Source organism: Lithobates pipiens, unplaced genomic scaffold (assembly GCF_037356315.1).
Source record: "Lithobates pipiens isolate NorthernLeopardFrog02 unplaced genomic scaffold, aLitPip1_a1.2 Scaffold_22, whole genome shotgun sequence".
Classification (NCBI taxonomy): Eukaryota; Metazoa; Chordata; class Amphibia; order Anura; family Ranidae; genus Lithobates; species Lithobates pipiens.
The window spans coordinates 34,471,216-34,593,111 of record NW_027507784.1 but is presented as its reverse complement, the minus strand read 5'-3'; the positions used below and the strand labels follow the sequence as shown (position 1 = coordinate 34,593,111).

The 121,896-nt window shown below is 46.5% G+C and overlaps 1 protein-coding gene across 1 annotated transcript; it reads right to left on the bottom strand.

The window, feature by feature from the left end:
• Positions 1-22,129: 22,129 nt before the first annotated feature.
• Positions 22,130-102,765, bottom strand: LOC143925649 (up-regulator of cell proliferation-like). The gene is made up of 3 exons (XM_077450115.1): positions 102,479-102,765; positions 99,894-99,908; positions 22,130-26,862 (listed from the first exon to the last, which is right to left on the bottom strand). Exons 1-3 carry the CDS (start codon positions 102,747-102,749, stop codon positions 22,130-22,132), a joined length of 5,019 nt encoding a protein of 1,672 aa, XP_077306241.1. The 5' UTR covers positions 102,750-102,765.
• Positions 102,766-121,896: the final 19,131 nt, after the last annotated feature.

Genomic DNA, 121,896 nt, shown 5'->3' with positions numbered 1-121,896 from the left:
GTATAAGTAAATATGCATGCATATGGGGAAAAGTATGACACATTATACCTCTATATTTGTAGATCCCATGCACAGGACTGGCACTTTTATGTCAACTAACTCTTGTATATTGGATGATTTGATATCTCTGTGTTCTGCTCCCACCATATTCCTGCCCATGATTAGCAATATATCTTGTCAGGTAACTATATGTTTCTTATGCAACTAAAACCTGAGTTTGGGCACCCTTTAAGTGTATGTCATTTTACTTAATCATGTCCTATATTATTTAACTGGGCTGCAAAAGGCTGTACAATTTTGGAGTTGGAATCATCTAAAAATGTTAGACCAAAAGTAGCAGAGAGCTGGAGTCTGGAGGGCGACCTATTCATTGCAAATTTTCCACACTAGTTTATCCATTTTGGATATTGGCTGTTGCTGCTAAACCAGGCTCCTTCATTTTAACCTCCTGTAAACTATACACAATTCTGGTCTATATGTGTCTCCTGTGGCCACACAGCGCCCTCCTCCCTTAGCGATGTGGGTAGATGTGGGTGCGGGAGGAAGGCCAAACCGTGCCACTACACCAGCCAGCGTACCTTCGCTACCTCACTCCCAATGATGGAATGAAACCCTGCCAAAAACATAGTGCGAGTTTTGTGCGTGTCCTGCATTTAAAAAGAAAAAACTGTGCTAGACTAAAATTAATGATGATATAAAACCACACAGGCTGCAGCTCAATGCGGAATACACACATAAACAGAGAGAAAGAAAAGGGAAGAGCTGCGCCAATACACAATACGTGTGTAGATAATATTGGTACTTGAATAAACTAATAGTCCATATAGAACACCAGTCTTCCTCTAATGACACCACAGTGACTCCACACACACAAAGAGTGCCTGACCACTGTAACATAAGCCTGCTTACCAGAAGGCAAGCACAAAGGGCGTTGACCACTGGAAACACACAGGGACCGGCCTGTATAGCTGTTGCCCAATGCTTTTGTCTAAGCCCTTGTACACACGGTCGGACATTCTGATGGACAATGTCCGATAGGTACGTGTTGTCGCATAATCCGACAGTGTGTGGGCTCCCTCGGACTGTCTCCGTTGGAGTATCCGATGGACCAAGTTTTCCAGCTGGGCTATAAAATTTTCGGACAACATGATCCGATCGGACTTTGTCCGATTGTGTGTAGCGAATTCCGATCGGACAAAGTGCCACACATGCTCAGATCAAATTCCTAGACCAAAGCTATTGGCTACTAGCCTGAATGTAGTCTCGTCCTAACGAAATAACGTCATCACGTTAAGTACGATCGGATTTTCTGACAACTTTGTCCGACTGTGTGTATGCAACAGTTTCGGACAAAATCCGTCTGATAAAATCCGATGGATTTGGTTGTCGGAATGTCCAACCGTGTGTACAAGGGCTTAGAATGAGGTCTGGCTCTATATAAGGTGGTGTGTCATTACGTTGCCCGATACCCATTGAAAACATCACCTGTGACGAAACGCATCTGGGAGGGCACGTATTGACGTCATCCATTGTTTTAGAGGAGGATAGGTTCCCGTGTTTGTCAGCCGGCATTTGTTTTTATACGTGAATTTATATCTACTAACATGTAAGTGCAATACTATTTTTTAATACATTTTCGAAGACTGTATCACGCTATGTTCAGTTTTTCTTTCTCCTGAGCCCATCCTGAGCATGTCTTTTAACTCCTCCTATACAGTACCTACTGGTCAGAATGGGAACCTCCATAATCCTGGTCTACTCTCAGTTGCTATGGGAGATGGACTGTGTCAGAGAACTCACCATGTGAAGATCCATCCCCGTGTAGCAGCAGTTCACCTTCGTCCCAAGGATCATGCGCGGTGTCCCCGTCGGAGGCATGCGAGTTCCGGTACGAACGGACGCACGCCAATACGAACACGTGGACTCACTCACGCCAACCGAACGTTTGCACGTAATTACGCACGCACGGTCACTCTGCAACGCACCAGCTACATTCCAGCATTTTGTTAACGATATTTAACACAATAAAAATCAAACAGATGGTGTTGAGCTAGATATAAATAAAGAGCCTAATACTGGAAGAAAATAAAAACTAGCTATAAATCGACTAGCCTATCTTAAATAAAAATTAAAATGCCTTGTGCTAAGTTGATAATATTAAATGAGTGAGAAAAAAAAAAAAAAATAGGCTTCAGTGTAACTCCCAGAGGTCTCATAGGAAAGATAGAGGTACACTCGGATGGTGAAGTACGTTCGTAAAGTTTATTATAAAGATATATAAAAAGAGGTACTCACAAACATGCGATAAAATACAGCTTTAAAAACGAACGAGCGTTCCGCTCGTGTATGCGAACGTCACTTCCGGTATCCTCGTTCGATTTAATTTCTTTTATTTAATTTCACTAAAGACTGTATTTTACCAACTTTTTGTAATCATGCACTATGAATTGCACGTTTTAATATAAGATATTTGCACTTTATGGAATATTTTTCCCCTTTTACTTATGTTGACATATAAACACATGATTTCTGGAATTTATGCTTTATAACACACTGGATATTTTCTGTTTTTTGAACTAACTTGGTGGAGCAAGTTCAAATTAGATATTATTTTTTATTTTTATTTTTTTCTCACTCATTTAATATTATCAACTTAGCACAAGGCATTTTAATTTTTATTTAAGATAGGCTAGTCGATTTATAGCTAGTTTTTATTTTCTTCCAGTATTAGGCTCTTTATTTATATCTAGCTCAGGTAGCGCAACACCATCTGTTTGATTTTTATTGTATTATCTGGGGGTTAGGGCTCATACCCCTGTCGGTAGTTTGCTGCAACCTATCCTTTTAAATAGTTTAGGCCCTTGACGACAGCGCGGGGATACCTTAACTTAGATATTTAACACAACCTAGTTTCTTATCACAGGTTCGTCAGTCCTCCCAAGGAACATTAATCCCTTCATATACAAACCTCAAAGAGAAGGATGGTCTCTTCTGGCAGAAAGACAAACTTTTCATCCCTCAAGATCTCCGCACTTCTGTTCTACAGGTTTGCCATGACTATCCTCTGGCTGGTCACTTTGGGGGTCACAAGACTATGAATCTAGTTCAAAGACACTTCTGGTGGTCATATCTGGACTGTAGGGACTATGTCAACTCTTGTCCAACCTGCCTCAGGAATAAAAATAGCAAGAATAAAGCGTGGGGACTGTTGAGACCACTACCCATTCCTGAAAGACCATGGGATAAAATCGCAATGGATTTCATTGTTGAACTTCCTCCATCTGAAGGGTTTTCTTCCATTTTTGTGGTGGTGGATCGTTTTTCTAAAATGTCACACTTCATTCCCATGACAGGAACGCCATCTGCGACTGAAACAGCCAAAATATTCATTTAAGAAATTGTTAGGCTCCATGTAATTCCCAGTGATATTGTCTCTGACCGTGGAGTTCAGTTCACGTCAAAATTCTGGAAATCATTGTGTGAGGCACTAGGTATCAAATTGAATTTTTCTTCAGCCTATCATTCCCAAACCAACGGACAAACGGAACGTTCTAATCAGATGTTGGAGCAGTATTTACATTGTTTCACTTCCTTTTCCCAGGAGGATTGGGCTTCATTATTACCCTTGGCAGAATTTGCATTCAATAATTCTACTCACTCTGCCACAAACCAGTCACCATTCTTTTCTAATTATGGTTTTCATCCTTCTTTTCTGCCAACATTTGTAGTGGATTCTCCTGTACCAGCAGGATAGGCTAAATTTCTTTGTTACCAACAATCAGGTACTTAAGGAAACCATTGCCAAAGCACAAGAAGACAATAAAAGATTCTTCGATAAGAAGAAAAGGGGAGAATTGGATTGAAAGGTTGGTGATCGTGCCTGGCTTTCAACCGCAAACCTAAAACTGGCATGTCCCTCTAGAAAATTGGGACCCAGATATTTGGGACGTTTCCCAATTAAAAAGAAAATCAATCCAGTGGCCTATGAACTTGAACTTCCTGACTCATTCAGGATCCATCCTGTGTTCCATGCTTCTTTACTAAAACCTGATGTACCCAATTCCTTTCCAGGTCGTGAGATAGGCCCTCCAGAAGCTGTGTTGGTAGATGGGGAGGAGGAGTTCGAAATCAAAGCCATTTTGGATTACAGGAAACGCCAAGGACAAAACCAATATTTAATTAAATGGAAAGGCTTTGGTACTGAGGAGAATTCCTGGGAACCCAAAGCAAACCTCCATGCCCAGAGGCTCATACGGGCCTTTCATCGCTCTCAAAGTTTGGTTCGAAGAGGCAACCGGAGGCTGCCCTTAAGGGGGGGGCACTGTCAGAGAACTCACCATGTGAAGATCCGTCCCCGTGTAGCAGCAGTTCACCTTCGTCCCAAGGATCATGCGCGGTGTCCCCGTCGGAGGCATGCGAATTCCAGTACGAACGGACGCACACCAATATGAACATGTGGACGCACTCGCGCCAACCGAACGTTTGCACGTAATTACGCACGCATGGCCACGTCCACCAATCCGGGCACATCTCGCCCTATATAAACAGGATCCTGACTTAATACCAGTGCTGGATCGTCTTCAGCTTGTCCCTGGAATACCTGATCGTTCTTGTACCTGTGACCTTGTTCCTGACTACCGGCTTGCTCGACTATTCTTTCGGATCATCCCTGTTTACTGTTTCCTGGACTATTTCTGACCTCGGCTTGGACTTCCTACTTCGGCTTGCTTCCTGATTTTGTACCTCATTGCCAGCACGTTACCAGACCCCTTGCTCGCCTCTGACTATGCACCTGCCTTCCGTTTGTGTACCTCGTTGCCAGCGAGTTGCCAACCTAGCCTGTTCCTGACGTGCAGTGTCTTCCTCACACCTGCTTGGCTCCCGCTGTATTCCACCAGTGACCGGTCTCCGTCTCTTTATCTGGGAGGACCCAGTATCTTCAGGTCTTCATCTCCAAGCCGCAGGCACCTGCACCCTTTGGCTGCCTCCACACTTCCTGTTCCCACTTCCAGGGGTGTGGAGACCGGAACCGTGCTAGAGGCCACCCCCAGCAGTCTGACTCCGCTGTAAGGTACATGACAGACTGTTAGGGAGGGAGCCCTAATGGAGCCCCCTTACTACCAGGGGAAGCCCACCTTACCCAGGTTCCATGTCTTGACTGATTGCTTGTGACTCTTTTGATGTGAACTTGGTTGCCCTTAGTAATGACCATGTTCTTCCTTACAGCGCAGCTTCACTATCACTGCAGTACTGTGTTCTTCATAACCCTCTAGTGCAGGGGTCTCCAAACTATGGTCCTCCAGTTGTTCAGGAACTACAATTCCCATCATGCCTAGTCATGTCTGTGAATGTCAGAGTTTTATCATGCCTAATGGGATGTGTAGTTCCGCAACAGCTGGAGGGCCGTAGTTTTCGAGATCCCTGCTCTAGTGCTTAAACATGCCCAAGTTTTAGGTGGTAGTGTCTGGAGGGCCCACCCCCCCGAAGTGTGAGAAGGTGTCCGGAACAGAAAATTCCCTCCTTCATGGCTCAGGAATGGCCTCAGGCTCCATCTTTCCCCTTAATTAATACCAGAGGTGGGCCGAATGAAGCTCCACAAAGCTGGAATGCAGATATTAAACCTACCAAACCCAACCTGGGCCCAGTATCTAACTAACGTTAAGCAGTTTTAAACCTGTTTACATACTTATCTGAACGCCCCCTCCTGTAAAGCTCCTTTCCATGCAGGCTGCTGCCAGAGCTATAATTTATCTGTAGGGTAGGAGATCACTCCGTATGACAACTGCAGACAGTTTACTGAAACACGAATGTCCTAGCACTGATTTTACACTAAGGCAGCAGCAGTCCTCAGGATAGAGGTGCTATAGGGATGCTTAATTACATTTTAGAGGCACTATAGTTTATTTTCTTCCCTTATAAACGTTTAAACATATAATAGGGTTTATTTACTGATGGTGTAGAGAATATTTTATAACAGTGACTGTTAGTAAATAAAATTAAGCTTTTTATTGAAAAAAATAGGACCTGATTTTAGCATTCATCCCGTGAGTACAGGTGTCTGTTCTACAGAAGCTGGTCTTACCATCTGCTTCCATTGAACGCGCATCCTGGAAAACCATCGTCCGACTAGCCAATGGCGGCAAATGCTTATCAGTGTGTTCTGACGCATGGGGGGTACTAATATCACTTGTGTTAGTATGGTGATCTCTCCATTTTTTTTTCAGCCTGCTGGGTTGAATGAAAACAGATTTATATTGTGTACCCAGCATTAGTTTCTTAAAGTGGTTGTTAAGCCACTCTGACCTCTTTATTCTTTAAGCTACTTTTTGTGTGTCATTGGTAGGCAATGCACTTGACTCATATTCCCTTTTCTTCCATGTCTCACTTCCACTCTTTTATTTTATCCTTTCTTCCCCAATTCCCTCCTTTCCCCCCTCAATTTCCTCATACAAATTTTGTGTGTTTTCCCCTTTCTTCTTCTTCTTCTTCTTCTTCTCTCTTTTCCCTTTCTGTATTTGATTTTAAAGTGATTATAAAGGTTTTTTTTCGAAAATAACAAGCATTGGGAGAGGTTTACTAAAACTGGTGCAGCTGTGCATGGTAGCCAATCAGCTTCTAACTTCAGCTTGTTCTATTAAGCTTTGGCAATAAAAGCTGGAAGCTGATTGGTTTCTATGTAGAGCTACACCAGATTTTACACTCTCCAGTTTTAATAAATAATCCCATTGTGTACTTACTGTACCTGCTCTGTGCAATGATTTTGCACAGAGCAGCCTCATACCTCCTCTTCTGGGTCCCCCTCTGGTGGTCTGGTCTCCTCCTCTTCTCTGAGTGCCCCAATAGCAAGCCATTTGCTTTGAGGGGGGGGGGGGCAATCTTGTGGGCATGCTTCCGAGCTGGGCTGTGTGTCTTCATTGACAAACACAGCGTGGCTTGGCCCTGGCCCCAGACCCCTACGGGGGTACTGCTACATAATAAAAAAAAGTTTTAAAAAAGCAGTTTCCCTTACTTTCTGTTTTAAAACGTATCAAATAAAAATGTCTGGACAGTACAAACATCTCTTTTTGGAAGAGGTGGTCTCATTGATTTGCCCAATTTTTTGGAAGTGAAAAAACATTCCGGTCTTGAGGTTAGTAAAAAAAAACTTGGCACTTGATAATGGTGCGCTAGATACATAAATGTACGGGTCACACATAGAGGGGGGAGGAGGGGAGGGGGTTAATGTACAGGCCATACATAGAGGGAGGAGGAGAAGGTGAAGGGGTTAATGTACAGGTCACACATAGAGGGGGGAGGAGGTGAAGGGATTAATGTAAAGGTCATACATAGAGGGAGGAGGAGGTGAATGGGGTTAATGTAAAGGTCATACATAGAGGAAGGAGGAGGGGAGGGGGTTAATGTACAGGCCATACATAGAGGGAGGAGGAGGTGAAGGGGTTAATGTAAAAGTCATACATAGAGGGAGGAGGAGGTGAAGGGGTTAATGTACAGGTCATACATAGAGGGCAGAGGAGGTGAAGGGGTTAATGTACAGATATTCAGGACATGGGAGGTGAAGGGGTTAAATTATAATTAAAAAATGATAAACTGTTTTTTGTTTTGAATAGAATGGAGAGGGATTGGAACACCTCTCAGGTTGTTATTGTTGTCGGTGTCCCTATTGGGGAGATTCCTTTCTATTCACCATTTTCACTGAAAGTGAAAGTAAAAGTAAATCAGACATTTTGGCTTGTCTGCAGGACAGGAATAGCAGGCAAATCCTCCAATGGGGACACTCATTCTGATAATCTGATAATCCCGGTGTCAAATAGGGATTAACTAATTTTAGAAGGCTTTGCTCTCACTTCCTGTTTGGTTATGGGACAGGAAGTGAAGGAAAATCTCCTCATTTGGATTTTAACCCAATCTTACTCTATCCAAAATGAAAAAAAAAAAGAAAAAAAAGTTTTGCTAATTGTTCTACTTCAATATACAGGTCAGATCAAAGACAGGATGGATCTGCTGTATACTGCAGAGGGGTGAATGACGGTGAATGTAGATTTCTTTCCGATCAGTGTAGAAGAGCTTCCTGATAACCGGCCAATAAGTCAAACATGACTGCTCACTGCGGCTTTATTATTTTACTTTCTGTGATGGAATGATTGATCACAGCAACCACATGGCACAGAGCCACTCTCATTGGCTCTGTACCTTTTGCCTATGGTCTGCTGTGTGCAATCACAGTGAGATCACAGGTCTGATCACACACAGGAGCTCCCAGAGGGCATTGTGACAGGGGAGGGGACTGGTCATATATGTACAATGACCGGGCTGCAAGAGGTTCAATAATAACACAAGACCACAAGCTGTGTATAGAAAGTGTTTATTTTTGTTCTCATCACATCTGTTAGGTGTTTTTAGCACCAGTGAAATTTACAATTAATTGACAAAAACTTGCTATAACACCAAAATTGAGACTGTAATCTTATGCCTAAACCCAATCCTTAATCATTGCAGTAGCTTTATAAGGCCGCATGGCTGAATTACTGTAAACATCATCATTATTTTTTAACCACTTGCAGACCGGACCAATTTGCTGGTCAAAGACCAGACCCCTTTTTGCGATTTGGCACTGCGTCGCTTTAACTGACAATTGCGCGATCGTGCGACGTGGCTCCCAAACAAAATTGACGTCCTTTTTTTCCCACAAATAGAGCTTTCTTTTGCTGGTATTTAATCACCCCTGCTGTTTTTATTTCTTGCGCTATAACCAAAAATAGAGTGACAATTTTGAAAAAAACGCATTATTTTTTACTTTTTGTTATAATAAATATCCCCCAAAAATATATAAAAAAACATTTTTTCCCTCAGTTTAGGCCGATACGTATTCTTCTACATATTTTTGGTAAAAAAAAATCGCAATAAGCGATTATTGATTGGTTTGTGCAAAAGTTATAGCGCTTGCAAAATAGGGATAGTTTTATAGCATTTTTATTAATAATTTTTTATTATTTTTTTTTTACTAGTAATGGCGGCGATCAGCGATTTTTATTGTGACTGCGACATTGTGGGGGACCCATCGGACATTTTTGACACATTTTTAGGACCATTGTCATTTATACAGTAATCACTGCTATATAAATGCAGTGATTCCTGTGTAATTGACACTGGCAGTGAATGGGTTAACCAGTGGGTGGCAGTGTAGGGGTTAAGTGTTCCTAGGGGAGTGTTACTAACTGTGGGGGAGTTGGGCTTTCATTTAGTGAACACTGATCTCTGCTCCAATCACATGGAGCAGAGATCAGCGTCACTAGTTGCTAGGCAGAATGAAGAAATGTTGTTTACACAGCATTTCCTCCATTCGGCCGCTCCGTGAGACGATCGCGGGGATGCCCGCGGCGAACGAGTCCACGGGTCCCGCGCCCGGACTCACGGGGGCCCCGACCAGCGCGGGAGCGCGCCGCCGGCGGCGCGCTCCCGATGGCAGGGCAGCATTGAATATTGGACGTACCTGTTCGCCAATATGCCTGCCCGTGCCATTCTGTCGACGTACATCGTCGCGCGCTGGTCGGGAAGTGGTTAAAGTTCCACATTTTATCATTAAAAATCCATCGTCATCCTTGAAATCTGTTTTGAAACTTTGCCTAGGCTTAGATGATGTCATCAGGCTGCTGCGAGCAGGAGGAAGAATTTCCTCAGTCCCCCCCCCCCCCCCCCATTGATAGGACTGCAACATGATAAAATTGCAGCAAGTCATAAGGTGAGAGGCTGCAGCAGAAGCTGATCTGTGTCAGGCATTAGTGAACACAGCCGAGAACTGCACAGGCATTTATTTGACTTTGTCATCCCTGAGCCGACATCTTAGCCCTGAGTAGTGAGTGTACAGCTTGTATAACAGTGTAAATTTGCCGTCCCCTCAAAATAACTCAACACACAGCCACTAATATCTAAACCGCTGGCAACAAAAGTGAGTACACCCCTAAGTGAAAATGTCAAAATTGGGCCCAACTAACCGTTTTCCCTCTCCGGTGTCATGTGACTCATTAGTGTTACAAGGTCTCAGGTGTGAATGGGGAGCAGGTGTGTTAAATTTGGTATTATCGCTCTCACTCTCTCATGCTGGTCACTGGAAGTCCAACATGGCACCTCATGGCCAAGAACTCTCTGAGGATGTGAAAAAAAGAATTGTTGCTCTACATAAAAATGGCCTAGGCTATAAGAAGATTGGCAAGACCCTGAAACGGAGCTGCAGCACGGTGGCCAAGACCATATAGCTGTTTAACAGGACAGGTTCCACTCAGAACAGGCCTCGCCATGGTCTACCAAAGAAGTTGAGGTCACGTGCTCAGCGTCATATCCAGAGGTTGTCTTTGGGAAATAGACGTATGAGTGCTGCCAACATTGCTGCAGAGGTTGAAGGGGTGGGGGGTCAGCCTGTCAGTGCTCAGACCATACGCCACACACTGCATCAAATTGGTCTGCATGGTTGTCATCCCAGAAGGAAGCCTCTTCTAAAGATGATGCACAAGAAAGACCACAAACAGTTTGCTGAAAACAAGCAGACTAAGGACATGGATTATTGGAACCATGTCCTGTAGTCTGAGGAGACCAAGATAAACTTATTGGATTCAGATGGTGACAAGCGTGTGTGGGGGCAACCAGGTGAGGAGTAGTGATGGACGAACTTCCGACGGGACGTTTCGCGAACGCGAAATGCGAACGGACCCAAACGTTCGCGAAACAGAACGTTCGCCGCGGGCCCCATTGACTTCAATGGGAGGCGAACTTTGCAAACCTTCATGTCGAATTTGCGGCCACGTGGTAATTATTAGGGGGTAAAACGTAGTCCCACCATCTGGACAATGACATAATACATGTATGAGGTGAATTTGGGATCGATAACTACAAGCATTTTTATTTTATTTGGGAAATTGTTCTAACAATTCAGGACTATGGAGCTAATGAAGGCAATGGAGGAGAGGGAAGGTCAGGGACCAGGGTAGGCAAAGAAGAGGGTGCAGGAGATGATCACCAGCAGCGTGACATACCGGAATGACACATGCACCGTGATAGAGGCATCTGACAGCAGCACCGTAATACAGAGCACTGACAGCAGCACCGTGACATACAGCGCTGACAGCAGCACCGTGACATACAGCGCTGACAGCAGCACCGTGACATACAGCGCTGACAGCAGCACCGTGACATACAGCGCTGACAGCAGCACCGTGACATACAGCGCTGACAGCAGCACCGTGACATACAGCGCTGACAGCAGCACCGTGACATACAGCGCTGACAGCAGCACCGTGACATACAGCGCTGACAGCAGCACCGTGACATACAGCGCTGACAGCAGCACCGTGACATACAGCGCTGACAGCAGCACCGTGACATACAGCACTGACAGCAGCACCGTAAGCAGCCCCAGGAGGAAGTCAGCACAGCACAGGGATGGTGTGATCCCCTCATAATAAGAACCCCCAGGAGGAAGTCAGCACAGCACAGGGATAGTGTGATCCCTTCATAATAAGAACCCCCAGGAGGAAGTCAGCACAGCACAGGGATATCATAAGCAGCCCCAGTAGAAATATGACACCGCTCAACCTCTTCAAAGAGGAGGGTAGGGGCATATAGTACGGTGTGCTTTTTTGGGTCAAGGAAGTGAGCCAAATGAATTAAGAAGGTCTGTGTGCTTGATTAAAAAAATAGTTTATAGACATATACGTGGTCTACTGGTCACATGTGTTGAATTCCTCCGAGATCCATGCCTCATTCATTTTTAGAAATGTGAGGTAGTTAACACTGTGGTGAGCTAGGCGAGTACGCTTATCGGTCACAATCCCCCCTGCTGCGCTGAACGTCCTTTCGGACAGGACACTGGATGAGGGGCAAGCCAACAGTTCGATTGCAAATTGGGCAAGCTCTGGCCAGAGGTCAAGCCTGCCCACCCAGTAGTCTAGGGGTTCATCACTCCTCAGAGCGTCCACATCGGCCGTTAACCCAATGTAGTCGGACACCTGACGGTCTAGGCGTTCCCTGATGCTGGATCCGGATGACACCTGTCGATGGGTCGGCTGAAAGAATGACCTCATATCCGAAGTCACCAACACATCTTCAAACCGGCCTCTTCTTGCAGGCGCTGTTGGATTGGTACCCGCAAATCCTTCTCTGGGAGTGGGAATTGCTCCTCTGCCAGCGCACGCAAAAGCAGAATGCAGCATTTCTCGAAGCAAGGCCTGGAAGTGCTGCATTCTGACAGCCCTCTGCGACGGCGGTAACATTTCCGCCATTTTGTGTTTGTACCGGGGGTCTAAGTACGTTGCCACCCAGTACTGGTCCTTGACCCTCATGCTTTTTATACGGGGGTCCCTATTAAAACACTGGAGCATGAAGGCCCCCATTTGCACTAAAGTGGAAGCGGTGTGGTGGCCTGGCTCCTGCTCATCATCCAGGATAATGTCGTCCTCTTCATTCTCCTCTCCCCATCCACGCACAACAGGGATCCCAGAAAGGTTTAAAGCATGCTCTTCTTGCTCCTGCTCATCCGCCCCGGCACCATCCTCCTCTGACTCCTCATCAGACTCCTGTTGTTGACTTGTCTCAGATAGAGTAGCCCCCCCTGGGAATTCATCCAGCATTGCGACTTCCTCATCTTCCCGCTCCTGCTCCTCCACAGCCTGATCAATGACACGACGCAATGCACGCTCCAGAAAGAAGGCATAAGGTACCATGTCACTGATGGCGCCATGGCTGCGACTGACCAGTTTGGTGATCTCCTCAAATGGCCGCAGAAGTCTGCATGTGTCGCGCATGAGCAGCCACTGGCGCGGTGAAAAAAAACCCAGCTCCCCAGAACCGTTTCTTTCGCAGAGTTCATACAGGTAGACGTTAACTGCACGTTTCTGCTGGAGCAGCCTATCAAGCATATAGAAGGTTGAGTTCCATCGCGTCGGGCAATCGCAAATAAGACGTCTGACCGGCAGATGGTGTCGCCGCTGAATGTCAGCAAGGCGAGCCATGGCCGTGTAAGATCTTCTGAAATGGGCCGAGATTTTCCTTGCCTGCCGCAAGATGTCCTGGACCCCAGGGTATTTGACAAGGAATCGCTGCACGACCAAGTTTAAGACGTGTGCCATGCACGGCACGTGCGTGATTTTGCCCTGTTTCAATGCGCTAAGCAGATTGGCACCGTTGTCACACACCACTTTACCAACTGTCAAATTGAGCGGTGTTAGCCACTCATCTGCCTGTGAACGCAAAGCTGAAAGGAGTGCCGGGCCAGTGTGGCTCTTTGCTTCCAGGCACAACAGACGCAGCACGGCATGGCAACGTCTCACCTGGCATGTGGAATAGGTTCTGGGGAGCTTGGGCGGTGCAGTGGAAGAGACGCTAGCAGCGGAAAAGGAGGAGGCAGCTGAGGAGGAGAGGGAGGAGGATGGAGTAGGAGGAGGAGAAGAAGAGTCAGGCCTGCATGCAATCCGTGGCGGTAAAACCAAATCTACACGGGTGCCACGGGTTACATGCTTGACGGCCGTCAGAAGGTTCACCCAGTGGGCAGTAAAACTGATATACCTTCCCTGCCCGTGTTTGCTAGACCACGTGTCTGTGGTCAGATGTATCTTGGCACCGACACTGTGTGCCAGAGATACATTCACTTGCCGCTGAACATGGCCATATAGCTCTGGGATGCCCTTCTCTGAGAAATACTTCCTTCCTGGGACCTTCCATTGTGGTGTTCCAATGGCCACAAATTTGCGAAAGGCCTCCGAGTCCACCAGTTTATATGGCAGTAGTTGGCGGGCTATGAGTTCTGACAAGCCAGCCGCCAACCGTTGGGCAAGAGGGTTATCCGGCATCATCATTTTTTTACGCTCAAACATTAGGCCCACGGAAGCCTGCCTTTTTGCAGAAAAATGTGAGCTTGGCGTGATGGAAGGTGGAGTGGAGGACAATTGTGAGGAGAGAGGAGAAGGAGAAGTAGAAGACGAGGCTGGACGGTGAGAGCCTGCAGTGTGGCTTTGTGTGTTCCGTTGCTCCCACTGGGCTCGGTGATGGCTGCTCATGTGCCTTCTTAAGGCGGTCGTCCCTAGGTGAGTATTGGGCTTACCGCGACTAACGCGTTGACTGCAAAGATTGCAGATGGCAACGCTATTGTCAGCAGCGGACACGTTAAAAAAAGCCCACACTGCGGAGCCATGTGCCGGTGTCCTGGGAGCGCCAGATGTGACCGTACATGGTCGATGACTCGCTCCTGATACATTTGCAGTCTGCTTTGTCCCTGCTGTGCAATGTAAGTCATTGCTGCTTCTCCTCCCTATCTGCTGGTCCATATCTCCCTCTGAACTCCCCTCCTCTTCCTCTCTTGTGGGCACCCACGTGACATCACTAGACACGTCATCATCAACGTCACCTTCCCCACCGCTATAAGTAGAGATCTCGGAGTAGGCAGCAACACCGGGGACCAACCTCCTCCTTGGGCTGATCTGGGTACTGGCGTCAGACTGCTGAGTAGCGCTTGTTGCTACCTCCTCTTCCTGATCCAATACCAAGAGTGGCTGCGCATCAGAAATGTCCTCTTGATATGGATCGGAAAATAATTCCAGTGACTCAAGCGGAAGGTATGTGGTGGTGGTGGTGGTGGTCGTGTTGTTGGTGGTAGTGTCTTTGGGGGTGCACATAGCAGAGAGTGAAGAAGAGGGTGCAGATCGAGAGGATGAGGAGGGTGCAGAAGAGTAAGGCTGAGCGAGCCACTCAACCAAGTCTGGTGCATCCTTTAAAGTAATTGAACGCACCTTCTGCAACTTCCCACTTTGGCTCAAGCCTGTTGCTCCTGCCCTACCCCTACCACCCCTGCGGAAGGGCCTGCCTCTTCCTCTGCATGTCATTTTTTAAATGACCCTGTGACAAAACTCTTAGTCCCTATACCGCTGAAGGACTGCTGCAGTATAGGTGAGCGGTCAGCAGTGGTGCACGTCAACCCTATCTATTGTGGACCTATAGCGGTCCTTACAGAACAGCAGACTGTACCGCACTCAAGCCTATGTACCGTAGCACCCTATACCAAGTTACCAGTCCTTATAAGAACTTTTGTGGAACAAGCAGGTTGTGTGTTAGTGATTAGCAGACTGTACGTCAGTCCCTATACCGCTGAAGGACTGCTGCAGTATAGGGCAGCGGTCAGCAGTGGTGCACGTCAACCCTATCTATTGTGGACCGATAGCGGTCCTTACAGAACAGCAGACTGTACCGCACTCAAGCCTATGTACCGTAGCACCCTATACCAAGTTACCAGTCCTTATAAGAACTTTTGTGGAACAAGCAGGTTGTGTGTTAGTGATTAGCAGACTGTACGTCAGTCCCTATACCGCTGAAGGACTGCTGCAGTATAGGTGAGCGGTCAGCAGTGGTGCACGTCAACCCTATCTATTGTGGACCTATAGCGGTCCTTACAGAACAGCAGACTGTACCGCACTCAAGCCTATGTACCGTAGCACCCTATACCAAGTTACCAGTCCTTATAAGAACTTTTGTGGACCAAGCAGGTTGTGTATTAGTGTTTAGCAGACTGTACGTCAGTCCCTATACCGCTGAAGGACTGCTGCAGTATAGGGCAGCGGTCAGCAGTGGTGCACGTCAACCCTATCTATTGTGGACCGATAGCGGTCCTTACAGAACAGCAGACTGTACCGCACTCAAGCCTATGTACCGTAGCACCCTATACCAAGTTACCAGTCCTTATAAGAACTTTTGTGGACCAAGCAGGTTGTGTATTAGTGTTTAGCAGACTGTACGTCAGTCCCTATACCGCTGAAGGACTGCTGCAGTATAGGGCAGCGGTCAGCAGTGGTGCACGTCAACCCTATCTATTGTGGACCGATAGCGGTCCTTACAGAACAGCAGACTGTACCGCACTCAAGCCTATGTACCGTAGCACCCTATACCAAGTTACCAGTCCTTATAAGAACTTTTGTGGACCAAGCAGGTTGTGTATTAGTGTTTAGCAGACTGTACGTCAGTCCCTATACCGCTGAAGGACTGCTGCAGTATAGGGCAGCGGTCAGCAGTGGTGCACGTCAACCCTATCTATTGTGGACCGATAGCGGTCCTTACAGAACAGCAGACTGTACCGCACTCAAGCCTATGTACCGTAGCACCCTATACCAAGTTACCAGTCCTTATAAGAACTTTTGTGGAACAAGCAGGTTGTGTGTTAGTGATTAGCAGACTGTACGTCAGTCCCTATACCGCTGAAGGACTGCTGCAGTATAGGGCAGCGGTCAGCAGTGGTGCACGTCAACCCTATCTATTGTGGACCGATAGCGGTCCTTACAGAACAGCAGACTGTACCGCACTCAAGCCTATGTACCGTAGCACCCTATACCAAGTTACCAGTCCTTATAAGAACTTTTGTGGAACAAGCAGGTTGTGTGTTAGTGATTAGCAGACTGTACGTCAGTCCCTATACCGCTGAAGGACTGCTGCAGTATAGGTGAGCGGTCAGCAGTGGTGCACGTCAACCCTATCTATTGTGGACCTATAGCGGTCCTTACAGAACAGCAGACTGTACCGCACTCAAGCCTATGTACCGTAGCACCCTATACCAAGTTACCAGTCCTTATAAGAACTTTTGTGGACCAAGCAGGTTGTGTATTAGTGTTTAGCAGACTGTACGTCAGTCCCTATACCGCTGAAGGACTGCTGCAGTATAGGGCAGCGGTCAGCAGTGGTGCACGTCAACCCTATCTATTGTGGACCGATAGCGGTCCTTACAGAACAGCAGACTGTACCGCACTCAAGCCTATGTACCGTAGCACCCTATACCAAGTTACCAGTCCTTATAAGAACTTTTGTGGACCAAGCAGGTTGTGTATTAGTGTTTAGCAGACTGTACGTCAGTCCCTATACCGCTGAAGGACTGCTGCAGTATAGGGCAGCGGTCAGCAGTGGTGCACGTCAACCCTATCTATTGTGGACCGATAGCGGTCCTTACAGAACAGCAGACTGTACCGCACTCAAGCCTATGTACCGTAGCACCCTATACCAAGTTACCAGTCCTTATAAGAACTTTTGTGGACCAAGCAGGTTGTGTATTAGTGTTTAGCAGACTGTACGTCAGTCCCTATACCGCTGAAGGACTGCTGCAGTATAGGGCAGCGGTCAGCAGTGGTGCACGTCAACCCTATCTATTGTGGACCGATAGCGGTCCTTACAGAACAGCAGACTGTACCGCACTCAAGCCTATGTACCGTAGCACCCTATACCAAGTTACCAGTCCTTATAAGAACTTTTGTGGAACAAGCAGGTTGTGTGTTAGTGATTAGCAGACTGTACGTCAGTCCCTATACCGCTGAAGGACTGCTGCAGTATAGGGCAGCGGTCAGCAGTGGTGCACGTCAACCCTATCTATTGTGGACCGATAGCGGTCCTTACAGAACAGCAGACTGTACCGCACTCAAGCCTATGTACCGTAGCACCCTATACCAAGTTACCAGTCCTTATAAGAACTTTTGTGGAACAAGTGAGTTGTGAATGTTTAGCAGACTGCAGCAGAAGGGCAGCAGTCAAGTATAATATCCTTTCTATATTTGGAAGAAAGAATATTATACATGTACAAGCCTATTACTGTACCACTGATACCAGTCCTGAAAAGAACCTTTGTGGAACTAATAATAACAGCAAGTCTTTAAAATTACCCTCACTGCCTGACAACACTGCTTCCTTCCTGTCCCTATACAAATTGGCAAAAAAAGAGAACGATTAGTGGTTACTGGAACAGCTCTTTTGTGGACCTTGATAGTAACAGCTAATGATGATGATGATGATGATGATGATGAAAGACTAATCTGGCTGTCCCTGTAGCATACACCGTCCTTTCCCTTTCTCTAAACTAACAAAAGACACTCAGGCTGCTGCAAGAATCAGCAGCACAGCAAACCTATCAACACCTAACACCTATACCAGTCCTGAAAAGAACTTTTGTGTACCAAATAGCTAGTGGTTTATCTCTCCCTACTCCACACAGGAACCTGTCCCTATCGTAACAGAAGAAAGAATGTAAAATGGCCACCGGATCGGGTGTATTTATAGGTTAGGGGGAATGTACAAGTGTCCATGTGCTGTCATGTCTCAATTGGCTGTCCTGTATCACATGATAAACGTGTCACCAAAGGTTAAAGTTCTTGTATACATTAAACACGTAAGTCCGCCGCGGCGAACGACGGAAAAAGGCGTTCGAACGTGCGGACCGCGAATGTCGGAAATTCGCCGCGAAACGACCGCCGGGCGAACCGTTCGGCCATCACTAGTGAGGAGTACAAAGACTCTATTGTGAGGGAGGGGTATAGTAGTTCTCTTTTCATTTTATATTATTTTATTTTCTCACTGTTTTCACAAGCGCTTAGATTTAGGAAGGACCGGAATTTGTCACCATTTATGTACTGTGACATACTGAAGCAGAGCATGATCCCCTCCCTTCAGAGACTGGCCCGCAGGGCAGTATTCCATCATGATAACGACCCCAAACCCACCTCCAAGACGACCACTGCCTTGCTAAAGAAGCTGAGGGTAAAGGTGATGGACTGACCAAGCATGTCTCCAGACCTAAACCCTATTGAGCATCTGTGGGGCATCCTCAAACGGAAGGTGGAGGAGCGCAAGGTCTCCAACATCCACCAGCTCCGTGATGTCATCATGGAGGAGGGGAAGAGGACTCCAGTGGTGACCTGTAAAGCTCTGGTGACCTCCATGCCCAAGAGGGTTAAGGCAGTGCTGAAAAATAATGGTGGCCACACAAAATATTGACACTTTGGACCCAATGTGGACATTTTTACTTAGGGGTGTACTCACTTTTGTTGCCAGCGGTTTAGACATTGAGTTATTTTGAGGGGACAGCAAATTTACACTGTTATACAAGCTGTACACTCACTACTTTACATTGTAGACAAGTGTCATTTCTTCAGTGTTGTCACATGAAAAGATAGAAGAAAATATTTCCAAAAATGTGAGGGGTGTACTCACTTTTGTGAGATACTGTGCATGGAATATACACACTTAAAATCATTTTTATTAAAAAAATAGCAATTTGCCTCGGAAAGTTCATGTACATTTATTCTGTATGAATGGGGCAAATGAAACAAATATTATTAGGCTATTTCATGTGCTGGATTAATATTTTCATTGATTTAAAATGGAAAACACTGTATTTGGCCACTAGATGGCACTAATTATGAGAGAAAATATTTAGCACCTTCTAGTGGCCAAATCTAGTATTTTGAATAAAATAAAATGTCCAGCACAGGAAATGCAGGAAATGGCCCAATGGCAAGGGCTGCTGATAAGGCAGTACAGCTATCCCCCCTGTACTGGACCCCGGGCCCCATCAGTTCAAAAGGGGGGCCCGGGCACCTGCTGAGCAAGAGGGCTGGCTGTACTGCCTTACTGCAGACACCGATCCTTTTCTGCTTCCCCCTGCAGGTAGGGTTGCCACATCATCCCTTTATTCCAGGATGCACATTAATTACACAGCTTCTGTGTCTGATTAAGGTGCTAATTAAACTCACTTAGTGCTTCATCTGCATTAAATCAGCCTCAGAACCCGTGTAATTAATGTGTCCTGGATGATGTGGTAACCCTACCTGCAGTGCTGTGAGTGTCTCCTCCTCTCCCTCCCTCCGGCTGTACTGCAGGGGGATTGGTTCTAGCACATGCACTGCTTTCATCTGTTAAGCTCCCCCTGTGTGTCCCTTTTCCCCCATGCTTCCAGCTTCTCTCCTCTCCCACTGGCAGCTGCTGCAGGCACACAGATGGATGTTTCAGGATGAAGAGCGAGGGAAAGGGGTTGGTAAATATGTCATTTTCTGGCCCCCTTACTTTCCTGAATGAACACATTGAGCGATTGGTACCAATCACTCCTGTGTTCATTCAGCCACAGAAGCATAGTAAACGGTATTTGCTATGCTTCCGCTTGTAAAAGCGCAGGAAGCCTTCCTATTCATCTGTGCAGCTGAGGTTGCAGAGAAAAAGAATGATAAATCGATGTCCCCAGTCACCTTCGGCCCAGGGGGAGGCCCAGTTAGGAAGGCTGTATGGGGCCCCCCGTGATTTCTAACAGCAGCCCTGCCAATGACATCTGTTCCTTTGCCCCATTCACATAGAATGAATGTACATGTACTCTCAATGGGCAAATTGCTGCGCACATTGATTATAAGCACATCCCCTAGTGATAGCAAAATTATTTCTGTAGTTTGCAATGGAAGGACTGTATATACCAGAACACAATTCAGCAAAACCGGAGCAGACAAAATCTGGAGCGGCTGTGCATGGCATCCAATCAGCTTCTATCTTCAGCTTGTTCAATTAAGCTCTGAAAATAAAAGATAGAAGCTGATTGGTTGCCATGCACAGCCGCTCCAGACTCTGCTCCAGTTTTGATGAATTCCCCTCCATATGTGAGCATCCAATGTTGTTGGGGAGAGCGATCCTCTCCTATACATCCCCATACATTACTCATATTTTAACAAACTCTCTTGTAAATACCTTCCCTACCTCTGTTCTGTAGATACTGAGATGGTTATTTTTAGCACAAATAATGAAATTCATTAACATGAGTGCAAAATACAAGTTCTGTCTTATTATTATATTATAACCGCAGTACAAGAAAACATTCCTAGAGAGATATAAAGCGCTGCGTAAACTGTTGGCGCTATATAAATCCTGTATAATAATAATAATATCAAATAACGAAAGCATCCTTAACCACTTGCCGACTACCGCATGCTGATTTACGACGGCAGAATGGCACGGGCAGGCAAATGGGTTTACCTGTATGTCCCTTTGAAATTGCTGCCTAGCGGGCACGTGCCCACCACCCGCCGTGGGAGTGTGCCTGCGGGTCCCGCAAACTCGATGTTCACCAGCGGCCTGCGATTGCGGTGAGGAGCTGCAGATCGGGGAGATGCCTATTTAAACAAAGCATTTCCCTGTTCTGCCTAGTGACATGACAGAGATCTACTGTTCCCTGTCATCGGGAGCAGTGATTGCAGTATTTATACAGCAATGAATGGATATTTGCAGCTATGATCCCTCTATAAATGACAATGGTCCCAAAATAGTATCAAAAGTGTCCGATGTGTCTGCCATAATGTCGCAGTCCCGAAAAAGAAAAATCTCAGATCACCGCCATTAATAGTAAAGTAAAAATTCTTTTGTTTATATCACAAAAAATAAAAACCACAGAGGTGATCAAATACCACCAAAAGAAAGCTTTATTTGTGGGGAAAAAAGAACGTCAATTTTGTTTGGGTAAAGTGCTGCATGACTGCGCAATTGTCAGTTAAAGTGACACAGTGCAAAAAAAAAAAAATGCTCTGGTCAGGAAGGGGGAAAAATCTGAAGTAGTTAACATTATCCAGTGCAGTGCTAGGAATGTCAGTCAATGGACACAACAATCATCTGTATTATGAATTAGAATGTTGTGGAATCTTCTGAGAGAAGTAATGAGCCCATTATATCATCGGAGGAATGAGGATTATCATGAATTCTCTTCACATCCTGATTACTGTGACCGTGATTGTGAGGAAAATATTTAAAATGTTTCTCCAATTAGAGAAAATCAATGGAAAGATTATTTTATTTTAAAAAGAATAAAATGATTTGCAGATAACATCTTGTATGAGCAATTACATGTTGTTGATTTGTCTTGTCTGTTTAGCTATTAACCACTTTCTTTAAAGTGGTTGTAAACCCTTACAAACCACTTTGACCTACAGGTAAGTCTAGATTAAGGCTTACCTGTAGGTCCAAGAAATATCTCCTAAACATACACGGTTTAGCAGATATTTGCCAAAAGACAAGCACCGATGTCTACGGTGCATGCACCGTAGACAGCGGCGCGTAGGCGCACTGAGCGCACCACTGTTAACGGCGTTATGCCGCGAGTGGTGATGTCATTGCGGCTCTGACGAATTACAGCGCTGGAGCAGCGAGACCCACCAAGAAGATGGAGGCTCCCTACACAAGGGGACAACGGTGACAAATCGCTGGATCCTGTGTCAGGTAAGTGACATATAATGGACTACTATGTGATGCACAGTTGCCCATTATGCTTTACCTTTGCAGGGAATCAAAGAGGAAGTAAACCCATTAGGGTTTACTTCCTCTCTAAACTTTCTAGAGCTTTTTGTTTTGTGACAGATTTCCAGCCATCTGGTATTATTGCTGGTTTTGCATGGTATTCTTCAGCAAACTTTTCATTAAACATCACAAAAATATATTTCCAGTAATCTGAGGACTTGATGCTGGGATCTGATTGGATGTCCCAATCTGGATAAATGGCACGATAATTTCTGTATGGGTGTGATTTGTTATCTGTGGCTGAACATGTAAATGTGCCATTAGATACAACAGATGTACTACATATATCAGTGGTTAAGATTTTAGTATCACTCCATCTGTATGTTCCCAATCCATCAGGTCGGTGAATAGCAGCAAAGTGCTCCTTGTGGTCATCACCTCCGGCCTCACAGGGAACTTTACAGAATGGACATTGCTCCCCACAGCCAACAACCTTCCTGAACAATTCATCTTGAGGCTTCACCGTCACCCTGGAGAGTACAGACTTTATATCCATAGATTGCAGCTCTGATAAGACTTCTGTTTCTGTATCTCGGAGGAAGAGCTGAATGTCAGATGAAAATTGTCCAACATCAGCCGTGTTCTGGAAAGTGACGGCTTGCATCTCATTCTGTGGGATCACTAATTCTTCCTTTAGGATCTCACATACACTTTTCAGAAACTCTGAGACTGATGAACTTTTAAGAGAGTTGTCTCTATTAAGAGCTCCTCTTATCTTTGTGTCCAGTGAAGAGAGAAGGTTTTCTTGCAATGGTTTTAGGATTTGGGGCTTTGCAAATGTTTTAGTGTAATTTAGTATCCAGGCTTTTGTATATTTCTCATAGTCACCTATATAGTCCACATATTTCTGGAAGGACATTTCTTTCAGCAGTTCCTTCATTAACGACTCTTGAAAGAATGTTCTACTACTGAATTTCTTGTTGTCTGGACTACTTTCTATTTTATCCACTATTTTCTGCCCAAGATGGCGGAATACATGATCCATCATTGCTGGTTTTAGGCATCGCTCACAGAATTCTTTGGCTTTAGTCTGACAAATATCTTTCTCTTGAAATATGCTGATAAATGTTTCTAAATATCCAGGCTTTACTTTCTCCAAACACAGTTTTGGATCGTTCTCTCTAATGAATTTCTCATGCATCTTCTGAAACTCTCTGGAAGCTTTTCCAAGAATGTGAATCTTGATATCCACTTCAAACCATGAGGACAAATGAAGATTTATGGACTGTTTAGAAATCTCTGTTGTGATCATATGAAGTAATTCCTGGCAATAGTTGTCACAATAGTCCTCTCCAGTTTCCACCTTCTCTCCGATATATTTGTTACATTTATCTATAATAGAATGAGCAAAATCATTTATTTTGTCAAAATGTTCATTTTTGGACCTAAATTTATCTTTCAGTTTTGTAAACCAACCCTTCTCTATATATTTCTCATCCATCTTGAAATCAGTCTGTCTGATATCTGCCAAGTCCTTCACACCCAGTAAGTGTTGATTTACAGCTGATCCTTTATTGCTCATGTCATCCCTTAGCTGCTGAAACAAAGATGTACTGACATTGTGTGTTTTTAATTCCTCTATCTGTAGACCTGTCAGTGTTTTCTTCCACATCTCCTCAAATTCTCTCTTTAACTCTTCATCAGTCAGCATTTCTTTCTTCTCTCGGCACCTCTTGAGGAGGTCTGTGATTTTGTCCTCAATCAATTGCTGGGTATTATTTTGCATATTCTGAATCTTGAATTTCCCTTTCTGAATTGAGACAGCCTCATCCAACTTCACCAGGGAATTACTTTTTAGTTGATCCTTCAGGGATGTTGTGCTCAGAATAAAATCTTGTTTGTATCGTTCTATTAGATGAACATTTTCATTTTTATTGTTAAAGTAGTTTTCCAGCAATTCCAATATTTTACTTTCTTTACTAATCAACAAATTGTTGAGCTCATTCTTAAATTCCAAACACAGTTCATCATTTAGACTCTCTGCAGTCTGGTTCCTAATGTTTGTCTCTGTACGGATCAGCCAATCATGGACAGCTTTTCGGAACTCCCATTCCCACTGTGAGTATTCTATAGACAGTTTATTATAAGCTTCTGCCACCAGACTGTTCCTGAAACTGAAAATGAATTTCTCATGTTTTACAGCTTTCCATAAACTTTCTATCCATTTTATAAATTCAGGAATAGTTAAAGGCTTGTTCAGGGATCCTTTGCTTGTCATTAATTCTAATAAATACTTTTTCAATTCAGACACATGTTCACTGTACCCAGAATTTACTGGAGCCATTGGTGGGACCCCAAGCCAGAGCCCAGGAATGTACCAGTTGTCTTTCTCCAGATTGTAATCCATCACATCACTGAAAGTTTTGATTTCACTTTTCTTTTCCATCTCTGCAGCTATTTTTGTCATTTCATTCAGTTGTTCCAGAAGTTTCTTCCTGTCTCTCATGTTCTTGTCATGAGCGGACACATCGCTCACATTCTGATGTACAAACTGACAGTTGGGTCTCTTTCCAATTTCTTTCATTCTAAGAAAAGCATGGATTACAATCTGTAAAATATCCTTCATTTCTGTTGTATTTTCCATTGACATATTGATGATGGTGATATCACTCAACCCAACCACTAGTGTGGCCAGTTCATTGTCATGTTCATAACTGCCCTCCAAGGAAGCCAACTCTGGAGCTTTCAGCCCCTCAGTGTCAATCACCAGGATGAAGTCACAGCCCAGCTCCTCCTGGAAGTTCTCTTTCACATTAAGAAGAGTCATGAAGGCTCCTCGTGTGCATCGTCCACTGGCCACCGGAAACTGCAGACCAAACATGGTGTTGAGAAGAGTGGATTTTCCTGTACTCTGCACTCCCAGTACAGTGATTACTCTCATTCTGCATTTCCCCCCTGTTCTGATGTCCAGCTCATTTAGAACATTAGTTATCCACAGTAGTGGAATGTTGGAGGCATCTCCATCTATCAGCTCCAATGGGAAACCATCCAACAAGAGATCAGCAGCAATTCCCGGCAGTCTAATGAATTGTCTTTTTATGTTATCTATTTTTTTTTCTTGAACCATGGAACATTCAGCTTCATAAAACTGTCCCATCTCACGTAGGAAATGTTCAATTCCTAAAGAACTGTCAGAGATTTTCTGGTCTATCTGTTTGAGTTCTTGTTTGTTACTGAAGGCATTGTTACATTTTTCTTTGTATTCAGCTTGTAGATTAGAAAGATGATTTCTAGCAATTGAATCAAGTTCTAATTTCATCCATTTCAAAAAATATTGTTTCTCAGCCTCAGACAAATGAGTGATTGCATCAATAAAGAGCATTAAACCATTGGGCAGATCATGTTTATGTTGTTTCTCATGCAGTGAAATACGTTTCTTTATCAGCTCATCTTGATATTGTTGTGTGTCTTTACCACCTTGCTTTGTCATTCTGCAAAGTTCCTTTTCCACATCAGATAACTGTCTCCAGAGATCTCCCTGTAACTTCATAGTGCTCTTTTTGTAGTCAGACACATTTCTTATTTCTTTTGTAATTTTCCTGGCATGTTTCCTGGCCTTCTGACATTCAGGAACTCTCTCATCCTCTTGGATGTTCAATCCATGAGTTTCTTTCCCAAGGTCTATCATTATTTTTTCTTTTGGCTTACTGTCTATTAATTGAATAATATTACTTTGTAGTTTTTTTACAAATGCCGCCTCATTTGCTTGGCCTGCATGTATTATCATATTTGATTTTTTTAACTTTAGCACTGGCATTAAGTCTTGAAGGGTCTTCCGTGTCTCTGGACTCATAGATTTGCCAGGACCAGTAGTAACAATGAAGTAATACTGGGTGTCAGTGGTTGGGCAGGATGATAACAGTCTGAATTCCCTCTCAGAAATATCCTCAATGAATATAAACACAGCTGATGAAATTTTTGTCAGAAAGAAGAACTGGTCCCTGTTGGTCTCCAGGTCTCCTCGTAGGTTGGTCACTGCGATGGGCTTTGGGAAAACATCCGACTTACCACAGGGAAAATACCAGGATACTTCTACCAGTCCATCAGATATTTCTCTCCTAATGTTTCCTCCATCCATATTGTCATGTATAAAGAAGTTATTATGTAGCTGAGCTGCATTAAGAACTTGATTCAGGATTTTTGATTTTGATAATTTGTTTTTTCCCAATCTGGCATAAGACAAGATTGGCATGGAAGTATTCACCACATTTCCTTCTCTGAACCCTTTACTGTCCGCTAATGACTGAGGTCTCCACTTCTTCATTATGTCTCTCATTGCCCAAAGCATGAGGGTGCAGTGTGACCCGTCACCAGCAGGGAGCAGCAGAGGGACAGCAAACTGACACATGGACAATTTGGTTACAATCTCTTGTTGGAGAAAACTGTCTGAGCAATGCAGGAGGAAACACAGGACATCCAGGGGGTGAATGGAGGCAGATGAATTATTACCTGGAACCAAAGAAGCATCAAATAGTTTGTATTCATCGTCCTCATCATTACCAATATCATATACATCATCACCAGTAGACTGATCTTTCTCAACAAGAATGTCTCTTGCAGTCCTGTTTAGGGCCATGAGTTTCCTTAAATAATTCCAGGGAAGATCCTCTACAGTTTTAGATGGTTTGTCATTCACATTCTCTAAGCCAATACTCAGGATGTCCCTCAGAGTTAATTTTGTAGTCAGGTATGGCTTCATGTTCATTTTTTCTGAAAACTGATGAAGGGTAATTTTTCTTGTTTGAACATCTGTAAGAGAATACATTTTTATTTTATTATATGTTTTTATATTACCAATCAATATATTTGCAAAATTGTAATCAACTGGAAGTGATTGTAGCCATATTAGTGCACTTGTGACAGAAACAACTGAGTACGGTCCATGATCATTTTTTATTTGCACTAACATACACTTTTTCAGGGTTTGTCCAAGAAGTACTAATTGGCAAGGTTTTAGCAAAAAAACGCAAACAAATGTACAAAGCAATTGTAATTAAACTAGGATCGTCAGTGAGTTAAGAACGAGTAATAAACTATAGACCGGGGGTGGTGTGTGACAATCACAGTGGGGATCATAAAACTGTTGGATAATGAGTGGGAAAACCCAAATTTAGATTTAGTCTGTTATCTTTTGTGTCAAGAACTGTCATTCTTAGTTCAAAAGTTTTCCTTTTCTGAATACTTTTGAAATTCCCTTTAAGAACTAAGACATTGAGGTCTTCCATAGTGTGGACCAGTTGTGAGAAATGATGTCCCACAGGTGTGCAGAACTCATCTTTTTTATGTTCCTTGATGGCATGTCTGTGCAAATTCATCCTTGTTTACAACTTTTGTCCTGTTTCCCCAATGTAAGATTTTTTGCTACATCTTTTGCATTGGATGAGGTACACAACATTACTGGGGGTGCAGTTATATTGATCCTGTGATATTGAATATCACAGGATCTATTGAATATTGGTCCCTTTTGTGTGTGTGATACTTTTAGATAGATTGATTTGGGTGGGCAGTTTGCAGCATTTTTTTTTTTATTGCAGGGTTTGCATCTATTAATTGTGACTACATAATCAGAAAGAAGTTTCCTATTTTTTAGTTTTTGGGGGTTGTTGGCATTGTTATTTTAGAGTTTCATATTTTGTTATGATGAGTTGTAAATCTTTGATTATCTTTCTTATCCCTTCTAGTGCTGCATTGTACAGTGCCTTGAAAAAGTATTCATACCCATTGATATTTTCCACATTTTGTTATGTTACAACCAAAAACGTAAATGGATTTTATTGCGATTTTATGTGATGGACCAACACAAAGCAGCACATTTTTATGAAGTGGAAGGAAAATGATAAATGGTTTTCAAAAATGTTTACAAATAAATATGTGAAACTTGTGGCATGCATTTGTACTCAGCCTCTGATTCAATACTTTGTAGAACCCCCTTTCTCGGCAATTACAGCTGCAAGTCTTTTTGGGGATGTCTCCACCAGCTGTGCACATCTAGAGAGTGACATTTTTGCCCATTCTTCTTTGCAAAATATCTCAAGCTCTGTCAGGTTAGATGGAGAGCGTCTGTGAACAGCAATTTTCATGTCTTGTCACCAATTCTCAATTGGATGATTTAGGTCTGGACTTTGGGTCATTCTAACACATGAATATGCTTTGAGCTAAACCTTTCCATTGTAGCTCTGGCCTTAGGTTTTGGATCGTTGTCCTGCTGGACGGTGAACCTCCGCCCCAGTCTCAAGTCTTTTGCAGACTCTAACAGGTTTTGTTCTAAGATTTCCCTGTATTTGTCTCCATCCATCCTCCCATCAACTTTGTCCAGCTTCCCTGTTCCTGCTGAAGTAAAGCATCCCCACAACATGATGCTGTCAACACCATGTTTCATGGTGGGGATGGTGTGTTCAGGGTGATGTGCAGTGTTAGTTTTCCACCACACATTGTGTTTTGCTTTTAGGCTAAAAAGTAAAATTTTGGTCTCATCTAGCTAGAACCCCTTCTTCCACATGTTTGCTGTGAACCCCACATGGCTTCTCGCAAACTTCCTATGGCTTTTTTTCAACAATGTCTTTCTTCTTTCCACTCTTCCATAAAGGCCAGATTTGTACAGTGCACGACTAATAGTTGTCCTGTAGACAGATTCTTCCACCTGAGCTGTGGATCTCTGTAGCTCCTCTAGAGTTACCATGGGCCTCTTGGCTGCTTCTCTGATTAATGCTCTCCTTGCCCGGCCGGTCAGTTTATGTAGACTGCCATATCTTGGTAGGTTTGCAGTTGTCCCATACTCTTTCCATTTTCAGATGATGGATTGAGCATTGCTCTGTGAGCTGTTCAAAGCTTGGTATATTTTCTTTATAACCTAACCCTGCTTTAAACTTCTCCACAACTTTATCCCTGACCTACAGAAAAGAAATGAGTGTGGGTAAATAGGGCAGCTGCTGAAGCTGACCATACATTTATTGCTGACCTCAATAGTTGTGATGAACTATCTCTGTACTGATAAACAATGATATGATTGAGGTATAACAAAGTTATTTATTACATAAAAGATTAACATACAAAAATACATTTAACAATTGAAGAAATTTCAGTAAACAAATACTCAGGATTCCCTAAGGCTCGGTTCACACAGGGGTGACTAGGGGCGACACGACTTTGGGAAGGCAACTTGGAGATGACTTGTGAATGATTGACAGCGCGACTTGGCACTACTTAACAGCGCGACTTGGGGCGACTTACAAGTCGCCCCAGGCCAGGCGACTTTTGCCGTGGCCAATCAGAGAATGAGCTCTGAAGGGGGAACTCCACGCCAAATTTCTGAAAAAAATTTGGCGTGGGTTCCCCCTCCGAGAGCATACCAGGCCCTTAGGTCTGGTATGGATTTTAATTCTATAGCTGGCTTTTAATTCTATAGTCCAGTACAGCTTCCACTTCATATCCCTTGTTGCCTTCAATAAGTAGCAGAGAAGGAATCTCTGGAACCAGATATGGACAGGGATTTGGCACCATTGGTTTTATTAAAGAAACATGGAATTTCAGGTCTTTGGGTACAACCAACTCAAATGCCACTGAATACATTTTTCTCTTGACCAGAAAAGGCCACAGATATCTCAGGCCGAGTTTCTTTGAGGGACAGCTTAATTTCAGGTTCACTGTGGACAACTAAGCTTTATCTCCAGGTTCCAGATTCCATTGCCATTCATTTTTGTCAAAATGTTTTTTACTGTTTGCCTGAGCCTTATGCCGTATACACGCGATCGGACTATCCGACGGACTTAGTCCGGAGGACCAGAGTCCACCAGACAATTCGACTGTGTGTGGGCTCCGCCGAACTTTTGGCAGAGGTCCGCCGGACTTTCCAAATGAATGGACTAGCCCACACACAGACTAAAGTCTATTCATTTGAACGTGACTTAAGGTACGACGGGACTAGAGAAGGAAGTCAATGTCGCAGCTTCATTCACATAGGATGGGGGGCTGGGATCAGGAGGCCCCCTTATTAAAGGGGGCTCCTGGATTCCGATAAGCCCCCACCCGCAGACCCCGACAACCAATGGCCTCATCAACATGGGACAAGGTGCTTTGGGTTTGGGCCTTCCCCAAAGCACCCCCCATGTTGAGGGCACGCGGTCTGGTACGGTTCAGGAGGGGGGCGCTCGCTCATCCCCACCCCCTTTCCTGACCGGCCAGGCTGCCTATGGTCTGGTATGGACTTTGGGGGACCCCCACGCCATTTTTTTGGCGTAGGGGTTACCCTTAAAACCCATACCAGGCGATGGGGCTCGTAAGGTGTCAATCTTGTCAATGGAGATGGTGAGATTGACTTCCTTCGCTAGTCCTGTCATGCCTGAAGTCACGTTCAAAATGAATGGGCTTTAGTCCATGTGTGGGCTAGTCCGTTCATTTGGAAAGTCCGGCGGACCTCCGCCAAAAGTCCGGCAGATTATCTAACAGACCTAGTCCGCCGGAAAAGTCCGCTCGTGTGTGGTCATGTGAGGGCAAGTCCGCTCATTTGGAAAGTCCAGTGGACCTCCTCTGGAAAGTCCAGCATATTGTCCGCCAGACTATGTCCGCCGGATAGTCCGATTAGGGCATTAGAGATGGTGTCTTGTAACAACTGATTGCAATTAGGGGTGAGCCCGATTTCTGAGTCGAACGTATGTTTTACTCGAACATCGGGTGTTTGACGAACAGCGAACACTATGCAGTGTTCACGGCAAATTCAAAAGCTGCCAGAACCCCGTTAAAGTCTATGGGACACCAACATAAAAAATCAAAAGTGCTAATTTTAAAGGCTTATATGCAAGTTATTGCCATAAAAAGTGTTTGGGGACCTGGGTCCTGCCCCAGTGGACATTGTTGCGTACCTTACAGCGGAGTCCGAAATGACGAGGGTGGCCTCTTGCATGGTCCCGTTCCTAGCACCCCTGGAGGTAAAGACAGGAACTGCTAGGACAGCGAAAGGGTGCAGGTGCCTGAAGACAAGCAGGTCAAAGGTCAAGCAGGAGTCGGCAACAGGCTGGCAGAGAGGTACACAGACGGCAGGCAGGCTCGTGGTCGGGGACAGGCAGAGGTCGGCAACAGGACTGGCAGCAGAGTACAGAATCAGGAGACAAAGCCGAAGTCAGAGGTTCAAGCTGGGGTCTGTGCAGGTAAACAAGACAGACAAGGTTGCAAAGGTATTCCAAGAGGGTGGTCAGGAAGAGCCAGGTGTTCAAGATCCAGGGAAGTCAGACAAAGTAGTAGCAGGTATACAGGAACGAGCTGAGACAATCCAGCTGCTAGTTTAAATAGGGTGCCTTGCACCGTGATTCGTGTCCGTTCCACAAAAATGTGCAGATGCACACATCCGCCGCACATATCTATTACATATAATGCACTGATGCGCACATATGTTCCGAAAAGGTGCGCAAATGCGTATATTGGATCCGGGATTCACCTGCTTGGTGTGGAGGTTCCCTGACAGACATGTATCAATGCAAACTTTAAAAAAAAAAAAATTTGAATGCTTAAAGTAAAACAATAAAAAATGAAATATTTCTTTAAATATTGTGCCTGGGGGGTGTCTATAATATGCCTGTAAAGTGGCACATTGTTCCCGTGTATAGAACAGTACCACAGCAAAATGGGTACCAGGACATGGGGCCTGGTATGGTTCTGGAGGGGGGGCACTCTCTCGTCCCCTCTCTTTTCCTGCGGCCTGCCAGGTTGCGTACTCGGATAAGGGTCTGGTATGGATTTTGGAGAGGGCTCCTACACCATTTTTTTTTCAATTTTAGCACAGGGTTCCCCTTACAATCCATACCAGATCCGAATAGGCCTGGTATGGATTTTATGGGGAACCCCCCCCCACAATTTTCTTTTGGTTTCGGGTTCCCCTTAATATTTATACCAGATCCAAAGGGCCTGATAATGGACTGGGGGGGATCCCATACTCTTTTTTTCAATGAGTTTTATCTATATTGCCTAGACCCGATAATTCATTACAGCCACAATCAGTTTTAAATGACAATTTTTCCTTTAGAAATGTCATTTTGCTGTGATACTGTTCTAAACACTGGAAAAATGTGCCACTTTACAGGCATACTATAGACACCTCCCAGGCACAATATTTAACCACTTTCCGGCCGCCGCACGATGATGTATGTCGACAGAATGGCACGGGCAGACATATGGGTGTACATGTACATCCCTGCCTTCCCGCGGGTGGGGGGCCCGATCGGGCCCACCCCCCGGTGCCAGCGGCGGTCGGAAACCATTCAGGAGCGATCCCGGATGAGGGGGCGGCCATTCATTCATGGCCACCCCCTCGCGATCGCTCCTGACGAATGGAATTGCAGCATGACATCACTTCCTCTCCTGTAATGTAAACACAGGCAGAGGAAGTGATGTAATCTCTCCTCGTGTCGGTCTTTTTCGTTCCGGCACCGAGGAGAGAGGATCGGTGAGTTGCACCAACACACTACACTTACAGTAGAACACGCCAGGCACACTTTCACCCCCCCTTCACTCCCCAATCACCCCCCCAATCACCCCTGCACCCCCAGTCACAGTGACACCAATTGCATTTTTTTTTTTTATTATTGCATTGGTGTCATTTGTGACTGTAATAACTGTTAGGGCAGTTAAGGTTAGCCCCCTTTAGCTCTAGGATACCCCCCTAACCCCCCCAATAAAGGTTTAACCCCGTGATCACCCCCCATCGCCAGTGTCACTAATAAGCGATCGTTTTTCTGATTGCTGTATTAGTGTCACAGGTGACGCTAGTTAGGCAGGTAAGTATTTAGGTTCGCCGCAGCTTTTTATAGCGTCAGGGACCCCCATATACTGCCGCATAAAGCCCCCTGATTGCCCCCTAGTTAACCCTTTCACCAGTGATCACCATATAACTGTTACAGGTGACGCTGGTTGGTTAGTTATTTTTTATAGTTTCAGGGCACCCGCCATTTATTACCTAATAAAGGTTTAACCCCCTGATCACCCGGCGGGTGATATAAGTTTGAAGGTCAGATAAGGTCTACGTCGCCCCAGGCAGCGTCAGGTTAGTGCCAGTACCGCTAACACCCACGCGCAAAGCATACACCTCCCTTAGTAATATAGTATCTGATCAGATCTATATTAGCGTTGCCAGCATTTTAGGTTTCCCAAAACGCATTGTTAGCGGGATCAGCCCAGATACCTGCTAGCACCTGCGTTTAGCCCCTCCGCCAAGCCCAGCCCACCCAAGTGCAGTATCGATCGATCACTGTCACTTACAAAACACAACACACATAACTGCAGCGTTCGCAGAGTCAGGCCTGATCCCTGCGATCGCTAACAGGTTTTTTTGTAGCGTTTTGATACAGTCGCTGACAGCCTAGGTGCTTTTTTACCTGTGAGTCTCACTAGTGTACCCCTAAATTTAGAGCCCAAAATGGCAAAGCGAAGGTACACTAGTGAAGAGGCCTACACGTTTCTGAGCATGACAGATAGTGAAGAGGACGTCACTCATCTGTCAGATTCAGGCTCAGAATACGATCCTGTAGAGGACAGCGGCTCCATGACAGATAGCTCTGGCGACGGAGATGAGGTCCCTGTTAAGGGCAGGTGTACCCGATCCCGAATGTTTTCTGTTGTTCAGGTGGAGGAACCACAGGTCTCTCGTATGGAGCAGAGACGTACTAGAGCCGCTCATCCTTCTGGTCAACTGGCAAGCACCAGCGGCCTAGTACACCCTGGAACTACATCCAGCACTGCAGTAACACGTGGTGACGTGGCGAGTCCCATAAGTGCAGTTCAAGCTGGCGAGGTGGCAAGCACAAGTAGTGTCCCGCTGCCACCAAACGAAGACAAAGACAGGCCCGTCGTACCCATAGTGCCCTTCCTGCAGAATTCGCCAATCCTGATTGGGTGCCCACCACTTCTGCAGAACCCGTACTTCCCCCATTCACTGGCCAACCTGGCATTAACGTGGAAACAGTTGATTTTACGACACTTGATTTTTACTCACTGTTTTTCACTGAAGATCTCTATAGATCTATTGTGGACCAAACCAATTTGTACGCTGGTCAACACATCGCCACTGTTCCCCAGTCCGCCCTTGCCAGACAATGGAAACCAATTACGGTTTCCAAATTTAAGATCTTTCTGGGCCTCTCCCTCAACATGGGCATAACCAAAAAGAGTGAGTTGCGGTCATATTGGTCCACTGACCCAATTCACCATATGCGCGTGTTCTCTGCTTCCATGTCCAGGGCACGATACGAGCAGATTTTGCGGTTCATGCACTTCAGCGACAATGAACTCTGTCGTCCTCGTGGAGACCCTGAATACGATCGGCTCTACAAAATTTGGCCCCTCATAAACCACTTCAACCAACGTTTTGCAGACTTGTTTACTCCCCATCAAGTTGTCTGCAATGATGAGTCCCTGATTAAGTTTTCTGGTCGCTTGTCATTCAAACAGTACGTTCCCAACAAGCGTTCCAGATACGGGGTCAAGATGTATAAGCTCTGTGACAGGGCCACAGGCTATACACGTAGTTTCATGGTTTATGAGGGTAAAGATAGTCACGTAGAGCCGGAGAACTGCCCTGACTACATAGGAAGCGCTGGCAAGATAGTGTGGGACATGGTGTCACCCTTATTCGGAAAGGGGTACCACTTGTACGTGGACAATTATTACACAAGCGTGCCACTGTTTAGTCACTTGTTTGATCAGCAGATTGGAGCATGTGGCACCGTGCGACCTAATCGCCGGGGCTTTCCCCAGCGGCTTGTAGAGTCCCGTCTTAGGCTGGGGGAGAGAGCCTGCTTGTGGAGTAATAATTTGCTCGCTATGAAGTGGAGGGATAATAAGAATGCTTTCGTTCTTACCTCCCTTCATGCAGACACGACGGTCCAAATTCCTACGGCGACTGGTATTGTGGAGAAACCCCTCTGTGTCCACAAATATAACCAAAATATGGGAGGGGTGGACCTCAATGACCAGTTGTTGGCGCCGTATCTAGTTGCCCGTAAGGCCAGACGCTGGTACAAAAAAGTGTCTGTTTATTTATTCCAATTGGCTATGCTGAATGCTTATGTACTACACAAAGCTTCAGGACGGACTGGATCCTTCCTTAAATTCCAGGAGGATATCGTCAGAGCCCTTCTGTATCCAGGCGGTGCTCCACCTCACCTTCCCCAACCAGATGCAGTAAGCCGGCTGCATGAGAGCCATTATTCTTATGTCATCCCGAGTACCCCTACCCAACGAGCCCCCCAAAGAAAATGTTGTGTCTGCAGAAAGTGCAGATATAGGCGTGACACCCGTCTTATTGTCCCCACTGTCCTGACAATCCTGGTCTTTGCATTGGTGAATGTTTTGAACGCTACCATGAACTAGTTGAGTTTTAGAGTAGGGTACAGCATTGCACAGGCTAGGCACACGTTCACAGGGTCTCCCAAGATGCCATTGCATTTTGAGAGACCCAAACCACTGGAAACGTTACAACAGAAGTGTTAAAGTTACATAAAAAAGTGTTTAAAAAAAAAAAGTAAAAAAAATAAAATAATATAAAATAAAAAAAACAAAAATAGTTTTCGTTTTTATTGTTCTCTCTCTCTCTATTCTCTCTCTATTGTTCTGCTCCTTTGTACTGTATTCTATTCTGCAATGTTTTATTGTTAACCATTTTTTGTTTTCAGGTACGCCATTCAGCTGTAGTGTGGATTTATTTATCTTGACAGCAACAGCGTTTTGCTCCCACGATACATAAAGCTGCGACTCTAGCGCTGTCGTAGGTGATTTCACCACCACAGTTAAAAAAGAGCATATATGCCGAAGCATGGGGGCATAAGGGGTGGAGGAGCGATCTGCTCCTACCTTTTGCGGGAGGATGCCCCCATGCTTCGGCATATATAAATGGTGCATGTATGCCCACCATTAGAAGTGGGTGGATGAAGGGAGGTATTCTAATGGTGGGCATACCTACCGATCAATATTTTTTTTCGTTCAGCCCACAGGCTGCATGAAAAAAAAAATTACAATATATGCCCAACCAGTTCCAGCAACATACTAGTATGTTGCTGGACTTTGAGTGCTTATACCAGAATGATGCCTGCAGGTTTAGGTATCATCTTGGTATCATTCTTTTCAGCCAGCGGTCGGCTTTTATGTAAAAGCAATCCTAGCAGCTAATTAGCCTCTAGACTACTTTTACAAGCAGTGGGAGGGAATGTCCCCCCCCCAGCACCATCTTCCATGGTTTTCTCAGGCTCTCCTGTCCCAACAGGGAACCTGAGAATGCAGCCGGTGGTTCCGCCAGCTGACCATAGAGCTGATCAGAGACCAGAATGGCTCCAATCATCTCTATGGCCTAAGAAACCGGAAGCTACGATCATTTCATGACTTAGATTTTGCGGGATGTAAACAGCGCCATTGGGAAATTGGGAAAGCATTTTATCACACCGATCTTGGTGTGGTCAGATGCTTTGAGGACAGAGGAGAGATCTAGGGTCTGATAGACCCTAATTTTTTCAAAAAAGAGTACCTGTCACTACCTATTGCAATCATAGGGGATATTTATATTCCCTGAGATAACAATAAAAATCATAAAAAAAAATATATAAATGAAAGGAACAGTTTAAAAATAAAATAAAAAAGCAAAATAAATAATTAAAAAAAAAAAAAAAAAACACCCCTGTCCCCCCTGCTAAGGTGCAACGTCGAATGCAAGCGTCGGTCTGGTGTCATATGTAAACAGCAATTGCACCATGCATGTGAGGTATCACCACGAAGGTCAGATCGAGGGTACTAATTTTAGCAGTAGACCTCCTCTGTAAATCTAAAGTGGTCACCTGTAAAGGCATTTAAAGGCTTTTAAAAATGTATGTAGTTTGTCGCCGCTGCACGTTTCTGCGCAATTTTAAAGCATGTCGTGTTTGGTATCCATGTACTCGGCCTAAGATCATATTTTTTATTTCATCAAACATTTGGGCAATATAGTGATTTTTAGTGCATTAAAATAAAAAAGTGTGTTTTTTTCCCCAAAAAATGCGTTTGAAAAGTCGCTGCGCAAATACCGTGTGAAAAAAAAAAATGAAACACCCACCATTTTAATCTGTAGGGCTTTTGCTTTAAAAAAAACACTTCATGTTTGGGGGTTCAAAGTAATTTTCTTGCAAAAAAAATATTATTTCATGTAAACAAAAAGTGTCAGAAAGGGCTTTTAGTGGTTAGAAGAGTGGGTGATGTGTGACATAAGCTTCTAAATGTTGTGCATAAAATGCCAGAACAGTTCAAAACCTCCCCAAATGACCCCATTTTAGAAAGTAGACACCCCAAGCTATTTGCTGAGAGGCATGTCGAGTCCATGGAATATTTTATATTTTGACAAAAGTTGCGGAAAAAAGACATTATTATTATTTTTAATTTTTTTTTTGCACAAAGTTGTCATTAAAGTGGTTGTAAACCCTTACAAACCACTTTGACCTACAGGTAAGCCTAGATTAAGGCTTACCTGTAGGTCCAAGCAATATCTCCTAAACCTATATGGTTTAGGAGATATTTGCCCGAAAACGGGCACCGCTGTCTACGGCGCATGCGCCGTAGACAGCGGCGCGCAGGCGCACTGAACGCGGCAGTTCCAAAAATGGAGCTGCCGCATTTCTCGACTCCCGTGCGCATGCGCGGGAGTGACGTCATCGCGGCTTCGCCAAATGACAGCGGTGGAGCTGAGAGACTCCACCAGCAAGATGGATGCGGCGGACTACAGGGGACAGCACGACTTCGCTGGCTTCTGTGTCAGGTAAGTGACACATAATGGGCTACTATGCGATGCATAGTAGTCCATTATGCTTTACCTTTGCAGGGAAAAAAAGAGGAAGTAAACTCATCAGGGTTTACTTCCTCTTTAAATGATATATTGCTCAAACATGCCATGGTTATATGTGAAATTAAACCCCAAAATACATTCTGTTGCTTCTCCTGAGTACGGGGATACCACAAGTGTGAGACCTTTTGGGAGCCTAACTGCGTACGGTACCCCAAAATCCAAACACCACCTTCAGGCTTTCTAAGGGTGTAAATTTTTGATTTCATTCCTCACTGCCTATCACAGTTTCGGAGGCCATGGAATGCCCAGATAGCATAAAAACCCCCCAAGTGACCCCATTTTGGAAAGGAGACACCCCAAGCTATTTGCCGAGAGGTATGGTGAGTATTTTGCAGACCTTCATTTTTGTCACAAAGTTTTGAAAATTGAAAAAAAGAAAAAAAATATACATTATTTTGTTTTCTTCATTTTCAAAAACAAATGAGAGCTGCAAAATACTCACCATGCCTCTCGGCAAATAGCTTGGGGTGTCTACTTTCCAAAATGGGGTCATTTGTGGGGGCTTTGTGCCATCTTGGCATTTTATGGCCTTCAAAACTGCGATAGGTAGTGAGGAGTGAAATCAAAAATTTACACCCTTAGAAATCCTGAAGTCGGTGCTTGGTTTTCAGGGCCATGTATGCGACTAGGCTCCCAAAAAGTCCCACACATGTGGTATCCCCCTACTCAGGAGAAGCAGCAAAATTTATTTTGGGGTGTTATTTCACATATGCCCATGGCATGTGTGAGCAATATATCATTTAGTGACAACTTTGTGAAAAAAAATAAAAATAAATAAAATGTAATTTTCCCGCAACTTGTGGCAAAATATAAAATATTCCATGGACTCAACATGCCTCTCAGCAAATAGCTTGGGGTGTCTACTTTCTAAAATGGGGTCATTTGTGGGGGTTTTGTGCCATCTTGGCATTTTATGGCCTTTAAAACTGTAACAGGTAGTGAGGAGTGAAATCAAAAATTTACGCCCTTAGAAAACCTGAAGGCGGTTCTTGGCTTTCGGGGGCCCCGTACGCAGCTAGGCTCCCAAAAAATCCCACACATGTGGTATCCACATACTCAGGAGAAGCAGCAGAATTTATTTTGGGGTGTCATTTCACATATGCCCATGGCATGTGTGAGCAATATATCATTTAGTGACAACTTTGTGAAAAAAATAAAAATAAATAAAAGTTTGTAAATTTCCCGCAACTTGTGGCAAAATATAAAATATTTCATGGACTCAACATGCCTCTCAGCAAATAGCTTGGGGTGTCTACTTTTTAAAATGGGGTCATTTGGGGGGATTTTGTGCCATCTTGGCATTTTATGGCCTTCAAAACTGTAATAGGTAGTGAGGAGTGAAATCAAAAATTTTAGAAAGCCTGAAGGCGGTGCTTGGATTTTGGGGCCCTGTACGCGGCTAGGCTCCCAAAAAGTCCCACACATGTGGTATCCTCGTACTCAGGAGAAGCAGCAGAATTTATTTTGGGGTGTAATTTCACATATGCCCATAGCATGTGTGAGCAATATATCATTTAGTGACAACTTTGTGAAAAATAAATAAAGTTTGTAATTTTCCCGCAACTTGTGGCAAAATATAAAATATTCCATGGACTCAACATGCCTCTCAGCAAATAGCTTGGGGTGTCTACTTTCTAAAATGGGGTCATTTGTGGGTGTTTTGTGCCATCTTGGCATTTTATGGCCTTCAAAACTGTGATAGGTAGTGAGGAGTGAAATTACAAATGTATGCCCTTAGAAATCCTGAAGGTGGTGCTTAGCTTTCGGGGCCCCGTACGCAGCTAGGCTTCCAAAAATTCGACCACATGTGGTATCCCCGTACTCAGGAGAAGCAGCAGAATGTATTTTGTGGTACAATTCCACATATAACCATGGCATGTGTGAGCAATATATCATTTAGTGACAACTTTGTGTAAAAAAAATAATAATATTTTTTTGTCATTATTCAATCGCTTGAGGCAAAAAAATAAAATATTCAATGGGTTCAACATGCCTCTTATCTATTTCCTTAGGGTGTCTACTTTCCAAAATGGGGTCATTTGGGGGGGTTTTGTACTGCCCTGCCATTTTAGCACCTCAAGAAATGAGATAGGCAGTCATAAACTAAAAGCTGCGTAAATTCCAGAAAATGTACCTTAGTTTGTAGATGTGACAACTTTTGCGCAAACCAATAAATATACAGTTATTGACTTTTTTTTACCAAAGACATGTGGCTGAATACATTTTGGCCTAAATGTATGAGTAAAATTGAGTTTATTGGATTTTTCTAATAACAAAAAGAAGAAAATATCATTTTTTTTCAAAATTTACGGTCTTTTTACGTTTATATCGCAAAAAATAAAAATCGCAGAGTCAGTCAAATACCTTTAAAAGAAAGCTCTATTTGTGGGAAAAAAAGGACGCAAATTTTGTTTGGGTACAGCATTGCATGACCGCACAATTACCAGTTAAAGCAGCGCAGTGCCATATTGTAAAAAGACCTCTGGTCATTGACCAGCAAAATGGTCCGGTCTGAAAGTGGTTAAAGGAATATTTAATTTTTATTGTTTCACTTTAAGCATTAAAAAAATCACTGCTCCCGAAAAAAAACGTCAGTTTAAAAAAAAAAAATTTTTGCATTGATACATGTCCCCTCACTTTTTATGACAATAACTTGCATATAAGCCTTTAAAATTAGCACTTTTGACTATTCATGTTCGTGTCTCATAGACTTTAAAGGTGTTCATGTGTTCTGATAAATTATTTGCCTGTTTGCATGTTCTGTTGCAAACTAAACAGAAGGGTGTTCGGCTCGTCTCTTAATAGATTCCACAGATACCTTAGGCAGAAAAGAAGGATGATATCCGTAGTTAGCATAAAAGGGTGACTGCTTGGTAGCCAAATAAATGGAATTATTATAAGCCATCTCTGTCAGTGGAAGGAGCGACAACCTATCATCCTGTGCAAAAGGAAATAAGCACCGCATGTACTCTTCAAGAGTCTGATTTGTCCTTTCCATCTGTCTGTTTGAGGATGATATGTAGTGGATAGACGGAGCTCAATGTTTAAAGCTCTCCAGAATCTAGAGGTGAACTGTACCCCTTTGGTCGGAGACAATGCTGTCAGGAATACCATGTTATTTTTTTAAATTTCTTTAATAAAAACAGAGGCAGTCTTATGCCCCATACACGCGGTCAGAAATTCAGATGGAAAAAGTCTAATCGGTTATGTTGTTATGTATGGGCTCTATCGGACTTTTTCTGATGGAAAAAGTTTGAGAGCTGGATCTAAAATTTTCCGACAACAAAATCCGATCAGACTTTTTCCGATCGCGTGTAGAGAATTCCGACACACAAAGTGCCATGCATGCTCAGAAAAAATTTGGAGACTAAACTATTGGCTACTGGCCTCTACGTAGTCCCGTCGTACTTGTGTTCCGAACGATCGGATTTTCCATCAACTTTGTGCAACTAGGTATATGCAAGACAAGTTTCGGCCAAATTCTAAAAAAGCAGTACAGCGCAGACAATTCAACTACATTTTAAACTAAAATTTAAACTAAAATAAAACGCAAAGAACAGTCCATTCTCTTTAAACTGAAAGCGAAAAAAAAACAAAAAAACTATGAAATCAGCAAAGAAGCCCAGAGATATCCAGTGAGACAGGTGATCTACACATCAGGTATGGTGACTTGAGTCACACCCTCCACCACCGACGATAATGGTCGCTCACCTCAGGAGATGGACCCCTGAGTAAATCAGACAGGTCAAATACAAAGGTCCCTTTCAGGGAATAAATTAGCGGACCCAAATGCTGGTATCATCTGTGGAGCTTGCTGTATCTCAAGCTTATCATCATCATTCTCTTCCAGACGTAATACATGTAATAAAAGCAGCAAAACCTAGTGCTCTCTGACTGTTAAAACAATATTTATTTAAAAGTAAAAATGTACACTCACATAAACCGCACTGTGCCCCAGGGCTAAGGATAAATCAAAATCTTAAACGAAGTGTTCCACGAGGATCAGCGTGTAAGGACACGGGGGATGTCATGATCGCAAACACGTGGTTTTCTGTGCGCGTTACATTCCAAGGGGGCAGGACTTCATCAGTAGTGATGGCCGAACGGTTCGCCCGGCGGTCATTTCGCGGCGAATTTCGGCCGTTCGCGGTCCGCTCGTTCGCTCACCTATTGCCGTCGTTCGCCCCGGCAGACTTACGTGTCTAATGTGTAAAAGAACTTTGACCTATGATGACACATCCATCATGGGGTACAAGACAGCCAATTGAGACATGACAGCACATGGACACTTGGACATTCCCCCTAACCTATAAATACACCCGATCCGGTGGCCATTTTACATTCTTTCTTCTGTCACTATAGGGAAAGGTTGCTGTGTGGAGTAGGGAGAGATAAATCGCTAGCTATTTGGTACACAAAAGTTCTTTTCAGAACTGGTATAGGTGTTAGGTGTATATAGGTTTGCTGTGCTACTGATTCTTGCAGCAGCCTGAGTGTCTTTTGTCAGTTTAGAGAAAGGGACAGGACGGTGTGTGCTACAGGGAGAGTCAGATTAGTCATCATCATTATCATCATCATTAGCTGTTACTATCAGGTTCACAAAAGAGCTATACCAGTAACCACTAATCGTTCCAGTCTCCTCTTTTTTGCCACTTTGTATAGGGACAGGAAGGAAGCAGTGTGTCAGGCAGTGAGGGTCAGTTTAAAGACTTGCTGTTACTATTAGTTCCACAAAGGTTCTTTTCAGGACTGGTATCAGTGGTATGGTAATAGGCTTGTACACGTATAATATTCTTTCTTCCAAATATAGAAAGAATATTATACTTGACTGCTGCCCTTCTGCTGCAGTCTGCTAATCATTCACAACTCACTTGTTCCACAAAGCTCTTTATCAGGACTGGTAACTTGGTCTGTGTACGGTGCTACAGTACATAGGGTTGAGTGAGTGAGTGAGGTACAGTCTGCTGTTCTGTAAGGACCGCTATCGGTCCACAATAGATAGGGTTTAGGTGCACCACTGCTGACCGCTGCCCTATACTGCAGCAGTCCTTCATTGGTATAGGGACTGACGTACACTCTGCTAATCACTAACACACAACCTGCTTGGTCCACAAAAGTTCCTATAAGGACTGGTAACTTGGTCTAGGGTGCTACAGTACATAGGGTTGAGTGCGGTACAGTCTGCTGTTCTGTAAGGACCGCTATCGGTCCACAATAGATAGGGTTGAGGTGCACCACTGCTGACCGCTGCCCTATACTGCAGCAGTCCTTCATTGGTATAGGGACTGACGTACAGTCTGCTAATCACTAACACACAACCTGCATGGTCCACAAAAGTTCTTATAAGGACTGGTAACTTGGTCTAGGGTGCTACAGTACATAGGGTTGAGTGAGGTACAGTCTGCTATTCTATAAGGACTGTTATCGGTCCACAATACATAGGGTTGAGGTGCACCACTGCTGACTGCTGCCCTATAGTGCAGCAGTCCTTCATTGGTATAGGGACTGACGTACAGTCTGCTAATCACTAACACACAACCTGCTTGGTCCACAAAAGTTCTTATAAGGACTGGTAACTTGGTCTAGGGTGCTACAGTACATAGGGTTGAGTGAGGTACAGTCTGCTATTCTATAAGGACTGTTATCGGTCCACAATACATAGGGTTGAAGTGCACCACTGCTGACCGCTGCCCTATACTGCAGCAGTCCTTCATTGGTATAGGGACTGAAGTACAGTCTGATAATCACTAACACACAACCTGCTTGGTCCACAAAAGTTCCTATAAGGACTGGTAACTTGGTCTAGGGTACTACAGTACATAGGGTTGAGTGAGGTACAGTCTGCTATTCTATAAGGACTGTTATCGGTCCACAATACATAGGGTTGAGGTGCACCACTGCTGACCGCTGCCCTATACTGCAGCAGTCCTTCAGCGGTATAGGGACTGACGTACAGTCTGCTAATCAGTCACACACAACCTACTTGGTCCACAAAGGTCCTTATAAGGACTGGTAACTTGGTGAAGGGTGCTACAGTACATAGTGTTGAGTGAGGCACAGTCTTCTGTTCTGTAAGGACCGGTAACGGTCCACAATAGATAGGGTTGAGGTGCACCACTGCTGACCGCTGCCCAATACTGCAGCAGTCCTTCATCGGTATAGGGACTAAGAGTTTTGTCACAGGGTCATTTAAAAAATGACAGGCAGAGGAAGAGGCAGGCCCTTCCGCAGGGGTGGTAGGGGTAGGGCAGGAGCAACAGCCTTGAGCCAAAGTGGGAAATTGCAGAAGGTGCGTTCAATTACTTTAAAGGACGCACCAGACTTGTTTGAGTGGCTCACTCAGCCTTACTCTTCTGCACCCTCCTCATCCTCTCGATCTGCAGCCTCTTCTTCACTCTCTGCTATGTGCACCCCCAAAGACACTACCACCAACAACACCACCACCACCACCACCACCACATACCTTCCGCTTGAGTCACAGGAATCATTTTCTGATCCATATCAAGAGGACATTTCTGATGCGCAGCCACTCTTGGTATTGGATCAGGAAGAGGAGGTAGCAAGAACCGCTACTCAGCAGTCTGACGACAGTACCCAAATCAGCCCAAGGAGGAGGTTGGTCCCCGGTGTTGCTGCCTACTCCGAGATCTCTACTTATAGCGGTGGGGAAGGTGACGTTGATGATGACATGTCTAGTGATGTCACGTGGGTGCCCACAAGAGAGGAAGAGGAGGGGAGTTCAGAGGGAGATATGGACCAGCAGATAGGGAGGAGAAGCAGGACTAACTTACATTGCACAGGAGGGACAAAGCAGACTGCTAATGTAACAGGAGCAAGTCATCGACCATGTACGGTCACATCTGGCGCTCCCAGGACACCGGCACATGGCTCCGCAGTGTGGGCTTTTTTTAACGTGTCCGCTGCTGACAATAGCGTTGCCATCTGCAATCTTTGCAGTCAATGCATTAGTCGCGGTAAGCCCAACACTCACCTAGGGACGACCGCCTTAAGAAGGCACATGAGCAGCCATCACCGAGCCGAGTGGGAGCAACGGAACACACAAAGCCACACTGCAGGCTCTCACCGTCCAGCCTCGTCTTCTACTTCTCCTCTCTCCTCACAATTGTCCTCCACTCCACCTTCCATCACGCCAAGCTCACGTTTTTCTGGGCCTAATGTTCGAGCGTAAAAAAATGATGACGCCGGATAACCCTCTTGCCCAACGGTTGACTTGTCAGAACTGATAGCCCGCCAACTACTGCCATATAAACTGGTGGACTCGGAAGCCTTTCCCAAATTTGTGGCCATTGGAACACCACAATGGAAGGTCCCAGGAAGGAGGTATTTCTCAGAGAAGGGCATCCCAGAGCTATATGGCTATGTTCAGCGGCAAGTGAATGTATCTCTGGCACACAGTGTCGGTGCCAAGATACATCTGACCACAGACACGTGGTCTAGCAAACACGGGCAGGGAAGGTATATCACTTTTACTGCCCACTGGGTGAACCTTCTGACGGCCGTCAAGCATGTAACCCGTGGCACCCGTGTAGATTTGGTTTTACCGCCACGGATTGCATGCAGGCCTGACTCTTCTTCTCCTCCTCCTCCTACTCCATCCTCCTCCCTCTCCTCCTCAGCTGCCTCCTCCTTTTCCGCTGCTAGCGTCTCTTCCGCTGCACCGCCCAAGCTACCCAGAACCTATTCCACATGCCAGGTGAGATGTTGCCATGCCGTGCTGTGTCTGTTGTGCCTGGAAGCCAAGAGCCACACTGGCCCGGCACTCCTTTCAGCTTTGCGTTCACAGGCAGATCAGTGGCTAACACCGCTCAATTTGACAGTTGGTAAAGTGGTGTGTGACAACGGTGCCAATCTGCTTAGCGCATTGAAACAGGGCAAAATCACGCACGTGCCATGCATGGCACACGTCTTAAACTTGGTCGTGCAGCGATTCCTTGTCAAATACCCTGGGGTCCAGGACATCTTGCAGCAGGCAAGGAAAATCTCGGCCCATTTCAGAAGATCTTACACGGCCATGGCTCGCCTTGCTGACATTCAGCGGCGACACCATCTGCCGGTCAGACATCTTATTTGCGATTGCCCGACGCGATGGAACTCAACCTTCTATATGCTTGATAGGCTGCTCCAGCAGAAACGTGCAGTTAACGTCTACCTGTATGAACTCTGCGAAAGAAACGGTTCTGGGGAGCTGGGTTTTTTTTCACCGCGCCAGTGGCTGCTCATGCGCGACGCATGCAGACTTCTGCGGCCATTTGAGGAGATCACCAAACTGGTCAGTCGCAGCCATGGCACCATCAGTGACATGGTACCTTATGCCTTCTTTATGGAGCGTGCATTGCGTCGTGTCATTGATCAGGCTGTGGAGGAGCAGGAGCGGGAAGATGAGGAAGTCGCAATGCTGGATGAATTCCAAGGGGGGGCTACTCTATCTGAGACAAGTCAACAACAGGAGTCTGAAGAGGAGTCAGAGGAGGATGGTGCCGGGGCGGATGAGGAGGAGCAAGAAGAGCGTGCTTTAAACCTTTCTGGGATCCCTGTTGTGTGTGGATGGGGAGAGGAGAATGAAGAGGACGACATTATCCTGGATGATGAGCAGGAGCCAGGCCACCACACCGCTTCCACTTTAGTGCAAATGGGGGCCTTCATGCTCCAATGTTTTAATAGGGACCCCCATATAAAAAGCATAAGGGTCAAGGACCAGTACTGGGTGGCAACGTACTTAGACCCCCGGTACAAACACAAAATGGCGGAAATGTTACCGCCGTCGCAGAGGGCTGTCAGAATGCAGCACTTCCAGGCCTTGCTTCGAGAAATGCTGCATTCTGCTTTTGCGTGCGCTGGCAGAGGAGCAATTCCCACTCCCAGAGAAGGAGTTGCGGGTACCAATCCAACAGCGCCTGCAAGAAGAGGCCGGTTTGAAGATGTGTTGGTGACTTCGGATATGAGGTCATTCTTTCAGCTGACCCATCGACAGGTGTCATTCGGATCCAGCATCAGGGAACGCCTAGACCGTCAGGTGTCCGACTACATTGGGTTAACGGCCGATGTGGAAGCTCTGAGGAGTGATGAACCCCTGGACTACTGGGTGGGCAGGCTTGACCTCTGGCCAGAGCTTGCCCAATTTGCAATCGAACTGTTGGCTTGCCCCTCATCCAGTGTCCTGTCCGAAAGGACGTTCAGCGCAGCAGGGGGGATCGTGACCGATAAGCGTACTCGCCTAGCTCACGACAGTGTTAACTACCTCACATTTCTAAAAATGAATGAGGCATGGATCTCGGAGGAATTCAACACATGTGACCAGTAGACCATGTATATGTCTATAAACAATTTTTTTAATCAAGCACACAGACCTTCTTTCTTAATTTGGCTCACTTCCTTGTCCCAAAAAAGCACACCGTACTATATGCCCCTACCCTCCTCTTTGAAGAGGTTGAGCGGTGTCATATTTATACTTGGGCTGCTTATGAGGGGATCACACCATCCCTGTGCTGTGCTGACTTCCTCCTGGGGGTTCTTATTATGAGGGGATCACACCATCCCTGTGCTGTGCTGACTTCCTCCTGGGGGTTCTTATTATGAGGGGATCACACCATCCCTGTGCTGTGCTGATTTTCACCTGGGGGTTCTTATTATGAGGGGATCACACCATCCCTGTGCTGTGCTGACTTCCTCCTGGGGCTGCTTACGGTGCTGCTGTCAGTGCTGTATATCACGGTGCTGGTGTGAGTGCTTAATGTCACGCTTCTGATGTCAGTGCTCTCTGTCACGGTGCTGCTGTCAGTGCTGTATATCACGGTGCTGATGTCAGTGTTGTATGTCACGCTTCTGATGTCAGTGCTGTATGTCACGGTGCTGCTGTTAGTGCTGTATATCACGGTGCTGATGTCAGTGCTGTATGTCACGCTTCTGATGTCAGTGCTCTCTGTCACGGTGCTGCTGTCAGTGCTGTATATCACGGTGCTGATGTCAGTGCTGTATGTCACGCTTCTGATGTCAGTGCTGTATGTCACGGTGCTGCTGTCAGTGCTGTATATCACGGTGCTGATGTCAGTGCTGTATGTCACGCTTCTGATCTCAGTGCTCTCTATCACGGTGTTGCTGTCAATGCTGTATGTCACGGTGCTGGTGTTAATGCTTTATGTCACGCTGCTGATGTCAGTGCCCTCTATCACGGTGCTGTTGTCAGATGCCTCTATCATGGTGCATGTGTCATTGCTGTATGTCACTCTGCTGGTGATCACCTCCTGCACCCTCTTCTCTGCCTACCCTGGTCCCTGACCTTCCCTCTCCTCCATTGCCTTCATGCGCTCCACAGTCCTGAATTGTCAGAACAATTTTCCATATAAAAAAAGAATGCTTGTAGTTATCGATCCCAAATTCACCTCATACATGTGTTATGTCATTGGCCATGTGGTGGGACTATGTTTGCCCAGCTAATAATTATCCTGTGGCTGCAAATTCGACCTAAAGGTTTGAAACGTTCGCCTCCCATTGAAGTCAATGGGGCCCGCCGCGAACGTTCGGTTTCGTGAACGGTCGGCCCCGTTCGCGGTTCGTGTTTGCGAAACGTCCCGTCGGAAGTTCGTCCATCACTACTCATCAGTGGCCAAAATTCAATGGATTTTGTGGTCGAAATGTCTGATCGTGTGTATGGGGCATTGGTGGTAGAAGGGGTTCCCTTCAAAGGTACAAAATGTGCCATCTTGGTCAGATGATCAATCATGACAAAAGTAATAGTCAAATCCTAAAATGAGTGAAGTTACACAATAAAATCCATAGAGATTATACTCCATGGTTTCTCAGGCACTGGTAGAAACTTCAGTAGTCCCCAAGTTGAGAGGGTGGCTGGTTTACAACAGCCACCTTTATTTGCACCCTGTGTGCTGTGCCCTAGACCTCTCTCCCACATTTTTCCTACTGTGAGAAATAAATTCCTTTTTGTTCAAACATAAAAGTGACTGGTGCTCATCTTTCTACCTTGTACACCACCCACCATGCCTAGTAACTTGAACCCTGAGGTGAAATGTCAGCCCTCCCTGTCTCTGGGGGTTGCCACCATGCTTTTGGAGGGCGGGGGGGGGGCTACACTTATTTTCACCGAAGATGCCAGCACCTGCCGGTGAGGTAGAAGGCTGGATAAACCCTTTTCTCCAGACTTTCATCTATATATTTATGCAATGCTTCCAATTCAGGCTCGGAGAAAGGGTAAATTTGACCAAATGGAATCTCATCCCCTGGTAGGAGTTCGAAGGGTATCCGCACTTTTCTTGTTAAACACATACAAGTATTCATGATAGGCAGCAGGAACCAACTTCATAGTTGCGGTTCAGAATAGATACCAAAGGGAGGAGCGGTCACAATAGTCTCTTTTAGAAAACAATGCACTTGACAGTAAATGGATGAAACGAGATCTCCTGTAAGCCAATCAATGTGAGGGTTATGTGCTTTCAACCAGGGTATGCCAAGGATAATGGTAAAAATGGGTGAAAATATAAACATCCAAGTGCAGAAATGTGTGATGTCCCGAAGAAGTATGGCAGAGAATAGGTACAGTCTCTCTTGTACCCCTGATGATGTCATCGGGACTGATACGTACACATGCTACTGTGCATGCGCGATCGTTATCTGGCCATTTACAATGGTTTTGTTTGGATTTATGTATCTATCTGCCTGCAATTTACTAATCAGATCTAGCTGATTCATTGATGGTTTTCAGCACTACTTGCTTTCTGGTTTGCCAATTAAAGTGGTTGTATACTCTTTTTTTTACTTTTACCTACAGGAAAGCCTATAATAAGGCTTACCTGTAGGTAAAAAAAATATCTCCTAAACCTGTACGGTATGCTGACTGCAGCGGCGCATGTGCACAAGGGGATTCTCGGCTGAAAATCCGGCAGTGGCCGACCAGCCGGGATGAAATCTCCCGCGCGCATACCTGGAAGAAACGCCGAGGGAGCATGTCAGCTCCTTCGGCGTGGATTGGGTCAGATGTCAGGGCCTCGTTCTAAGGTAAGTATTTCATAATGAGCTAGTATGCGGTGCATACTAGCTCATTATGCCTTTTGCTTTGCAGGTAGTAAAAAAAAAAAAAACATTAGCGGGTTTACTACCGCTTTAAGGACAACTGAGAGAGCACCTGGGCTTTTCTTAAGTGGATCAGAGATCCATTCAAGCGTTGCAGGCTTTCTGGTAAGCCTCCATTTTTTACTTTGATAATAGGTGTCACGCGGCTGGGTGTTTGATCATCATTTCAACATGGTTTTGCAATGGACTTTACACATGAACTTTAGTCCAATATGATTTTTTGCAGAGATCTGCACCCTTTCTCTATATATAGCACTGATGATATTTGTGCTTGAAACTCATCTCTAGCTGAATTTTAGGTTTTGCACAATTGATGGCACTTATTGCACTTTAATGAGTACATGTTTTATTAAAATGTTTGCATATTTATTTTTTATGCAATATTTTGCTATTGATTTCCTATATTGTTCATACACTATTGATTGCACTTTACTAATCTTTGCACCTGTTATATGCATTGTGTTATATATTGCAAGTACCATATTTATCGGAGTATAACACGCACCCCCCCCCCCCCGAAAATAGGGGGGAAATTGCGGGTGCGTGTTATACGCTGACAGCGTACCTAGGAGGAGAAGGAGGGGGACGTATGCCACCGGGAATCACCAAGCCATCATCTCCTCTCCACTTGGCTCTCCATTCGGCTCTCACTTGGCTCTAACACATTCCTGCCTCTGCCTCCGGCATTGGACCAGTGTTCTGTCTATTGCAGGAGCTGGTCCAATGCTGATGCAGGAGGTGGGACTATGTATGTGACTGCCGTCTGAGAGCCGAGGAAACAGATGATGGCTCGGTGATGTCCTATGAGAGATGGTGAGCTGCATTGAGGGGGCAGATGGGCGCAGAACAGGCTGCAGATATGCACAGAACAGGCTGCAGATGGGCACACAAAAAAGTTTTGTTGCCTGAAACCTCCCTCTTAAATTGGGGTGCGTGTTATGCACTGGCGTGTGATAAATACAGTATATTTTTAGCGCTGCACTCTTTATTTACATATTGTTTGTGCCTGGTATCTGGGTTATAGTGCACAGCTGCTGTTTGTTTTTAGTTTTTTAAGCACAATTTTTACACTTATTTACAGTCTGTTGAGTAACCAGGCCTGATCTATTACCAGAGTCATCAGCCAGGTGAACATAAAATCCCTGTTTCTTGGCGCAAAGAGGAAGCTGGCGTTGGGCGACAAATGCAGAGTCCACAGAACAGAGTTCATAATTGCAGGTGCAGAGACAGTCTTTTCTGAGACTTGCAGCATAAGCAAGAGAGAGACATGTAATTGATCCCTTCCAGGGAGGTGCATCATATGGGACTGACGAGGATAGGATTTGTAGGATTTTACAGGACAAGTCTATATGAAGTGACCAGTAGTAGAGGCAAAGATGGGAAAATTGTCATCAGAGATGTTCAGCAGGAGAAAAAGGTGGCCTCCAAAAACTCCTATGGGGTGATTCGTGGTGTTTCCATTTTGTGGAGGGCACATTTGGCATCCTAGGGGCGGATGAAGAAGCTGGAAAGTCAGTCCTTGAAAATACTGGAGGGGTTCTATTTGATCTTTCAGATTGTCTTTAACGTAAATGTCAATCAGTCTGGATGACTGGCACCCCCACGCTGGCGAGCTCACATTTCAAAGTATCAGATAATCCTAGACTAAACTGATGATGTAGGGCAGAATTATTCCATTCAGTGTCTGCACTCCATACATGGAAGTCAGTCACATGCCTAGCATAGATTTCGCAGTCTGGTGATAAAAAGTATCAGAATATAACTGAGATATGCCTGAGAAGAAAGAGTTGGTAGTTGCGAATACAGGCTCATGTTGCCCGGGGAGATGATGAGCCCAGGAGAGCAGCGAGTGAGTTAAAAAGAAGTGTGATAATGAAACCCACCTTGATGTCCTTTGATGAAAAGTTTTGGGGAAACGGAGAAATACAGTTCGCAGGAGTTCTTAAAAGTCAGAAATTGTTGGTGATCTCAGGAAAAACATTCGTGTATAGGAGAAAAGTGAAAAATTTGTTGCGCTAAAAAGCAAAATCAATCTATATAAAACAAAAATAGCTGCTAACACAAATATTGCTGGAAACAATATAAAAAGATATATGGACAATGATATAGCGCTCTATTCAAAACAAACATAATATATAAAAAAGTTCATCAACAAAAATATAGTGAATGGCTTCAAAATACGATATCCTCAGATATGGTGATCACATCCAAAGGCAGAAGAAGGAATAGTCATAATCCATTTCATACGCAGAGGAGGAGGGGAACCGTCACCAACACCCAAAAACACTGACTCTTACCATAAATGTGCAGATAAAAACGCATGTAGTAAATCACCAAGGGGAGGCAGTTTTCTATGCTGATTTCCCTTCGTCTACAGATGCGCAATCATCTCAATGGGAGTCGTCCAAATGGGAAAAGAGGATTCCTATTTCTGTTTAGTAGGCACTTCACTTCCCAGGAACTGCTTAAATCTCCAGACCAACAATCCTCCCAAAAACCATAGAAAACATAAAACAAAGTGGCCTCATTGCGCAGGTTTACTGATAAACCAATAATCTTTTTATTCTCTAAAACCGTAGTTGAACTCACATTTAAGATGAGATATACAGGCATCAAATAACAATCGGCTACAGATGGAAAGAACGAATGAAGACCACTCCTGTGCTCCTTCTGATGTCACCAGGTCCCAAAATACGCCCGACGTTTCGCCACCAACGTGCGTCCTCAGGGGCATTCGTGTATAGGAACCCTGGGTCCTGGAGGGGGAGTTGTTTCACAGAACAGGCTGGACTTAGTCTGAATAGATAAGTTTGCAAGTGTAATGGGGAGCAGAGGAAGGAGTAGCATCCATCTTGCCTGGTAGTCGACTTTCCATGCGGTTGAGGAATTCTTGTAAACTCTGCGCAATGTAGGATAATGCAGAGATTGATCGACAAATGTCCTCTAATGGAGATGCCTCCCTTTCAGACTCGATCCTTGGCTGACTGGTACTGTCACGTACCTGGTAGGAGGCTAAAATGACATGGCTGACCTCTCTTGTATCTCCAGCCCAAGCCCCACAGAGAGTGGAACAGATGGTGCCAAGGACAGGAGGAATGCGAGTGCCTGTATGTGTTGATTGCAGAGCTGGTGGCTGGAGTTGTAGACTCAGTGGGTCAGACAGAACATCAGGTCTGGAACCGCAATTCCGGATAGATCAGCTGAGGTTAAAGGGGCACTCCACAGGATTGCAGGTTTGAGACAGGAGCACACTGTGTCCACTGGAGCTGGAATGAGGGGCAGCCAGTGCAAGCACTCAGAAGTAACATGAAGCCAAACAGGAGCGTAGTCAGAGGGATAGCCTGAGTCAGCAACGAGTGGGCAGAGAGGTACCAAGGCATCAGACAGGAGTGAGGTTAGGAGCAAGCTGAAGTCAGGAACCGATGATCAGAAACATAAACAGGATTAAAGGTCAGGTCAATAGCAAGCCAAGTCAGCAATGGATATCATACAGGATTCAAGCAGGGCAAAAGGAAACAGTTGAAGACCAGGAGTCAGAGCATCCTTTAAATAGGCTGTCTGGTGCCAATGGAGGCTGTGGATGTGCTCCAGGGAGAACGTGCATTTTTGGGCGCATTCCTGAAAATATATTTTTGCCTGTGCATGATTCTATGGGCAATAGTATACAAATGGGCACGTGCATGCGCCCGACGTATCACAGCTTCCTGACACCTTGTCAGAGACGCAACTAGAACCCTCAGGGCCACGGTGCATGAAACCCTGAAGGGCTGCCCTGACCCCTGACCAGGGCCCTTCCCTTCAGGCTCAGGGTCATTTCTACTAATCCTTGGACCCTTTACTCCCATCACGGGACCCTTTCATATGTTCTGCAGCAAGCCCCCTTAATGCCATCTTGGGGCCACCACGCGGTGGCGGAACACCAGGGCCCAGTCACAAGCGTGACCTTTGCAACCCTAGTAGTTCTGCCACTGGGAACAGTAGTTTTTTTTTACCATTATATTTTAATTCTAAACAGACCTCTGATTTTTCACCTTTTGAGGACACAGCCCTCAATCTCCATCTCTGCAGCCTCAGCGGTACTGAATAAATGGACAAGAATAGCACTGTACAGTGCTTCCCATTCAGTCACAAACTGAACCATGGTAAACACGTTTTACTATGTTTCAGTTATGAATGAACAGAGTCAGTGATCTGTACCAATCACTTACTCTGTCCATTCAGAAAAGGAAGGCCGGTAAATTACATATTTACAGTCCCCTTCCCCACTATTCATACTGACACATGCCCCATAGCAGCCGGCAGTAGAGGAAAGGGGGGAGCCCAGCAGCACTGTGGGAGGGGGGCCAGGGGAGTACACAGGGGCCTGAGGGCAGCAGGACCTGGATAGGAGGGGTAGCAGAGGCAGTTCATAGTGGGAGAAAGAGGCGGAGAAGCAGCGTTTAGAGGCTACAGGAGGAAAGTGAAGGGGATCAGTTCCTCTATATGAGAAGGAAGTGTCACCAGAACACGAGGATCTCCAAAATTGGATCCGAAATTTTAATCGCATAGTATGAAAAAAATAAATAGAGGTGACGTTTCGGAGCCACGCAGGACCCCTTCATCAGGTCCCATGCCTGATGAAAGGGTCCTGCATGGCTCCGATATGTTGCTTATATTTATTTTTTTTATACTATGTGATTACAATTTTGGACCCAAATTTGGAGATCCTGGTGTGTTGGTGACACATCCTTCTCATGATTGCAGTCGGTTCCAGCCATTGGTCATTTCAGCACCTGATTTAAGATACAGCCGTTTGTACAAGTATGTGTGTGTTGGCAGTATTGCATTGGCGGTTCCTCTATATGTCGCCTCTGCCTCCCCTCCTATCCAAGTGTACAGGGGAGCTGCATGGGCCCCCTGAAGCATTGGGCTGGGTAATAATTGTGACCCTTGCTGATATGCCCTTGTAGCTTGTGCTATTGATGTAATGTCAATATTTTCCCATGGAGTTTTGTAATTTCTATGTTTGCCCCTGTATATAGCATTAAGATTCAACCCAATATTCTTTAATACATTTTTAGGATTTCAGCACTGACGCACTGGGTAAGCCCCAGCTCTCATAGCTCTTTACAGAAAGTATTTCATTTCATGCTTATGATGTCACTATTTACACTAGGAACTGCATGTGAATCACACAGGAACGTTGTGTAGTTCCTGTGTGATTCACTTGCAGTTCTGTGTAGTGCGACTTCAGCACCATTCATTTCGAATGGGCTGAAACTGCACTGTACCAAAAGTAGTGCATGTACTACTTTTTGAAACGCACTACAACTACATTGCATGGTACTTTCGTACCATGCGATCCAGTGTGGGCCAGTGTGGGTATAAGGATTATCAGGTCTCCATTTTGTTATACTGTATTCCATCTTTAAACTTTGTATGACCAAGCTAGAATTCTAACTACTAAGACATAGATACTCTCTATCTGGGAAATATGCTGTTTTCTTTGAATGCCCTTGGCCGCGAGAGTTTGTGCAAAGAAAGCCAGACTTATGGTCATCTCACATTCCCTTAACTGCGTCTGTGACCTAGAACGTCTGGATCACAGGCTACTAGCACAATGTTGATGAATATTGTAGTCTTACTCTTATCTCGTGAAGGTTAATGATGTGCTTTGTCATGAAGACGATTTCTGCTTATTCTGCTTGTTCTGTCAATAAACCTGTTACTAGGAAAAGTTTGGTGTATAGCTACGAGGGGATCCCTGATTGGCTACTCCACAGGGTGCCACCCCAACTGTTTCAGCATATAACCTGTTGTATTCAAAACATTAAATGTAATCATTATTCACGTACATCTCGTGTATGTGCCTTGATTATCTCACCGGTGAATGGGACTCCCAAGTTTATCCAGACCACGGCCTAGGCAAGATAGGAAGAGGGAAATCGAGCACCTAACAGAGCAAGCACCCACCTTTACAGCTGGTACCAGAAGTGGGGTCATTGATCGGCAGGTGAGTGACTACTGATTTATTTACCTTATTGGTGAGGATCTTTTGGTGTCACTCATACTGCCGCGGTGACCGCCACGTGCGGGACCTGTATTGCTGCTGTGCCTCCGCGGTGGGCTAGGCTGGCCCATCGGGAGAAGTAGAGGGCTCGTACCTGAAAAGAGAGTCCGGCTAGGTTGGCCTGACTTAAAACTATTAAGTAAAATAGATTAAAGAGGAACATTACAGGGAAGGGAAGCAATAGATTGCGCCCTCCCCAAATAAGGTCGGATGTTCGAGGGACGCCCGAAGGGTAATTTGCTAAAATCAAACACAGTGCACATTTTATCTAGTCATGTAAAACAATTGTATGTGATTTAGTTGTTCATATTTTTCATTTTATCTAGTCATGTAAAACGATTGTATGTGATTTAGTTGTTCATATTTTTCTTTCCAGGTTACGTAAGTATTTCAAACTTGCCTTTTCAATTGTTTTTTTTTTTTTGTATTTTGCTGTTCTTTCAATGTCTTTACCTTGTGATCCAGATTGCTGTGAAATTGTTAACCCTTGCCCTCGCTGTACTGTTGGTTTATTGTTTCTTAAACAAATTGATATCCTGATATTGATAGCCACTCACCCAGGGGGATATTCCACTAGACTAGGAGAACGCCCCGTGTACCCCAGGACGAAACATCTCCCGTTGTCACGTTAGTCAGAATAAACCTGCATAGCCCAGTCAGTGAATCTCACCTCCTTGCTGAATCTTCCCTGGAAGAAGTTCAACAACAGGTGATTCGTGCCACTGGCTGCTATCACCTCTGCCCCCTTACCAAGCATCTCATAACACCCCCCTATAATGGGGAATACTGTAGGCAAAGACGGGACCCCTCATGAACAACCTACTCCCTATCAGTATGTGCAGACTATAGTGCCCGATCCCTATGTAGAACCATTTTGGAGTCAGGTTAGGGAAAGGTGCCAGCAATTAGGGATCCATGATATAGGTCTCGCGGGCCCCTGCAACACAGAAGATTGGAATGTAGTAAAAAAGATTTGTCAGTTACATAAGCACTCATACCCCCCCGGGAAGTGGAATGTAGATTACATGAAAAAATCTTGCAAGATATGGGAAGCCCCTCTAAAAATTTATAAAAAAAAGCATGCCAAAAATCATGCCCTCACAAAAGGAAAACCAATACTCTCGGCACCTATAACTACACCCCTGAACGCCCCAGAAATAATCCCTTTTATAGTGGGTCCCTTTTTACCACTACTGTAATGGCCGGAGGGGAGCCAAAAGTAGTACAGCTGCTAAAATTAATTAACCCCAAATGGGCTACCCAACCCCCGGAAGATTTCATGTCAGACACCCGCTCCAGGGAAACTTCCGGGGTTTTTGAACAAAAAGGGGGGTTATTTTATAACACATTTGAACCCCCAACCCCTTTAATGGCACTCCAACCATATGCCCCCACTCGAAGACCAGAATATGCCCCCCAACCACCAGACCAAGGCTGTTTCAACTGTGGTCAAATGGGACATTGGAAGTCCAATTGTCCCTACCGTAGGGGCCAAACGGGACCTTGGGGGAAGGGAAAGGGACGAATGCGTTACCCTAACACCTTTCCTTCAACTCCACAACATCAACGTCCCCCAACTTACCAAGGACCAGTGTCAGGCCCCAGATATCACCAGCCCTATGAAGGACCCCGAGGACCCCCCTCCACCTAACAATGCCGCCCTTCGTGTTCCACCACCCCCACCAGCCCCTATTCCCATGCAATGGAGTGCCACCCAACCCTCAAACAGGACATAGGGCTGCCTGGAGTATGTCCCTTCCCTCAGCCTGGTATGTTACAATGTGTCCTGGAGGAGCCTACCCCAGGTGATCCTGGGTGTAGATGGAAAATGCATTTGTTTTCTCATTGACACTGGTGCCACCTCTAGCTCCATCAATGATGTGACCTTTGACACGCCACAATGTTCTGAGGGAAGCTCCATAGGTATTAATGGGACTCCTGTTGCCCACCTTATCACCCCAACCTTATCAGTAACCACCCCGGAGGGGATGCTACTTTGCCAACAACGGTTTGCCATCCTGCCCCAATGCCCAGTCTCCCTGATGGGAAGGGACTTAATGTCCAAACTGGGAGTGGTGATCAAATTTGATCCACAGGGAGCATTAACTGCCAGCTCCGCACTCTGCGACTTACAAGGCCCAAAGAGACAATCCAAAAAAGGGTATTTTGTACTCTTACCTGCCTCCTTGGAAACCCATGCTATTTAGGCAGAGAATAACGCGAGTGTGGGTTTCATCCCATGTACCCCTTACACCCCCCAAATGCGCCCAGACTCAGTACCTGTCTTTCAAAAACAGTATGCACTACATTCTGACAAAATTCAGGGCATTACACCCCTCATCAATAGGTATGTAGCCATGGGCATCCTGACTCCCGTCATTAGCTCATGGAACACCCCCATATACCCAGTGAGAAAGGCAAGCAGGGAATGGCGCTTGGTACAGGACCTCAGGGCAGTCAACAAGATGGTGGTTCCCCTCCCCCCTCTGGTCTCAGACATCGCCTTTATTTTTTCTTACATACCGGCAAACTCTGTGGCCTACACGGTAATTGACTTAGCTAATGCTTTCTTTAGCATCCCTGTGGATCCACTGGCCCAGCCCATGTTTGCTTTCTCTTGGGGGGGGCGGGGGCAACTGACTTGGACCCGCCTACCGCAGGGTTATATGGACAGCCCGGCAGCCTTCTCTATGGTATTGAATGAGACAGTCAAATCCTGGCAATCGAGCGCCGGGTCGGTACTCATCCAATATGTGGATGACCTCCTTCTCTGCAGCCCTACCCCAGAAGCTTGTGAAGCTGACTCAAAAAACTTGCTGGATCACCTAGCTAAGGCAGGTCACCTGGCCTCACGGAAAAAGATACAGTGGGTAACCCCTACTGTAGAGTACCTGGGGTGCATCCTCAATAAGGGAGAGAGAAGTGTTTCCCCCCACCGTGCCGCAGCCCTTAACGCTCTGCAGCCACCCAGGGACAAGGCCGCCCTCTTGTCTTTCCTGGGAGCAATCGTCTATTGCCGGCAATGGATCCCTGACTGCTCATTTCATGACTCCATTCTGAGGAGGGCCACGCTCTCCACTGCGCCAAAAGTGGTGGAATGGACGGAGGAAATGTTACACTCATTTAACACCCTCCTCTCCTCCCTTGCCTCCGCCCCGGCCTTAGGACTAGTGGACTACAGGAAAACTTTTCATCTATATTGTGTAGTTAATGGATCTGCCTTTGCAGCAGTTCTTGCCCAAGAGCACGGTAATTCTTACCGACCAGTGGCTTTCCTTTCAAAGAAACTCCCACTCCAGGTCCAGGGCATGCCTGCTTGCCTCCAGAACATGGCCGCATGTGCCATGGCCATCCAAGAAGCCAACAAGTTAGTTCTGGGACACCCCCTAACTATATACACCACCCACTCAGTCACTCACCTTATACAAAACCTCAATACACAACATATGACCACCCAAAGAGCCAGCGGGTATGAAATCATTCTTCTAAACACCTCCAATCTGACCATCAAACACACCTCTGACACCTCCCCCATCCTCAGGCTATTACATTCTCTGCTCAAACTCATGAATTATGGTGAACCATCCAAAATGCATGACTGCACAAAAGTGTTGGACCAAGTCACCTCTCCACGAAAGGACTTAACAGACGTACCTCTGGCCGGTGCAGAGGAAGTTTTTGTGGACGGCAGTTGCTCGCGCCCTTCGGATTCCACTTTCCTGACAGGATACGCGGTTGTACAACTCCCAAATCTGGTTCTGGAGGCTAAGCCACTTCCGCCTTCCTCGGCACAGGTCGCGGAACTGGTGGCCCTCACCAGAGCATGCATCCTGTTCACAAATAGGGATGTCAATATTTATACTGATAGTCGATACGCCTTCGGCGTGGTTCACGATTTCGGGGTGATCTGGGCTAACAGGGGGTTTAGAACGGCTGACAACAAAATTATAGCCAATAAGGAGCATATCCTGGCCCTTCTCCAGGCTATACTACTGCCCAAACATTTGGCGATTATTAAAGTCAAGGCTCACACCACCGCTGGTAGCTACATTGCCCGAGGCAACACCCTTGCAGATAGATGCGCTAGAGCGGCGGCAAATTCCTCCACACATCCACCCGCCCCTACCACGATATTTTTCCAACAAGATTTTTCAGCGCCAGATTTCCCCTCAGTGGCAGCCCAAATCCAATCCATGGCCACAGACGCTGATGTACTTTTCTGGGTCGAACAAGGTTTGTCCAAAGACCAAGGAGGTCTTTGGACAAATGGAGGGGTCATTGGGATCCCCGAAGCCAGCTCGGCCCTCATCCTTTCCTACGTGCATGGTCCCGGACACATAGGGTCCCAACCTTTGCAACAGCTGTATGAAAAAACCTTCTGCACAGTTAATCTAAAGAACCATGCAAAGACCCTAACAAAGTCATGCCTTACATGCGCTCAAAACAACACGCAGGGTAAGCGGCATGGTATACACGGCCAGTTGCCCCCACCCCTAGGCCCACTACAGGACCTACAAATAGACTTCACCAACATGCCCAAACAAAAGGGAAGCATCAAATGCCTGTGCGTTATCGTTGACAAATGGTCAGGATGGGTGGAGGCGGTCCCCTGCACTGGGGAAACAGCTAAAATAGCGGCAAGGGCTCTCCTTAATCATTGGGTATGTAGGTTTGGCATACCAGCCACCATTTGGTCAGACCAGGGCCCGGCTTTTACTTCAGATATGACACGAGAACTGGCGAGGTGCCTGGGAATACAGTGGAAACTTCACATTCCCTATCATCCCCAAAGTGCAGGAGTGGTAGAAAGAATGAACAGGAATATAAAGGACAAACTAAAAAAGGCCACAGGAGGAACGTTAAAAAACTGGATAGATTTCCTTCCAGGAATATTGTTCCAAATCAGAACCACCCCCCACTCTAGGACACGTTTGTCACCATTCGAAATCCTAATGGGTGTCCCAGCACAAACCCAACTAAAAGCATTAGATGCACAGACTGACATTAACCTATATTCTTTACAGGAAGAGTACGTGAAACATCTGGTAAGTACAATAGAAGAACACAATGAACAAGTTGCTGTCACCTTTTCTCCTCTTCCAACAGAGCCTACTCACCCCTTCATCCCGGGGGATAAAGTGTTGATCAAGCAGCTTGCCCAACGGAAGCACGTGGGGCCCATCTACTCCGGTCCATGGAAGGTGGAGAAGGTTTCCAGGACTGCTGTCCTCACAGACTACACCCCTCAGTGGATCCATGCCAGCAGACTAAAAAAATGCCCCGAACCTCTACCGACTCCAGAACACCCCCAGAGGACACTTGCCCAAGACCAACAGGAGGACGCCACCACCAAAGGGACCCCAGAGACGAACCTACAGACCCTCCAGGAACAGTTCGGCAGAATCTCCCTGGACTTTCCTCCTCCTCCCACCAGCTCGAAGTCTTTGCAAAAAGAAAGAGACAGGGGCTTAGAAGATCAGTATGTACTACACACCATTTTGCTCTGGTAGTATAGTATTGACTTTTGTGGTTTTTTCTATAGTCATGATGACATGTATCATGACAGGGTCATGTGGGTTTACAAGAAGCTCAAAAGGTACTGAGAACCGATCACTAGACAGAAGAGCATTAGTTCCAAGGCCCAGTAATCATAATAATAATAACAACAAAGGTTTAGGAGTAATGGTAGCACGGAACAAACTACCCCCCCAGGACAGTAAAACGTTTTCTTTAGCCCCAACAATACCACATCATTTTTTATGGCAATACGCGTTTGGTCAAGTAATGGGAAAAGGGGCACCCTGTTGGGTGTGCTCCCACATGGGAACGGGTAGGAATCAAATTCCAGTAGTGGGAATCCCCCTCCCAGTAGAGGACCTGTTTAACGAGACGACACAAGACCATATGGCCAATATAACGACCAGACCCTCCCCCCTTATTTTCTCTGGTTTCACACAACCCCCATCCTTCTGTTTCCTAAATGGAGCTTGGAAAGAAAACGGGGAAATCCCTAATGGCCAATTCTGTAGAAACACACTAGTAAATCTTACCCTTAGAGACTTAGGGAAGTTTCTGCGGGATGGGACGTTTGACATCCAGGGGTTGAATACTTCCACCATTGGAGATAGTGACGAAAGGATAGGGAACATGTCTTTATATAACATAATGGACTGTGTACTATCATCAGAAACATTTGACGATACTGACCTAAAAGACTGGTTAGAGTCCTACCACATGAATGACACTTTACTAGAGTACAGTAGCACCGCGAGTTTAGGAGATTGGTTATGCCTAGTTGGACTCAGGTCAGGCATATCCCAACCCCCTGATATAATACCAGCACCTCATCTGCCTCATGGATGGATGGTGTGTTGCGGTCTAATATGTCACACTACCATACCTTACCCTCTAGATTCCTCTACAGGTGGTTGGTGCACCATTGCCAGGATGGTACCATATATGGGTATAGCCTCTGACAATCAGTACATCAAAATGACCCCTGCCCATGGGCATTTAGAGTTCGGGAGGGCTAAGAGACAAGTAACATCATGGTGGGAAAAATTAGCCGCCTCCATTGGAAGCCCGGGAATATGGAATGCCCTAGATAAAATAGATCTTTTTGCTGAAATAATCTCTGGGGTAGTGAATTCTACTTCCAGAGATGTTTCTCTGCTAAACGAAGAAACTCGTAAGATCCAAACTGTGCAGGAACTGATAAAAATGAGGCAGGAACAACTTTTGGCCGCTATCATTGGGATTTGTAACCTCATGGCCAATTCGGAGATGTGTTGCACCTTCATACACAACTTCACCGTTCCTGTGGAAAGTCTGTCGGTACCCGATTATTACGATATTATCAAAAGTCATTCAGCCCAGAGACAGACCCTCCTACAGGAAGCAGAAAACTTGGGAGGTGATTGGAACCTTTTCTCGGGTATGGGAGGATGGTTTGGAGGTATTTGGGGGGGCATACTGGGATTTTTCAAGAAAATATTTCTCGTATTAGTAATGATAGTGTTGTTGATAGTAATGTTCTATGTGATCGCCAAGGGTTGCTGCATAGCAGCCTCCAAGGTTTCCCATCTAAAAATGGCAACCAAGCCCAATGACGAAGAGAAAGCACTTATGGCTTTTTCCAAGAATGTCTGGTATAGAGGATGATCGATAACTTTGTGCCAAAGTTATGATCACAGGAGGGATTATAAGGATTATCAGGTCTCCATTTTGTTATACTATATTCCATCTTTAAACTTTGTATGACCAAGCTAGAATTCTAACTACTAAGACATAGATACTCTCTATCTGGGAAATATGCTGTTTTCTTAGAATGCCCTTGGCCGCGAGAGTTTGTGCAAAGAAAGCCAGACTTACGGTCATCTCACATTCCCCTAACTGCGTCTGTGACCTAGAACGTCTGGATCACAGGCTACTAGCACAATGTTGATGAATATTGTAGTCTTACTCTTATCTCGTGAAGGTTAATGATGTGCTTTGCCATGAAGACGATTTCTGCTTATTCTGCTTGTTCTGTCAATAAACCTGTTACTAGGAAAAGTTTGGTGTATAGCTACGAGGGGATCCCTGATTGGCTACTCCACAGGGTGCCACCCCAACTGTTTCAGCATATAACCTGTTGTATTCAAAACATTAAATGTAATCATTATTCACGTACATCTCGTGTATGTGCCTTGATTATCTCACCGGTGAATGGGACTCCCAAGTTTATCCAGACCACGGCCTAGGCAAGATAGGAAGAGGGAAATCGAGCACCTAACAGAGCAAGCACCCACCTTTACAGTGGGCATTTGCGACCTGTGTTTGGGGTGTTAAAGTGATTGTAAAGGTTCGCTTTTTTTTTAAAATAACAAACATGCTATACTTACCTGCTCTATGCAAGGGTTTTGCACAGAGCAGCCCCGATCCTCCTCTTTTGGGGTGCCCCGTCAGCGCTCCTGGCTCCTCCTCTTCCACACAGACAGCAGGACTCGACCCCGCCCCCAGCTCTCGTGTCACTGGATTTTATTGACAGCAGTGTAAGCCAATGGCTCCTGCTGCTATCAATCTATCCACTGAGGACGGAGACAGCGGCTAAAATCTGAGACTTTACAACTCCTTTAACTTTGAACTGACCTCCATAGCAGATCTCAAGGACATTGCAATGGGAACAGCATTCTATTGTGAACGGGCCCTAGGGAAGGATATACATAACCCCTTAAAACCCAACTCCAGTCAAATCTTTTTATGTTGTTATAGAATTATTAGGGAAGAGTTCGAACCTCTGCTGCATAGATGTCGCCAGGGGGTGGTTATCGAGGCTGGAGCCCCAAATCTGGAGCCCATAGCCTCGAGTCTCTTGCGTCCCTGCCTAACCAGCGGGACACGGTTGCGGCAGGTGAGCAGCATTAGAGGTGGAGGAGAGAGACGAGCGGGCAGACGAGCAGAGATGATATCATCTCTCTCCACCCACACGTCACCACTCTTCTGCCCTTACAACCGGGCCACTTCAATGTGGGAGCGATGTGTGGGGGAGCAGAGAGATGACATCATCTCTCACTGCCCGCCACACATCAGTGCTCTGCCGCCCTCACAGCGCAGGCCTCTTAAATGTCGGAGCTGCGGCGAAAAGCAGAGAGATTACATAATCGTCATCTCTCCTGCTCTCACTAAATGGACCAGTGCTGCCAGCCTGCCACCAATGCAGCGACAATGCACATTTAGTGGCACTGGCTAGCATGGCAAGTGACAACCCACATCTAGGGGCAGCTGACGTGGCAAGTTACAATCTGCAAATAGTTGCAAGTGACAATCTGCAAATGGGGGCAGGTGACGTGGCAATCTGCAAATGGTGGCAGGTGATGTGGCAAGTGACAATCCACATCTAGTGGCAGGTGACGGTGGCAAGTTAAAAGCTGCTTCTGGTGACGTGATGGTGACAAGTGACATGATGCATCTGGTGGCAGAAGATGTGGCAAGTGACACACCCAGGGCTCCCACTGATTCTGCATTATGGTGAGTTGAACCACTTCATCATATATCACAATGTAACAATAAAAATAATGCACTTTGATCACCCTGACACCATATCAACCATGGTGCCATGGTGATTGAAACGCCAACACCAGCCTTTGCCTGCAAAAAAATAGCTGACCACCAGTGTGCCCCCCCCCCCCCCAAAAAGTTGGTGACTGCTGCTATGGGCTCTAGCCACAGATCTTTTGCAGACCTTGCAACGCCCCTGCTCTGCTGGCATTACTGACTTTTGTGTGACTATTAAGTCTGGGCTCAAACCTATGCAAATTGGATGAGGGTTTCCCTGCATCCAATTCGCAATAGCAAGAGATTGTGACCATCTCTTTATGGAGCCTGTACACACATCTCTGCTATGGCTCCAGTGCAAATTGTACAGGAATCCTATGCGTCTTTTGGTCCATTTCAGTTCTGAATTCAACCCAAAATTCAGGCTGAAATTAGACCTGAAACGGTGAATGGAGATGCACCTGAACCCTGCTGTGAGCCACTGCATTCTCAAGTGTGAACTCAGCCTAAAGCAAATTTCCCTATCTGCTAAGGCTACTTTCAGACTGGGGCAGGGGTGTGCTAGCAGTAAAGCGCCACTTTACTGCTGTTTTAGCAGTGCTTTTGGGCCCCAAGCGTGGTGCTTTTAACCCCTGGTAGCGGCCGAAGAAAAGATTAAATGCGGCCTTGTTGCGGCGCTGCCGAATCGCATTAGAAGTGCTGTCCGTACATTTCAATGGGCAGGGCGGTGTAGGAGCGCTGTATACAGTGCTCCCACACTGTCCCAAAGATGCTGCTTGCAGGACTTTTTTTTCCCATCCTGCAAGTGCACCGTCCCAGTGTGAAAGGACTTGGGCTTTCACACTGGGGTGGCTTGAGAGGTGCTTTTCAGGCGCTATTTTTAGTGCTAAAACACCTGAAATGTGCCTCAGTGTGAAAGGGGTCTAAAAGTGATAGGAAATTTCTCCAACAAACAGACAAAGACAAAAGCTTATTATTAAAGGGTAAATCCACTTTTGTGGCAAAAAAAATAGCAAATAAAGAAAAAAAATAATCTAGCACATATAATTGTGACACTATTCATATTGTAATTGAATGTTATTAAAATGACCTTTCCTTTTCAATTTGCAGCTCTGCAATTTTCTGAGAATACAATGCAATATGGCTACCTGGAGGTGTCCTCTATACAGAGTGTGTACTAACCACTCCCCAGAAACATAATTTCCTGCTTGTGTGATTGGCTTACCAATTTCCCCAGAAGTCGGCACAAGATACAAGTCAGATTTCAGGCATCCCCTGCAACAAAAATGTAATTTTTGGAGAGATACTTTCAATAGGAACATGTCTTAGCCCTTGTACACACGGTCGGACATTCCGACGGAAAATGTCCGATCGGACCGTGTTGTCGGATAATCCGACTGTGTGTGGTCTCCATCGGACTGTTTCCATCAGAATATCCGACGGACCAAGTTTTCCAGCTTGGCTATAAAACTTTCCGACAACATGATCCGATGGCATGGGTAGCCCCCCTGTCCATTACCAGCCCCTTTGGGTCTTGTATGGATATTAAGGGGAACCCGGTACCCAAATTAAAAAAGGAAAGGCGTGAGGGGATCCCAGGTCCTATATAATCAGAACAGCAGTATACAGGCGGTGCAAACAAGACAGGGACTGTGTAGGTTTGTTGTTAAGTAGAATCTGTAATTTTGAACTGGTACATTTTTAAAGTGTAACTCCAGTCAGAAAATCTATTTTTAAGCTTTTTGGAAAACATGGGGAAGGGATATCACCCCTGTAACATTTTTTTTTGCTGTCTGTGCACCTCTTCAGAAGATTTCACCTCCCTTTCTGTCCCAATAACAGATGTTTTTTGGGACAGAAAGGGAGGAAAGGGAAATGTTTTTTGAAAAGTTTTTAGTAAAACCAGGATTGGGATAAAGTATCAGTGGAGAGGAGACACGTTGTTCCCATATCAACTCTTACAGGAGAGAATTTCCCTTCCTAAGGGTAGATTTCATCTCACTTTCTGTTGTCTCCTTCTGTTTGCAAGTAAGAGACGTTTGTAAGTTGGATGTTTGAAAGTAGGGGCCTGCCCTACATGACTCTTGGTGGGCGCTGGAATACCCTGTTAAACTGTGAACTATTATATCAAGAATTGTAACTACATGCCATTTTTGAACAGTGGTAGAAAAATTGGGCCTTTGGTGGTGGTGCTGGTGCCATAACACTGTAAGTCCTCACAGTTACTCTTGGTGGGCGCTGGACGCTCCCTGCTATGAAATATTATATTAAGAATTGTAATTACATGCATCTGTTTAACAGGGGCAGAAAAATTGGGCCTTAGGCACTGGTGCCACAACCCTGCAACACCTCACAGAAACTCTAGTTGGAGTGCAGGAATGAGCCCTTCTGCAAAATATTGCGCCAAAAATTGTAATTACATGCACCTGTTAAACAGGGGCTGAAAAATTTGGCCTTCTGTTGCATCAGGTGCTTGGTAGCTGGTGGTGATCCAAGACTGATTCATTATTATGAAGGTCAGTCGATTAACCGAGTCATGGACAGGCGCACCCTGTGATCGGTTACAAAGCCTCCAGCAGCACTGAATGTGCGTTCCGAAAGAATGCTGGATGCAGGACAGGCCAGTAGCTCAATTGCATACTGTGCAAGCTCTGACCAGGGATCCATTCTCAAGACCCAGTAACCCAGAAGATTTTTGATGGGAAAGGTGTCCAAGTCTGATCTTGCCCCTAGGTATTCCTGCACCACGTAAATCAGACACTGGTGATGGTTGCTGGAACCGATCATACCTTGGGGCTGCGGACTAAAAAATTGTCTGAGCGCATCGGTCAGATGACCACCTTCGCCACTGCTCTTTCTGTGACTGACCGAAGCCTCAGCAACACATTGTCCAGGACCAGGAATTTGTAACCTCCCAGTCTCTGGGAACACGTTGCACAGACCTTTCTGCAAAGCCTCCCGAAGATGTTTCATCCTCTGCTCCCTCTGCGAGGGCAAGATAAGGTCTGCAACCTTACCCTTGTAACGTGGATCAAGGAGGGTTGCCAGCCAGTAATGATCTCTCTCCTTGATCCGACGAATACGAGGATCCTTCTGCAGGCTTTGCAGGATCAGGGAGGCCATGCAGTGTAGGTTAGCCTAGGCATTCGGGCCGGAGTCCTCTGGGTCACTAAGGACGACATGATCTGTAGCCACCCCCTCCCAGCCCTAAAAGACTGCTGCTGATGCTGAGTGCCATGCTCCACCTCCATGCTGACACAATCCTCCTCCTCCTTGTCCTCTTCCTGTGTGATCGGTGGGCCAGCAGGAACACTGTCTGGATAAAGGGGGCCTTGACAGGTAAGGAAGTCCTCCTCTTCCTGCCCCTGTTCTGCCTCAAGTGCCCTGTCCATTATTCCATGTAGCGTGTGCTCGAACAGGTGGACAAGAGGGACAGTGTCACTGATGCATGCACTGTCCCTGGTCACCATCCTCATGGCCTCCGCAAATTGTGACAGGACAGTACATGCATCCCTGATCATGGCCCATTGGCATGGGGAAAAAAACAAGCTCCCCTGGCCCTGTCCTGGTGCTGTAGTCGCACAGGTACTCATTGGCCCTCTGCTGCGTGTGCAGCCACTGCAGCATGGCCAATGTTGAGTTCCCCTTGGTGGGCATGTCACAGATTAGGCGGTTTTTGGGCAGGTTAAATTCCTTTTTGGAGGTCAGCCAGCCGAGCATTGGCATTATATGACCAGCATAAATGCACACAAAATTTCCTGGCCTGCTTCAGGACATCCTGTAAGCCCGGGTACCTACCCAAGAACCGCTGCACCACCAAGTTAAGGGTGTTAGCCACATAGGGCACATGGGTCAGTTGTCCCTGTTGGAGGGCGGAGAGGAGGTTGGTGCCATTGTCGCAAACCACCATTCCTGGCTTAAGCTGGCGTGGTGTCAATCACCTCTCTCCCTGCCCCTGCAGAGCTGACAGAATATCTGCCCCAGTGTGGCTCCTGTCCCCCAAGCACACCAGCACAAGCACTGCATGGCATCTTTTTGACTGCATACTTACGTAGCCCCTTGAATGCCTACGGAGAACTACTGCACCTTGTCCTGCATCCTTCCCAGCTGCCAGAAGAATCACCCAATGCGCAGTGAAAGATAGGTAACGTCCCTGTCCATGCCTGCTGGATCATGAGTCAGCGGTAATATGCACCTTACCACTGACTGCCCTGTCCAGCGAGGCCAAGATATTGCCTACCACATGCCTGTTGAGAGCCGAAATCACCTTCTTGTGAAAAAGTGGCGCTTGGGAACCTGCCACTGAGAAACCGCACATTCCACAAACTCACAGAAGGACGCAGAGTCTACCAACTGAAAAGGCAGCAGTTGAAGTGCTAGCAATTTAGCCAAGCTAGCATTCAACCGCTAGGCATGTGGATGGCTGGGAGTGAACTTCCTTCGATGCTGCAGCAGCTGGGGTAGGGAAATTTGCCTGGTACAATTGGACGTTGGTGTACCGATAGCAGATTGCCCACAAGTACTTGGCTGTGACACACCTAATTCTACACCTTTATTCCTCTCAGTGAAGGTTTCAGAGAGGACTGAAGGTATAGTGGGGTTGGAGATCCCAGCTGGTGAGGAGCAAGGAGAGGTCCGCTTTGTTCTTTGGTATGGGTCTTTTCGGTATACTTGCCAACGAACTGCATGGCAGGTCGACATATGTCTGGTCAAGCATGTGGTGGCCAAGTGGCTGATGTTTTGGCCACGCAAGATACGCTTGAGACATGTTGCAAATAGCAGTGATGCGATCTGATGCACTCGTCTCAAAAAAGGCCCACAACAAAGAACTTTTGGAATAATGTGCAGAGCAGCACCCTGCACATGCGGGGCTCTGGGTTATGAGGCAGCCGGTGTGCTGCCCTTAAGCTGGCCCCTGGAGGGCATCCTGCCTCATTGGAGATGTGCCTCCTCCTCCTCTCTCCTATCAGGCACCCACGTGGAGTCAGTGACCTCATCATCCCCTTCCTCCTCATCACTGGAGCAAACCTGGCAGTATGCTGCAGCTGGGGGAACATGACTGCCAGATTGCTGTCCTTCTTGAGCATCCCCTCTCTGGGCTCACGTTAATGCCTTCCTCTAGCTGGGTATCATCATCAGAACCTTCAAAATGCTGGGTATCCTCATGGAGCATGTACCCAACACTGTGCTCAAACAGTTTGGGGGACTCCTCAGGAGGACATGGTGGGGCTAGGGAAGGAGTGACTGATGCCATTGAGACAAGGGAAGAGGCTGCGTTGGCAGCTGCTTTGCCATTACCCCGAGCCTGGGTGAGAGAGAATGATGAGGATGAGGACGGCTTGGTCATCCACTCTACCAAGTCTTTGGCATGTTGCGGCTCAACACATCCAGCTGCCGAAAATAAGGACAAGCGTGTCCCATGGCCACGTGCTGATGAGGATGTACCGTGTCCACGACCAGCACTGTTGCCTCTAGCATCAGAGCCTGCTTGCCCTCTTTTATTGGCTCGTGACTATCTGCCTCTCCTTGTTGGCCTTCCAGACATACTAATGGCCTGCAGGAAGATGTAGCTGCACAAAGCTGGGACGTATATACTGATGTACTGCAGCTAGCAGAATCAACTGCCTGCCTGTAGTATTATTATTATAATTATTATTATTATTCTTAGTATGAGAACACCAGCATTTGGGGTAGCTTTAGGCGCACACTGTGCAGATGACACCATACACCGACAGTAATTACTGCAGCTGCCTGCCTGTCGTATAAGATCAGAAGAACACCAGCATTTGGGGTAGCTTTAGGCGCACACTGTGCAGATGACACAATACACCAACTGTAATTACTGCAGCTGTCTGTCTGTTGTATAGGATCAGAAGAACACCAGCAATTTGGTAGCTTTAAGTGCACACTGTGGAGATGACAGTACACCGACTGTAATTACTGAAGCTGCCTATGGTATAGAATCAGCAGAACACTAGCAATTGGGGTAGCTTTAGGTATACACTGTGCAGATGAAACAATACACTGACTGTAATTGCTACAGCTGCCTGCAGATAGGATCAGCAGAGCACCAGCAATTGGGGTAGCTTTATGTGCACACTGTGCAGATGACACAATACACCGACTGTAATTATCGCAGCTGCCTGCCTGTGGTATAGGATCAGAAGAACACCAGCAATTGGGGTAGCTTTAAGTGGACACTGTGCAGATGACACAGTACACCGACTGTAATTACTGCAGTTGCCTGTGGTATAGAATCAGCAGAACACCGGCAATTGGGGTAGCTTTAGGTGTACATGGTGCAGATGGAACAATACACCAACTGTAATTGCTACATCTGCCTCTGGATAGGATCAGCAGAACACTGGTAATTGGGGTAGCTTTATGTGCACACTCTGCAGATGACATAATACACCGACTGTAATTACTGCAGCTGCCTGCCTGTGGTATAGGATCAGAAGAACACCAGCAATTTGGGTAGCTTTAAGTGCACACTGTGCAGATGGCACAGTACACGGACTTTAATTACTGCAGCTGCCTGTGGTATAGAATCAGCTGAACACCAGCAATTGGGGTAGCTTTAGGTGTACACTGTGCAGAAGGAACAATACACCAACTGTAATTGCTACATCTGACTGTGGATAAGATCAGAACACCGGCAATTGGGGTAGCTTTATGTGCACACTGTGCAGATGACACAATACACTGACTGTAATTACTGCAGCTGCCTGCCTGTGGTATAGGATCAGAAGAACACCAGCAATTGGGGTAGCTTTAGGTGTACAATGTGCAGATGGCACAATACACTGACTGTAATTGCTACAGCTGCCTTCTTATAGTATCAGCAGAACACCAGCAATTGGGGTGACTTTAGGCGTACACTGTGCAGATGGAACAATACACCGACTGCAATTGCTACAGCTGCCTGCGGATAGGATCAGCAGAACACCGGCAATTGAGGTGACTTTAGATGTACACTGAACAGATGGCACAATACGCCGACTGTAATTGCTATAGCTGCCTGAGGATAGGATCAGCAGAACACCAGCAATTGGGGTAGCTTTATGTGCACACTGTGCAGATGACACAATACACTGACTGTAATTACTGCAGCTGCCTACCTGTGGTATAGGATCAGAAGAACACCAGCAATTGGGGTAGCTTTAAGTGGACACTGTGCAGATGACACAGTACACTGACTGTAATTACTGCAGCTGCCTGCGGTATAGAATCAGCAAAACACCAGCAATTGGGTTGCTTTAGGTGTACAATGTGCAGATGGCACAATACACTGACTGTAATTGCTACAGCTGCCTTCTTATAGTATCAGCAGAACACCAGCAATTGGGGTGGCTTTAGGCCTACACTGTGCAGATAACACAATACACCGACTGTAATTGCTACAGCGGCCTGCGAATAAGAGCAGCAGAACACCAGCAATTGAGGTGGCTTTAGGTGTACACTGTGCAGACGGCACAATACACCGACTGTAATTGCTACAGCTTCCTGCAGATAGGATAAGCAGAACACCAGCAATTGGGGTGGCTTTAGGCAAACACTGGGAAATGGAACAATGCATCGACTGTAATTGCTACAGCTGCCTGCGGATAGGATCAGCAGAACACCAACAATTGAGGTGACTTTAGGCGTACACTATGCGGGTGGCACAATACACCGACTGTAATTGCTACAGCTGCCTGCGGATAGTTTTAGCAGAACACCAGCAATTGGGGTAGCTTTAGGTGTACACTGTGCAGATAGCACAATACACCGACTGTAATTGCTACAGCTGCCTGCAGATAGGATCAGCAGAACACCAGCAATTGGAGTAGCTTTAGGTGTACACTGTGCAGATGACGCAATACACCGACTATATTTGCAACAGCTTCAAATTAAATTAAATCACCCTGTCTCTCTGTCTCTCTCTCCACCGCTGCAACACACTACACAAGGCTGCCATGCAGGCGGTCTTATATAGTGTGGAGCGTGTACTAAACCCCCTGAGCCATAATTGGCCAAAGCCACCCTCTCCGTTTTTTCCGTGCTGTGATTGGCCAAAGCATGGGGGTCATAGTGCATGCTTGGCCAATCAGCCAGCAATGCACTGTGATGCCGCAGCGAATTATGGGCCGTGATGTGCCACTCGAATTTGGCACGAACGGCCCATATTGTTCGGAATTTGACGAACGGACGAACAGATGATGTTCGAGTCGAACATGGGTTCAACTCGAACACAAAGCTCATCCCTACTCTTCACCATCAATTTAGTCTTGGACTTTCTGACACATTAAAAGACAAACTTGCCCATGTGGGAGTTCCCTCATCTCTCTTATCCATCTTTTCATCCGAATAGACCATCGGCTGCATGAAAGGCAATCCGAGAAGGCTAATACCAAGCCACCTACTACCTCAAGAGTTTTTGCTTCTGTTTCTACAGTCACTTCCAGGATGCCAAGGATAGCCCACAAGAATAAGGAGCACCTTGAATCTCCCCGTGGAAGCTATCTAAGACCACCTCTGTCTTCTTCTGAACGCCTCCAGCGACTACATGACAGACTGTGCTTTTACTGTGGAGTGGCAGGCCGTTTCATTCAGACTTGTCCTATAAGACCTGCCAAGCCCACTCCTACACCACCTCACATGATGCATCCTCCTGGGAAGGATCTGCTACATCTCCCTCTTCTGCTCCAGCTCCAGTTGCAGGGAAGGACTATTCTTGTAACTGCAATTATAGACTTTGGAGCCTGCAGTTGTTTTGTGGACTCAGCCTTTGTTAGTCTACATCAACTTCCTGTATGCTCCAAGAGGGAGGCATTTACTATGCACCTTGTGGGTGGCTCTGGCCTCAAGTCTGGGCCTGTTACACAAGAGACTGTACCCATTCTCTGCCAGACTTCCTCGGAACATCAGGGACATCTCCATCTGGATGTCATAACCTCCCCCATGTTTCCTGTTATCCTGGGAATACCTTGGCTGAAGGCCCATAAGCCTCATATTAACTGGTTCACTGGAGATATCTCCTTTTCTTCTAATTATTGTCAGAAACTTTGCTACCTGGAAAAGTCTGTCAATCCTGCTGCTCTCCTCAGCATCCACTCTGACCCTGAAACTATGAAGTTAGTACCTGTAGCATACCATTAATTCCTGGATGTGTTTAATAAAAAGAACACAGATACTCTTCCTTCCCTCTGGACTTGCGATGTCCTATTGAACTTTTACCAGGGGCAGAGATCCCTTCGGCCAAATTTACCCTCTCTCGGAACCCAAATTGGGGGCCTTGTGCAAATACATAGATGAAAGCCTGCAAAAAGGTTTTATTCGGGCCTCTTCCTCTCCAGTAGGAGCCGGTGTAACGACACCCGAGTATGAAAGCGGTTAAAGCCATTTAAGACATTCCATTTCCGAACACAAAGATACCGAGATACCGAGAACTCTGATCAGCCAAACAAGAAACCCATATGAATAAGTCTCCCCCAAGTACGAGACAGGGCTCTGTCTTGAAGGTAGAATGAATCTTTATTTTAAGCTCTCACACAAATATATACAGCAGGATGAACATACAACCTCTCACCAGAAGCCTAATTAACATGAGCTAATTATCTAATCCTTTAGACAGCCTAGGTGACGCAGAAATTACCTTTAGAACAGACTACTAGCTCACCGACTATACAATCAACATTATCACAAATCAACACTGACTCCTTCACACAATAGCAGAGTTAATTAACATAAACAACAATGGGGATCTAATGACTCTTGGATCCCATACTAGACGTATTTACAATAAACACATTCTAGCAGACAACAGACAGACAGGTGGCTTTAGTTGATGATATCAGCACCTTCTATGAGCCTCAACATTATGAATCCATCACTATAATATGGCATACAGGGTTTCCAGAGTCTGTGTGTTTTGGGGGGACATGGAATTGAATCCAAAGTAACCTTACTTCAAGGTCCCCATACATCTCGCAAAGAGTATTGTTCCCTTAAAATCCATGGCCCATAATCAGAATGTTGTATCTTGCCGGGTGGGGGGGGGGGGGGCAGCTGGGGAGAGCCGGGGGCTCACCTCCGGGCTCTGTCTACCCTACCTCCCACTTAGGACTACGCTCTATAGTCAGAGTAATCTCTGGCGAGCGTCGTAGCCAATCAGGCTATTCTAGTTACCCCCTATAACCGCATATTTTAGTGGCGGTCCCCTAACCAACCTCCCTCACACCTACCTCCTAATTTATCCTTACATTTCCCCCTCACCAAACCCCCCCTTTTTTTTCTGTCCCTGGGATTGCATGCAACATCCAATAGCTATGGACTCCCTCCATATAGTTTCCGTTAATGCAAAGGGCCTGAATACACCCGAAAACGTAGGATTCTCACCCATGATATGCACTGCGCTAGGGCAGACGTGGTATTTTTACAGGAAAATCACTTTAAGGAAATCAGTCTATCACTGCTTAAGAATAGACACTACCCACTTGCCTACCACTCCAAATATACCGAACTTAAATCTAGAGGGGTGACGATCCTTATCTCGGGAAGGGTACCCTGGATGCTCATAGAATCTAAGACAGACAAGGAGGGACGCTTCTCATAGCTGAAAGGTTTGATTGTGGACAGGAAGGTGACATTGGCAAACCTATATGTATCAAACGACCGTCGAGATGTGTTCCTCAAACAACGATTAGATCACCTTCTACGCTTCACTGAGGGTCAACTTATTGTGGGGGGGACTTTAATATACCCTTTAACCCCACAGAAGACACTTCCTCGGGCACATATTCCACCACACGAGACACACGGAAACGTATAGGTCTCTCCCTACACTCGGCACAGCCGATTGACGTGTGGCGACTCTTCCACCCGGGTGAACGCGACTTCACATTTTTCTCGAAGCCACACCAGAACTACTCGCGTATTGACTATTTTTTAGTACCTCATGGACAACTACACGCGGTCACAAGCACTTCCATCGGATCGATTACGTGGTCAGACCACGCCCCGATTAGCATACAGTATAGCATATCAGACACACACACCTCCGGTCACAGCGGCGTCTCAATGAGAGTCTGCTTCAAGACCCCATGGTCTTGGCTGACGTGGTTAAAGAAATAGGACATTACTTTGACACCAACAGCACGCCTGACAGCAACATGGGGGTGGTGTGGGAGACCCACAAGGCAGTGATCAGGGGTATCCTCATAAAACATGGTGCCAGGCTGAAACGACTGAGGACTGAGAAACTGGACCTACTTCTTACCGAACTCCACGCCTTGGAAATATCTCACAAGACAGCCCCGACTAGGGACCTCGGGATCGAACTGGACGTGGTCTGTTCACAAATAAATGACAACCTATAATATAGGGCTAAAACAGCTTTGCAGACATGCCGGAAGACAGCATAGGAATTGGGTAACAAGTGTGGGAGAATCCTTGCACAGGCTCTGAAAACACAACTAGTAGCATCCTATATCCCACATATAGTGACTTCTTCCGGATGGAAAATGTCTTTACCCCTGCAGATTTCACAAGAGTTCAGGAATTATTATAGCTCCCTGTATAACTTAGCCATGCCAACATCATCTTCCGACGCTATAAGAGACTACCTTGACGGTTCCAACATGCCCTCACTGTCACCAGAAATACAGGATTCACTGGAAGAACCCATCACATTAACTGAACTACAACTGGCCTTGAAAAGTGCAAAACCAGGAAAGGCACCGGGCCCAGATGGCTTAACGCTTACCTACTACAAGACCCTACTTCCATCCTTAGGCCATCCCCTGGTCAACCTATTTAATGGTCTTGGAACAGGGACCAAATTCCACAATACCACTTTGCAAGCACACATCTCGGTCCTCCCGAAAGAGGGTAAGGACCCGGGTAAGGGTAAGTTACCACCCAATATCCCTCCTGAACACTGATATTAAAATTTTCATAAAAATACTGGCCACAAGACTGCAGCAGCATCTCCCACAGCTTATCCATCTGGACAAGTGGGCTTTGTCCCCTCTAGAGAAGCTAGGTATAACACCACTAAAGTCCTCAACCTGCTCCACATAGCCTCCAGTAACAAGACGCCGAGTGTTTTCCTGGGTACAGACGCCGAGAAGGCATTTGACCGGGTTAATTGGTCATTTATGCGTAAGACACTAGCACACGTGGGCCTGGGGAGCACAATGTTACAATGGATAACAGTGGCTTATAGGACACCATCGGCAAGGGTGAGGGCGAATGGGGTACTTTCGTAAGTGTTCCCAATTATGAATGGGACTCGACAGGGCTGCCCCCTGTCCCCCTTACTGTTTGCCTTGATTCTGAAGCCTTTCTTGTGCCACGTTCGCCTCAACCCAGATATTACGTGTATAGGAACCAAAGAGACTCAGCACAAGGTGTCTGCGTACGCCAACGATCTCATGTTCTCCCTTTCGAACCCAGGGACTTCCCTTCGGTACCTCATGCAGGAGTTTCACGCCTACGGCCAATTGTCCAACCTAAAGATCAATTTTTCTAAGTCGGAGGCTATGGGGGTGGGGGTACCACAGCAACAAATACAGCAACTCAAGGACTGTTTAACTTGAAATGGACAGATGTGGCCCTGAAGTACCTGGGCACTTACATACCCTCTTCACTGTCCCACATTTTTAAACTAAATTTTCCCCCTCTACTGAAGTCGGTACAGAAGCTCTTGGACAGTTGGGGAGATGGCCTGCACTCTTGCTTTCCCTTCCTAAACAACGAGGGGGCCTAGCCCTCCCAGAGATCCGCACGTACTACCATGCCACCCACCTTAGCAGACTCCTTGATTGGTGTCGACACAGGGGCACCAAGCTATGGACACAGTTGGAGCAAAATCAATTTGATGTGCCCCTACATAGTAGTCCCTGGCGTTATGATGCCCTAACTCCTAGACTTAAATGTCACCCCCTGATAGGTAATACTACAAAGATATGCTCACAACTTCTGACAAACCCAGATCTTTGAACTCATGACTCCCCATTAAGAGACCTGTAATTGGCCATCCGCGATTCGAACCGGGACTGACAGACAATCGATTCCGGGACCTTCGTACGGATGGCCTCTATCAGGCATCACATTTTAGCATAATGGGTAGATGGATGACGCACACAGAACTAACAGACCCTAGAGGCCCATACAAACTAGACTTCCTAAGAGCCTTTCAACTTGGCAATTTTCTCAATGGCATTCCACCTCCCCCTAATGACTCACAAAGACCTCCTACGACCCTGGAGAAGCTCTGCACGGAGAGTGGGGCAATTACACACACATTATCCTTGGCATATGCTATGCTGATAGAACCACTGAGAGACTTTCACCCCCTATACCTAACTAAGTGGGAAAGAGACCTGACTAGCCAATTCACTGACAATCAGAAACAACAAATAATTCACTTCACCCACAAATCCTCTCTATGGACTACAGGAAACGAACTGAAATCCTTACACATTGGTACAAAACCCCTGCTCTCCTACACAAACTCTTCCCAATGACGTCAGACTGTTGCTGGCAATGCCACTCAGAAAAGGGCACTCTACTACATATATTTTGGTCATGCCCCCGATTGAGTAACTTTTGGAGTGAAGTTTGGCATATAAGCCAAACATTTACAGACCGGGTGGTGCCGGCTTCGCCGGCCTATTTCCTTCTACACATGACAGACATACCACCCCAAAAATACAGAAAATCTGTGATACGACATCTTTTAGATGCAGCCAAGGCATGCATCCCACTTACCTGGAAATCCCCAAGCCCACCGACTACCGCCCAATGGCTTCACAAAGTAGATGACATTAGCTGACTGGAGGATTTGATCCTCACCAGCCAACACTGTCAGGAAACATACTCTAAAATGTGGCAGGCATGGAATGCATTCAAAAACTCTGATGAAGGTCGCAATCTCAGGATGGTTGATTGATCGTCTCCTTCAGTATTTACTCAGTGGGCCCCTTCTGGCTCCCCCCTTTTTTCCCCTTTCCCCCCCCCACACGATTGCTCCATACCCCTGACCCATTCCCTCCCCCACCCCCTCCCCAGACCCCCCTGGTCCACACACCCGTAGAGATTCTACACCCCTATACGCTCCATAGAGAAAATGGAGACAAGGCTACGCCCACAGGGTTAGGAATACCACCGCTCCTTGCGCTTAGACACGCAATTCCTCTCCGCTCCATGGAGGGGGCTGTCTTGGGCCCGGACAGAACCCATATATAAGGGACTGTCTGCCCTTTGACCATCCCATAGTGATGTAATAAAGGTGAATGATCTGCCTGTGTCTGTTTAGATAAACAATCGCTTGTATAACTGCCATTGTAATGTTTTCTGTTTTACTGTTGTTGCAGTCCCTGTGGACTGGTCTCCTTGTCTTAAATAAAAAAAAAAAAAAAAAACACATTCTAGCAGACAACAGACAGACAGGTGGCTTTAGTTGATGACATAAGCACCTTCTATGAGCCTCAATATTATGAATCCATCACTATAATATGGCATACAGGGTTCTCAGAAAATGTGTGTTTTGTGGGGACATGGAATTGAATCCAAAGTAACCTTACTTCAAGGTCCCCAGGCATACACCTCGCAAAGAGTATTGTTCCCTTAAAATCCATGGCCCAAAATCGTAAGGCAAGAGGCTAGCATTTAATGCTCTCCAAAAGCCTCTGTCTCGGCTAGGTCTGCCACAGCCGGTATCTTCTTTGTGGAGAAAAAGGATCACACCCTGAGGCCCTGTATAGACTACCATGATCTTAATAAAATAACTATCAAGAACCGATACCCACTTCCATTAATCCCTTAAGCCGCGTACACACGTAGCCGTCTGTCCGACGTACTTAGACTGGCGGAGTTTCCGCCAGACTGTCCGTCGGACTTTCCGAACGGGCTACTTGCCCACACACGGCACTTTTTTAGCGGACTAATACGGCGTACTAAGTCCGCCGTACTATCCGCCCTACTTTTGAAATGAACGGACTAGCCCACACACGCAGAGGAAAGTCCGCTCATTTCGAGCGCGTCTTCAGGTAGGCGGGGCCCGCGAAGGAGACGTCGCTGGCCCCGCCGCCTGGTATGGACTTAAAGGGGAACCCCATCTCCGAAAAAAAAACGGCGTGGGGGTCCCCCCAAAGTCCACAACAGACCCTTGTCCAAGCACGCTACCCGGCTGGCCAGGAAAGGAGGGGCGAGCGAGCGCCCCCCCCTGAGCCGTACCAGGCCGCGTGCCCTCAACATGGGGGGTGCCTTGGTGAAGGGGGGGCGCGCAGCCCCCCACCCCAAAGCACCTTGTCCCCATGTTGATGAGGACAAGGGCCTCTTCCCAACAACCCTGGCCGTTGGTTGTCGGGGTCTGCGGGCGAGGGGCTTATCGGAAACCGGGAGCCCCCTTTAATAAGGGGGCCCCCGGATACCGGCCCCCCACCCTATGTGAATGAGTATGGGGTACAATGTACCCCTACCCATTCACCTGTAAAATAAAAGTACAAAAAACACAACACATGAGATAACATACTTTATTGCACAGCTCCGGGGGTCTTCCGTCTTCGGGGGTCTTCTCGCTGGACTCCTCCGCTATCTTCTTGTAGCTCTTTTGCTAGCGGAGGAGCCCGGCATTCTTCCTCGCCGCCGGCCTCTTCTTCCGACTTCGGGGGTCTTGTCCCCCTCTTTGGTTCGCCTGTAAAAGAGCTAGAAGAAGGCGTGGTGGCCCGGCAGAAGAACCGAAGAGGGGGACAAGACCCCCGAAGTCGGAAGAAGAGGCCGGCGGCGAGGAAGAACGCCGGGCTCCTCCACTAGCAAAAAAGCTAGAAGAAGATAGCGGAGGAGTCCGGCGAGAAGACCCTCGAAGACGGAAGACCCCCGGGGCTGTGCAATAAAGTATTTTATCTCGTGTGTTGTGTTTTTTTTGTACTTTTATTTTACAGGTGAATGGGTAGGGGTACATTGTACCACATACTCATTCACATAGGGTGGAGGGCCGGTATATTTAATAAGGGGGCCCCCGGATTCCGATAAGCCCCTCGCCCGCAGACCCCGACAACCAACAGCCAGGGTTGTCGGGAAGAGGCCCTTGTCCTCATCAACATGGGGACACGGTGCTTTGGGGTGGGGGGGCCGCGCGGCCCCCCTTCCCCAAGGCACCCCCCATGTTGAGGGCACGCGGCCTGGTACGGCTCGGGGGGGGGGGCGCTCGCTCGCCCCTCCTTTCCTGGCCGGCCGGGTAGCGTGCTCGGACAAGAGTCTGTTGTGGACTTTGGGGGAACGATTTTTTTCGGCGTTGGGGTTCCCCTTTAAGTCCATACCAGGTGGCGGGGCCGGCGGCGTCTCCTCCTACCTGGAGACCCACTCGAAATGAGCGGACTTTTCTCCGGGCGGGAAAAGTCCACTCATTTCAAAAGTACGGCGGACTGGCATACACACGGCCGGATTGTCCACCGAAATGCGAGTCCGGCGGGAAGATTGGAGTGTAACACGGCATTCTAAGTCCGCCATACTTTCGGGTCAAAAGAGTATGCCGGAGGCTACACACGGGGGGATTGTCCGGCGGACTTGAGTTTGCCGGACTTTTCCACCCGCTTGTTTGATCGTGTGTACCCGGCATTAGTTGTTCCAGAGACTGCGAGGAGCACGAGCATTTTCCAAGCTCGATCTGAGAGGTGCCTACAGTTTGGTTCGTATCTGGAAGGGAGACGAAAAAAGACAGCCTTCAGGACACGTTTTGGGCATTTTGAATACTTAGTCATGCCTTTTGGGCTCTGCAATGCCCCAGCCACCTTTCAGCACCTGGTAATTGACGTTTTTCGGGACTTCCTTGACCTGTTTATCATGGTCTATCTCAAAGACATATACTTATCTTCTCTGACTCGATCGAAGCCCACGGTACCCATGTGATGAAGGTTTTGAGTAGACTTCGGGAACATCACCTCTATGCCAAGGCGGAAAAGTGCAACTTTGAAAGACAGACAATACAGTATCTGGGACTTGTCATCTCTGCTGATGGTATCTCCATGGATCCCCAGAAAGTTGCCACTGTCTTGGAATGGCCAGCTCCTACAGACTGAAAGGCGGTACAAAGGTTTGTGGGATTTGCAAATTTATATAGAAAATGTATTAAGAACTTTTCTGGCATTATTTCTGCTATTACAAATTTGACTAAACAGCATGTTCCCTTCCTGTGGAGTTCAGAAGCACAAGCATCGTTTGAGCAGTTAAAAGCCTTGTTACCTCAGCCCGCATCCTAAAGCATCCTGATCCTTCCATGGCCTATGTTCTGTAGGTTTACACCTCTGAAATCGCTGTAGGGGCCATATTATCGCAAACGACAGAGTACTAAATCATTACTCCAGACCGTGGCTTGAATCCATCTGAGAGAAATTATGATGTAGGGGACCGGGAGCTGTTGGCCATTAAAGTTGCCCTTGAGGAGTAGTGCTACCTGTTAGAAGGTGCTCTTCACCCTATACTTATCTTCACCAATCACAAGAACCTTGAGTACTTGAGAACAGCTAAAAGACTAAGGCCGCGTACACACGGGCAGACTGTTCGCCCAACTTTGTCCGCTGAACAGTGTTTCAGTGGACAGTCCGCTCGTGTGTGGGCTTCAGCGGACTGTTTCAGCAGACAGTCTGACGAACAAAGTTTTTCGGAATTTCCGTAAGACAGTCCGCTGAAACTTGGTTTTGTCCGTCCAAACTTGGTTTCAGCGGACAGTCCGCTCGTGTGTAGGCAAGTTGGACGGACTAAGTATCGCGCATACTCAGAAAGGATTTACACGGCCGAAGGTTGCATTGCAGTGTATAGGACGTCGTTTTCCTAGTCCCGTCGTACGTGCTGTAGACGTCATCGCGCACGCTTTCAGCGGACTGTTCGTTCATCGTGTGTGGTCAAGTCCGCTCATGCAAATTTTGAACGGACTGTTTGTCGGATTGTTTGATGAACTAAGTTGGGCGAACAGTCCGCCCGTGTGTACGCGGCCTTAGACCTCGGCAGGCAAGATGGCCATTGTTCTTCTCCCGCTTCACATTTCACATAACTTTCCCCCCTGGTTCTAAGACTAAACCAGACGCACTGTCACGCATGTTCCATGATCCTGTTCTTCTCTCGGAATCAGACACCATCTTACCGCCAAAACTTCTCCTTCTCCAATCTGATCTGATAACCCAAATAAGAGCTAATTTGTTGGAGTACCCCCCTTCTCAAGACTTATCCCTCCAGCTAAAGGATGGGCTCTATTATCATAATGAACAGATCTTTGTCCCTGAGCAGTTTAGAGTTTCTGTCCTGAAGCGTTGCCACGATCATCCCTTGGCAGGCCATTTTGGGATCCACAAGAGCACCGACTTAATTTCTCGTTCTTTTTGGTGGCCAGACTTGATACAGGACTGTAAAAAATATGTCAAATCCTGTGTAACCTGTCAACGCTGCAAGACTGATTGAACCAAGAATTGGGGCCTTTTGGAATGCCTTCCTGTGCCTAAGAAACCATGGAGCATGATATCCATGGATTTCATTGTTGAGCTCCGTCCACCTGAGAACTTTACCACCATATTTGTTGTGGTTGACCGTCTGACCAAGATAGCACACTTTGTACCCTTACAAGAAACCCATTCTGCCGCAGAGACTGCTTCCACATTCATCCGAGAAATAGTGAGGCTACATGGTATCCCCGACAATATCACCTCCGATCGAGGGGTACAGTTCACGTCCAGATTTTGGAGGTCTCTCTGTGAATCCTTGAACATTGAGCTCTGTCTGTCCACTGCTTACCATCCTCAAACAAATGGACAGACCTTGGAACAATACTTACAATACCTCTTTCTCACAGGACAATTGGTCACCTCTTTTTCCACTACTGGAATTTGCATACAATAACTCCATCCATTCTGCTACTAAATAAATACCCTTTTTCACCAACTATGGGTACCGCCCTTCCTTTTTGCCTGAAATACCTGTGGAATCTTCTGTGCCTGCTGTTCAAGATAGATTGAGTTTGTTCAACTCCAATAACAAGTTGCTTCAGGACACCATATCTAAGGCTCAGGCAAACAACAAAAGATTTTTTGACAGAAAGAGGAGGGGTAACTTGAATCTGAAACCAGGAGACAAGGTCTGGTTATCCACTGCAAATTTGAAACGTAAGTGTTCCTCCAAGAAACTTGGCCCGAAATACCTGGGGCCCTTTCTGTAAAGAGAAGGATCAATTCAGTGGCCTTTGAACTAATCTTACCAAGAAACCTAAAAATGAACCCTGTTTTCCATACTTCTTTATTGAAAACAACAGTGCCCAATCCCTTTCCCAACCGGGATCCGGAAAACCCTCCTCCATTGCTCGTTGAGGGCAGTGAGGAGTTTGAAGTAGAAGCTGTTCTTGATTGTAGAACCAGGAATGGCCAAACACAGTTTCTGATTAAATGGAAGGGCTATGGCCATAAGGAAAATTCATGGGAACCAGCTTCTAATGTACATGCCTCACAAAAGGTACGAGCATTTTTTCAACACCACCCAGAGAAGAAGCCCCTGAAGGGCATCCAGAGGCTGCCCGTAAGAAGGGGGCAAAGTAAGAAAACTGTTGTTGCACTCCGCATAAGGGACTGTGTGAATAAGGGACTCTAGGGATCACAGACGCGTCAATGCATGTGCGCAAAGGAGCATCTGTAGGAGGGGCACACTGACTTATAGCAGATGCTGACCAGCTGTTCCTGTACCCATATCCTGTGACTCCTGCTTTTGCCTGATTGATACCCGTTGTTGAATCCCTGGCTTTCCTTGACCTTGCTTCTGGACTCTCCCACATCTCTGATTACTGGTTCCTGATTCCGGCTTCCTATTTGATCCTGCTCCTGTCTGATGATTTGGTACCTCGCTGCCCACCTGCTTCCGAACCCGTCTATTTCTGTGACTTTGCTCCTGTCTCCTGTTTGACTCCAAGCTGCCTGCAGAATTTCTGCAACTCTGCTCCTGCGACCTGCTGCGACTTCCTGCATTCCCAAAGTCGCATCATCTGCCTCAAGCTTCCAGGGATACCTCTGCAAGCACTCATGTTCCTCCTTTCCATTGGGTCCTTCTGTCTCCATCCTCAGCGGGACCCAGGTTGGAGATACAAGAGAGGCTGACCTCGTCACTTCAGACTCTGACCAGGTACGTGACAAATGCTATATACCAGGCTTTGTGAGAAATGCTATATACCAGGCTTTGTGAGACATGCCATATACCAGGCTTTGTGAGAAATGCTATATACCAGGCTTTGTGAGACATGCTATATAACAGGCTTTGTGAGAAATGTTATTTACCAGGCTTTGTGAGAAATGCTATATACCAGGCTTTGTGAGAAGTGTTATGTAGCGCGGTACCCCGTAGAGGCTGCTGAATCGGTTGTAGCAATCCGCCAATCACCCCTACTGCCATACTCATCACAACCCATGAAATAGAGACAGTCCATGTTAAGATTTTCTACTTGGTTTTATTTGCAGAACATTAACTTAGATAGGGGAAGGATTGTATAAGATGCTCTTTTGCTGCTTTACACATAGTGAAAAGTCATTCCATAGTCGTAGTTTTACCAGAACACTAATCACACAGCTTCCTTGATATAAATTCTTCCTTTGACTTCTTGTGCAAATACTGTGAGTCCTTGTCACTCCCTCCCTGTTGAATAATAAAGAGTCACTCCGAATAACTCTTCACAGGTAGACTTTGGTAGGATTACCCCTGAGAATTCAAAAGGCCAGAATCTATACCCGCTTCTTCCTAAGGTTCCAGGGAATTAGACATCCACACAGTCTTTGGAAGGCACAGTCACCATGCTAACCAGGCCGGAGATAATTCGGAATCCCCACACGATGACCTGACATGTGACCCATAGTTGCCAATAGTGATGGACGAACGTTTCGCCAGGCGGTCGTTTCGCGGCGAATTTCCGACTTTCACGGTCCGCACGTTCGAACGCCTTTTTCCGTCGTTCGCCGCGGCGGACTTACGTGTTTAATGTATACAAGAACTTTAACCTTTGGTGACACGTTTATCATGTGATACAGGACAGCCAATTGAGACTTGACAGCACATGGACACTTGGACATCCCCCCTAACCTATAAATACACCCGATCCGGTGGCCATTTTACATTCTTTCTTCTGTTACTGTAGGGAAAGGTTCCTGTGTGGAGTAGGGAGAGATAAACCACTAGCTATTTGGTACACAAAAGTTCTTTTCAGGACTGGTATAGGTGTTAGGTGTTTATAGGTTTGCTGTGCTACTGATTCTTGCAGCAGCCTGAGTGTCTTTTGTTAGTTTAGAGAAAGGGAAAGGACGGTGTGTGCTACAGGGACAGCCAGATTAGTCTTTCTTCATCATCATCATCATCATCATCATTACCTGTTACTATCAGGTCCACAAAAGAGCTATTCCAGCAACCACTAATCGTTCCAGCCTACTCTTTTTTGCCACTTTGTATAGGGACAGGAAGGAAACAGTGTTGTCAGGCAGTGAGGGTAATTTTAAAGACTTGCTGTTACTATTAGTTCCACAAAGGTTCTTTTCAGGACTGGTATCAGTGGTACGGTAATAGGCTTGTACACGTATAATATTCTTTCTTCCAAATATAGAAAGAATATTATACTTGACTGCTGCCCTTCTGCTGCAGTCTGCTAATCATTCACAACTCACTTGTTCCACAAAGCTCTTTATCAGGACTGGTAACTTGGTCTGTCTAGGGTGCTACGGTACATAGGCTTGAGTGCGGTACAGTCTGCTGTTCTGTAAGGACCGCTATCGGTCCACAATAGATAGGGTTGACGTGCACCACTGCTGACCGCTGCCCTATACTGCAGCAGTCCTTCAGCGGTATAGGGACTGACGTACAGTCTGCTAAACACTAATACACAACCTGCTTGGTCCACAAAAGTTCTTATAAGGACTGGTAACTTGGTATAGGGTGCTACGGTACATAGGCTTGAGTGCGGTACAGTCTGCTGTTCTGTAAGGACCGCTATCGGTCCACAATAGATAGGGTTGACGTGCACCACTGCTGACCGCTGCCCTATACTGCAGCAGTCCTTCAGCGGTATAGGGACTGACGTACAGTCTGCTAAACACTAATACACAACCTGCTTGTTCCACAAAAGTTCTTATAAGGACTGGTAACTTGGTATAGGGTGCTACGGTACATAGGCTTGAGTGCGGTACAGTCTGCTGTTCTGTAAGGACCGCTATCGGTCCACAATAGATAGGGTTGACGTGCACCACTGCTGACCGCTGCCCTATACTGCAGCAGTCCTTCAGCGGTATAGGGACTGACGTACAGTCTGCTAAACACTAATACACAACCTGCTTGGTCCACAAAAGTTCTTATAAGGACTGGTAACTTGGTATAGGGTGCTACGGTACATAGGCTTGAGTGCGGTACAGTCTGCTGTTCTGTAAGGACCGCTATCGGTCCACAAAAGATAGGGTTGGGATCCCTGTTGTGCGAGGATGGGGAGAGGAGAATGAAGAGGACGACATTATCCTGGATGATGAGCAGGAGCCAGGCCACCACACCACTTCCACTTTAGTGCAAATGGGGGCCTTCATGCTCCAGTGTTTTAATAGGGACCCCCGTATAAAAAGCATGAGGGTCAAGGACCAGTACTGGGTGGCAACGTACTTAGATCCCCGGTACAAACACAAAATGGCGGAAATATTACCGCCGTCGCAGAGGGCTGTCAGAATGCAGCACTTCCAGGCCTTGCTTCGAGAAATGCTGCATTCTGCTTTTGCGTGCGCTGGCAGAGGAGCAATTCCCACTCCCAGAGAAGGATTTGCGGGTACCAATCCAACAGCGCCTGCAAGAAGAGGCCGGTTTGAAGATGTGTTGGTGACTTCGGATATGAGGTCATTCTTTCAGCCGACCCATCGACAGGTGTCATCCCGATCCAGCATCACGGAACGCCTAGACCGTCAGGTGTCCGACTACATTGGGTTAACGGCCGATGTGGACGCTCTGAGGAGTGATGAACCCCTAGACTACTGGGTGGGCAGGCTTGACCTCTGGCCAGAGCTTGCCCAATTTGCAATCGAACTGTTGGCTTGCCCCTCATCCAGTGTCCTGTCCGAAAGGACGTTCAGCGCAGCAGGGGGGATTGTGACCGATAAGCGTACTCGCCTAGCTCACGACAGTGTTAACTACCTCACATTTATAAAAATGAATGAGGCATGGATCTCGGAGGAATTCAACACATGTGATCAGTAGACCATGTATATGTCTATAAACAATTTTTTGAATCAAGCACACAGACCTTCTTAATTCATTTGGCTCACTTCCTTGACCCAAAAAAGCACACCGTACTATATGCCCCTACCCTCCTCTTTGAAGAGGTTGAGCGGTGTCATATTTCTACTGGGGCTGCTTATTATGAGGGGCTCCCACCATCCCTGTGCTGTGCTGACTTCCTCCTGGGGGTTCTTATTATGAGGGGATCACACCATCCCTGTGCTGTGCTGACTTCCTCCTGGGGCTGCTTACGGTGCTGCTGTCAGTGCTGTATGTCACGGTGCTGCTGTCAGCGCTGTATGTCACGGTGCTGCTGTCAGCGCTGTATGTCACGGTGCTGCTGTCAGCGCTGTATGTCACGGTGCTGCTGTCAGCGCTGTATGTCACGGTGCTGCTGTCAGCGCTGTATGTCACGGTGCTGCTGTCAGCGCTGTATGTCACGGTGCTGCTGTCAGCGCTGTATGTCACGGTGCTGCTGTCAGAGCTGTATGTCACGGTGCTGCTGTCAGAGCTGTATGTCACGGTGCTGCTGTCAGAGCTGTATGTCACGGTGCTGCTGTCAGCGCTGTATGTCACGGTGCTGCTGTCAGCGCTGTATGTCACGGTGCTGCTGTCAGCGCTGTATGTCACGGTGCTGCTGTCAGCGCTGTATGTCTAGGTGCTGCTGTCAGCGCTGTATGTCACGGTGCTGCTGTCAGCGCTGTATGTCACGGTGCTGCTGTCAGCGCTGTATGTCACGGTGCTGCTGTCAGCGCTGTATGTCACGGTGCTGCTGTCAGCGCTGTATGTCACGGTGCTGCTGTCAGCGCTGTATGTCACGGTGCTGCTGTCAGCGCTGTATGTCACGGTGCTGCTGTCAGAGCTGTATGTCACGGTGCTGCTGTCAGAGCTGTATGTCACGGTGCTGCTGTCAGCGCTGTATGTCACGGTGCTGCTGTCAGCGCTGTATGTCACGGTGCTGCTGTCAGCGCTGTATGTCACGGTGCTGCTGTCAGCGCTGTATGTCACGGTGCTGCTGTCAGCGCTGTATGTCACGGTGCTGCTGTCAGCGCTGTATGTCACGGTGCTGCTGTCAGAGCTGTATGTCACGGTGCTGCTGTCAGAGCTGTATGTCACGGTGCTGCTGTCAGCGCTGTATGTCACGGTGCTGCTGTCAGCGCTGTATGTCACGGTGCTGCTGTCAGCGCTGTATGTCACGGTGCTGCTGTCAGCGCTGTATGTCACGGTGCTGCTGTCAGCGCTGTATGTCACGGTGCTGATGTCAGCGCTGTATGTCACGGTGCTGATGTCAGCGCTGTATGTCACGGTGCTGATGTCAGTGCTCTGTATTACGGTGCTGCTGTCAGATGCCTCTATCACGGTGCATGTGTCATTCCGGTATGTCACGCTGCTGGTGATCATCTCCTGCACCCCTCTCCTCCATTGCCTTCATTAGCTCCATAGTCCTGAATTGTCAGAACAATTTCCCAAATAAAAAAAAAATGCTTGTAGTTATCGATCCCAAATTCACCTCATACATGTATTATGCTATTGTCCAGATGGTGGGACTACGTTTTACCCCCTAATAATTACCCCGTGGCCGCAAATTCGACATGAAGGTTTGCAAAGTTGAAGTCAATGGGGCCCGTGGCGAACGTTCGGTTTCGCGAACGTTTGGGTCCGTTCGCATTTCGCGTTCGCGAAACGTCCCGTCGGAAGTTCGTCCATCACTAATTGCCAACATTGTAAAAAACACTTTTTTGGCAGTAGGTGGAGTTGTGTTATAATTAGGGCGTGGGGCATGCGGTTAAAGGTGTGGCATAGGAAAAGGATAAAATGCGGCATCCACCGACGGCCGCGGACCTCTAGCGGCCGGCGGCAAAAAACGGGAAACTTGAATTTCCTGGGAAAAACCGGATTTCCTGGGACATAATTAATTCGGGACAAATGTCCTTAATTCGGGACCGTTGGCAAATATGGTGACCTTGAATGGACTATTACTTTAAGGACTTGCTAATTTAATGTTCCTTGCTCCAGCATGCTTTTTTTGTTGACGTTACACTGACCTTTTACTTTAGAACAATTCTGTGTCCCCAGCCACAGAATGCTGCTCTGCATCCGCTAGTTGATTGCTACTTCCTAGACTTGATCCTCTTTACTTGCCAGTTACCATGTTTCCCGGTCACAGCAACTGACAAGATGATCCTCTCCTGCCACTTTACTTCTACTTCTTCCTCCTGATCTTCTATACACTCAAGCTCTGTGTTCCCCAGTCACAGCAACTTGATGCACTCTGCAGAGATGAAGATCTTTATTGTTGACATCTCTCCTGATGGCTCCTCTATCCCTGCTCCGCACATGGCACTTTCCCCACCCCGCAGGGGGATGCCCAGGCCACACCAACTACTCCATACTGTCTTCCTCTCCTCTGAGTCTCCTCCCTGGAAACATGTGACCCCAGCTTATATGGGAGGCCTGCCCCTGCCAATGCAAAATGAATGATTGGTCAGAACTCTCCACATGAGCTGCCTGTCACTCAGGTCTCAAGTCCAGCCCCTCTTCCAGATTAATTCTTCTGCAAGCAAAGGAGGCATCTTTCAGCCAGAGCCCAGGTGGCCACACACCCCACTACACTGACACTCCCATTCCCCAGATCAAAACAACCAGACCTGCTGAAATCACAGGCCTGGCTAAATTTGCCTGAATCTGCATTCTGTTACAAAAACACTTCTAAATCACCTACCTTTAGGTAGTGACTGCTACAGTTATATAGCAGGCTTTGTGAGAAATGCTATATACCAGGCTTTGTGAGAAATGCTATATACCAGGCTTTGTGAGAAATGCTATATACCAGGCTTTGTGAGAAAGGCTATATACCAGGCTTTGTGAGAAAGGCTATATACCAGGCTTTGTGAAAAATGCTATATACCAGCATTTGTGAGAAATGCTATATACCAGGATTTGAGGTCTGATGGGGAATGATGGGGAATTGGGACTGATCTGAGGGGTGAAGGGACAGGAATTGGATTAATGGGCACAGTGACTGCGTTTTATGACACAGTGGCTGCATTTGATGGCACAATGGCTGTGTTTGATGGTACCGTGGTGGCAATTGATGAGCACAGTGGCTGCGTTTGATGGCACAGTGGCTGCAATTGATGGGCACAGTGGCGGCAATTGATGGGCACAGTGGCTGCGTTTGATGGTACAGTGGCTACGTTTGATGGTACAGTAAGGCTGCAATCGATGGGGTTTTTTTCAGAATTTTTCAGCTTGTTTGCGTCCCCCCAAAAATTTTGAGCGCCAGCCACCACTGGGTGATGGGGAGAGAGGAGTTTCTATGTTGGAACATTGGAGTGAAGGCAGATCAGTGACAACTTGTACTGGGAGGAGAAGAGATAGGTAGAATGTGAGTTGATCAAGGAAAGAGATAAAGACAGAGAGGAAGCGGACAGGAGAGGATTTTAACTGCTTCAATACCGGGTACTTGTACACCTTCCTGCCCAGACGAATTTTCAGCTTTCAGCGCCGTCGCACTTTGAATGACAATTGCGCGGTCATGCTACACTGTACCCAAACTAAATTTTTTATCATTTTGCTCCCACAAATACAGCTTTCTTTTGGCAGTATTTGATCACCTCTGGGATTTTTATTTTCTGCTAAACAAATGAAAAAAGACCACAAAGTTTGAAAAAAACATGTTTTTTTTTTTGTTTCAGTTACAAAACTTTGTAAATCAGTAAGTTTTCTCCTTCACTGAGGGGCACTGACGGGGCTGCAGTGACGGGCACTGATAAGGTGGCACCAATGAAGTGGCACTGATAGGTGGCACTGATCTACGACACAGACACTGATAGGTGGCACAAATAGGCACTGATAGGTGGCACGTATTGGCATGGATAGATGGCACGGATTGGCATGGATGGGTGGCATGGATAGGTGGCACGGATGGGCATGGATAGGCGTCATGGTTGGGCACTGATAGGGGGCATGGATGGGCTCTGATAGGTGGCACGGATGGGCACTGATAGGCAGCACGGATGGGCACTGATAGGCAGCATTGTAGTGTATAGTATTGTAGGGATGGATGCCAATCAATGCCAAACAATAATGCATGGAAATCAGTGATGCCCATTGTGGGCACTGATTGGCATCCATTGTGGGCACTGACTGACATCCCTGGTGGTCTAGGGGGCCATACCTGGTGCTGGGCATCCCTGGTGGTCTGGTGGTGTCCCTGGTGGTCCAGTGTGGCCATCCTCGGGGGTGCTCCACTGATAATCGATCAGCACAGACCCCCCTGTCAGAAGAGCAGCTGATCGGCTCTCCTCTCCTGAGGAAAAGCTGATCACAGACTCTTCCTATTTACACTGTGATCAGCCGTGATTGGACATAATGCTAAAAGTGAAATAATAAAAATGAAATATTACTTTAAATATCGTGCCTGGGGGGTGTCTATAGTATGCCTGGAAAGCACATTTTCCCCGTGTTTAGAACAATCCCACAGCAAAATTAAATTTCTAAAGGAAAAAAAGTAATTTAAAAATGATTGCAGCTGTAATGAATTGTCGGATTCCTGCAATATAGAAAAAATTCATTGAAAAAAATGGCATGGGTTCCCCCCCCAGTCCATTACCAGGCCCTTGAGTGTGGTATGAATATTAAGCCAATTTTAGAAATGTAATTTTGTTGTGGTATTGTTCTAAACATGGAAAAAATATGCTACTTTACAGGCATACTAAGGACACCCCCCAAGCGCAATATTTAATGGGGTTGTAAAGGTTTGTGTTTTTTCACCATCCTATGCATTAAGGTGAAAAACACCTGGCAATAACGACCCCCCCAGCCCCCCCCCGTTTACTTACCTAAGCCCGTTCACATGCTGCGCACGTCCCCTGGCATCCTCTCTTTCACGGAGTCTGGCTGTTGATTGGATAGATAGGCTAGATTAATAGAAGAGCAGCCATTGGCTCGCGCTGCTGTCAATCACATCCAATGATGCGGTCACCGGGGGGGCGGGACACTGAGTCATACACTCTGTCTATGGACGTAGCGTTATGACAGGGAGCATGCCCACAAGCTAACCCCCTTAGGATAGAGCTTCCTTTAAAGGAATATTGAATTTTTATTGTTTCACTTTAAGCATTATTAAAATCACTGCTCCTGAAAACATGACTTTTTTAAAAACTGAACCAGGGAGTGTTCGGCTCATCCCTAATTTCTACATCAGAACAGAGATAAAGTGCAAAAGTGCAGAACAACCAATTTTACCTTATTTCATTATTTAAACTAATATAGTATATAACCTAATGATATAATTGTAGCGAATGACATTTTGGACAAAATGTTATACGCATGTAAATTTAGTTTTTGCCTCAGAAGAGTAGGGGTTCTGAGAGTTAATTACATATGTTGGCCTTAACATCAGTCTGGCCAGGCTGTGTTTGGAAGTTCTGCCTGGTCATGTGAGGGGTGAGGCGCACATGACTGGCCAGAACCAGGCCTGGTTGGATGTTTAGGTATCGGCCTCCTCGGAGCCAATCAATGGGAGTGTCGTGGCCTGCTGGGGAGTCTGGGAAGGGGTACTTAAGAGGGGTGGGTCACTTGTTGAGAGAGGAGTTTGTGAGGCCCGTGTGGTCTGTTCTGGTTCCAGGACTGGGGTAGCCCCGTGAGTGGTCCTGGTCATGGGGTGTTCAGCATCCCGCAACATGTTCCTGTCAGAGGCCCCTGGTAGACCTGCCTGGTCTGGGGTAGGGATCCATCTGTTCCCGAGTCTCGGAACCGGCGGGTCCGAGGCCCAGTAACTGAGGGAGGATTCAAGGTGTCCGGGTGTGCTCTCGGCTTGGAGAGGCACCACAGCTCATGGAAGTGACCGGGGGAGGACTCTTCGGAGGAGGGCCAGCAAGTGGCATCCAAAGAAGTGCCTGGTTACTGAGTTGGGAAGAACATTGACAAAACCACACTTTTCCAGTACCATTGAGGAGACAGAGAACGTTCCAGGTACTGAGGAAAAAGGTTCCCGTTCACTCTTAGTTACAACTTGTACACGTTCATAGGATTGTTTCAAGTTTTGAGTCAATGTGCTGACTGCCATGATCTCCGGCTAGACATCTGTTCGGCCTTGAAGTACCCAGCTGTGAGTGGCTACTCTCTAGGTGGAATGAGACACTTTATTAGACCTGAAATTCAAGGTGCCTGTGTTCTTCACCCGTGCCCTCTGTTCCCATGAGAGACTGTGTTATTGGATGTTACTACTGCAAAATAAAACCTTTTGAAAGGACTTTATTCGTGTCAGTGTTCAACTCGTTGGGTATCAACCCTGGGAACCCCTAGACGTGGAAGAGCAGGCCAAGAGAAGGTAACTGGTAAACCCAATAAGTCAAGGCCGCCCTGCAACGGGTTATGGCCGCTACATGTGGGGCTCGTAGTCCGGGATTTACAGTTACCTCGCAGGGCCTTGGAACAGAGGATGAAGAATGTTTCTGAACTGCGCCACAAAGATCAGCGCCATATTGGAGAGACTTTCACTGAGGTGCGTAAGCAGGGGTGGAGCCTGTATCAAAAGCCCGCAAAAATACACAGGAGCCAGCACCCAATGGGAGGAGTCTAGGCTGATCTTTTCCCCACACGAGGCAACCCGTGAGTGTTTGTTGCAGAAGGAAGGAGTGAGTTTACTTAAAAAGGAAAAATAACACAATAAGGGAGCCCCCAAAGCTGCATAACCCATAAGTATACAAACAAAACACAGGAAATTTCCACAGGGGTTTTTTAGCAGCAGAAAGTTGGTATGAAAATAGTTGATTTAAAAAAAAAAAATTATTATTTTATTTAACAGACAATAGTAATTCCAAATGAACAATAATACATCATCCATATAGGTAGTGTGACAAAAACAAACATGGAACATCACTCATAGCAAAAAAACTCTGTATAGGCATGGTTTGCCAATTGTATTCGTAACATATGTATCCACATGAAAAACCCTGATGCATTTCGACCCTTGCGATTTCCGGTCTCTTCAGGGGGATTTATATTCAACCGGTGGATGAGGACATGAGGATGTGTCGCACAAGTCGGCATTGCAGGATTATAACCATCCAGTGATCCCACCGCTGCCACATGTTCCCCCTGCGCCCTCTGGGTGGGTGCATAGTCCACTGAGCTTACAGAGGGCCACGCTTTGGGACCCAGAGAGTAGGATGAGGGGTAAAACACCAAGCACTCCATCAGTCTTATAATAGTGTATGACAGCACTACTAGAGAACACCTCGCAGAGTGAGTTTACTTTCTCAGAGTTGGAGAAAACAAAAATTCCTCCGAATATACCATGTACCGGGAGTGCAACTTGTTCCAGGACCCAGGATGCCTATGGGAAGGGGTTCCGTAGGAACGCAGCCACTCGGTTTGGTGTTCACGGACATGGGCATTCGCTTGCTGCCGCAGGGGCGGTTCATACTCTACACTACTGGAGACATTGATGGCCTGCATTGCAGGCCCAGTGTGCATTTACTGTTTGGGTTTGTTTTAGGTGTCTTCTAGATTTTTTTTTGATTTTTTTTGGCCTTTTTCTTCAACAGTGCAAACTGGGTGAGATGAGGTGACAGTCTCTTCTTCAGATAATATTATTATTATGTTGTGGGTCTCCTAAACACACACCTTGTTTTTGTTGATAATGTATGTAGTGCATTACTGACAAAAATATTTTTCATTTTCAGCACCATGACAGAAATGTGTGGAGTCATGAAAATGGTGTGATTGGGGCAAATTAAAAAGCACTGCGGGTGTTATTTACTAAAGGCAAATCCACTTTGCGCTACAAGTGCACTGCAAAAGTACACCTGAAACTGCACTTGGAGTGCAAAGTGGATCTCCTTTAGTAAATAACACCCATTGCCACAGAAAACAACAACTTTAATACAAATACTGCTTTTGCGCATTGAAAAAGGAAGCCACACATTGTTGATAATAAAAACTTTTTACTCAAAGCACATTCACACATGTGCATTTATAAAAGGGATTTACAACTAGTGATAGACGAACTTCCGATGGAACGTTTTGCGGACGCGAACCGCGAACGCGGCCAAAAGTTTGCGAACCTCAAAGTTCACGGCGGACCCCATTGACTTTAATGGCAGGTGAACTTTAAAAACCTCCAGGTCATATTTTCAGCCACAAAATACTTACTAGCTGTCCCACAACATGGACACTGACATAACAAAAGTATTAAGTGAATCTGGAATCAACAGCGGCAAGCATTCTTTTTTTTAATCTGTGAAATTCTGACAATTCAGGAGCGCATGAAGGCCATGGAGGAGAGGCAAGGTCAGGGCAGGCTATGAAGGGGGTGCAGGAGATGATCAGTGCCACAGTCAGGGCGGCACAGTCCTGTGCCAGTGTCCCAGTGTGCCAACCTGTGCTTGAGCCCCTCCCTCTGCCCGGCCCTTACTCCCACCTATGCAGGGCTCCACTGCGGTGGTGTGGAGGTGCCAGTCCAGTGCTGATCCTCAGCCATGGTGCTGGCACTGCCTGCTGATCGGCTTCTCCGCTGCTATCTCCCTGACTGACACCAGCACTGCGATAGAACACTGACACCAGCACCGTGATAGAAACTGAGCACTGACACCAGCACCGAGATAGAGAGCACTGACACCAGCACCGTGATAGAGAGCACTGAGACCACACCAGTACCGTGACAGAGAGCACCGAGACCACACCAGCACCGTGATAGAGAGCACTGACACCAGCACCGTGATAGAGAGGACTGACACCAGCACCGAGATAGAGAGCACTGACACCAGCACCGTGATAGAGAGCACTGACACCAGCACTGTGATAGAGAACACTAAGACCACACCAGCACCAAGATAGAGAGCACTGACACCACACCAGCACCGAGATAGAGAGAGAGCACTGACACCAGCACAGAGACAGCGAGCACTGACACCAGCACCGGGATAGAGAGCACTGAGACCACACCAGCACCTTGATAGAGAGCACTGACACCAGCACCGTGATAAAGAGCACTGAGACCACACCAGCACTGAGATAGAGAGCACTGACACCAGCAACGAGATAGAGAGCACTGACACCACACCAGCACCAAGATAGAGAGCACTGACACCAGCACCATGATAGAGAGCACTGACACCACACCAGCACCGTGATAGAGAACACTGAGACCAGCACCGTGATAGAGAGCTCTGACACCACACCAGCAACGAGATAGAGAGCACTGACACCACACCAGCACCAAGATAGAGAGCACTGACACCAGCACCGAGATAGAGAGAGCACTGACACCAGCACTGAGATAGAGAGAGCACTGACACCAGCAACTCGCTGTGGGACCCAAAAATATGACACTGCTCAACCTCTTCAAACAGGAGTATACGGGCATATAGTACGTGTGCTTTTTTGTACAAGGAAGCGAGCCAAAGGTAGAAAAAAGGTCCGTGTGCTTGATTAAATAAATTGTTTATAGAGTTATGCATATACATGGTCTACTGGTCACATGTGTTGAATTCCTCCGAGATCCATGCCTCATTATTTTTTATAAATGTGATGTAGTCAAAACTGTGGTGAGCTAGGTGAGTGCGCTTATCGGTCACGATCCCCCCTGCTGCGCTGAACGTCCTTTCGGACAGGACACTGGACGAGGGGCAAGCCAACAGTTCCATTGCAAATTGGGCAAGCTATGGCCAGAGGTCAAGCCTGCCCACCCAGTAGTCCAGGGGTTCATCACTTCTCAGAGCGTCCACATCAGCCGTTAATCCGATGTAGTCGGACACCTGTCGGTCTAGGCGTTCCCTGATGCTGGATCCGGGTGACACCTTTCGATGGGTCAGGTGAAAGAATGACCTCATATCAGAAGTCACCAATACATCTTCAAACCGCCCTCTTCTTGCAGGCGCTGTTGGATTGGTACCCCCAACTCTTTCTCTGGGAGTGGGAATTCCTCCTCTGCCAGCGCACGCAAAAGCAGAATGCAGCATTTCTCGAAGCAAGGCCTGTAAGTGCTCCATTGTGACAGCCCTCTGCGACGGTGGTAACATTTCCGCCATTTTGTGTTTGTACCGGGGGTCTAAGTACTTTGCCACCCAGTACTGGTACTTGACCTTTATGCTTTTTATACGGGGGTCCCTGTTAAAACACTGGAGCATGAAGGCCCCCATTTGCACTAAACTGGAAGCGGTGTGGTGGCCTGGCTCCTGCTCATCATCCAGGATAATATCGTTCTCCTCATTCTCCTCTCCCCATCCACGCACAACAGGGATCCCAGAAAGGTTTAAAGCATGCTCTTCTTGCTCCTTCTCATCCGTCCCGGCACAATCCTCCTCTGACTCCTCTTCAGACTCCTGTTGTTGACTTGTCTCAGATACAGTAGCCCCCCCTGGGAATTCATCCAGCATTGTGACTTCCTCATCTTCCTGCACCTGCTCCTCATGGCTTGATCAATGACACAACGGAATGCATGCTCCATAAAGAAGGCATAAGGTAACATGTCACTGATGGCACCATGGCTGTGACTGACCAGTTTGGTTATCTCATCAAATGACCGCAGAAGTCTGCATGCGTCGTGCATGAGCAGCCACTGGCACGGTGAAAAAAAAACAGCTCCCCAGAACCTGTTCTGCCGCAGAGTTCATACAGGTAGACGTTAACTGCACATTTCTGCTGGAGCAGGCTATCAAGCATATAGAAGGTTGAGTTCCATTGCGTCAGGCAATCGCAAATAAGACGTCTGACCGGCAGATTGTGTCACCGCTGAATGTCAGCAAGGCGAGCCATGGCCGTGTAAGATCTTCTGAAATGGGCCGAGATTTTCCTTGCCTGCCGCAAGATGTCCTGAACCCCAGGGTATTTGACAACGAATCGCTGCATGACCAAGTTTAAGACGTGTACCATGCAGGGCACGTGTGTCATTTTGCCCTTTTTCAATGTGCTATGCAGATTGGCACTGTTGTCACACACCACTTTACCAACTGTCAAATTAAGCCGTGTTAGCCACTGATCTGCCTGTGAACGCAAAGCTGAAAGGAGTGCAGGGCCAGTGTGGCTCTTGGCTTCCAGGCACAACAGACGCAGCACAGCATGGCAACGTCTCACCCGGCATTTCGAATAGGTTCTGGGGAGCTTGGGCGGCGCAGCGGAAGAGACGCTAGCAGCGGAAAAGGAGGAGTCAGCTGAGGAGAAGAGGGAGGAGGATGGAGTAGGAGGAGGAGAAGAAGAGCCAGGCCAGCATGCAATCCGTGGCGATAAAACCAAATCTACACGGGTGCCACGGGTTACATGCTTGACGGCCGTCAGAAGATTCACCAAGTGGGCAATAAAATTGATATACCTTCCGTGCCCATGTTTGCTAGACCACGTGTCTGTGGTCAGATGTATCTTGGCACCGACACTGTGTGCCAGAGATACATTCACTTCCCGCTGAAAATGGCCATATAGCTCTGGGATGCCCTTCTGTGAGAAATACTTCCTTCCTGGGACCTTCCATTGTGGTGTTCCAATGGCCACAAATTTTCGAAAGGCCTCCGAGTCCACCAGTTTATATGGTAGTAGTTGATGGGCTATCAGTTCTGACAAGCCAGCCGTCAACCATTGGGCAAGAGGGTTATCCAGCGTCATCATTTTTTTACGCTCAAACATTTGGCCCACGGAAACCTGCCTTTTTCCAACAAAACGTGAGGACAACATGATGGAAGGTGGAGTAGAGGACAATTGTGAGGAGAGAAGAGAAGAAGAAGTAGAATACGAGGCTGGAGGTGAGAGGCTGGAGTGTGGCTTTGTGTGTTCTGTTGATCCCACTGGGCTCGGTGATGGTAGCTCATGTGCCTTCTTAAGGCAGTCGTCCCTAGGTGAGTGTTGGGCTTACCGTGACTTATGCGTTGACCGCAAAGGCTGCAGATGGCAGCACTATTGTCAGCAGCGGACATGTTAAAAAAGCTCACACTGCAGAGCCATGTGCCGATGTCCTGGGAGCGCCAGATGTGACCATACATGGTTAATGCCTCGCTCCTAATACATTAGCAGTCTGCTTTGTCCCTCCCGTGCAATCTAAGTTCCGCCTGCTTCTCCTCCCTATCTGCTGGTCCATATCTCCCTCTGAACTCCCCTCCTCTTCTTCTCTTGTGGGCACCCATGTGGCATCACTAGACACGTCATCATCGACTTCACCTTCCCCACCGCTATAATTAGAGATCTCGGAGTAGGCAGCAACACCACTTCTTCCTTGGGCTGACCTGGGTACTGTCGTCAGACTGCTGAGTGGCGGTTGTTGCTACCTCCTCTTCCTGATCCAATGGCAATAGTGGCTTCGTATCGGCAATGTCTTGTGATAGATTGGAAAATAATTCCTGTGACTTATGCGGATGGTATATGGTGGTGGTGTTGGTGGTAGTGTCTTTGGGGGTGCACACAGCAGAGAGTGAAGAAGAGGGTGCAGATCAAGAGGATGAGGAGGGTGCAGAAGAGTAAGGCTGAGTGAGCCACTCAACCAAGTCTGGTGCGTCCTTTGACGTAATCGTACGCACCTTCTGCAATTTGCCACTTTGGCTCAAGCCTGTTGCTCCTGCCCTACCCCTACCACCCCTGCGGAAGGGCCTGCCTCTTCCTCTGCCTGTCATTTTTTAAATGACCCTGTGACAAAAGTCTCTAGAGAAGTACAGTGCATGTATGTGGAAGAAGGCACAGTGGAAATGCACTATACTATGCTTTCTATATGTGCAAGTAATTTATACGTGTATTACACCCCTATATACTGCACACCAAATAGTACACCTATACCAGTCCTTAAAAGGACATTTTTGGACCTCATAGTAGCTAGCTAGTAGCTACTGAAATGCAGACTGTCCCTGCTCCAAAAACTAAACTATCCCTCCCTACATTGAGAAACGACAGCTGCAGAATCGGTCAGCAGCACTGCATGCAGTGCACTATAATATGCTTTCTATATTTGAAAGAAAGTATATTATACGTATACAACCCTATATACTGTACACCTATAAAAGGACCTTTGTGGACCTAGTGGCTAGTGATTTGCAGACTGTCCCTGCTCCAAACACCAAACTGTCCCTCAGTCCCTACACTGAAAAAAGACAGCTGCAGAATCGGGCAGCAATCAGCTCAGCAGCACAGCAGTCAAGTATAATATGTTTTCTATATTTGAAAGAAAGTATATTATATGTGTACAACCCTATATACTGTACACCTATACCAGTCCTTAAAAGGACCTTTGTGGACCTAGTAGCTAGTGATTTGCAGACTGTCCCTGCTCCAAACACCAAACTGTCCCTCAGTCCCTACACTGATAAAAGACAGCTGCAGAATCAGTTAGAAAGCACTTAGCAGCACAGCAGTCAGCAGTGCACCATAATATACTTGAAAGAAAGTATATTCTAAGTGTATTACACCCCTATGTACTGTACACCTATACCAGTCCTTAAAAGGACTTTTGTGGACCTAATAGTATTAGCTAGTGATTAAACTGACCCTGCTCCACACAGCATCCTGTCCCTACACTGACAAAAGACAGAATGTAAAATGGCCGCTAGATCAGGTCTATTTATAAGGTAGGTGGTATGTCCAATTGTCCATGTGCTGAAATGTCTCAATTGGCTGTCCTGTACCCCATTAAGAATGTGTCATGGGTCAAAGTTCTTCACAATGTAAACAAATATGGCCGCCACGAACAGTGCCAGAAGTCTGCTGGTTTGGCGAATCGCGAACAAGCAAAATTTGCCGCGAACCGCAAGTCCATCTCTATTTACAACAAACCAACATATTTGGTGTATATAACATTTTTGGTACCAATAATATAACTAGCTGTTTTTTTTTTTTTAAATAGGCATGTTTCAAAGCATAACATACAGAATTCAACAGAAAATCTGACAGTGTGTATGGGGCATTATGTACTATTAAAAGTAGGGCAGAGAATGATAGAGGTGGGAGAGGGAAAGTTAAAGTAAAGAATGTTCACTTTCAGTATACATACTATAATTTGTAGACACTATTACGTTTACACAAACCAGTTATGACAGTTCTGAATTACACTTATAACAAACTGAAAGAAGGTAACTCACCTTCCAAAAATGTAGACACACCCCCCAAGTCTGGAAACCTGGAAATCATGTTCTCCCGATGATCCATGAACTTTGCACAGGCCGGCTCTCCTTTCTGTAGAATGAGGTCTATGAGTCTCTCCGTTCTCTCTATATGTCCTTCAGTCCTGTACAGATCTATATATTCCTGAGGGGTTAGGATGCTGAGCGATCCCACTTCATCACACAATCCATCCACATTCTCTGCAAACACTTGCGTTAGTTTTCCTTTTAGATGCTTAATCATCTCTGACGCCTTCATGGTGGAAGTCATGATGTCTGGATCCTATTACCTGAAAAAAAGGACATCATGTGAACAGTAGCATCACTAGGGTTGGTGTCACCTAGTGCAGAAAACATTGGTGTCACCCCCCCTCCCCTATAGTCCCCCCATCAGCATAGACACCCCCTTAGTGCAAACCCCCATTTAGTGCAGACCCCCTATCAGTATAGAATCCCCCTTAGTGCAGACCCCCATCAGTATAAACACCCCCCCTAAATACAGGCCCACCCATCAGTATAGACACCCCCTTAGTGCAAACCCCCGCAGTGTAGACCCCGGCAGTGTAGACAGGACACCCCCTTAGTGCAGACCCCCACAGTATAGACAAGACACCCCCTTAGTGCAGACCCCCGCAGTATAGACACCCCATTTAGTGCAGACCCCTGCAGTATAGCCACCCCCTTTAATGCAAAGCCCCCATCAGCATAGGCACCCCTCTTCCCTCCAATAGCGCCCCCCGCACATGTCCATCTACTTATAATAAAGTATGCAGTACTGACCTCAGAACAGCACGGCCGCGGACCTATACACACAGCGGTGTGTGTCCCTCAGGCTCCTCCTCCTCACTGGATGTAAACAGAGAGGAGGAGGTGCCAGCTTTAACCTGCTCCACTGACAGCGAGGCGTAGATCATCAGGGCAGTGGGAGGTGTTAGAAATCCACTGGTGTCACCCCTCTGGTAGGTGCCACCTGGGTGCGGCTCGCACCCCCCGCCCCCACCTAGCAACGCTACTGCATCATAAAGTGGTTCTAATGTCAGAATTTTGTACATTAATGTAATATTTACCTGAGCCCCATCTCAATCTAGCGATGTTGCACGAGAATCTTGATTGCCCCTCGATGTTTTTTTTACAATTTTTTCACAGGTCAATGGGTAGGGGTACATTGTACCCCATACACATTCACATAGGGTGGGGGGCCGGTATCCAGGGGCCCCCTTATTAAAGGGGGCTCCCAGATTCCGATAAGCACCCCGCCCGCAGACTCCGACAACTGACGGCCAGGGTTGTCGAAAAGAGGTCCTTGTCCTCATCAACATGGGGAAAAGGTGCTTTGGGGTGGGGGGTCCATACGGCTCCCCCTTCCCCAAGGCACCCCCCTTATGTTGAGGGCACGTGGCCTGGTACAACTCAGGAGGGGGGGCCCTCGCTCGTCCCCCCTTTCCTGGCCGGCCGGGTAGCGGGCTCGGACAAGGGTCTGATGTGGACCTGGGGGGGACCCCCACGCCGTTTTTTTCGGCGTTGGGGTTCCCCTTTAAGTCCATACCAGGTGGCGGGGCCAGCAACACATCCTTCACGGGCCCCGCCTACCTGGAGACGCGTGTGTGGGCGAGTCCGTTCATTTCAAAAGTATGGCGGATAGTCCGGCGGACTTAGTACTCCGTATTAGTCCGCTGAAAAAGTGCCGTGTGTGGGCAAGTAGCGCGTTCAGAAAGTCCGCCGGATAGTCCGCTACGTATGTATGCGGCATTAGTGTACCTTAAAGCAAGGGTCTGTTAGAGCCAGACTGACCGCCGCATTGTCCCACTACTACTAAGTCGCTGATCACCACCGTTACCATTATAGCATGTATAGCTGCATAAATTCCAGTATATAGGAGAAGAGAAAAACCAAATGGCAAGTGTAACACTGGTTGTCTGCCACATCAAAAATGCACAATAGAAACAAGGAGAAAATTCCCCTGGTTGGACTTTGTAGGCAACACATATAAAAAAAATAATAATATCAACATACGATTTTAGAAAAAGTTGTTTTGTTTACATTTATTCAGATTAGAACATGATAAAAGACGTCAAACATTGATTTTACTGAAGAGTCAGTGACTATCACCATAACAAACAAAAATATGGTAAGTCCTCTCAACACCCAACGCTTTTCGGAAAATTCCTTCTTCAGGGGTGCAAAAGGGTAAAGAGGAGTTCATCTTGGCCCTTGTAAACACGATCGGAGATTCCGACGACCGTCGGAGTTATTCCAACGGATTAATTCCGGACCCGGTCCGGAAGTGATGTTGCATACACACGGTCGGACCAAGTAGTCTGAATTTGCGGTTGCCAAGAACGCGGTGACGTAAGCCGTGTACGGCGGGACTAGAAAAGGGAAGTTCAGCACCATTTCCGGCACCCTTTGGGCTCCTTCTGCTGATCTCGTGTTAGTAGAAGTTTGGAGACGATTCACGCTTTTCAGATTAGTGATTCAGATTGCTACTGCTCTTCGGTTTGTGCTTGTGTGTACGTATCTGATAATCAGTGCGTGCAGTCAGTAAGTATTTGTTTCTCATTGTGGACTATATCTTGGTATAGTATGCTTTGAAAGGCATTTCTTATTGTCTGCTTGCTTCTGCTATTCAGGTCGTTCTTTCAGGCCTTGCTGTTTATAGGGGGTGCTTTCTGTTGTCCGTTCTGATGAGCCGACCGTTTTGAAACCAAGTTTCGTCTACGTACTCATCGTAGAGTTTGTGCTGTGCAGGGGCTTCGTGTTGGGGTTGTTACTTTGACACAAGCCCGGTCCATGAACAGGGAGGGGAGGCGTTTGTGCACCAAGAATTGTTTGCGCCAGCGTGACCAGTTCTCGCACATGCCTTTGCTCCGTGAGATCCTGGAGAATAATCCTGATGATTTCAGGAATTATCTCCGGATGACGGACCCCGTTTTTCACCGTCTGCTGGCTTTGCTGACCCCTTATATCAGCAGGCAGGATACCTGCATGCGGCAAGCCATCACTCCGGAGCAGAGGCTCATCGTCACGTTGCGCTACTTGGCGACTGGGAGAAGCCTTCTCTACAGGCATCTCCCCCCAGGCTCTGGGGATCATTATTCCAGAGACCTGTTCTGCCATCATTCAGGTCCTGCAGAAGGACTATATGAAGGTAAGTTTTCTCCTTTAACATCACATTCTATGTATTTCATGAATGCTAATGTCTTGCATTTCTTTCCTCATTCCCTAATTACCATCATTACAATATGCTCTAATTCATATGCTCTACCCCTTTGTCCTCATGCATATTTGCCTCACTAACTTCCCCACCATGCTCTTCTTGGCCCATAAAAGTATAGTCTAGTCACTTACCAATGTCTTTTGTCAGCTCCATAGTATTGCTTTCCCCTAAACACCCCCTAAAATGTCTACAAATGTGATGTGTGTACTTCAATTCATGCAGAGTCACTTTTTTAAATTTTTGGGGTTGTGCCAAATTCATTAGGAACTCCCCTCCCCCCAACTGCTATCTCAGCTGATAGCAATCCTCTCTGATGACTTTACCAAACCCAATACACACTAAATCTACCTTGATTATCACATTTATGGATGAATTCACCTAAGCATGTAGTGCAAGGGCCTGCCTCAATACTTTCAAATGCTATTTTTATTTTGTTTTTTCACCTATTATCTTGATATGTAAGAGCAGAATGTCAAAATGTGCTTCCATTTTGGTTTCTTTTTGGTATTATGACACTTCTTACCTGTCCGGTGGGCTGCCAATAGTGTAACTAAGGAGGAGCTTTCCAAAGTATCACACATTATTTAGGCATTCAGCTCTCAATCAAGTGGAGAGGGTTACCTGTCCAAAACATCCCCCCCCTAATTTTTTAGCAAGGGCCCATCAGATGGGGAGGGATGGGGGTGGTGATGACTCTCATAAGGGGACCTTATACTTTAGGCTTTAAATACTCAGTTCCCAAAATGTTATACTAATTCTGACCAAAAATGTTGGTGTCTAATCTGCTTGCAATGTTGATTTGTCAAATTACTAATTTTGGTTCTTGTTTCACTCCACAGTGTCCTTCAATGCCACAGGAATGGCAGACTGTGGCCTCCCACTTTGCCAGTCGTTGGGACTTTCCCAATTGTGGAGGAGCAATAGATGGGAAGCACGTCCGCATCGTCCCACCACCCAACTCGGGGTCGTACTATTTTAACTACAAGGGGTTTAATAGTATCGTGATGTTGGCGGTGCTGTCTGCGACATATGAGTTTTTGTATGTGGACGTGGAGCAAAATGGATGGATGTCGGATGGTGGAGTCTTCGCACAGACTGAGTTCTACTGGCATCTCCAGAGTGGCAGTCTGGGCTTGCCACCCCCAGAGGAGAATCAGGAAGGACTCCCGTTCGTCTTCGTCGCGAATGAGGCGTTTGCCCTGGCGAACCATCTGATGCGGCCTTTCCCGATGAGGACCCTCACCCCAGACCAGAGGATTTTTAATTTCCGCCCTGTCCAGAGCCCGAAGAGTGGTGGAGAACACTTTTGGTATACTGGCCAGCCGGTTCCGCCTTTTTCTTATGCCTATTCACATGGCGGAATACAAACTCAATCACATAGTGCTGGCGTGCTGTGTTCTGCACAATTTTCTTAAAAAAGTTTCTGTGAACTATGCGGTCTCAGTTGGCCAACAAGAAGCAGACTTGCTGGAAAATAAAGATAACCTCATGGGCCTTGAACCTGCTCATCCTGGCTTTCCCCCCCAAAGCGCCCGTGAGGGTAGAACACAATATATGGACTACTTTGTGGGTAGGGGGGCCATTATTATGCCAGACAATGTCTGAGAGGCATTTTCAAAATAAATTTTTCTTTGAAACTCCTTTATTTACTGCTTGGCTTGGTTTTAGGTGTCTCCTAGGTATATTTATGTTTTTTCAAGTTGTGCCTTTTTCAACAACAGTGCAAAACCAAGTTCTGAGCGAGATGAGGGGACAGTCTCTTCTTCAGATAAGCTTATTATGTTGTGGGTCTGCTACACACACACCTTGTTTTTGGTAACTAAAGTATGTAGTGCATTACTGACCACAATCGTGCTCATTTTCAGCACCATGGTAGGGAAATGGCATGATTGTTCAAATTTACACATCACTGTGGGTGTTTTTTACTAAAGGCACATCCACTATGCACTACAAGTGCACTGCAAAAGTACACCTGAAACTGCACTTGGAGTGCAAAGTGGAGTTGCCTTTAGTAAATAACACCCATTCTCACCGCAAATTAAATTTTTACTCCAAATACATGTTTGGCGCAATGAAAAAGGAAGCCACACATTGTTGATAATTAAACTTTTAAATCCAAGCACATTCACATGTGCGTTTAGAAATGGTTTTTACAACAAAACAAGAAATTGTGTGTATCAAAAACAGACTTTCAGCTAATTTTTGTTTACTTGGTGTGTTTTGTGTAAACAGGCATGTATCAAAGCATAAAATACACAACACAGGAACTTACAAAGTTCAACTTTGAAAAGTGAAGACAATATCAGACATGAGTATGTACAAACTGGGCTGATATTGCCTTCATCACATGGGGTGTCACCCCTGGAAAATCCAAATTTGGAAGATGCACACAGTGTGTCAACATGTGCTATCTCCCATCATGGGGGATCAATGTACATGCTTTGGGGCTGCAACCCCTTCATCTCAGCCACTTTATACAAAACACGTACATTGATCCCCCATGATGGGAGATAGTGCATGTTTACACACTCTGTGTATCTTCCAAATTTCTATTTTCGAAAAATACAAAAGTTGTGTTTAAAAATAGCAAAACTAAAACCCTAGCTAGTTTTTGGTCTTTCACACTCTCCCCAAAACATCAATGATGTTCTTCATTTTATTTTTAACATCATTGATGTTTTGCTGTATGTTTTCCAAATGCCGATTGCACCCCATTATCTCCCCAATCAGGATCTGGGCACTTTCACTGGTAAAACGGGAATCTTCTTCCACATCACCTACAAAACAAAGCAAAAAAACACACCATGTAATAAAAATATGGTGACATACATTGATGAGCTTACTGGAAGCTGTGTTCTCCGACACTCACCTGTTGTGGTGACAATTTGCCCAACCTCAACGATCTCTCCTTCCTCCTCCTCCTCCTGCTCCTCTGTTTCTGGTTTTCGAAGTTGCCCTTCTTTGGGAGGGGTGTGGTCCCTGGTGTCCTCATACTTGCCGAGTCTTCTCTCCCCTATGAGAATGTAAAAATATGAAACATTGCTTGGAAGTGTTGTACAATTGTGTTTTTTGGCCGAGTCCCAAGGTGAGAACATTATTGGGGACACTTTGTTAAGCTGGAGTACTTCCCTGCAGAATGATGTTTCTTACGAACGAATTAAACCATGAACTTGAAAGTGGCCATTTTAAAATGCACAACATGAAATCAAAGCACATGGAGCAGTATGCAAGCAAGAATAATCATATGAACACACAACAACTACTTACTTTTTTTAAGAACACGCTTGATCCTTATTTACTGCTCGTGCTCCCTCAGTTTCAGGTCTGACCAGCGTTTTCTCAGTTGATCCTTGGATTGTCGTACCCCAAAATTCTTCAGAAGACTCTTCACAACTTTAGTCATGATCTTGGCCTTTCTGATATTTGGGTTTGGGTAAGGTCCATACTTCCCATCATAGTCGGTCATGTTCAATATGTCCACCATCTCCAACATCTCTCCAAAAGACATATTTGAGGCCTTAAATCTTCTCTTCCTGGATCGGGACGTTTCAGGCTCCGGGCTTTCCTCACCCTCCTGCTCGTTAGTGGAACTTTGATTGCGCACCTGCGTTCTCTCCACCATGTGCTCTTCCCACTGCGCCGAAAGCGAAGGGGCGGGGAATAGTCTAGAAAGAACGTCAGGGGCGGGCAGAGTTTCATGCATGCGCACTGTATATAAAACGCAACACGCATGTATCGTCCATACGATCTGGGAAGAGAGTGAGGCGCGGACGCGACGATCGTGCAAACAAAAGGTAAAATTTTTAACTTGGTGCATCACTAGACCAGACTGCTTCTACCTAGGCCGATGTTGGGACAAGATTAGGAGGGTTTTTAATGGCATTATTAGTATTTGAGGGTTTGTCTTGTGTTGTGTCTTTTTTTTTTTTTTTCTTTTTTTTCTTTATTTAAATTTTTCATTTAAGTTGCGTACAAAACATAATCAAGTATTAAAAGAAAACCATAGGACCAAAATACATTCATGCCCTTCAATTTTTCACATTATCCTGGTTTTCTTTCTATACTTCTCAAGTTCTTCTAAAATATCTCCCTCCCACCCCTCTCCCCACCCCTACCGACCCATTACCTCGTTAAAAATCATAGATTGTCTAAAGATTTTCCAGTATTTCCATTTCACATGGAATCTCTTTCTTTCTCTTTCTTTCTCTTTCTTCCTCCATTCCCAGCCCTTCAATACTATACATTTCCTCAACTTTTCCTAGCCATTCCTTTACTTTGGGTGCTTCTATTTCTTTCCATTTTTTCGGAATCAGACTTTTTGCCACGTTTATTAATGAGCTTGTGAGGGAATTCCTATACTCCTTAATTGGGGTATCTACTGCATGGAATAGGCATAACCATGGGTTCTCAGGTAACTGTATTTTAGCTATTACTTCTATATATCTTATTATTTCTCTCCAATATTCTTTAATCTTGGGACAGTCCCACCATATATGGGCCAAACTTCCCGTTTGTCCACAATTCCTCCAACATTTCCCAGATTGTCCCTCCTGGTACTTTGCCATTATATCTGGGGTCCTATACCATCTTACTAAAATTTTATAATTTGTTTCTATCATCTTACTATTTTCCGTGGATCTGTGCACCATCTTCAATATTTTTTCTATATTTTGGTTTTCACCCCGTGCTCCTATCTCTTCTTCCCATTTTTTAATGAAAGTTGGTACCTCCGCTTCACATTCCTGTCTCAAGACCTTATAAAACTGGGCAATACCTGCCCTTGGGGATTTCCCCTCACACATCCGCTCCAAGGCAGTCAAATTTTCTCCATCTCTAAGCGGTTGTGGTAGTCTTGAGACGAAATGTCTAAGCTGCAGGTATTGCCACTCATTCAAATCCATCCAATCATTTTCTTTCTGTAATATTGCTAGTGTTTTCAATTTCCCCTCTTTAATTATGTGTCGTAATTGCATATTATCTTGTTTTATCCATTTCCCTCCTATTGTACTTTTACCAGGTGCAAAAAAAATCATTATCTTTTAAATAAATTAAAGGGGAATTATATTTCCACTTGTTATGTTTGTGTATTCCCTCCCATACTCTAAACACATTTTTTGTGACCAAAAGGGGGCAAGGTCAGACTTGGATACCTTTCCCATCGAAAATCCTCTGGCTTACTGGGTCTTGAGGATGGATCACTGGCCAGAGCTTGCACAGTATGCAATTGAGCTACTGGCCTGTCCTGCATCCAGCGTTCTTTCGGAACGCACCTTCAGTTCTGCTGGAGGCTTTGTAACCGATCACAGGGTGCGCCTGTCCACCGACTCGGTTGATCGACTGACCTTCATAAAAATGAATCAGTCTTTGATCACCATGAGCTACCAAGCACCTGAAGCTGATGTAACCAAATAATTTTTTTGTCACATCCCTTCAAGACTGCCTATGCTGATGCTGAGTGACTGTCCTGTTATGTTGACTATAAAACAAAAAAAGAATATCGCGCTTGGGGCAAACCCAAAAGCTGCAACCACAACCATCTAATATCTAGATATGAGAAAATACCAACAAATTATATATAAAGTTGCGCTAAAATTACATGAAAAAGTGAAAATAAAGAGTCCGGTGCAAATTATTAAAATAAAAAATTGAAAATCAAAAAAAATTAATTAAACAATCTTGTGTCAAGTTCAATGAAGAAAAGAGGAATCTCTTTATAATAATAGTGGACTCTTCGTTTCCACAGAAGGCCAAAAAATGGAGAGACCAATCCTTCTCACGGATTCAGTGAAATCTTCTCACAGTTCCAAAGTTTGAAAAAAGTTTGACCCTTACCACAATGGGTGGACTCCCAGTCAATGGAGTCGTTAATGCGAACAGACAGCCCTCTGCGGGGTTCTTTTGCATGCAATCCGTTCCGTTACGATATCGGACGTGTGGATAAGTGCAGATCCTACGAAGGCGATCGACGTAGATTATGACCAATCCGTACGTTTTTTTCCTCTCACTAACACCGTAGGTAATAGCAATCCGATCACCCTATACGCCTGGAGTTTGTTTGTGGCTCCCCAATAGATCTTCCGATGTCAGGGTTTTATAATGAGCAAACCTATGGCAAAACACAAAACCACTCGGGCCTCTCGGCCGCGAGCAGAGGGGAAGGGAAAACAAGGGAGGACTCCAATCGTGAAAGTACCGTTTGGCAAATGACCATTTATTAAAGAAAATCTTTTTGAACCTACAGCAGACCAGTGACCGAACAGGTCCGATTCTAGTGAAAACTTGGTAGTATACAATAGACCAAAAGATACGACCATGTATCTTTTGGTCTATTGTATACTACCAAGTTTTCACTAGAATCGGACCTGTTCGGTCACTGGTCTGCTGTAGGTTCAAAAAGATTTTCTTTAATAAATGGTCATTTGCCAGACGGTACTTTCACGATTGGAGTCCTCCCTTGTTTTCCCTTCCCCTCTGCTCGCGGCCGAGAGGCCCGAGTGGTTTTGTGTTTTGCCACAGGTTTGCTCATTATAAAACCCTGACATCGGAAGATCTATTGGAGAGCCACAAACAAACTCCAGGCATATAGGGTGATCGGATTGCCATTACCTACGGTGTTCATGAGAGGAAAAAAACGTACGGATTGGTCATAATCTACGTCAATCGCCTTCGTAGGATCTGCATTTATCCACACGTCCGATATCGTAACGGAACGGATTGCATGCAAAAGAACCCCGCAGAGGGCTGTCTGCTCGCATTAACGACTCCATTGACTGGGAGTCCACCCATTGTGGTAAGGGTCAAACTTTTTTCAAACTTTGGAACTGTGAGAAGATTTCACTGAATCCGTGAGAAGGATTGGTCTCTCCATTTTTTGGCCTTCTGTGGAAACGAAGAGTCCACTATTATTATAAAGAGATTCCTCTTTTCTTCATTGAACTTGACACAAGATTGTTTAATTAATTTTTTTTGATTTTCAATTTTTTATTTTAATAATTTGCACCGGACTCTTTATTTTCACTTTTTCATGTAATTTTAGCGCAACTTTATATATAATTTGCTGTTATGTTGACTGACTATCCTCTTTCTCCTCAATGATCCTGCTGATAGCTTGGAAGAACATTTTTGGTTCTGGGTGATGCCACCAGTGGCTAAGGCCCAATTTTTCAGCCCCTGTTTAACAGGGGCATGTAATTACAATTTTTGATGCAATGTTTTGCAGCAGGGCTCATTCCTGCACTCCAACTAGAGTATCTGGGAGAGGTTGCTGTGTCGTGGCACCAGCACCAGTGCCTAAGTCCCAATTTTCAGCCCCAGGCTGAAAACAGGGGCATTTAATTACAATTCTTGATAATATTTCACAGCAGGGCCCATCCCTGCGCCCACTGAGAGTAACTGTGAGGACTTATAGTGTTGTGACACCAGCACCACCACAACCACCAAAGGCCCAATATTTCTACCACTGTTCAACAATGGCATGTAATTACAATTCTTGATATAATCGTTCACAGCAGAGTGCTCCAGCGCCAACCAAGAGTCACTTTGACGGCTTACTTTGTTGTGGCAACAGCAACACCTTAGGCCCACATTTCTGCAGAGCATATAGGGCAGGCCCCTACTTTCAAACATCCAACTTACAAACGTCTCCTACTTGCAAACGGAAGGAAACAACAGGAAGGGAGATGAAAAAAGATGGACTGCCAAAAAAAATTATACAGGGGTGATAACCCTTCCCTATGTTTTCCAAAAAGCTGAAAAATAGATTTTTTGACTGGAGCTACACTTTAAAAATGTACCAGTTCAAAATTGCAAACAGATTCTACTTAACACAACAAACCAACACAGTCCCTGTCTTGTTTGCACCGCCTGTATACTGCTGTTCTGAGTATAGGGGGCCCCACGCCTTTCCTTTTCTTAATTTGGGTACGGGGTTCCCCTTAATATCCGTACAAGACCCAAAGGGGCTGGTAATGGGCAGGGGGGCTACCCATGCCATTTTTTTCTCAATGATTTTCATCCGTATTGCCAGAACCAGACATAACATTAAAGCTGCAAGCAGTTTTAAATGAAGTTTTTTCCGTTAAATGTCATTTTGTGCAAGGACTGTTCTAAACACAGGAAACACGTGCCACTTCAAAGGCATACTATAGATACCCCCCAGGCACTATATTTAAAGGAATATTTCACATTTTTTTTTTTCACTTTAATCATTAACCACTACAGATCCGCGCTATTGCCAAATGACGGCATTAGCGCGGACCTACATTTCCGGGACTACGTCTATTGACGTAGTCCCGGTTACGAGCGGCCTGCGCGCCCCCTGAGGGGCGCGCACGGCGCGCTCTGTGATCGGCGAGTCCGTGAGACTCGCCTGATCACCGATCCGTGTAAGGGGTCGATCCCGACCCCTTATCACGTGATCAGCTGTCAGCCAATGACAGCTGATCATGTGATAGAACGGAGCCGGTAATCGGCTATTATTCCTCCTCGCGCTGACAGCGCGAGGAGAGAAAAAAAAAGCCGATCGCCGGCGGCCGTGATCGGGACATCAGTCCCGATCACGGCCATCAATACAAGGGACCACCTGCCACCTGCCTGTGCCCACCTGCCTCCCGCAGTGCCATCCTGAAATAAAATAAAAGCAAAAGTAAGTGCCCCCCGTCAGTGCCCCCCGTCAGTGCCCACAGTGCCCACAGTGCCACCCACAGTGCCACCCACAGTGCCACCCACAGTGCCACCCCACAGTGCCACCCACAGTGCCACCCAATCTGCCTCAAAGGTGCTGCACCCCAGTGCCGCCCATCAGTGCCCAGCAGTGCCGCCCATCTGTGCCCAGCAGTGCCGCCCATCAGTGCCCAGCAGTGCCACCTATCAGAGCCACCTATCAGTGCCACCTATCAGTGCCCATCAGTCCCATCTATCTGTGGTACCTATCAGTGCCCATCCGTGCCACCCATCCGTGCCACTTATCCGTGCCACCCATCCGTGCCATCTTATCTGTGCCCATCTTTGCCCATCAGTGCCGCCTTATCTGTGCCCATCGGTGCCGCCTTATCTGTGCCTATTAGTGCCGCCTTAACTATGCCTATCAGTGCCCACCGGTGCAGCCCATCAGTGCCCACCGGTGCAGCCCATCAGTGCCCACCAATGCAGCCCATCAGTGCCCACCAATGCAGCCTATCAGTGCCGCCTAATCAGCGCACTTCAATGAAGGAGAAAAATGACCCGTTTGCAAAATTTTATAACAAACTATTAAAACATGATTTTTTTTTTTTTTTTTTTTGCATCTTTTTTTGTTTGTTTAGCAAAAAATAAAACTCCGAGCTGTAACTAAATACCACCAAAAGAAAGCTCTATTTGTGGGAAAAAAATGATAAAAATTTCATTTGGGTACAGTGTTGTATGCCCGCGCAATTGTCATTCAAAGTGCATCAGCGCTGAAAGCTGAAAATTGGTCTGGGACTGAGGGGGGTTTAAGTGCCCAGTAAGCAAGTGGTTAAAATCAGTGCTCCCGAAAAAACTTCAGTTTTTAAAAAACAATTGGCATTGATCCATGTCCCCTGGGGCAGGAGTGGGGTCCCCAAACCCTTTTTAGGACAATATCTTGCATATTAGCCATTAAAATTAGCACTTTTTATTTTGAACGTTCGAGTCCCATAGACTTCAATGGGGTTCTAATGTTCGTACGAATTTTCGGTCCGTTCGAAAGTTCTGGTGCAAACCGAACCAGGGGGTGTTCAGCACACCCCTAGTGGGCAGTTTCAAGAGTACCTGAGCTTTACTACCCATACCCACTATTCCCTACTAAGAGACTGTGTTCTGTTCAACGTTTGCAAATAAAAATCCCTAAAGTGGATTCAAATGAGGGTCTCTGCAGTTTATTAGGGCCATCAATCTCGGGAAACTACTAGATGCACAAGAGATGGGGAAGGTAACGGTAAGCCCAAAAAAAAACAGCAGCTCCTTTGGGGGTCAGTGCTACATGTGTGGACTCATAGTCCGGGATTTGCCATTACCGCTTGCAATGAAAGGAACTGTACTAGGGATGAGCCGAACACCCCCCGGTTTGGTTCGCACCAGAACTTTCGAACAGACCCCAAATTCATACGAACTTTAGAACCCCATTGAAGTCTATGGGACTCGAACGTTCAAAATTAAAAGTGTTAATTTTAAAGGCTAATATGCAAGATACTGTCCTAAAAAGGGTTTGGGGACCTGGCTCCTGCGCCAGGGGACATGGGTCAATGCCTAAAATGTTTTTAAAAATGGCCGTTTTGGCGGGAGCACTGATTTTAATGACGATTAAAGTGAAAAAAAAAGTGAAATATTCCTTTAAATATAATGCCTGGGGGGTGTCTGTAGTATGCCTGTGAAGTGCCACATGTTTTCCGTGTTTAGAACAGTCCCTGCACAAAATGACATTAAACTGAAATAACATCATTTAAAACTGCTTGCGGTTTTAATGTTATATCTGGTTCCTGCAATATGGTTGAAAATCATTGAGAACAATGGCATGAGTAGCCCTCCCTGCCCATTACCAGCCCCTTTGGGTCTTGTACGCATATTAAGGGGAACCCAGTACCCATATTAAAAAAAGGAAATGCGTGTGGCCCCCAGGCCCTATATACTCAGAACAGCAGTATACAGGCGGTGCAAACAAGACAGGGACTGTGTAGGTTTGTTGTGTTAAGTTGAATCTGTTTGCAATTTTCAACTGGTACATTTTTAAAGTGTAGCTCCAGTCAAAAAAACTATTTTTAAGCTTTTTGGAAAACATAGGGAAGGGTTATCACCCCTGTATAATTTGTTTTGTCGTACATCTTTTTTCATCTCACTTGCTGTTGTCTCCTTCCGTTTGCAAGTAGGAGATGTTTGTAAGTTGGATGTTTGAAAGTAGGGGCCTGCCCTATATGATCTGCAGAAATGGCGGAACAAGGTGTTGGTTTTGCCACAACATTGTAAGCCCTCAAAGTGACTCTTGGTGGGCGCTGGAGCGCCCTGCTGTGAACGATTATATCAAGAATTGTAATTACATGCCATTGTTGAACAGTGGTAGAAAAATTGACCTTTGGTGGTTGTGGTGCTGGTGCCACAACACTATAAGTCCTCACAGTTACTCTGGGTGGGCACAGGAACGGGCCCTCCTGTGAAATATTATATCAAGAATTGTAATTACATGTCCCTGTTAAACAGGGGCAGAAAAATTGGGCCTTAGGCACTGGTGCTGGTGCCACGACACTGCAACCTCTCCTATATACTCTAGTTTTATTGCAGGAATTAGTCCTGCTGCAAAGCATTGCATCAAAAATTGTAATTAAACGCCCCTGTTAAACAGGGGCAGAAAAATTGGGCCTTAAGCACTGGTGCTGGTGCCACCACACTGCAACCTCTCCCATATACTCTAGTTTTATTGCAGGAATTAGCCCGGCTGCAAAGCATTGCATCAAAAATTGTACTTAAATGCCCCTGTTAAACAGGGGCAGAAAAATTGGGCCTTAGGAACCGGTGCTGGTGCCACAACACTGCAACCTCTCCCATATACTCTAGTTTTATTGCAGGAATTAGCCCTGCTGCAAAGCATTGCATCAAAAATTGTACTTAAACGCCCCTGTTAAACAGGGGCAGAAAAATTGGGCTGATGGCATTACCCAGAACCAGAAATGTTCTTCCAACATATCAGCGGAGGAGGAAGAGGATAGACAATCAACATAACAGGACAGTCACTCAGCATCAGCAAAGGCAGTCTTGAAGGGATGTGATATTTCAAAAAAATTATTCGGTTACATCAGCTTCAGGTGCTTGGTAGCTGTGGGTGATCCAAGACTGATTCATCTTGATGAAAGTCAGTCGATCAACTGATTCGGTGGACAGGCGCACCTTGGGATCGGTAACAAAGCCACCAGCAGCACTGAAGGTGCGTTCCGAAAGAACGCTGGATGCAGGACAGGCCAGTAGCTCAATTGCATACTGTGCAAGCTCTGGCCAGTGATCCATCCTCAAGACCCAGTAAGCCAGAGGATTTTCGGTGGGAAAGGTGTCCAAGTCTGACCTTGCCCCTAGGTATTCCTGCACCATGTAAATCAGACGCTGGCGATGGTTGCTGGAACCGATCATACCTTGGGGCTGCGGGCTAAAAAAATTTCTGAAAGCATCAGTTAGACGGCCACCTTCTCCACCGCTCCTTCTGACCGATGCCTCAGCAACACGTTGTCCAGGACCAGGAGTTTGTAACCTCCCAGTCTCTGGGAACGCGTTGCACAGGCCTTTCTGCAAGGCCTCCCGGAGATGTCTCATCCTCTGCTCCCTCTGCGATGGCAAGATAAGGTCGGCAACCTTACCCTTGTACCGTGGATCAAGGAGAGTGGCCAGCCAGTAATGGTCCCTCTCCTTGATCCGAAGAATACGAGGATCCTTCCGCAGGCTTTGCAGGATCAGGGAGGCCATGCAGCGTAGGTTAGCTGAGCCATTCGGTCCGGAGTCTGTCACTAAGGACAACATGATCCGCAGCTACCTCCTCCCAGCCACGTACAAGTCCACGTGTTTCTTGGGACTGTAAATCATCCCTACAAGACTTCTGCTGCTGATGCTGAGTGCCAGCCTCCACTTCCATGCTGACACAATCATCCTCCTCCTCCTCTTCCTCCTCCTCATCCTCTTCCTGTGTGATAGGTGGCACAGCAGGAACACTGTCTGGATAAAGAGGGCCTTGAGAGGCAAGGAAGTCCTCTTCTTCCTGCCTCTGTTCTGCCTCAAGTGCCCTGTCCATTATTCCACGCAGCGTATGCTCCAAGAGGTGGACAAGAGGTATAGTGTCACTGATGCATGCACTGTCACTGCTCACCATCCTTGTGGCCTCCTCAAACGGTGACAGGACAGTGCATGCATCCCTGATCATGCCCCACTGGCGTGGTGAGAAAAAAAACTAGCTCCCCTGACCCTGTCCTGGTGCCGTAGTCGTACAGGTACTCATCGATGGCCCTCTGCTGCGTGTGCAGCCGCTGCAGCATGGCCAACGTTGAGTTCCACCTGGTGGGCATGTCACATATAAGGCCGTTCTTGGGCAGGTTCAACTCCTTTTGGAGCTCAGCCAGCCGAGCACAGGCATTAAATGATCGGCGGAAATGCACACAGACTTTCCTGGCCTGCTTCAGGACATCCTGTAAGCCGGGGTACCTGCCCAAGAACCGCTGCACCACCAGGTTAAGGACGTGAGTTACACAGGGCACATGGGTCAGTTGTCCCTGTCAGAGGGCGGAGAAGAGGTTGGTGCCATTGTCGCAAACCACCATTCCTGGCTTAAGCTGGCATGGCGTCAACCACCTCTCGGCCTGCCCCTGCAGAACTGACAAAACATCCGCTCCAGTGTGGCTCCTGTCCCCCAAACAAACCAGCGCAAACACGGCATGGCATCATTTTGCCTGCGTACTTGCGTAGCCCCTGGAACGCCTACGGAGCACCGCTGGTTCTGAGGACAGAGCACTGGAAGAGGCCATGGAGGAAGAAGAAGAGGAGGGAGTGGAGGAGAGAGGTGTGTCACAACCAATAGTAGCATTTTGGAGGCGTGGTGGCGGAACAACCTCCAACACTACTGCACCTTGTCCTGCATCCTTCCCAGCTGCCAGAAGAGTGACCCAATGGGCCGTGAAAGACAGGTAACGATCCTGTCCATGCCTGCTGGACCATGAGTCAGCGGTAATATGCACCTTACCACTGACCGCCCTGTCCAGTGAGGCAAGGACATTGCCTTCCACATGCTGGTAGAGAGCCGGAATCGCCTTCCATGAGAAAAAGTGGTGTTTGGGGACCTGCCACTGAGGAACCGCACATTGTACAAACTCACGGAAGGGGGCCGAGTCTACCAACTGAAAAGGCAGCAGTTGAAGTGCTAGCAATTTAGCCAAGCTAGCATTCAACCGCTGGGCATGTGGATGGCTGGGAGTGAACTTCTTTCGCCGGTCCAGCAGCTGGGGCAGGGACATTTGCCTGCTATAATCGGACGTGGGTGTACTGCTAGCAGAGTGCCCGGAAGCACTTGGCTGTGACACACCTAATTCTACACCTTCATTCCTCTCAGAGCAGGTTTCAGAGAGGACTGAAGGTCTAGTAGGGTTGGAGATGGCAGCTGATGAGGAGCAAGGAGAGGTCCGCTTTGTTCTTTGGTGTGGGTCTTTGAGGTACGCTTGCCAACGAGCTGCATGGCAGGTCAACATATGTCTGGTCAAGCATGTGGTGCCCAAGCGGCTGATGTTTTGGCCATGCGAGATACGCTTGAGACATATGTTGCAAATAGCAACGGTGCGATCTGATGCACTCATCTCAAAAAAGGCCCACACAAAAGAACTTTTAGAATAACGCGCAGAGGCAGCACCCTGCACAGGCGGAGCTCTGCGGTGTGATTCAGTTGGTGTGCTGCCCCTAAGCTGGCCCCCTGCCTCGTTGGACATGTGCCTCCTCCTCCTCCCCACTCCTCCTCCTCCTCCTCTCTCCTACCAGGCACCCACGTGGAGTCAGTGCACTCATCATCCCCTCCCTCTTCATCGCTGTAGCAAACCTGGCAATATGCTGCCACTTGTGGAACATGACTGCCAGATTGCTGTCCTTCTTGAGCATCCCCTCTCTCTGCATTCACGCTACTGCCTTCCTCTAGCTGAGTGTCATCATCAGAGCCTACAAAACACTGGGCATCCTCCTGGAGCATGTACCCAACACTGTGCTCAAAGAGTTCAGGAGACTCCTCAGGAGGACGTGGTGGGTCTAGGGAAGGAGTCACTAATGATGACATTGAGATGAGGGAAGACAATGCATTGGCAGCTGCTTTGCTAGTACCCTGAGACTGGGTGAGAGAGGATGAGGAGGATGAAAAGGGCTTGGTCATCCACTCTACCAAGTCGTTGGCATTTTGAGGTTCAACATGTCCAGATGCCGAAAAGAAGGACAAGCGTGTCCCATGGCCACGTGCTGAGGACAATGCACCGCGTCCACGACCAGCACTGTTGTCTCTAGACACAGAGCCTGCTTGCCCTCTTTTATCGGCTCGCTCCTTTCTGCCTCTCCTTGCTGGCTGTCAGAGAATCAGACTTCAATGTCGGCACTTCCCCGTGCGCCTGCGGGGAAGAGCTGCACAACGACGCACGCATATGCGTGATACGATACAATGTCATACGCGCATGTGCACACCTATGCACACGGCTATGGGGCTTACCTCATTGGCCTGACAGGCCTATAAAAGGCATCAATGTGCTCTGTGTCTTTGCTGGTTTGTCTCCTCAGCTCACCTGTGTTCCTGTTTCCTATTTTCTGTTCCTGTTGACCACTTCCTGTTGTGACCCGGATTGTTTGAAGACTACTCTGATTCTCTCCTGATCTGACCCCTGGCTTGTTAAACGGACTTCCTGCTCATAGCCTTGCTGACTCCCGGACTGATACCTGTGTTTGACCCTCGGCCTGCCTCTGGAATATCCTCTGTTTTCTGCACCTAGCTTTGCTGGCTCACGGACTGTTACCTGTGTTTGACCCTCGGCCTGCCTCTGGAATATCCTCTGTTTTCTGCACCTAGCTTTGCTGGCTCACGGACTGTTACCTGTGTTTGACCCTCGGCCTGCTTCTGGAATATCCTTTGTCTCATGGACTGATAGCTGTGTTTGACCATCGGCCTGCCTCTGGAATATCCTCTGTTTTCTGCACCTAGCTTTGCTGGCTCACGGACTGTTACCTGTGTTTGACCCTCGGCCTGCTTCTGGAATATCCTTTGTCTCATGGACTGATAGCTGTGTTTGACCATCGGCCTGCCTCTGGAATATCCTTTGTCTCACTGACTGATACCTGTGTTTGACCCTCGGCCTTCACTCCAGGTGCTTGAACCCCTGGCAGGCATTCACTTACCAGTTCCAAGATTTGCATGGGCATCTCTTCCTTCAGAAGACCTTCTGCATACCAGTCACCTGCTGGCAACCCATGCCTCTCCGTGCCCTGTACCCACTGTTCCACCCTCAGGGGTACTGTGCACCCAGCTGCAAGAGAAGCCGCTCTCAGCACTTCGGCTTTGGTGAGTACTTGACACTGGCCTTCCAGACAGGTAATGGCCTGAAGGGATTTGGGTAAAACAGCAGTTGGGTAGTGTATATTGTGCTGGAGGCACACAACACCCACTAACTCCTGCAGATGCCTTTATTATAGAACACCAGAGATAAAGGGGAATACTGTA

Coding starts and splice junctions, on each gene's coding strand:
- LOC143925649 (XM_077450115.1), bottom strand. CDS start 102,749: ATGACTTCCACCATGAAGGCGTCAGAGATGATTAAGCATCTAAAAGGA.